Raw genomic sequence first — 144179 nt, 5'->3', positions numbered from 1 at the left:
ACCGTCAGAGCAAGCGTATCAGAGAACTATACTATAGATCTTTGAAGCTTTCACCAGTAAAAATGTGGAAATTTCCATTTTTTGCCAAAAGAAAGATCACGGATGCGTGTTTATTTGTTTTGGTTTTTGTTTGTCCCCTCCCCCAGGGGTGATCGTATTGAGCCAATGGTCCTAGAAGATGGGGAAAGGGCGCATTCAAATGGGAATTAAAAGTTCTAGTGCCCTTTTAAGTGACCAAAAATGCTGGAGGGCAACTAGCCCCCCTCCCAAGCCCCAGTTTATCCAAAATCGTCCTATCAAAATTTTGAGATAGCCATTTTGTTCAACATAGTTAAAAACTTTAATAGCTATGTCTTTGGGGGTAACATGACCCCCCCCCACAGCCCCATTGGGAAAGGCCTGTAGGTTATGAAATTTGCCCATTATTTACGCACAATATTTGTTATTGGGAAGTATACAGACATTTTTCAGAGGGGTCGGGGAATTTTCAGCAGCGGGTGGGTATCCATGGGGAGAATTTTCTGTGAGAAAGAAAGTTTCTGGGGGTAAACTTTCCAGGAATGATTTTTCCAGGGGAAATTTTACACTGGGGGGATTTGACAGAATTCCTATACGAAATTCTTTTTATTTGTCTTACTTTCATTTTGTCGGCTCAATTTTGCATGTGGAGCTGTTCCGGGGGAATTGTACGAAGAAAATTTTCAATGGGTTTGGAATTATCTGAGAAATTTTTGAGTGGGGGATTTTCCGCGGGATTAATTTCCTATGGAAAAATTCTCAACGGAAGCAACTTCAAACGGGGGGGGGGGGGGATTTCCAGGACAGGTTTTCCACAGAAGGGGGATTTCCGGGGCGATTGGAAAAACAATTAAAAATTAAAGTCTTGTTCAAATGAAAGCATGCTAAGGAGAATTTTTCAGGCGGAATCGTCCGCAAGAAATTTTACGGGGGAAATGTCAGTGGGGATGGAATTGTCCAGGGGAAATTTCAAAGGAGGAGGGTGATTTATGTCGGAGGAACTTTCCAAGGGCGCGTTTTCCGTGAGAAGAATGAATTCTTCATAGGGGGGCATATTAACAAGGACTATTTGAAAAGCAATCATAAATTAAATAAAAAAAAACAAGTATTGTCAACTGAAAGCAAGGAGCAACATTAAAACTCAAAACGAACAGAAAGTATTCCGTATATGAGAGGTTGCCCCCCTCCTCGATACCTTTCTTTTTACGATGAATTTTGCCTGTTTGTTCAATTTTTTAAGAACGACTCCTGAGACACAAGGGCCGTTTAATTATAATAAGAAGTTTTTTTTTAAAGTGCTAAAAAACTTTAGCGTGAAGAGCAAGGTATTGACGGTGGGACAGCCCTCTCACATACGGAATAATTTCTGCTAGTTTTGAGCTTTAATGTTGCTCCTTACTTTCAGTTAAAATACTTTTTTTTATTTGATCTTTTTTTTAATCCAAAAATATATCTTCCAAAAGCAGCTACGCAGGTAGGAGTTTATTTCAGAAGGGCAATATTTCCGGGAGAATGGGGGTTAATATTCACAGAACAGACAAACTATATTAAAGACAAATGCTTATGAAAAAATTTATAATGTTTGGGGAGGATATGGACCCAAACTGACTTACCCTAAGTATACGTTTACCCAAGAGACAATGTGCTAAAGACAATACATATCAATTATAAAACTTTGAGATAAATACAAAAGCTTATTTCCGTCTTTTGTCGACTATTATAATATTTCCAACCCCCCCCCCCCATTGTTCTTTCTTTTTTTTCAGGTTGAACTGCGAGTATTTTATTATTTTTGTTTATCGTTAAACTTGTTAGTTATAACTTTTTTTTTATTTGTCTAGCTGACCATGTCTGTTTTGAATGTTTTGACTGGTAGCGTTAACTTTATCATCAGGTCTTATTCTCTGAACATTAAATGCACGTTTGGGAGATATGTTACTGAAGCGAGTTTCAGAAGTGAGTAAGTTTAACATGTACGAGATTTTACATTCTGATGACTGAAAAGTGACGGAATAGGTCGGTTGACATGGTCATGCAGTATACCGCATTAATAGCCTGTTTTGCTGTTAAAAGTTTTGACATAGCCTAAATTGCGAACAGATCAACTGTCAGTACGACAGTGCAACAAGACAACCACGCCGCTCATATCAATGATGAAGACTTAACAATCAGATGCGGATCATTGATTGTGTTCCCAACCCCCTATCGGGTCAATCAGGATTATTCTCACCCTCGCACTATAATTTGGGGGATTATACTAATAGAAATTAAATCTCTATGAATAGACCGCTTTACATTTTGATATGGAGTCACTAAAAAGGGATAAAGAATTGCAATGGGGTGGGTTGCTTTTAAAACAGCCACCTGCTTTATCTTTTTTTTTTCTTTTAAACCCGATAATTACAAGGTTGGTTTTTATTGAATTATATCTATGCAGATCAAATCAAACTAAGTGGTGTTATAATAACTAAAAACAAGTGCAATATTTACGGGATTAATATTGATAAGTCAAATATGATTTAAAAAGGTCGAATATTCATTCCCCAAAATTGGGAAATAATTCCTGTAATTTGAAAACGATGCATCAAAAATGGAATAAATACAAGTAACTAATCACTAAATTTATTATTTGTCTTCTCCCTTTGTGGCTCTTGGAAAGAAAAAACTATTTAAATATGGTACATACTCTACAAGCCAAGATTAGTCATTTGCAGCTAATTTACGAGCTTTATTTGCACAAAAATGGAAATTTTTACCTCTTCAGAAATCAGCTTTTAGCCAAATCCTTCTCAAAAATAAGTTCAAATAATGTGTGTTTGAGCATGATCAGCCTTAATAAACAATTAAATTGCAAAACAAAATCAACTGATGATGACCTAGGGTCCTTGATTTTCTTAGTATAAATAGTATGGTTAAAACCGAGAAGATAGTAAACCCACAGAAAAATTCTGCTAGAATTACACAGAGAGAATCCAGAGTTCTATTTGGTAGATATACGACAATAAAAATAATAGTGATAATAATAGGCTAATGATAATTATAATGATAATATTATTAATAACATTAAGGATAATAGTAACAATTTAAGTGCACGAAAGCAAATCAGGGCTGTGACAAAAATAAAACAAATAACAAACACTGCCTTAATTCACTCTATTCTATAAAATGCCTTTTTTTCGTCTTTTGAACCCAGAGGAGGTTTTAGAGGTGGCAACAATGGTAAGCGCCCAAGACGTTCGGCTGTGATAATTAAAAGGGCGACCAACGCCATTTTTGTAACTTTTCAGGAGAGCCAAAAAACGGAAAAATGTTTATCCGTGGTGCATGTCTCTTTTTAGTCTTCGAAGTTTGTCCTCGTCCAAAAGTGGCGTATGTCTCTTATTTATCTTCGTAACGGTAAGAGATAGGGCAATTGTGACTGCACTATACGATTTCTTGTGCTAAGTTTACCCATAACAAATACATAAGTCATGTTCGATCAAAATGGCACATGTTGCCATTTTGATTATCACAGTTGTCGGATGTGAGGTAGGTCAAAAGTGGTGTATGTCTCATATTTATCTACAAAATGGTACGAGATAGGACAATTCTGACTGCACGATTCGATTCCCCGTGCTACGGTTACCACCTACATATACATACCTTATTTTTGACCAAAATGGCATATGTCGCCCTTTTAATTATTACAGCCGCGTTGTGTCTAAGGTTGACTCCACGATGGATTGTTTTGTCACAGGCTCGTCATAGAACTACGAAGGGCTTATGCAAGATATTATAATGCACCTTAGCTTTGAAATCAGAAAATAAATAGTTTAGCATCTTTCAAAGGGTTGTAGCTTTTAAATGGAACGTTTTTCAAAATATTTATTGTACAAACTATGCTTCATTTTGCCTTTAGAATACAAATATTTACTGTTTTCGTAATGATGAACACATCCTTTCAAAGATGGGGGGGGGGCAGCTGCCCAAGGCTCAATGGCTGGGGGGAGGGGTGGTTGGGAGGTTACCCACATTGATCAAATTTGTCACTTTGATTCGGCTTTTGTTGCTTATATTTGAGTCGGGAGGGGCGCTGTAATTAATTTTTCCACGGGCACCACTAACTCTAGAAACGACTCTGAGGGTGAGCACTTGAAAATTTGAACGAAATACCCCATGAAAGAGACACTGTGGCTCCTCTTTCATCATGTTTTAACCACCTTTCACAGAGGTGGCTTGAGCAGTACACCGGGGGCTTTGGTGAGTATTACCTGCCGGCCAAAGAGTCGTAAATGTAAGCTTTATGTACTGTGTTGTAATTTCAGAGAATTCCTCAACGCCTCAAAATGCTCTAACTGTTATTTATTATAAGCTATTTATGTAAGCTATGGTGCATAATAGTATCATGCAAAGGCCCCATATATCTGTGTGACAAGCCTGTGACAAAACAATCAATGGTGGAGCCCACCCCTGGCACAATGTCTGTGGAGGCTTCCCTTGTTGCCACCTCTAGAACCTCCTCTGGGTTCAAAAGGCCCTCTGGACTCGAAGAAGCCAAGTGTTTACTTTAGGGCAATATAAACACCAACAGACTCAGAAGGGACTTTCCGACTTTCATAAGGTCTGCCAGTTTTTTATCAATGAAAAAGATACAATTACATCAAAAGCATGTGAATGGCATCCCTGGAATCTGCTAAAATGTCTGAACTTAACAGTTATGCCTTAGAGTTGCCTAAATATTTAAATATCTTTATTTGAATAGTTCATCTTTCAATTTATTGTGATTTATTTGAATAGCAAACTCTTTCCTCTGTATACATCTTTAGGAGTGATAGCCTTGTGTAAATTTACACAGTAAATATTTTCCAATGGTTTGTTTTTATTTGTAATAGTACTCACTTCTTTACAAAGAAAAAACAGGGAAGTGACGACGAAAACACACAAAATGTTTACTGATCAATCTAAAATAGATAATAATAATAAACACACAAGAAAAAAAGCTTTTGATGAAAAATTGGTAGTTTTCAAAGAAGACGAGTATTTTTTTTGAATTCTCGTTAGAAAATAAGGCCTTACAGAAAGCCCAGTGGTTCAATTAAATTAATTGCTGCATTAGGTATAAAATTTCATCATAATGCTTGGAAAATTATTGTTTATCCATAGCATAGACTTTCGTTTATTACTAATAAAACTACTATTAAGGAGCTTTGGTAATGCAAATTCTAAGAAATAACTTGCCAAAAGGTTAAACGCTTTAGTGTATGTTCTATATAATTTTTGATTTTATCTTTATTGCAGGTAAAAGAATTGAACGTTTTTGTAGAGGCAAAAAGTATATTCTTGTAAATTCTTAAATTTTTTGTATTTAGTTACACCCTGGCAATGCGACCAAACAATCAATTCAACACTTTGAGCCAATAATTTTTACAGTTAGAAAAAATTACATAATAATTTTGCTAGTTACTGCTATTTTTGGACATGTTTTGAAACAGGCACATCACAGAGGCAGTAGGCCTTCGGTTTGCAACCCCCCAAAGCTTGACGCTCCCATGACTCTGTCTAAATATTTTATATGCATCAGCAATTTCTACGTTTATTTATAATCCTCCCCGCTCTTCTCCTTCGGGAATATTTATCCCCGAAATGAATTGGCGCATACTGTTCATCCCTCATTTTGCTGCTATTAGTATTATTCAATTGAAGTGAAGAGATGGCGGCATCAATTACAAAAATGTAGGGGGGAAGAATATTTTTTATTTTTTTTTTAATGGTGGTACACAAAACACAAAAACAAATATTTCAAAAATCTAAGAGGAGAGGGGGCAATTTTAGTTTTTTTTTATTTTTGTAATGAAAAGACGAAAATAATATTGTTTGAACCATGGGGTTTGGGCAATTAAATCTAGCAATATTTAGGGAGTAATTCTTGCAAAGTCTAAACTGAGGATCAAAAGTTTAAAACAATACAAATCAGTGTAATTATGTCAAAAATAAAATAATTCTACCCATTCTCTGGTGTAGGTCGAAGGTTTGTTATTGCTCCTAATTAAGGGGAAGTGGAGTTTCAACACTTCAGAAGAAAACTTTGCCTTTTTTTTCTTTTTTCTAGACAGAAGTGGATGGACTGAATTTCCTTCTTAATATGATCCTTGTTGACGGCAATTTTAATTGCCGTTTTCTAATATTCGCTATTGAAAGATCGCCATCCAAAAAAATTGCACCCAGAAGATTGCACCACTGGAACCTAGCCCCACGGAAATTATACTCGGGAGAACTGCACCAGAAGGTTCCAACCAAAATGAGTCAGAAAGGTAGAAACGGCACGCGTTATTGTGTAGGTTTAACTGTAAATGGCAAGGGAGCCGGCAGAAAATTTTCCAGGGGGGAGGGGGGCAGACGCTAAAATAGCAGTGGTGATTTGGGTGACAGGGAATGTATTTCAGGATTTTTTATTTATTTTTTTGGCAGGAATAAGTTTGAATACTTTTAGGAAAAAACGCTCAACTAAAAAGAGCAATTAATTTGCATGCAAAATGAAACAAAATACAGTAAATTTTAAACAACAAAGATTCCTTGCAAAGGGATCAATTTATGTAATCAATAATATATTTAATTATTCTGCATTTAATATTAAAAGGAAATCAGACTCAAACAAAAATTACAGAAAGATTTATTGCTTCCGTAGATTATAACAGATGTAGACTTGTCCTTATGCAATTTCTTTCACCTTAGAATAGTTTACAAAAAGAGTAGATATACTCAAAAATCATCCTGCCTGTATAGATACCACGTTTGGATTTTATAAAGGATATGTAAAATGTAGCTCTTTCATAACAAGACAATTCTCTTCCTCGACCTTAAATCCCTTGTAGATTCAGACATTTAAAAAATTACAGAATAGCGAATGAAAAACACAATTTAAACTTACTATCCAACTGTCAAATTGACGCTCTTTCTTTCCATTAGCCTATTCAACTAAATAAAATGAACAGGCTCAAAAGAAATTTCGTAAAAGGAGAATCTTATCAAATAGTTTGTAATAAAAAACTGGAAGTAAAAAGTGGCCTGGGCCAATATTCACCAGAACTAAAAATGAAATTCTCACGGCAATTGCTAAACCGACAGTATTGGCTTTCTATGCTGATTCTAAATATATAAAATTCTTTCAGTTTATTGTTACCCACCCAAAACTAAAACTTTGAGAAAATTTACCTGATTTAAGAGAAAAGGAGAAACACCCCCAAATGTATCAAACCGTAGGTCAAAGATAATTGGGAGGGAGCTCATTCAAACGCAAATTTAAAGCTCTTTGTTATGTGACCATACAGGTTGGGTCAGATGAAAGTCTAGTTTTCTGCCATTTTAGGGCACCAAACTACGACTTTACCCCAAAGAGGGCAAATTTTTGCAATCAATTTAAAATTCTGAGAAGCTAATTGATTTAAATTATCAATAACTATATTTTACGCTTCCCAGCTGCAAAAAAAGTAATGCCACACGGTGGCAGTAATGGATTCAACCAAGTTGATTCGCTTTATTTGTAATGAAATTAGGCTACGTTTGGTCATCTGTAATGCTGTAATGAGGGTGGAGTGAGTCATTGTTTAGGTGGGGATAGGGTAGATTCATAAAAAAGTACACTTTAATGGACAAACTATTTACTCTGTGTAGGAATTAATCAAATTATTTCTCTATACAGCTAAAATGTTACATTCCCATATCTACCAGCACAGAGGTGGAAAACGCAAGGCAGGCCATCATCAGCCCGCCAGGAAATTTCTTTGGGGTGGCAAATACTGCTAGGAACCTGGTTTTCAGCAATTTTGAATGGTGATATTTTTCTTTTTATATATTTTCTCATTTTTCTATTTATATGAAGTACTTGAATTTGTTTACACAAATGCATGTAATGTATTTATCGATAAGAACATTCTATTGTAAAGGTTGTGATGACTTCAGTTATGTAGAAGATCAAAAGCCTCACGGAATTTCCATCCATACAAGCAATCATACTCCTTTTCATCCAACCAAAAATTCTTTTGTAGTAATATTAACAAGGACTTTTTACCAAAATTACTATCCATCGCCAATTTTTTAAGTATATTCAAATTTTATCCAAAATTGAAATTCAAATGTAGGACGGTACTAATCAACGTACAATATTGATTTACACATTTAAAAGCAATTAACCAGGGATTATCTTGGTTAGGTCTGGGTATGATTTGGAAAATAATCAGAAATTGAATTAAAAAAAGAACTTTTCAATAGAAAGCAAGGAACAGATTTGAAACCTATTTGAACAGATTATTCTTTATATGAAGGGGAATGCGTCCTCCTTAACTCCTTACTATTTACTTTGAAGTTTGGATTTTGTCCAAATTTTTAAAGAAAATTTGCAACTGGAATAAAAAGATTTTTCAAGGCACTATTAAACTTTAGTTTAATGAGAAAGGTGTTGAGAAGGGGGCAGTCCCCCGATATACAGAGTCACTTCAATTTGTTTTAAGTTTTAAACTTGCTCCTTACTTTAGATGAAAAACCTTTTCTTTTTGTTTAATTACATTTCATGAAACTGTAAAGTTTTACAGTTTTGGTAACGCAGAAAGAATGATCATCAGAGAGATGATAACTCATCAAGAGATGATAACTCATCTCTATTTGGATTTTGATGGGTTATCAAACAGTTCGCTGTAACGAACTGTTAGTAAGGAGAAATCATTACGTATATGAGGTAGGTTGCCCCACCTCAACAAATCGCTCTTTGCGCTAAAAGTTTGAGTTTTGTCCCAATTCTTTAAAAGCGACTCCTGAAACACAGGGGGCGTTTAATTTGAACAATACATAACTTTTTTTAAAGTGCCGAGAAACTGTAGCGTAAAGATTAAGGTGTTGAGGAGGGGGCAACCCCGCTAATATAAATAAAAATTTCTGTTCGTTTAAAATTTTAATGCTGCTCCTTACTTTCAGCTGAAAATTTTGTTTTTTTTTCTTATTAAATCTTGTTAATTTTTATTTGATTTTTTTTATTTAATTAGCAAACATTTTTCTAAAGGCAATGGAAAAAGTATGTCAATTAAAGTAAAAGTATATAAAAAGCAAAAAAGTAAGTAATTACAGAAAATACACAAAACAATAACATGCTTACAAAAACTAAGGTATGAACTTCCAGCATTCAGTTCTGTTGAACAAAGCCGAAGCGTTGGACGGATATTTTTTTAATAATATCGACAGTTTTGAACTTGGTTATCAAACACCAGAATGTTTAATGCCTTTAGACTACTCAGTATTTATGAAAAGTAATGCATTATCAAAGTAGTTCCTTGAAAGTAAATCATTAAAACTGAGAATAAAAAAAATCAATTGAATTTTTTTTTCAATATTTTTTATTTAATTTTGGATACCAAACACCGATATATTTGACACCTTTATAACTGTAAAATATTAAATCTTTTTCAAAGTCACAACTAGATAAATGCAATCACTCCTGAAGAAAATGATAATAAAACACAAAAAAAAGTATCCGTTCAGAGGGAAAATACAGAAATTCCCAGCATTCCGTTCAGGGGAAACATTTCGGATGATGTTGGCTTCACATATAAGCTCATGGGTACTCTTGAAACGCAAGCAAAAGTTGAAGGCATATTTTTACCGAATTTGCCCCTTATTATGTTGTTTTCTATAATTATGCGAACTTTCTTGTGTACTTATAACTGCACTAATTACGAATAAACAAATACATATTTAGGATCCCCATAAAGAGCTGATTCTTTGATTTAATATTACCAATAGTTAGGCTCTTAAACTTTCGTTATTGACAAGGATCGTTATTTATTTACCGTTCATTACTATGAAGAATTATAGTTTTTTGTTGTTGTTGTTCCAACCAAATCATATAGAAAAATGTTCCTGGAAAACTAGAAAGGGGTCACTGAGTCACAAACTAGAATTCATTTTCCTTATTAAGGGTCAAAATCTATTGGCAGGCAGCCAACAATGGGGCAACACGCATTTTTTCCAAGGTTATTCCTATTCTGATCTGTTTCCTTTGGTGTCCTTATAATTACTTTATAGTTCCAAATTTCCAAGGGAGGCATAGACCTCCCTGCTGGCGCCCATGGTAAATGGGAGTGGGTCCAACAGAGTTTGTTTGAGTAGGAGTAGCAGGGACTCTTTTTAGATGACGCTGATTTAAAAAAGGTATATTGTGGCTATATAGGTGGAGTGGGAGAGCTCACACCCTACCTCCTTTGGGGTCATTACACTCTACAGATTACCTACCCAAAAAATATGTGTAACACAGCAAAAACAAAATCACAAGGGACGGCAAAAATGTTGCTGATAGTAACAAAATTTGCAAATCCAACAAGTTCAATATATCTGGCGATAATACGTCAAAACATTGATGAGTTATATTTATGGTTGAGCATTTACTGTAATATTAAAGGGACACATGAAGTTCGTTATATTTTTTATTTAATTTGTTTGTGTATGCATAATTTTGATAGCAAAAATCAAGCATTGCCGAAAACCATGTAAGTCGCTAATACGGTCATCAAGATCAGCCTAACCTAACTGACCATTTGACGATGGATTTTGAAACTTGCCAAAATTTCAATATATCTGAGGAGTCCCTTATGAATTCTGCCTGAGGCCACCAAGAAGGTAAATACTGCCCTGGTTCAGACTCTGGAAATATGCATAGTATAGCTTCCTATCATCTATACACTCATTTCCTCGTTTCTAAATAGAAAGGGTAAATATGCGTTGCTATCAAACTAATTTGACTTACATATATATAACTAAAATAGACTAACTAAAATACATAATATACAATTACTTACATATAAAATTGCCAGCTACCTTCATCAAAGTAGGTTTCATGAAGGTAGCTGGCAATTGCATATGTGAGTAATTGTATATTGTATATTTTAGTTAGTCTATTTTATATATATATATATATATATATATATATATATATATATATATATATATATATATATATATATATATATATTTTAGTTATATTCTTTTTTTAAGTTTTAGTTTCTATTTTTTCTACGCTGAAGACACCTTGTTGTATACGGCTGAAAATATTCGTTTGATTTTTTGTTCTCTCCGTTTTCATTTACTTTATAGCGTTTGTAGTTCTTTATAGCTCTCAAGAATATATCCATGTTGTGGTAAATTTCATTCTTTAGCACATTATCAAGCAATTTATAACTGACTTATTACGACAAAGGTTGAAACAGACAGAGAGTACGGCAAAAAATACGAAATAAAAGTAAACAAATATAACAAAAAGACAAATCCTTCATATCAAAGTAAACAACGAAGTCAACAGACAAACCGACCAGAAATCCCCCTAAATATGAGGGAGTTACCGCCCCGTCATGTTTCGACAAAATTGTCTGCCGAAAATAGTTTCATATTTGTTTTTGTGTTTCATAACCTGGGTGCTTATTGTTCACATTTTGTCTTCTATCAGGGTAAAAATTAACCCTCCCCCACTCTTGTGTAACATTTGCATATGATAGAAATTACGGAAAACTTGACAGATAAGCTGTAAACTTTTCTTTTCTGTTTGTAACTATCTCAACCAGCATTTGCCTTTAAAATCTTTTGTGTTTGGCTTAAATTTTAGAAACAAAGTGAGGCAAAATAAAAGTAAAAATCTTTTCCTTTCAGTCTCCATTTAGTTCAAGTTGGCACATTACATTTTGTTTTTGAACGTAGTTCCTGAAGAATTAAGCGCTGGATTAACCAATAAGCACAGCTTATATGTAGTTTTGAAATGTTATACCATAAGAATTTTCTATAAGAAATGTATATATGTGCAACAGGACATACAGGATGCATTATGTCTTCCAAGAATGGAAGCAAATCTGCGTTGCACGAGATCCGTTTTGAGGCTAAGATCCAAGAATTTGCCACACTTCAAGAATCGTCGATTCTCATCGATTGAACTGCTTGGTGTTCTTACTTAAATTTGAGCTCGGACAGCCTTGATCCAAGGCCGTATCCAGGGGAGGGGATGTTACCGGTTTTGAACAACCCCTTCCCCTGAAATTTTTGTTTGACTCGTAAAAACGTAACGAAATTGCACATAAACAAATTTTGGATGTGTTTTTTAAAGTGTTTTCTCTCCCCCCACCCCCGAAAAAATAGCCATCCCCCAGAACAATAATCCTGGAAAATAATCCTGGAATAATCCTTGACCTAAATAAAAAAAAAAATACAATTTATAAACCTTAATCAATAAAATCCTTGTAATGTAGTTCCAAACCAATAACAAACATAATTATTGTTTTGTGCAATGCATTTAGTCAAATTCGTAAGTTTAGGATTGTGTTTCAATTTTTTTTTTTATTGTTAATATTTTCAATTATGTTTCATGCAGGGCAGGGGGACGGGGTAAGAAAGAGTTTAAGTTGTTATGGCCTTTAAAGATCCTGCTCCAATGCTCCAATGAATAACTGATGATTGGATAAATTTGCCTGGAAGTTGACAAGAGGAAATTTAACCTTGACATTAAGCCTTGGAAACAATAGTCAGTCGCATTGTATTATAACTGTCACAATAAAGACCAAATATTAAACAAATATGATTAACGGAAATTTGTAGTTTTAACTTGCGAAGCTCCTGGATTGATTACCAATCTTAGGCACTGCTATAGTTGCCCTGGTTGGCTAATAGGGTTTGATAGCCTTGTCTGCAAATCTTGAATTTATTAGGTTTCACAAGGTCCTGATTCCAGACTTTGTTTAGAGTTACCAACACACTTGCTGATGGTGATCATAACGTCGTTTTCCCCTCGTTCTAGCAGTAAAAAGGATTATTGTTTCCGGAAAGTTTTCATCTTTTTTGAAAACCCTCCACACAGTTGGTAATTGTTTAATAACCTGATTAGCTACATATTAATATGAATTTACTGGCATGGAATATCTTGTGTCAAAGAAAGAAACTCCGATAACATTTCTTAAATATATTTTGGCAGATACAATTGAGCCTGCAAAGGCTATGAGGTTTTTTTTTCAACCATATATTTTGCTTTACCTTACTTCAAAAATAGCGTTGTGTAATGTAGCTTCTAAATACATTCCATTATTTCCTGATTTTGTGGTTAAACTAAAAAAACAAAAGAAACTGACAAAGAATTTGTAAGTTAAAATGTTTTGTATTATTTAGTTAACATACGTATTTAATTCAGCACTTTATCAACTCTGCAACAAAACGAAAAACCCGCTAAAAACACACTAACACTAAATGGAATGCTTCATTAACAACTTCAAACCCAGTAACCAATGCCCTCCCTAAGGTAACTTCAACATAAGAATGCTCATATGTACTGCATTCTTTGTGCGCTCTGCTACAATAGAGCTCTGCATTAGTTATTTTGTTCATATTGCACTGTCAGATCTAGCTACCTTTGATTTGCTCGCTCCGAACCAGAGATCACTGTTTCACAATCCACCAGTACTTGGTGCAACACTTGACCCATATCCGCCATATCCACTACCATGAAAGCTATAAAATCCCGCTGAACTTGGGTCATAGTTATAGTCCATTTTAAAGTCACTTTTGCCGTCAATTGAACCGGGTAGCAAACGTTGAATTGAAAAGGGATGGGGATTCGGCATGTATCCGTCGGCTCGGAGTGGAGGGATGGAACTGAGGCCTGAGGCGAAAAATTGGCCTTGTTGACTAAATACGGCATCAGACATAAGATATCGTTGTTGTTGCTCATCGTACCGCTCATAACCCCCATAACGATCAAACCGTGGAACTTCATATCTGTCGTATTTGTCATAACGATCATCACATTGGGGTAGGGCTTCATGCTGTGTAACAGTAGTGGGAATTGGGGGTTGCATTACGTGATCAATCGGGTCTATATTTTCACTCGGGCCAACAACTTTTGATGGTGATGTACTGCTTACTTGACTACGATCTGGAAGCATCGGCTTTTGATCATTTGAGTCATCTGAGTCATTTTGAGACTCTGAATTTGTTGACTTGCGACAAGATTTACTGGGCCTATTGGGGTCTTTCTGTTTATCACACTTAAATCGTTTTTGCCGTCGCAAGTAGCACCCGTTTTCAAACATGTTTCCAGATTCTGGATGGAGGGCCCAAAATGATCCTTTTCCAGGTTTATCAGGTGTCCGTGGCACCTGTAAAGAAATAAATATTGTATTATATTTCATATACTATTTGGTCATTTCTTCTGTAAAAATTATAGATTAATCTGGAGACGAGAATGAGAAAAATGCTACATGTAAAATTTTTATTTATTTTCAATAGTTTCGAGTAATCGGACCGTGCTCCCTGTGTGAACGGAATTAAACAAAAAAAAATTCCATATTTTTCAATTTCAACAGTAAAAAAGAAATAGATATATCCCATATTTTTCTTATACTTTCAACAAACAATTTTTTTCTTTTTTTTAGTGATTTACTTAACTTTCTTTTAATTTTTCTCTTAGATTCAAATTGAAGGGACACAGAAACTAGAAACTATGGAAGAATCAGGGTTGTGATATTGGATCATAACTTCTGGTCACTAATCTGAAATGTAAAAATTTTAAGATTTAAGATAAGTAAACGAAATAAAAAATGAGGTCTGAACTTCTGCCTCGACTTTAATATCTCTAAAGTTGATTTTAGTTCTATTTCTTTGTAGAGCGCATTGAAAACCAGCAAAAGAACTAAAAAATTTTCAACTTCATCGGCAAACTTCGAACTTCGACGGTAAACCAAAAGAAATTTAAGTATTAATTTGGCAAGTAATTGAAAAGATAAAAATAAAGCTTGTCGGTTAAAGTAATTTCAGGGCATTAACAAAATAGCAGAAGCTGACTAGCTGAGCCGTTCCTTGGGCAGGGGCGGATCCAAGATTTTTTTAGGGGGGGGGGATGGGGCAAAAAATAGGTTGATCCGATACAATTTTTTTTCGGGGGGAATAGGTTGATCCGATAAACTTGCGTTAAAACCAAGTTTAATTAACGCAAACTTGAGTTATTTAAGTAAATTACACTACTTTAGACTACGCTAGTGGGAGCGGGTGCCACCCTCGCCCCCCTAGATCCGCCACTGTCCTCGGGCTGATGGCACCCAGGTAAAATTATTTACAGCACCACCTCCCAACTGAAATATTAGCAAAGAGCCGAATCAAAGTGAAAAATTTAATCAAAGCGGGTAACCCCTAAGCAACGGTACCCCCTACCCCTTTAAACGGTTCTGAAAATTTGTTTTAATTACATAGAAATATTGCATAGAATTGCATAGAATTATTTGTTTTTCCTGTAGTCTTAGCTTAGGGTCTAATGGATCCTTTCCCAATGTCCCTCATCTGTAATTTTCTGTTAAAGCCAATGAAAATTGATGCTTTAAACCAATTTAAGTTGCTTGAAAAGGATCCACTATATTGCCTTCCCTGGGCACAGCAAGTGCCAGAGAAACGGTCCGACTTGTTATCCTCGAAGGATTTTTATTCTGGTACAAAAACTAAAAGTCAAGGACAATAAACAACTGCGTCTGAACCCTGTACTAAGACTGGGCTGCTCCAGGGAAGCCTGTCTAGAGGAGAATGAAGATTGCACCCCCTTCAACCCCAGGAATGCTAAAATACAAACAAAAAACGCCCAATTTGTTTATATTTAGACAACAGGAAAATCTTCAAACACATTTTGTTTTTAACATTTGATTCTTTCTGAAAATTGCTTTACAAGCTTCTTCCCACCTCATTCCTCTCTAAAAAAAAATATGCTGGCACGCATAAGTGTGGCATTCATTAAAAGTTAACCAAGGGGAGCTTGGAGACTTAACATCAAATGGGTTAGAAAAATGACATCTCTTTTCACCAAACTTTGAAAGAATTGCATTAGAAAGTTCCGCAAGACCAATGCGATTAAGCTGCTTGCGTCAACCTTTTCTAAAAAGTAACTCACACAATATTGTATGCCAGGCTTTAAAAATTTGTATTTTCTTGCGAAGACCAACATTTTGGCGGCTGATGTCAGATTCCATCCCCGTTTCCTGTTTATGCGGCAACAAATTTTACCGGCTATGTTGAAACATATTAGATGAATTTGTTAAACTCATCGGTTTGAAGTTCACAAAACGAACAATTCCCATCAGAGGATGGAAATATTGAAAAGCTTATTTCATTCCTAAAAAGTAGTTCTAATATATTTGTGACATAAACAAAGCCACTAACCGCTCCAAGAAATAGTTGCTAATGCGAGCATCTCTAAAACCACACAGTTTACAACTTCATATTTCGAACTGAAGAGCTGGGCACACGCAGCTGAGGTTTTGAACTGATTTCCAAATAAGGGCCTATTTTAAATGACATCTTCGTCAATTTGAGCTTGAAAAATTTTCTAGGTTCCGGCACCGCTTTATAAAATCAGCGCAGATTTTCATCATGATTATCCAAAAAAATAGAGATACAAATAAATAGTCAGCCAGAGGCATCGGTGGTGAAAGACCCCACTACTGAGCTGAGAATTAAACTGAGAACTAAGCTGAGATCAATCAAGTAACTTTTAATAAACTCCAGTTGACTATTTGTGTCCATGATTTTTTGTTTTGAAAATTTTGCGCAATAAATTTTTCTTTAAACCAAATTTTTCTTACCGCTATCGTTTGTCTATTGATGCTGAAATCAGTTCCCGAAATCAGCTACGTGTGTCTAGCCCTTTAGAACTGTTTTTCCTCTTTTGCCTGCGTTTTAACGGATGCAAAGGATCGACAAGATGCGAACATGTCTATATGTATTCTAAACGTTTTTTGCGCTGCCGTCCATCTGTATGAAAAAGACACAACACTTTCAGTTGTCGAAATCAAAACAAATTAAGAGTAAAAAAAAGTGTCAAGGAAATGCAGCAGTTTGAGTTGATTGATTAGATTGGAAAATGGTGATATACACGTTATGACAAATCAGGACATATTGAAAAAGGGATAAAAGAGAAAGGTCACCAATTGTAGTTAGCGCGTAATCACTTAAGGACGTTGGGATTTTCGTTTAGGAATATTGACAAAGGTGGTCTTATGGTAAATGGGAAGGACGCAGTATTTATTATAATTATGGTGACTAAATGAACCAAATATTTTTATGTTTTGCCTTTCAATCTAACAATTGCCTTGCGGCAAAGAAGCAAACCTTCGACATATCGACCTTTTAAGAACAGCATTCAGAACCACAGTTGACTTTCATCTATCACCGTAGATGAGAGTACAAAAACACTCAGTGTTATCTTTAGTTCGCGCCCAACTAAAAAGCGTAAATAGTTTATTATTATTATTATTATTATTCTAGCCATTGTGTTACATTGTGTGTAATTTACGCCATAACTGGTATCAAATAGTATCAATTCTGTCATTTTAACAAATTTTGAATTGAAAACAAGACATTCAAAAACTGGCATCTTTTGATAATTTTGTTGGTACTACCAGAAAAGACGCGAGAAGTGAAGTTTCCTTAATGCTAATGAAATAAAACAAAATAGGATGAAATATAATAGCTTATGAACAGAATTAGGTTATAAATTTGCACATTAGGGGTGGGGGTAAGGCATAGTATATATGAAACAGGTAACCTAACCTAACCTAGGCACTTTTTTTGCCCCTTCAACCCCAAAAAACTAAATTTTAAATATTGTAAGCCCCTGTGCAATGCTCGGCATAGGTTTTCTCCGTTGAAAAAACCTGCTTGACTTGTTTCTTTTATCATGTTTGCTATACAATATTTTGCGTCTTTTCTGGATTCTTAATAAGTACCATTTTGTTTATCCCGTTAAGTAAGATAAGATAAGATCCCGTTAAGTAAAATGACTTTCTTCAGTTACTAACAGATATATTTTACGGGATATAAAATATAGTAATTCTGAAATGGATATGACAACACTGCAACAAGGTACCAGCGTCTCATCTTTTTCTTTTCTTGTATGGATGCATAATTTCTTATTACTTTTTTAGAAAACTGTCGGCGCTTTTGTTGTAAAAAATACGATGTTGTAGCAATTAAAGAAATATTTAAATGTAAATAAAGAAAATTGAAAAAAAGAAATGTTTTAACGGCCAACAAAACTGCAAGCATAATTTATCGACGGATAAAAAAATCAACAACCAGGGACCAGCAAAGGTTTTAAGGTGGTCCCTCTCCATCCAATTTCCTCAATAACTCGACACACAAATAAAACTGGGAACAAAATTTAAATTTAGTTCCATATTAATAAAATGTGCAACGGATTAAGGTTAATAGGATTCTAATAAAAATTTGTACCCTAAGAAAATAGTACCCACTCCGTTAAACTTCTTCGACAACTAGTTAAATAAATGAAACTGGTAACTAAATTTCAATCTTTCTTTAAATAGTTTACAAACATTCTTTTTAGTAAAATTTAAAACGGATTAAAGTCAGTTGAATTTCAAATAGAATTTGAACTTACTAAGGACCAAATGGCTTAAGAATGAGTTTTTTTTAAACTTTATTCCCTGAAAAACAGCTTTCAAGGGACAATACGTTATTTTTTAACTTTTGGATTCAGCGTCGGGAACAGTTATACTGTTTATCCGCTTTTAATTTTAATACCCAGTAAAGCTTGAATTAATGAGCGCAAAAGATCCAGAATATAACCTTAAAGTGTACTCAATTCATAAGATTACTCAGTACTCTGCAAAGAAAAACAGTATATTAGGCTTAAAGCCCTAAAGTATTGGCATCAATCGGGGGGGGGGGGGAGGTTTTCTACTTAAATTTTAAAAAATACCTTTTTCAGCGATATTTTCATCGAGAATTTTTTGTTATAATATCTTTCGCTTTGTATATGTTTTTTTAGCTTTAGATATACTTATGTTTATAATCTGAAGGATAACTACTGGTTATTTTTCTTATGTCGTGTAAAAAGCCTCACACTTACCTTAACAAAGCAATCATTAAAAGACAGCGAGTGTCTGATTGAATTTTGCCATCTTTGCTGATTCTGCCGATAAAAGGGGAATATATCCATGATAAACTGATATATCTCAGAAAGGGTAAGCATTTTAGTAGTTGAATTTTGAATTGCCATTGTAATCAAAGATATATAAGAGTAAGGAGGCTTAGCATGGGTATAACTTCTTCTATAAGCTTTGGTTGCTTCAGCGACGCTATTTCGAGGGTCACTCCTATTCATAGAAACCGGAGCTAAAGCAGAGTTCCCCATGCAATTCATGGGGGGCATAGAGGAGGCTATACCTCCGTTCATACTCCCATATGATGTTCCAGTTGGTGTTGATGGAGTCATACAGGATGTCATGGAGTGAAGGGAGGTTGGAGTACCCAGACTAGGCAAGATTTGCTGAGAGGCTGGGGGCATCATTCCCATACTGGCCATAGCAGAAGAATACGCTAAACTTGATGTGTTTGCACTATGTCCATCTGAGTAAAGCTTCTGGGTCAACATAGTCCCAGGCGGAACTTCTGACAACATCTTCCTTAGAAAAGTTTACACTAGGAATTGTCAAATTGCGTGTCAACGATTTTGTTTTCTTAGCTAATATTTTACTAGCAACAGGCACTGCACTGAATTAGTTTGCTCAGTTCTTAACCATGTAGGCTTACAGACTGTTTAATAGAGAACTCAAACAGAAGAGGACGTCACTCGGTAAACTTGCGCGAAACTCCAACTTAATATTCTTTGAGCTTTCTTAAGGGGGCGGAGACAATGATCGATCTAGAATTTGATTGGCTATTGATATGGAATTTAGGTAGTCACTTGCTGTGAACTTAATTGCAAAACTGTGAATATTGTTGATTTTAAACTTTGAAGTTGAAAAATGTTTACTAAATGTTTTCTAAAATGTTTACGGATGCAAAATGGAGACAAATGATAAAAGCCTTATATTGCGAATAAGAATGAAGGAAAAATATATATTGTGTAATATTTTTGGGATCCTATGGATTAGTCTGCTCTTGCCAAAGGATTTAACTGGAAGCATTAATGTGAAAAAATTCAAGCTCTTACAAATAACGGCAACAGTTTCTCGTTTATCTACAAACATCGAGTGTTTGTTATTAAACACTTCGTATTTGTGAGAGAGTTTGCATAAATCACTTTAACAGAATCCGCTGAAAAAACAAAAGGAAAGAAAAAAGATAACAAACAAGCTCATAATTGTAGAATAAATGGCAACAGAAAAATATATTAACCTAGAGAAGTACCTGTAGAGAAGGAAACATGTTAATAAAACAGTTCATGGGACTTCTGTGTTGTATAATACGCAATCGAGAACTTGTATCGCGAACATGAGACAATACCCGGTTTTCACGGTGTTTATTCCAGACAATTAGCTTCGGCTCGGTGGGAAACTACATTGTGGCTATATTTTAATTAAACATTTAGTTGGTATTTTGGTTAAGTTAGTTTAGGCTACGTGTTTATCATAATGCGTTCTGTGCGGCTCCCCTTCCATGATCCTTTGCGGTAGTTTCCATAATTTTGTTACTAAACAACTGCAATTTCATTATATTTTGTTCCCATTAACATTCACAAAACTTAATTTTTCGAGTGTGTAGTATATGACACATAAGTACCCAATTCATACTTAGTTATGTGCAAAATAATTGTAGCTAACACATTTTGCATGCAGCCCCGCTATACTTTACCCCCAACCCCCATAATGTGCAAATATATAGCCCAAATGATGTATTTCCGCATTAGGGGGAGGGGGTAAAGTACAGCGGGGCTGCATACAAAATATGTTAGCCACAATTATTCTGCATTGTTTCTTAACAAGTGTCTTTCTTTAAAAGTCGTTCTCTAAGCATATACCTATTTTTTGCTATCATGGAAAGGGGTTACGTTAGGAAAATGAAACTTTCAGGGATGGGTCTAGAGAGTAAAGTATGTCCTGAAAAGATATTTTGAAGTACCTACCTCCACTTCTTCTTCCTTTAGAGGGCCCTGACCTTTGATGGTCTTTATAAATATTTGTGTTATAAGCGAAACCTTACAAAATAGATCTTCTCCTTAAATGAGGTACAACAAAACTGTTTACAGCTTCACAACTTTGCTCAATCCCAACTCATGAGGTTTCAAAGGTCTGCAAATATATTTCCTAAATTTAGAAAAAAACCCCACTGATGTGGCTTAAAATTCTACTCTAATAACATTAATTGTATTTCCAGAACTAAAACCAGAGAAAAAGAAACTGATAGCTGAAAATTAAGCTAAATATTGTTTTGTCAAAATTTCAATTGGTCAAACCTGTCAACCTGTCAAGTAGGCAAATTTCTAAGACTTAGAAATCAGTAGAAGGTTAACGTGAAAGCTTGCAAATACCTTTCCAGAGTATTTTTTGGCCCTGTATTCATTACTGAAAGCTTTATTTTCATAACCTAACTGTTTTCCAAGATAGCCTAGTGAAAACTAGGCTAGCTAAACCAGAATTTTACCCACTTATAGCCAAGGGGCTTTTCGCTCTCTTGAAAAATCGTTATATTAAAAGAAAGAAAGTTCCAAGAAAGAGCCTAAATTGTGCCCAGAGGAACTGTTCCTTAGCCCCTGCATCTACACTCCTTCGTCTCCTTCCCTTTTTCTAAGGGTTAGAAACACGAATAGAAGACAAGTCTGTACCTGAATTAACTTTATGAGAATTGTTTTCCTTAATGCTTTCCTTTGAACCTAGCAATAGATAAAACATAGTTCTCGGGATTTGAGAAGAATGTCATTATCGTTTTTTTTTTAATTAAGACACATTTTTCAAAATCTATTAAAACCTTATGTATCGGGGGTTTAAGAAAATTAGTTAATGGGCTTAAACCTCTTTTCCTTGGGCCCAAGGGTGTAATTTCATCATTTCTGGCGGGGGAGGGGGGGGGGGCAAAGTCTTAGCTGATTTCCCCAGATCAGATCAAAATGACCAAATGGAAAAATGAAAAATGAGCCAAAATGTGCAATAAAGGTAAAGATATACTAAAGACAACTGATCTGTTTCTGTGAATGCTTGAATTAAAAATTCTATAACCTAAGAAAGGGTTCTTCAATCATCTATTCCTCTCCGTGACTATCAGGCGAGCCATCCATGGAAAAAAGGGTCAGAAATTAATGCTGTTGTACGAATTTGCCGAAATTATACGTTTCAGATTTGTAGTTTTGAACAACGCAAGAGCATTTTAGGGAGACGGCTAATACTAAAAGAAAAACAAATCTTAGTCAATAATTTGAATAAAAGTGTCCAAAAATTCTACAAAATTTAAGATTTTTTTTTTTTGGGGGGGGAGGGGTCTAAAGCGTATCTCCCTGTATACGTTCTGCTTTTAGATACCATGGTTTGCAAGAATCAAACTGCAGAACCATAAGATTTGAGTAGTAATGCAAGGGTTGATCTGGCTAGATGAAAGAAGATGGAAAAAATTACAGAAAAGTATGATTGCTAAAGAGGGTATTAAGTTTTAATGTTGCTCCTTACTTTCAGTGATAAAAACTTGCTTTTTTATTTGGTTTCTGATCGTTTTTGTTATAAATGCCAGGACATCTGGCTCCACCTCCACGAAAAAAATCACCATTGCAATGGGATTCCACATTTTCGCAGATAGGCAGGGCCGGACGTTTCTACATTTTCGCAGATTTAAAGCTTGGACGCTTCTAGGCCCAAGTATTTTTGCCGCTTTGTTTGAGGGAGAATTTTGGGGAAATGCCCGAAAATTCTGGGATAACGGAAACTCTGATCAGAACACAACTGAGTAATGTAAGAGAGGCGATATTGAACTCTCAGCTGCCATTCTTGGGAGACACCTGACAGTTTATAAATGGCCACGGAATTCCTGTGTTGTTTAAATCACTTTTGTGTGAATAGGCAGGGAGTGTACGTGGCACTTGACGATAAATCATATCAGTCCAGTTTTTATTAAGAAAAAAATCACTCAGTGATAATTTATTGCCCCCCTTGGCACTGCGCGCCTCTAGGCCCGGGCCTAGCGGGCGTTTTGGTAAGTCCTAGCCTGAATATAGGGGCTTGGAACCTCTGCAGTAGAGTTCTCAGATACACTGAATCTTATGGTGTGATTTTTATTAAGATCCTTTGACTTTTAGGGGGTGTTCCCCCCGCTTTTTTGAAAATCGAGCAAATTTTATCAGGCTCGTAGTCCTTAAAAGGTAATACTAAATTTAATGAAACTTACATATTTGGAATCAGAATAATAGGCCGATTCTTTTGATATATCTATTAGTATCAAAATTCTGTTTGTAGAGTTTCGGTTACTATTGAGCTTCGTCACTCCTTACTTACAGTTCGTTGCCGCAAACTGTTTGATAAACTGCGATGACGGATGGCCCTAAGCTTATTACCCTAAAGAATCAATAAGCAAATAAAAAAGGATTTCTTTAATTGTTTAATCACTTCAGTAAGAAAAGTAGTGCGGTGCAGGGCTGTATAGCCCACCAAAGATGAAAATTTATGCACTTTTTGTCGCCAACCAGACCTTTTAGCAGATATATATCAATCAAAATATACCTTCTTCTCAATATTGTACTGTCAAACAGTCCAAAAGTGACCATAGGTAATAGAATGGCCTCGCTTTTCTCTACTTCACTTCTATTCTTCATCTTGTCTTCCTTCCTTGCTTGCTTTTATATGTGCACATTCTGTAATACTTTTTCAGAGAGTATATCTCTGTTATATTAGAAAATATATACCCTTATAGGTTATATCAAGAAAGTGTCTCTCACATCGCATACCATTTAGGAGTAAATTGCTTACTTATCTATATTGTTTTTTTTTTACCAGCTATAGGCAGGGAGTAACCGGTGGATGGGAGTGGTAGGAAGGAATGGGTGGATGGGATGGATAGGGTGAATCGAGATGGTAGGGAGGAACGGGTGGATGAGAGGTCCAGGGGTAGGGAGGTCGGGGGTAGAAGTTGATTTGGATTGCATAATATGAAGGAGTTTGGTTTGCTTTTTTCCCCCATTTTTATTTTACTTAGGTACTGTTTGTTCGTGTGTTTTGTAAAGGACGAGCCATTTTATTGCACACCAGCAAAAACTTAGTTTTTTTCATTAGTGCAGTAGCTCTAAATTATGGAGTGTTATTATCGTGTTTATTAATAAAGTAATAAAGTAAAAAAAAATCAAGTACCGTTTCAAGGACTAATCTTGGAGGTGCCTCGGAGACTCTTTCTCGTCCTATTCCTTGGTTCTGGGTTTCTACTGACAAAATAATAGTTGTTTTGCATCCTGTTCTACTTACGCAAGCAGATATACTTCCTTAGGTATTAGCTAATTATCACCTGTGAGTCTAAGTTTTCTGAGCTCCATAAAAGTGTTAAAATAATTTAAGGTGGAGGTGTTAACGATCTCAGGAAATGGACACCTTTTGTTTATATAGCAATATCCTGTGAAAAACCTCTTGGTCCTTAGTGATCACATACTAAAAACTGCTTCATCACTTTCTTGCAAAGACAGTATGAGTTTCGACTTTAGAAAAGAGAGAAAACACAGAAAGAGAAAGATATGCATAAGAATCAATTATTTTTTCCTACGAAGTCCACCTTAGGTACTGTTTCCGTGGACTCACTTTTTTATCAATTCTAAGTTGAATCCAAGTTTGGACTTTAAAAAGGAGAGAAAACACAGAAAGAGAAAGATATGCATAAAAATCCATATCATTTTTTAAGAAGTCCATTTTAGGCACTGTTCTCGTAGGCTCACTTTCTCATTAATTCTTAGTTGAATCTAGGTGTATACTTCCAAAGTTTACTCAGAAATGCAAATGCACAACTTCATACACGCAATTAAGATACCAAGAAATTCAAAACAAAATTCTACCAGCAGGCAAGGCCGTATCCAGAGGGGGGGGGGGTACCGTGTTTGATCCTCGCCCACTAAATTTTTGTTCGACTCTTAAAAACGTAGCAAAATGCATACGCATACATTTTGGATGTGTTCCTTATTTTTTTAATCCCCCCTGAAAAAATACCCCCCTCCCACCCTCCCAAAAAAACAATCTTGGGTATACCCTTGCCATCTGGACCTATCTTAGACATTCATGCCTAAATCTCGTCTTGACCTCTTCCTTACAGATTACCCTGACCTTGGTCACACTAAGGTTCGACATATCTCGGCAAAAAGTTGGTGGAGAATTATCAAGGAGGCTTTATCGTCGTCCAAGGGGAGTTCAGTTCCTCCTCTACAGATTAACGGGACTGTGGTACAAGATCCACAGGAAAAGGCTGAAGCTCTTGTTTAGGCTTTTGCCGAATTCTCGAATCTGGATGAAGACGGCAGAGAAGTACCAAGTTTCTCGAACCGAACCTGTGCTGTCCTTGTTCATGTGAATTTTTCTGCTCCTAAGATTCTTCAGCATCTTGATGGGACCAAAGCCTCAGGTCCTGACAATATACCAAATGTTGTCCTCAGTGTTGCCCATGTTATACCTACCCTAAAGCCAGACGGCGATCCAGCGAGCGTAAGCCTCTATAAGCCTATTAGCGTCCTCTCCTGCGTTGGCAAAGTGCACGAGAGCGTCTCCAATAAACCATTTCAACAGTTCCTAGAATCAAATGACCTTCTAAGCGATCGTCACTATGGATTCCGGAGGAAACGTTCAACGTTAGACTGCCCAGCAGCCCAGCATCAGGAGTGGATTGAACTTCTGGTAAGGGGGTTCGACATTAGGCTATTGTCATTCGACATTGCAAAGCTTTCGACAGAGTCTGGCCCCGTGGCCTGCTAAAAAACTCCATACGTACTGTGTTCGTGAGTCTCTGTTAAGAGTGATTGAGAGCTTTCTTTCGGGTCGTTCACTGCGGATTGCTCTCGACGGTTTTTTTTTCCCGTGAATATTTAGTGAAAGCAGGGATTTCCCACGGCAGTGTCTTTGGACCTACACTCTTCCTTATCTACATAAATGACATGGGAGACAACCTTGCATGCCCTCTGCATTACTTTTCCGACGATACTACGACACACTCAGCCATCTCAAAACACGAAGACCCAACACAAGCCTCCCTTTCCCTACAGGCGAATCTTTATAAAATCGAAAAGTTGTCTGATACATGGATGATCAATTTTAATGCATTAAAAACAAAGCAGCTTCTTATTATCCAATCAAAAGTGCCGCGTGAACACCCCAGTTTCATTTTCAAAAATAAAGCTGTACAGAGAGTCGACGAGCTTCGTCTACTGGGGATTCAGTTCCCCACCGATCTCTGCGGAATAACCACCTTGATCAGGTGCGAACCGCCTGCGCAAGAAAACTCGGAGTTGCTCTTCGCTGCAAAAACCTTCTTTCATCCAGCTTGATTATGCCACTTTAAAAGTCCTGTATCAGACCCACAGCTGAATATGGATGCTCGTTATGTGTCCGGTGCCCGAAAATCCTGTTAGTATCATTCCAGAAGATCCATAATAGTGCAAACAGGACGGGGTGCACCTCTACACATTTACTCCAGCCTCTAAATGAAAGGTTTGATGTAGCTCTGATGACTGTTTTCTATAAATACATGAGCTCACCTCCCTCAAACGAACTCTCTCGCATTGTTCCCCCCTTTTTTCAGCCGACAAGGCAGACGCGAAGGCACACAGCTCTACCCCAAGGGCTAGAAATTCTGCCTTAGTTGAGCTTGGTGATAGCCGGAACTCAGATGACTCATAATTGTACCCATACTTAAAATAAAACTATTTTTGTTAAGACAAAAAAGTTGAAACAGTATTTCCAAAACTTTTTTTCCAAAAAATCCTTTTGTAAGCTGAAAAATTAATAGTTCAACAGTACTACCCTCTATATCCAATTATTTTTCACTCAAATAATCAATTTTATTTTCAACGTTCAATTTGAATTTCTGTTTTATTTAAGACTTGTTTTTTGCCATCCTCCCTTGTTTAAGTATTTGTTTAAACGGCTCATAAAAAGTGTTAGCAGACTTGAATAAATCAATATTTAAACTATACTACTATTCTCATTCATAGTGTAATGTAAACGAAAACCAAAATATTGACAAAGACTTTTTTTCTATAATCATAGAGTTGAAACAACTGTTCAACAGAGAGGACTCTGATCTATTTTGTCAGAAAATCTCACTTATCTCTGATATTGATGTGTTTAAAGGCTGACTTTATCTGTACACGATTGACATTTACACATGCATCAAAAATCTTTGTAGTTGATAAGGAAATTTCAAATGTCCAGTCTGAATTTGTTCTGTCCTATTTGCGTAGTTATAATTATTATCAGCTTAGATAATTGAATGCTAGAACTAATTCCAAAACCGGTTCTGAGGCAATTAAAATAAATAATTTTATCAGAGCGTTTAGGGTACGAATAGCAAAATGAACACCTGGGATCTGCTTGACTCGTGCGTTTCAATTCAATGGTTTGATAAAACTTAACGGGCACAGCTTGAAAAGGTTCCGAAAAAAAGCAAATTATATTGAAAAAATAAATAGGGAAGGACTATTTAACTCTCTAGATTTCGAGAGGGGCACATGCCCTCCTCTTAAATCCATCTCTGGGAGAAAGATTTAGTAGAAGCAATATATTTCAATATACTTTTGTTTGGCTATTCTTTTCGTAGCGTAATAATTTTTGAAGTTACTGTTGAATTTTTGCTGTTTCAGACAAAAAGTAAAAATAAAAAATCTACTAAAATTCTTCAAGTAAAAACGCTGAGCAATGAAAAATATGCTTTTATATCTTTAAAATAAATGTAGAAAGTTCTCTTAGGATTACAAGTTCTACTTTCAATGCCCAAAAATTCAAATTGTGGAAGACATGAGAAATAATATGAAGAATTACATAATATTTCAAGTGGGGCAAATCTCTCCCTCTTACATCCAACCTGAGTGACAATTTCACAGAAGTAATGTGTTTTAAAACCAATTTTTCTCTGTTTTTAATAGTATTTATACACTACTTTTTGGAAATTTTGAAGATATTTTGCTGTTTCAGGTAAAAAACATCCCTGGTCTGAAAATTCTGGGCAATGAAGAAAAAGAAAATCCCTGGTATGGTTTTCTTCCATACCAGGGTACTTCGTATCGAAGGATTTGTCGTAGAAACTTCAAAAAGGGCTCATTCGATTGGAAATTGAATCGGCTAGTGGCTTTTTTAGTAGTCAAAAGTGATTGAACGGCATCTAACCCACCTACCATGCCTACCATTTACCTAAATATATTCAATCAAAATTTTGAGATAGCCATTTTGTTCAGCGTAGTTGATTTCCAGATAGAAATTATGTTTTTGAGGAGGACACTCCTCCTCAGCTCTCAGGGCAAGGGTTTTAAGTTATGCTCAGGGGGGCATATAAGAACGATGTTGGCAAAATGTCTTATTTATCATTTTTTTTCCTTTAGAACAGGGCCCTTCGTATCGAAGTACTTCTCGCTGAAACTTCGAAATAGGCTCATTCAATTGGAAATTGGAGTAGCTTGTGCATTTTTACTAGTTGGAAGTGAGTGGAAGGTAACTAAACCTCTTCCACGCTCACCATTTCCCGAAACACATCCAACAAATTTTTAAGATAGCCCTTTTGTTTAGCGTAGTTGATTTCCAGATAGAAATTATGTTTTTGAGGAGGACACTCCCCCAAAGCCCTCAGGGCAAGGGTTGTAAGTTATGCCCTGGGGCATTTAAGGTTCTTACAGAAAGTGTTTTCGTAGAAACTTCAAAAAAGGCTCATTCGATTGGAAATTCAAATGGCTAGTGCCTTTTTTAATAGTCGAAAATGACTGGAAGGCAACTAACACCCCTTCTGGCCTTTCCTTCCCAAGGCCAGGACATAATTTGGACTTTACTGAAAAAATACAAATGAATGTGTATTGTCAGTTTAATATACATATAAGTAGTGTTGATATAATGGTAGGTACGGGGGTGGTACCCATATAGCTATAACGATAGGGAGCGGGGTGTCTCCCTATATAGCTATAACGATAGAGAGTGGGGTGTCTCCCCATATAGCTATAACGATAGAGAGCGGGGTGTCTTCTATATAGCTATAACAGTTTCAAGCGGACAGTACTCCCGCCAAACAAGCAGACAGTGTAATGACCGGAATTCAACCACCGTGAAAATTCGTGCTGATCTCTGTTCAAAGTGCGTGATGTTTCCTTTGTTTGACAGTGTGTAATTTTTCTGTAATTTAATTTGTTAGGCGTGGTTGACTTATGTTTAACCTTGAACACGGATATAAAAACTCCGACAATGAATTATATTATCAGTTCAGAATTGGCATTTGAAATATAATGATGCATTCAACTAAAAGGAATATTGACGAAAGCTACACGCAAGAAGTAAGTTATTTTTTTATAATCATAGTGGGTAAAGAAATGAATTCTACTAGAATTTATACAGATCCTATTATAGTCAACAGATTGTTAAATATTTTTTGAACCTGGATATCCAGAGGTCAGTAAAGAGCAATATCAAAACAAGAAAAAAAGTATGTAAACACTGCACTTAAATGGCTTGCAAGCTTATTACATGAGGTAAATCTTACCTATTTTTTATTCCGGCCCAAAGTTCCAGACATTCGTTCCCCACCGGCCCAATGTGCCACAATCGTCCACCCCCTCCCTCCAACCCCTCCCTCCCTCCAACCCCCCTCCTCCTCCCTCCAAACCCCTCCCTCTACCCCTACTTTTTTTTCTGACAATTTTTTTTTGTTTTTTTTTCTGACAGTTTTTTTTTTAACTTTTTTTTACATCTCTAAGTCATATCAGAAAAATAGAATGACACTTTCAATTTAAATTTAAATTTTAAAAACTTAATCTTATGCATACTATTGATGAGGACTGATGGTTCTCTTTCAAAATTTTTTTCTTGAAAAACAAACTTTTTTTTTAGGATTTTCCAGAGCTCCCCCTACCAATTAAGAAGATAAGAAGGGGTGAAGTGACGCCAGTGGTCAGCAGACCGACGGTTATACAACATGGTCGTAGGTCGAATCCACTAATACAATCAACATTAACCGTAAACCGCTCAATAGCCAACTATCCAGCTATCACAGCCAGCATCCACAGCAAAGTCCGGATCACATTTTCCACAATATATTGTAACTTCATTTTTATTAAATCTTCTTGTGAAGTCAATGATACTATTACGATTCATATTGAAAAATTCACCTGTTTCTATCTGATTATTTGAAGTAATGTCGCAAACAATATTCTCATATGAAGAATCACTTTCTGTCACAGCCAAATAAAAGTAGCTAGGTTTATAATCATTATTGCATTGTCCTCACAACGATGACGCAGGAACCAAACTCTCTTCACGTTTTTACATTTGAAACGTGCTCCAAATTCTTCTTCCCAATACAATCTAAATCCACGACGATACCAATCCCTTAGAAATAAACTGAAGTCACGTTTAGGGTTTTTCCAATCATACCAGGGTAAGTATTTTCCCACTGGTCACACTTATCAAAATGACAATTGGAGCATAGATATCCATTAGGATGAGAGTCACAAGTCTCTTCAAGACAGGTATTACAGTCCTTAATTTGTACAGCATATCCTTTATGCAATTTACACAGATTGCATAGTCTACACTTTTCATTATAGTTATCAACTGTAGTGCAGTTCTAGCATGAAGATCAGATGCCCAATGTATATAAACATAGTGAACATGTGTGAAACATTTTTTCGATGTTGTCCCTCTCACTGCCAAAACAAAACTGACTCAAAATCAATAAAAAAAATAGGAATGTCTTCTAGGGGGAGGAGGAGTAATCGAGCAACGTCACAATAACTTATTTCCTATTGTTTTAAAGAATTAATTTCTAGGTGGTAGTTAAAAGCAGAATCACAATGTCATGTTGATTCGTTTCAATTAATATATCAATAAATTGGGTAAATGCATTTGATTCACAATGCATGAGCTTCATACAATAATCCAGGGATGGAGAATCAGATCCCATTATACAGTTACTTATTTCTAGAGAAAATATTTTCTGTTGAAGAGATAATTCCAAAAATTCATCATCTAACACTAAAAATTTTTTCAATTTGACTAGATTCCGTAAGATCTTCTGTTTCTCAAATCCAATCATTCTTGATACTCTCACTATCAACTATAGACTAAAATAACAACTGCAAGTTTCTACTTTGCGCATAATCTCAATACCTCTTGGACAACACCACCACTCCCACCATAGAGAGAGAGAGAGAGTGGAGTAAACGATCATCTAGAGTACCTAATCAAAAAAAAACATAAAAAACAACATTTTTATTGACAGAAATGTAATAAAAGAATATATTTTAAGTCTCTCCGTGATAGGTGAGTCAATTCATTATCCTCAATCTGCTTCCTAATAACATTCAATCCATGCTGCAGTCGTGATAAATGTATTATATTCACTTTTGCAGCAAAGCATAATTGATCATCTGGATTAAATTTACTCAATAATATAACGTATCTGCCAAACATCTCATCCCACTCAAATGTTAGTCGGGAATCCTTTCCAATTTCAACTGCTACATTGGGGGCTCTTGTCTTCACAACATCACTGTCGGCTCCTTCGAGGTGTAATAGTGTGAAACTACTCATTCTCACAATATTTGAACGTTTATTTCTCCAATTTGAAATAATGCAAACTAATCAAATTCAACTGATTGACTGAGATTCTAACTCGGTATCGGGCTTTTTATATCCACATATGGTGAGATACCCCGCTTGTAAATATTAAAGCTATATGGTGAGACACCCCGCTTGTAAATATTATAGCTATATGGTGGGACACTCTGCTCGAATATATTATAGCTAGATTGCCTACCTCTCTGCTCGGAAGCATTATAGCTATATGAAGGGACTGCCCACTACTTATCATTATAGCTATATGGTGGACACCCCGCTCTCTATCGTTATAGCTATATAGGGAGACACCCCGCTCTCTATCGTTATAGCTATATGGAGGACACCCCGCTCTCTATCGTTATAGCTATATAGGGAGACAACCCGCTCTCTATCGTTATAGCTATATAGGGAGACACCCCGCTCTCTATCGTTATAGCTATACAGAGTGACACCCCGCTCTCTATCGTTATAGCTATATGGTGGACACCCCGCTCTCTATCGTTATAGCTATATGGGGAGACACCCCGCTCTCTATCGTTATAGCTATATAGGGAGACACCCCGCTCTCTATCGTTATAGCTATATGGGTACCACCCCCGTACCTATCATTATATCAACACTACTCATATACTGATATTAGGTAATCAAAATGTTAATATTATTTGACTTATTAAAGGTATAAAAGTCAAAACATGTATATTTTTTCAGTAAAGTGCAAATTATGTTCTGGCCTTGCGAAGGCATAGGGGTTTTGAGCCCAACTCATGTTAATTTCTGCTTGTTTTCAGTTTGACTCGGTTATTTGTTGTAATTTCTGTTCGGTTTGGATTGCATTTATTTATCGATGCTGATTTGTGGTAGTTTCACGCTTGATAGATTATTTGATTTAAATTTTGCTCTTTTTGGTTTAATGGATTTCTTTACTTTTCTTTGAAAAACTTATTGTGTGGAAAACGCTTTTTGTAATTAATTAAAAAAAAAACATAACATCCACATATTTCCAAAAACAAAATTCAAAAGTATTTTACAAAAACTAAGGGCAATGGAGAAATCTGAATGAAATTTCAAACTCAATGCACCATTTCCGAAGGATTCATTTGATTCTATTTTTGTTCCTTAGGGGGAGAGCCAATCTCGTTCCCGACTGAAAATCGGAAGAAGATCACTGATTTAGATAAATTGCAAAGAAAAGTTTTTGAGAAGAGTAGTAGGCTACGAATTGGTACTGACGGCGCCCTACCCCCTACACTATTCTTCCTTAGGGGTTTAAGATCATGAAGGCTTAGCGACGATTCCACCGATGCTGCCATATACCTAACTGAAGTCCTAGGTGGTGATATTTTAACTATAGTTATAGATGGTGACATATTTTCTTTTCCAAAGACAAATTTTTTAGCTTCTACGCAGTTTTTCCATTGAATTTATTAGATTTATGTTTGGCGTTAGAATCGAACGTGAGACCCAAAATTTCTTGTGGTAAAAGAAGGAGACGTTAGTTGACTGAGCCAACAAGTCCCTGATATTGTTAGGTTCTTAGAAATACCTTCTAGACAATCAATGCATTTTTTCCAGGCGATAGCAAATTGGTGTTAAGCATCATTGTAAAGTGCAAACTTAATTACGTAATCGATTTCTTAATTGGAGTTGGGTTTTTGGTAAATGCTATCACTGATTTGTTTCTAGGGGCCTTTTTTAGCATCACTCCAGGTATATTTATACCACGTTGATTTGAGATGCTTGCTAGACGGACATATTCTTTTGATGGTCACTGACACTTGTTTTGGTCCCCTAAATTGTAATGACTACAACGAGCCAGGTATCCCTTTCTGTAACTCACCTCAAACTGTGGTGGGATGTTAAATAGAGAAAAATTGAAGAATTAAATCATGGACCTGTCGTTCAACTGGCTTTTTGTAAAGGAAATGTTTGATATTGCATACAAGAATGAAGCTTGAATCATGGAACTTACCATGAGAAACCTTCAACTTTTCAGTTTGAGGGTATTATTAAGAAATTCATATTGTAATTGTACATAGTATACTAGTAATGAGGCTGACGTAGGCAATTGAAATTATATTTAGGTTAATTTGTACAGGTTATAAGCAAATGGTTCTGTCAATTGAATGTTTTTTTTGTAGGGAAAACCATAGGACAATAGGTTGTTAAATCGGTAAAAAATTTCAGACTTAATTCAAGGATTCATCTTGCAATTAGATTGTTTCAAGGAAATGTTTGATGTTACATGCTAGAAACAAGCTAGAACCAAGGAATGTATCCTGAAAAACCTTCCTTGATTTTGAAAATTTAAGGGATTATTAACAGGCTCATATTAGATTTGGACAAGGTATACTGGTAATGAGGTTGTCATAGGCAATTGAAGTGAATTATTGAAAAATGGTTTTGTCAGTTGTATATGATTTGAAGGGGACAATAGGCTGTTAAATTGAGAAAAATTGCTGACTTAAATAAAGGATCCTTCTTGCAATTGGACTGTTTTAAGGAAATGTTTGATGTTAAAAGCTAGAAAGGAGCTTGAATTAAGGAATGTACGGTGAAATTCTTCTTTGATTTTGAAATTGGAAGATATTATTAGCAGGTTTATATTAGAATGGGACATGGTATACTGGAAATGAGGTTGATATAGGTAATTGAAGTGATTTATTAACAAATAGTTTTGCCAGTTTTAAATCGTTTGAATGGGACTATTGCAAAGTAGGATGTTAAATTGAGAAAAATTTCAGACTTAAAACAAGATTTGTCATGCAACTGATTTGTTCCAAGGAAAAGGTTAATGTTACATGTTAGAAAGAAGCTTGAATCAAGAAATGTCCCCTGAAAATATTTTTTTTTATTTGAAATTTTAAGATATTATTAACAGGTTTATATTAGAATTGGACATAGTATACTGGTAATGAGGTTGACATAGGCAATTGAAAAGATTTATTAACCGATGGTTTTGTCAGTTGTGTATACTTGAAGGGGACCATAGGACATTAAGACATTAAATTGAGAAAAATTTCAGACTTAATTCAAGGGCTTATCGTGCAACTGGCTTGTATTAAGGAAATGTTTAATGTTACATGCTAGAAAGCAGCTTGAGTCAAAGAATGTACCCCGAAAATCCTTTTTTATTTGAAAAATGAAGGCATCTGAGAATGGTATACGGAGAATGAGGTTGATACAGGCAATTGAAATTATTTATTAACAGATTGTTTTGTCAGTTGTATATCATTTTAAGGGGACCATAGGACAGTAGAATGTTAAATTGAAAATATTGCAGATTTAAATCAAGGATTTATCATGCAACTCACTTTTTTTAAGGAAATGTTTAACTTTACATGCTAGGAAGAAGCTTGAATCAAATAATATACCCTTGATTATCCTTCTTTAGTTTTGAAATTTGAAGGTATTAAAACGGGTTCATATTAAAATTGGACATGGTATACTCGTAATGAAGTTGGCATAGGCAATTGAAATGATTTTTTTAAGATGGTTGTAAGTTGCATGTGAAGGTAAACCATAGGACAGTAGGATGTTAAATCGAGAAAAATTGCAGACTTAAATCAAAGATTTGTCATGCAACTTGCTTCTTTTAAGAAAATGTTTAATGTTACATGCTATAAAGAAGCTTGAATCAGGGAATGTACCCTGAAAATCCCTTTTTGATTTGAAATCTGAAGGTATTATTAACAGGTTCATATTAGAACTGGACATTGTATACTAGTAATGAGGTTGACATAGGCAATTGAAATGATTTATTAAGAAATGGTTTTGTCAGTTATATATCATTTGAAGGGCACCATAGGACAGTAGGACGTAAAATTGAGAAAAAAATGCATAATTACATCACAAATTTGTCAAGCAACTGGCTTGGTTTTAGGAACTGTTTAATTTTCCACGCAATAAACAAGCTTGAATCAAGGAATGTACCCTAAAAATCGTTCTTTGATTTCGAAGCTAGAAGGTATTATTAGCAGGTTTATATTAGAATTGGACATGGTGTACTGGTAACGAGGTTGACACAGGCAATTGAAATGATTTATTTAAAATGGTTTTGTCAGTTATATATCATTTGAAGGGTACCATAGGACAGTAGGACGTAAAATTGAAAAAAAATGCATAATTACATCACGAATTTGTCAAGCAACTGGCTTGTTTTTAGGAAATGTTTAATTTTCCACGCAATAAACAAGCTTGAATCAAGGAATGTACCCTAAAAATCGTTCTTTGATTTCGAAGCTGGAAGGTATTATTAGCTGGTTTATATTAGCATTGGACATGGTGTACTGGTAGTGAGGTTGACACAGGCAATTGAAATGATTTATTAAGGAATGGTTTTGCCAGTTGTATATACTTTGAAGGGGACCATAGGACGTTAATTGAGAAAAACTACAGACTTAAATCAAGGATTTGTCATGCAGTTAGCTTGTTTTATGGAAAAAGTTAATATTACATGCTAGAAAGAAGCTTGAATCAAGTAATGTACCCTGAAAATCCTTCTTTGATTTGAAATTTGAAGGCATTATTAACAGGTTCATATTAGAACTTGACATGATATACTGGTAATGAGGTTGACATAGACAATTGAAATGGTTTATTAAGAAATCGTTTTGCCAGTTGTATATTATTTGAAGGTGATCATAGGACAGTAGGACGTTAAATTGAGGAAAATTGCAGACTTCAATTAAAGATTTGCCATGCAACCAGTGGTGTAAATTCAGAAAAATTCTGGGGGGGGGGGGCAAACTTAAAAAATTTTTGCCACCTCACGGAAGAAAATTTGAAAATTTTAACTTTTAATTTGTGAGGAAAGTACAAAACTATGATGATTATATTCCGTTAAAAAAAAGTAAAAAAAAGAAAAAAAGTTTGAATTGGTGGAAGTTTCGAATTCAGAGCGAGTGAATTGCTTGGAAAGAGCATTTCCTGCCGCGAAGTAGCGGATATTTTTGAAATATTATTAAAAACTGTATTATGCCTTATATTGGACCTCTTAGACTCCTTTTTAGGGAAGGAAATTACTTAAAAACTAATATTGTGCTGTGAAGGGTCTAAGCCAAAAAAGAAAATTTCGAATTAGGAAATGTCATTTTGTTTTGTTAAGAATTGAATTGAGTGAAGGCCTAGAACAGGGTTTTCTGGCGCGAAGCGCAGTGGCGGAAATGAAAAAAACCTGGTGAGGGACAAATTCCATGTCTCAATAGGCAGCCTCAAGTGGGTCGAATTAGCAAAAATCCAAGGGAGGGGGAAATCAAGCCAAATTAAGCGGCAGCCAACTTAAAATTCTTTGGATAACAAAGTTTAGAACACAATCAGATATACAAAAATTCAAGTACATAAACACAATTAAGCAAATAAATCATAAATTTGTTTGCATCACAACTGAAGTATCCAGAGAGAGCCACTATTCTGATGGGAAACGTCGTTGCTTCAGGGAAGCAAACTTGTCGACGGCAATGTTATAATCTATCTTTTTCGCTTTTTCCGGCTGGGTTGCTATAACTAACAAATCGCTAAGTCACTCATCAGTCATGGTTGTTTTGAGATATGTCTTAACCCTCTTAAGCGTTGAAAAAATTTCTCGTTAGAGGCAGTTGAAACGGGGAGCGTCAAAGCAATTTCGAAAGCTTCCGAGATGACAGCAAAGGCGTCTTTGTTCATGTAGAGGTAGGCAAAAGCTTTTGATGGGCATTCTGGTTTCATCTTTTGTAAATAAGATTTTGCCAACGCTATCTCCGAATTCAAACTTCAACTCGTTTACTAATAATGCAGGAAAGTCACGTACAAAGTCTTGTATTAGACATGCATCCAGGAACTTCGGTGAACTTGGCTCAAACGCTTCTAAGCCTTGGATTACTGAGGAGTTCTCACCAAACCTTTGTCTCAGCTCCGAAGTTACTCGGTCGACTATGAAGTATAAAATGTCCGACCTATAAGTTTGAAAAATGTCACGATCCCCTTTCTGTTCGATTTCTCGCTCTGGGACCGACAGTGGTTTTGACGTAAAAATCGAGAAGGCGTCTGCTTATAGCAACCGAGCGTCTAGGCTTTTCTATTTGGATTGAGTGCTGCTTGCATAAGCTTTTCGTTGCTTCGACCATCTTAAACCAACACTCTTCAGATCGGAGCTCTAGAACCTGTTGTTGAACTGCTTGAAGCAGAGAATTTACGCCTGAAAGAACGAGGCTCTTGGACTGGAGTTGTCTGGATGCAATATCTATTGGACCAAGGATACTGCTCATTATTTCAAGAATGAGTAAGAATTTGGCATCAATTGTTGCCAGCAACCCAGAAGCTTCAGAACGGTCCTCTGTTGAATTGGCTTGATGCGAAATAACCCTTAGTGTTTCGAGAATAGCACCTAAACGTATCCGGATCTTCTGAATTGAAGAAAACCAATAGCACCATCGAGTGTCGGATAGCCACTCGGGCTCAATCTTCTTTTCTCCGCGTTCTTGTTGGGTTCGAAGGAAAAGTTCGTGACGGGGCGCATTTCGGCTGAGAAAGACATATAATGCCTGAATGCAAGAAAAGAAGTTTCTAACCTCCGGACAAGAAGCTATTGACTGCGCAAGCTCAAGATTTAGGCGATAGGCGTGACAATGAATATACCTAGCTTGTGGTGAAAATCCTTTAAGAATAGCCTGAACACCATTACATTCGCCGCTCATGACGCTCGCACCATCACAGCATTGAGCCACACAGGTGCTCCAATCCAGTCCGTGCTTTTCAACAAGATCCTTGATCATTAGCAAGGGATGCTGCATCTAATTTTTCAAGATGTGTACTTCCGAATGTCTCCTCGCAGATGATAGTATTACTACCAATAAACCGAATAATTAAACCAAGTGGCTCTTTTTTCGACAGATCTTTCGTTTCATCTGCGCAGATTGCCCAATATTTCTTAATAGAGTATCTTGTTTGTTCTCACAAGAGGTCAGCCAGTATGCTTATAAGACTATTTTGGTAGTCGGGACTCAAAAAGCTTCCATACCGACGTTTTAGTTTTGGCTGAAGATCCGGGTTTCCCTCATCATTTTCTAGTATCATTTCTAGTATTTCTCATTCATTTCTAGTATTTCTATAAAATTACCTCGATTGTGTGAGTCATCATGTTCATCATGACCTCGAAATGGAAACTCTTGGTGTGCTAGGGCACATACCGCTTTCACAAGTGTGACTATATGCAGGCTATTTTTCGCTATGGCTTCCTTCCAATTTGAATAGAGAGTTGTAGCTATTGACTCAGATGTGCCACACTCAATTGCTTTATATTTGGTCAAGCTGTGATTTGCTTCGTTATGAGCTTCTGAAGCCTCGTGTTTTTCAATCCTTTCGAATAGCTTTTTCCAGTTATTCAATCCTGTGGCGACAAACACTACATTATCAGAAGTATTTCCATGATTTCTTGTTAAGGAAAAGTGCCGACAGCAAAAGCAGTAAATGGCGTCTTCTCTAATAGAATATTCTACCCATGGTTTTTTCTCATAGGCTTTAGCAGAAAAACAGCGGCCGTTTGTTTTGGGGTGTTCGGCTAGCTTTGGCTGGTTGGGTGCCTCCCTTTTATGGTGGGAGATATCAAGATTGCCCCTCAATATCATATCCGATGCATCGGCTACACTTCCACCCTAGAAAAAAAATCCAGTGCTTTCGCTTTTAAACGTTTTAACTTTATTCAGAGGCCAATAGCTCTGAAAGAGTTGTTCCCTTAAATAGGTGTCTAGGAGACATAAGGAATAATAGACTTTCTTAGTGAAATATTTCTAGAATTTCCAATGCTCCGCAGCAAAAAATACTGTTTTCAAGCCATTTACTTCCATTTATACAGAAACTTTCGCCACTCTAAACCTTTTTTCCGTCGTTACAATTTTAGTTTTGTTGGAAAACTTTTCGTCGTGCTCGCCCCCCCCCCCCGGCCCCAAAAAAAGTGATAGTGACGCCCCTGCTCCTAGCTTCTAATTAGCTTTTCTGCTACTGTTTAGTGTTACTTATTGATATTTTGCCCTTAATAGTTTTCGTTTTTGTTATTTCATGATTAATAACGGGATGGTCTATTAAATAGGGTGCTTTTTCTCTCATTTATAATAATAGCTTTATTTCCGCCAAAATCGACGATAGCATACAAATATCTTTCGACTGATAATTTAATACGCTCTAGCATCTTCTGCGTGTTTAAGCGCCTCCAAATGCTCAAATTCTCAGTTTTCAGAATTCGGTAAAATAGTTTATGCTAGTCAACTGAAATTTAAAAGGGTTAAAACAGATATATCGTTTTTTGTCAATTTAACTTCGAGTAGAATTTCGTAAATTAAACGATAACATAATCCGAATAAGAAACTTAGCTTTTCAATACAACAAAATTCTCGTACTTATCAGCAAAATCTAGGAGGGCAAGTCATAAATTTTGTTTTGGATGAAGCACGCTGACGTGAAGTGAATGCCTCGCAATAACAGCCGATTTAACTTTAAAATGTAGAATTCTGTCACGAAGCAGCAATTTTTATTTATACTAAAACTGTCAATTCAAATGTATTTTAGCTATTTTTAATTCCCTTTTTGCGCCATACCCAGTTTCAAGGGTGAGAATATAACAAGAGGTAAAAATAATGGTGAACGGCCGCCTAGCAAAAATGACTGGGCCTTAGGAAAGCATTTAATGCTCTTTCATTCTCTTAAGCTCTTTCAAAACTCTTTGCCATAAATCATGTCTGATAAATCAGGCTGTAGTCCCTGTAGTCATCTCTGAAGTCCTAGCCTTCCCCCCTCCTTGAATGACGCCTCTATATCTATAATTGTTTTTTATATGCTCGGTTATATGATTTTCCCCACAAAATTTGCGATTTACACATTAATCCAAAGTTGTAGCGCGAAATTAAGATCTTACTTCTGTAGGCTGAACTTTAGTTCGCATGGAATTTATTGCATGAACCAAAGGCTATAAGTTTATATTAGTCAAACCATAAATGGCAAAATTACACACCTCACTTGGGCCAGCTTCTGTTGCTGCCTCGGTTGCTGCTACACTATCCACCAACTTAGCTTTTTTAGCCAGTTGACTAGGTTTAAAAATATCGATTATTTTTCTCTGAATCATCGCACACTCTTATTCAACAAATGAATTCATTCAATACTATCTTTACTTGACAATGCTAGAGAAAACACGATGCTCCAGGTTACTATCTATACTTGACAATGCTAGAGAAAACACGAGGCTCCGGGTTACGCGTCATTTCGTATAAGATTTTGTATTCGATAAAATTTGTATTTTTTATTCGGATGAAGGATAAATAAGGGTATAATCTAAAAGATATGGGGGGAGAAATCAGGTCTTGGGGGGGGGAACGAGGTGTGGGGTGGCAACTGCCCCCCTGCCCCATAGCAATTTACGCCTCTGCATGCAACTGGCTTGCTTTAAGGAAATTTTTAATGTTACATGCTAGAAAGAAGCTTTCATCAAGGAATATACCCTGAACATTCTTCGTTTTTTGAAATTTGAAGGTATTGTTAACTGGTTAGCATTAGAACTGTACATTATATACTGGTAATGAGGTTGACGTAGGCAATATAAATTTATTTATTAAGAAATGGTTTTGACAGTTGTATATCTCTTGAAGGGGACCATTGGGCAGTAGGACGTTAAATTGGTAGAAATTACAGATTCATGGACAGACAATAGACGGTCAGACACATATTTATGTGCTACTTCGTTTGTAATCAGCAGTGTGAGAGCCAATTTAAAAATAATAAAGTAAGATAAATCTTGTAAAGTCAAGCTACTTTGATTTTTTTTTCAAAGCCCGAGACACATGAGCGTGAATTACAGGATTTTCAGATATTTCATTCGGTCACATTCCTACTGCTGCCATCCATTCATTTTCAGCAATAGATGGCGACACTCTTTGACCACCTTAAATGCTGCCATCTTTTCCACTAAGAAGATAGCATTAACTGAATTTTAAGCGGGTAACATTAAACTACCTGCATTCAAATTAGGTTCGTTTAGCTACACTTAGCTGGGAGAGTCACGCTAAGTGAACCTAAACAAACTTAACTAGACTTTAACTATACTAAAATAACTAGACTAGCAAGACCTTACAAGATTTTTTTCTCTTTATTAATTTTAAAGTGGCTCTCACACTGCTGATTGCAAACGAAGTAACTCACAAACATGTGTCTTACCGTCTGTCTCTGAATCTGTAATTTTTACCAATTTAACGTCCTACTGTCCCCTGGGCCCTTTCAAATGATATAAAACTGAAAAAAACATTTTTTAATAAAGAATTTAAAATGCGTTTGTCAGCCTCATTATCAGTATACCATGTCCAATTCTAATATGAACCTGTTAATAATTCCTTCGAATTTCACAACCAAAGAAGGATTTTCAGGGTACATTCCTTGATTCAAACTTCTTTCTAGCATGTTACATTAAACATGTCCATAAAAGAAGCCCGTTAAATAAAAAAATCCTTGACTTAAGTCTGCCATTTTTCTCAATTTAACGTCCTACTGGCCCCTTTAAATGATATACAACATAAAAACTATTTGTTAATAAATAATTTCAATTGTCTAGGTGAATCTCATTACCAGTATACCATGTCAGATTCTAATATGAACCTGTTAATAATACCTTCAAATTTCAAAATCACAGAAGGATTTTCGGCGTAAATTCCTTGATTCAAGCTTTTTGCAGCCTGTATTATTAAACATTTCCTTAAAACAAATGCGTTGTATCACAAATCCTTGATCTAAGTCTGCAATATTTCTCAATTTAATGTCTTACTGTCCTATAGTCCCCTTCAAATGATATACAACTAACAAAATCATTTGTCAATGAATCATTTCAATTGCCTATTCCATCCTAATTACCAATATACCATGTCCAATTCTAATATGAACCTGTTTATACCACCTTAAAATTTCAAATCAAAGAAGGATTTTCAAGGTACCTTCCGTTATTCAAGCTTCTTACTAGCATGTAACATTAAAAAATTCCTTAACACAAGGCATTTGCTTGACAAATCCATGATTTAAATCTGTAATTTTTCTCAATTTAACGTCCTACTATCATATGGTCCCTACAAATGATATACAACTGACAAAACCATTTTTTAATAAACCATTTCACTTTCCAGCATGATTCTCATTACCAGTATGCCATGTCCAATTTTAATATGAACCTGGTAATCACACCTTAAAATTTCAAATCAAAGAAGGATTTTCAGGGTACATTCCTTGAATCAAGGTTTTTTCTAGTATGCAACACTAACCAAAGCCTAAAAACAAGCCAGTTACAGGACAACTCCTTGATTTAATTCTGCAATTTTGCATAATTTAACGTCCATCTGTTCTATGGTCCCCTTGAAATCATATACAAGACAAAATCATTTGTTAATAAATCACTTCAATTGCCTGTCAACCTCATTATCAGTATACCATGTTCAAATCTAATATGAACCTGTTAATAATCCCTGTTAGAAGTTAATAATCCCTGTTGTTAATATGAACCTGTTAGACAAATCCATGAGTTAGGCCTGCAATTTTTCTCAATTTAACATCAAACTGTCCTATGGCCCTTTTCAAATGATATACAGCTAATAAAATCATTTTTATATAAATCATTCCAATTGCCTGTCTCAGCCTCCTTACAATAACCCATGTCCAAATGTAATACGAACTCGTTAATAATCCCTTCAATTTCCAAAATTAATGAAGGTTTTTTAAGCGTACATTCCTTCATTGAAGCTTGTTTCTAGCATTTAACACCAAACATTTCCTTAAAACAAGCCAGTTTTTATCTGTGTCTGTTTGTCTTTTTGTCTCCCTTTGTGTGTGTCTTTTTGCCTGCATCACTGTGTGTCTTTTTGTGTGTGACTGCGTTCCTTTGTGTCAAAAAAATATTCTAAGTTAAAAAAATATCTATATTCCTAAAAGAAAAATTCAAAACAATTCAAAGTAAAAACAAAATCGAAGTCCTACAAAAAATCTAAGTCCCCTCCCCAAAGAAATTCTAAGTAAAAAAATTTTAAGTCCCCAAAAAAAGTAAAAAAAATTGGGGATACTGCATTAGGGTACTGTGTTGGACATGGAGGGCCTTGGGGGATGGGGCCCAAAGTCATGTGCAAGCCTGGTAATAGAAAACCTCTGCGCTCATGACCATTATATTACAAAAAGGATACCTGGCCGATTGCAGTCATTACAATTTTCGGGGACTGAAACAAATGTCATTGACCATAAAAAGAATATATCCGCCTACCAAGTATCTCAAATCACTATGGTATGGATATTCTTGGAATGATGCCGAAAAATGCACCCGGAAACAAATAGTATTTACCAAAAATCTAAATCCAATTGAGAAATAGATTACGCAATTAACTTTGCTCGATACAATGATGCTTAACACCAGCCGTTTAGCACCTAGATAAATCCTTTTATTGCCTAGAATGTATTTCTAAGAATCTAATTATATCAATGACTTGTTGGCTCAGCCGACTAACGTGTCGTTCTTTTACCATAGGAGATCGTGTTTCTCACGTTCCATTCCTACACTAGACATAAATTTAATAAATTCAATTGAAAAACTGCTTAGAAGCTAAAAAATTTGCCGTTGAAAAAAAATATGTTGCCATCTATAACTATCGTAAAAAATATCGACACATATGACTTCAATTAAGTAGATAGCAGCATTGATGGAAGCACCGTTAAACCTTCTTCATGATTTTAAACCAGTAAGGAAAAAAAGAGTAGGGGGTAGAGCCCAAAATCAGCACTAATCGATAGCATACTACTAAGGTGCACTGTGAATAGAACGATTCTTTCTAGTTTTGCTACTGTCAAATCTCAAATTGGGGAGAGGAGGGGGTTGCGATGGTTATATACGACGCTAACCTGAACATTTATCTGATTCTAACTTATTCCGAGGGTTTACCAGCCAAACGTTGCACAGGTGCTAGTTAGCAGACCATATTCTGAGTCGCCAAATTGCCACATTGGACAAGGATTTTAAAGCGAATCAAAGCTTGGAGTATCATTTTAGCATGCCAAACCGTGCACCGTAACGAACGGTTAGTAGAGAGTGTTCCGTATTAATAAAACATAAAATTTAAAAAGGGGAAACTCAAAAACATTGAATTAACTTTATTGGGATTCTAAATATGTAACCAATTTCAATTTTTAAGTTACCTAGAAGCTGCTATTAGCATAAGAAAATATACATACTTTTATTAAAAAAAATCGGGAACATGCCCGAACAAGGTTGTGATACTCTCTACAACTACACCATCAAATACAGCAGGTCTGAAGACTAAAATGCAGATATTTTGTGTTTGTATCTACGACAGTAGGTTATTTCGTATTTTTCTCGATGAGGACAGTTAGGGATATTTCTTTCTTTTCACCATTTCAGTCCCAATTTTCTAGATGACCCCAAGTTCTAGATGACAAAAAATTTTGGGCACTTATTATTCAAACGAATCACACACAAGAAGTGAAGTTAGTTTAATCCTAATGAAATATAACCTCCATATGCCTTTAGTTTTTTTTTAATAATTATAATTTGAACTGTATATTTGCACATTAAGAGGGGGCAAAGTATTTGGACAGCAACCCTAGCCTAACCCCATCCCCCTAATATACGAATATATAGCCCAAATTATGTAAGTCCGATGCATTCTGTTACCAGTCATTTGTCTTTGTGTCTATGAAACCGGTTCCTCAAATCTTACATTCAGCAAACTTTTCGACAGTGTTTCCTTTAACATTTCTTTTAATTAACAAGTACCAAACATACACTATAAGATAGCCTAGCAAATTACAAGCAGTGAGGGTCAATCTATTCTGACACACATACCGAAATTAATACAGGGAAATCAATAGGGAATTTCTGGAAGTCAGATAAGTGGAGTTCCTAGTCCCTTACACCTGTTCCCGGATGGCAAGATTCCCAGATGCTATGACACAATATAATTACTTGAAGTGTGGTCAGGATAGTAGAAAAATTAACATGGCGTTTTCGTGACTTCTATAGAGGATGTATATGTGAAGCTCCTAGCCCTTTACACCTGTACAATGCAGTCGGTTGTTTCTAGTGGAGCCCAGTTTCTAGGCAATATTTCTACCCTTGGCAAGATTCTCACCCTGGCAAGATTCCAAGCACATGCCCCATTTCTAGATGACATTCCTAAGTGTTTCAATTACCTAGAATGTGGTCGAGATAATACACAAGTTTGGGGAGCTCTTAACCCCTCGTGCCTGCAAAATGCAGTCACCTGTGCTATTAAAGGAGACCCACTTGGCAAGACTCCATGACACACCCCTCTGGACTCCAATGACGCCTAACGACTTACCCGTTTCAAACCGTCAGGTCTAATATGCTTGACGCAATTTCATGTAACCCTGCGTCAGGAACCCATGGGGAATCCCCGCTTGTAACATAGCGAGAGCACACACCTATAGTAATTATTGTAAATCACTGTCAAGTAATACTTTTTTTTCGCCCGAAATCCCCACAGCGTTTTTTTTCATTATTTTAATGGCGGCACACACTTTATGTAAGGTCAGCGAATCTTACACATGGACGGCGCATCCATCACTACCATATAATACCATTTTGACGTTTTTTCACCCAAAAGCCTCAAGGCATTTTCTCTTTTTCGGCGTTTCATTTTTTCACCCGAAACACCGTTCATATTTTTTGTTTCTTTTTCTATTGTTCTTGACCCCGCCAGGACTCGAAAGGTATTCCCTTCCAATGGTACAGCGCCCCAAGCAAGTCGTCCATGAAACCATTCACAGTTGTTTTTATCTGGAACCATATTCTAAAATTAACCTATTGCACGACAGCTAAGATTCCCTATTTCTGGCAAACACTAGAATGATGCGTTACTCTCCCAATTTGATACACTCCAGAAGGATTTTGCTCTCAAGATATTAATAACGATAAAACGAAAATGTATCGTTTCTTGACGTGGGATATTAGATTTCACACTTTTGCGACAATACACCCCCTTCCCCTCTAGCATGCAATTTCGGAGGAATAAGGTTGATATTAAATGCAAATTTAAGACATATTGAGAGCTTTTAAGGAAATATCCATTTCTTTGAGTACCTGTTAGATTTTCACCTCTTCCATGGGAAAAAATCTTTAATATCTCCACCAAACTTTTAAGCTGTAGTTCACCCCACAATGAAATTACATTACCCCCCCCCCCCCCGCCCCAACCCTGGCAGCACATCATCTCCACCAAGACATTTTTCAAGCATTTCCTGTTAAAAATTAAGTCTTTAAATCCCGTGTTTCAAGTTCTTTTTGCAACCCAAGCCATTCATGATGCCCTACAAAAATACTCCACACCACCATGGCATTTCCCCCATGTGATACTAGCCCCCCCACCCCCTTGAAGACCTGATATTAGTGATACATTTAAACCATATTAAGAGATTTCTTTGAAGGATTTTTAACGAAATGCACCGTTTCATTGAGTATTGTTAGATTTCACTCTCCCTCTAACGAAAAATTCATTTAACACCTCCCACCTTATCTTTAAGCTCTAGAGTATACTAGTCAATGACAATGCACAGTACCTTGGTAAATTATGGATGATATTGATGAACACCCCTATGACATCGCTACATCTCCCCCCGAGACATCTTTCAGGCATTTCCAAATAAAAATTATGCCTTTAAATCCTGCGATTCAAGTTTTTTTGCAACCCAAGCCTATCATGATGCCCTTACAAAACACTCTGCACCGCCATGGTATTACCCCCTTCCATCGACATGTGGTACCAGACTCCCCCCCCCCGGGGTGAGCTGATATTAGTGGTATATTTAAATCGTATTAAAAGGTATTATTGGAATACTTTTAACAAAAATATCCATTTCTTTGAGTTAAACTTATGGATATTTCACAATATCCTAACAATAGATTCCACTCACCACCTAGCATTCATTTTCAGAGGGCACCATGATAAAAGATGCAATTTTTAGGCAATATTGTAACTTATAAAAGGATAAAATATAAACAATTACATGCGTAATTTAAGGAAGCCCAGCTCAATACTGACCTTTTTATTCATATTTTTTCTCGTTGCGAAAAGTGGTAATTTCCAAGTGTTTATTTATTGTTATCCCGCCTCCGTCCGCCACAGGTACAGTCCCCCTGGTCACTTGCCGCTTCCAAGGGACTTTTCAGTCCACCGAGAGGTTTGTCTCAGTCCTTACGCAACCCGTGGGGCATTTTTCAGCAAAAATATCAAAACATGCAACGGGGCGAAATTCTTGTTCCCACCTATTCCACGCACTGTGGGGAGTTTGGTCTGTGTCTACTCATTCCACGGACGGAATCTGGCCATCCCGCGTACTTTGGGGGAGTTTGATCTGTGTCTGCTCATTCCGAGGACGGAATCCAAAATTCGGCAAGGCAAAAAAGGAGATTAAAAAATGGTCTTGCTCGAGATAATTTAAAAGTTAGTAATAATAGGGAAATTATCATTGAGTTTCTACGACATCCCTCTAACGTCACATCATCCCTGTTCCTAGAGTTCAGCTGGCAATACTCCCACCCCTGGCAAGATTCGTGCCTTGGCAAGATTCCCACCATGGAAAGATTCCCACCCTGGTAATATTCCCCGCCCTGGAAAGATTCCCACTCCTGGCATACCCCCCGGGATTCCAGATGTTCTATTATTTATTCTGTATTACCAAGAATCCCATCCATTTTTGACAAATTGTTTTTCTGGAAGATTCCCAGGATTTTCTTCACCAGTTCTAATGTGAATGATGCCAATTTATCTCCCAAGCTAGACTAAAAAGACCCCGTGGAGGTCCAGCACATCACACACACACACGGATGCTGCGTGTTAACGGCGGTGCATATCTTAAGCAAAGATACCTAATGAAAGAGGATGGAAAATCATCTTGCGAGAAGAGTAGATGCCCAAACCGTTAAAAAGTATACTTATAGTGCAGAGCGGATTGGGGCTGCCACACTCTTTTCACACTAACACCACCCCTCATACCCCCCCACGTCATTCATGTGGTACCAATCCTCACCTTCTTGGGCATTTTCAACCCTTTTTGTTCCAAAAATAAACTTCTGGAATCACATTAAACAATATATTTTTGAAAACAGGGAAGTCCCCCCTTTCTTTACTACTGTTTGATACTCTAAGAATTTCAACTCACAATGCCAAATATTACTGCCCCCTGTGACATACCATTATTATTGTTTCCCCCCCCCCCCAAAAAAAAATTAAACAAAAAACAAAACACTTTTCAAAAATTTCTTGTTAAAAGTTTTACTTCACGCCAAATCACGCCAAAGTACCAAACTATAACTACTCTCTTGCAGCCCTCTGTCATCGCCCCATCCCCCCCACCAAAAAAACAGTTTTCAGACATTTCTTACTAAAATTTTTACATCGACTCATTCATTTGGGTTTTCACAAGGAATTCACGCCACAGAGTATTTAAAACACTTCTCGAGCTTTCCTTGTCTTGGTAATGATTTTACAGGTTGACACCAATTTCTAGATTTTGCCCTTAATGTTTACGGTGGTTTTGTTTTCTAGTGTTTCCCGTAATTTCTATAGTTTGCTCTTGTTTCTTATGACATTTTCAGGGTCTCATTGTTCCGCTAATGTTTGCATAGAACTTTACCATGTATTCTACACTTTGATCACGATTTCGATGGTATGGTCTTGATTTCTATTACTTGGTCTGGAGTTCAAGGGTTGATTCTGCTATGTAGATAAATAACTTACAATTTTTCTTGGAATACACTGCCTTTCTGGGCCTCAATATTTCGAAGCGATAAGACACAATCGTTTCACACTTGATGCTTTGTAAGAACGTCAGGGAATGTGATTTGTTTCCCTGGGACACCAAGCATTGTTGCGTCTAATGTTTCTTGACAATAAGCAATAATAACGTTTTGCTACCCCTACGACACCAGTCATCATCAGTGTAAGCGTATTCTAACATTTAAAACACACACACACAAACATACAATAATACACACACACACACACACGCACACACACACACACAAAAACACACACACACACACAAACGCATACACAGACACACACACACACACACACACACGAACACAAAACACACACACACACAAAAACACACACACAAAACACATACACAAAAAACAAACACAAAACACACACACACACACACACTTAAACACACACACACAAACACACGAACACTAAACACACACAAAAACACAACAACAAAAACACTAAAAAAAACACACACACACATACACACACACGAAACACACACATACACTCACAAAAATACACGCAAGTTTTCTGCCTGAAGTAACAAGTTTTCCTTAACACTAACAAATTTTCTCTCCAAAGCAAGGCCCTATCCAGGGGGAAGGGGGTTACCCGGTTTAACCCCCCCCCTGAAATTTTTGACCGACTCGAAAATAAGTCGAAAATTAGTAAAACCTAGGTAAAAATCAGTAAAATTAGTCGAAAACTGAGTCAAAAATTAGTAAACCCCCCCAAAAAAAGTAAAAAATTAGTAAAACCCGCCCTGAACAAAAATCCTGGATACGGCCCTGCTCCGAAGTATCAACTTTTTCATTAATACTATCAAACTTTTACCTAAAACTATCAAATTTCTATTAGAAGTAATATTTTTCGCCGGTTAATCAACACAAGATTGCGTTAATTAAACTTGCTCCTAACGCAAGTTTATCGGATCAACCTATTTTGTGCTCCCACCTCCCCTAAAGAAATCCTGGATCCGCCCCTGATATAAAGAGGGATAGAACACAGACCCTGCTTAACTCCTGATTTAATTCAAAACCAGCTATCTCATTCGCTTCGTAAAATTGTCAATAAAATTCGAAAATAATTGTTTGAAATACCCGTCACCCGATCTTTGTAAATATTTTTGCAGTGCACTCGCTCCTGAAAAAAAGTAAACACCTAAAATAAATTCCTGGGATAGGGAGAGGGGCTGAAAAACTAAAAAAATTATTTTCTGGTAAAAATTTTCTACTTTTTCAAGGGAGTGGGACTCTTTGGATAAACTACGTTCTTGCGATGTAGTCACTCTTCCTCCCTCTCTACTATTAGACATAGTAATGTAATAGTAGTGGGGTTGGGGTTAATCTATCCTATGGCACACATACGGACTTTAGCACAGGGAAATCAATAGGGAATTCCTGGAAGTCAGATAAGTGGAGTTCCTAGCCCCTTGCACCTGTTCCCGGCTGGCAAGATTCCCAGATACTATTACACAATATAATTACTTGAAGTGTGGTCAGGATAGTAGGGAAATTAACATAGCATTTTCGTGAGTCCTATAGGGGATGTATATGTGAAGCTCCTAGTACCTTTCACCTGTCAATGCGGTCGGTAATTTCTAGCGGAACCCTGTTTCTAGGCAAGATTTCCACCCTTGGCAAGATTCTCACCCTGACAAGATTCCAAGCACATGCCCTATTTCTAGATGAAATTCCCTGGTGTTCCAATTACCTGGAATGTGATCGGGATAATACACAAGTTTGAGGAGCTCTTAACCCCTCACATCTGCACAACGCAGTCACTTGTTCTTTTAAAGGGAACAAACTTGGCAAGACTTCATGACACACCCCTTTGGACTCCAATGACGTCATACGACGTACCCCGTTTCAAACCGTCGGGTCTAATATGCTCGACGCAATTTCATGTAGCCTGCGTCAGGAGCCCATGGGCGAATCCTGGCTTGTAACGTAACGAGAGCATACACCTTACGTAATTATTGTGCATCACTTTCCCGTAATACTTTTTTTTCGCCAGGAACCCCCAAAGGTTTTTTTTTTCATTAACTTAATGCGGCACACACTTTATGCAAGGTCAGCGTATCTTACGCATGGACCATCATTGCCCGCATCCATCATTGCCAGATGACACCATTTTGACATTTTTTAGCCCAAAAGCCTCAAGACATTTTCTGTTTTTTGACGTTTCATTTTCTCGCCCGAAACCCCTTTTGCATTTTTTTTCTTTCTCTATAGTCCTTGACCCCACCAGGACTCGAAAGTTCATTCCCTTTCCATGGTAAGATTCCCCATTTCTGGCAAACACTAGAATGATGCGTTACTCTCCCAATTTGATACACTTCAGGAGACATTTGCTCTCAAGATATTAATAACGATAAAACGAAAATATATGGTTTCTTTACGGGGGATATTAGATTTCACACTATCGCGACAATACGCCCCCCCCCCTCTAGCAGGCAATACCGGAGGAATAAAGTAGATATTAGATGCAAATTTAACACCTATTAAGAGCTTTTAAGGAAAATATTCATTTCTTTGAGTACCTGTTATATTTTCACCTCTTCCATGGAAATACTCCTTAATGTCTCCACCCTAACTTTTAAGCTGTAGCTCATCCCCACAATGACATTACAAGACTCCTCCCCCCCCCCCCCAACCCTGACGACACATCGTCTCCACCAAGACATTTTTCATGTATTTCCAATTAAAAATTATGTCTTTAAATCCCATGATTCAACTTTTTTTGCAACCCAAGCCAATCATGATGCCCCACAAAATACTCCACACCACCATGGCATTTCACCCGTGTGACACCAGCCCCCCCCCCATCTCCAGGATGACCTGATATTAGTGATGCATTTAAACAATATTAATAGATTTCTTTGAATGACTCTTAACGAAATACACCGTGTCATTGAGTATCGTTTGATTTCACTCCTCCTCTAGCAAAAAGTTCATTTAACACCTCCAACCTTATCTTTAAGCTCTAGAGTATAATAGTAAATGACAATGCATACACCTTGGTAAAGTATGGATGATATTAAACACCCCCATGACATCACTACATCTCCCCCCAAGACATCTTTCAGGCATTTCCTAATAAAAATTATCCCTTTAAATCCCGCGATTCAATTTTTTTTTACAACCAAAGCCTATCATGATGCCCCCACAAAACACTCCACACCGCCATGGCATCACCCCCATCCATCACCATATGGCACCAACCCCCCCCCCCCCCGGATGAGCTGATATTAGTGGTATATTTAAACCATATTAAGGGATATTATTGAAAGACTTTTAACAAAAATATCCATTTCTTTGAGTTAAACTTATAGATATTTCACAATATCCTAACAATAGATTCCACCCGCCACCTAGCATTCGTTTTCAGAGGGCGCCATGATAATAGATGCAATTTTTAGGCATTGTTGTGACTTATAAGAGGACAAACTATAAACAATAACATTTGTAATTTAAGGAAAGATGAAGGGAGAGGCCTCCGGGGGAAGGGGACCGTGTTTGGAGGAAGGACTGTTTTTCTATTTCTGTTTATTTTATTTCTCGTTGCGCAAAGTACTAATTTCAAGTGTTTATATATTGTTATCCCGCCTCCGTCCACTACAGGTACAGCCCCCCGGTCGCTGGCCGCCACCATGGGACTGTTCAGTCCACCGAGCGGTTTGTCCCAGTCATTACGCAACCCAGGGGCATTTTTCAGCAAAAACATCAAAAGGCACAATAGGGGAAAATTCTTGTTCCCACCCATCCCACGCGCTGTGGGGAGTTTGATCTGTGTCTACTCATTCCGAGAACGGAATCAGAACTTAGGCTAGGCGATAAAGGAAATTAAAAAATGGTCTTGCTCGAGATAATTTAAAAGGAGTATCTTGACATCCCACTCACAGTGGGGGAGTTTGGTCTGTGTCTGTTCATTCCGAGAACGGAATCAGAACTTAGGCTAGGCGATAAAGGAAATTAAGAAATGGTCTTGCTCGAGATAATTTAAAAGAAGTAATAATAAGGAAATTATCTTTGGGTTTCTACGACAACTCTCTAACGTCAGATCATCCCTGTTTCTAGAGTTCAGCTGGCAAGATTCCCACCCCTGGCCAGATTCGTGCCATGGCAAGATTCCCGCCATGGCAAGATTCCCGTCCTGGTAAGATTCCTCGCCCTGGCAATATTCCCATCCCTGGTAGACCACCCAGGATTCCACAAATTCTAGTATTTCTTCTGTATTGCCAAGATTCCCATCCATATTTGGCATATTGTTTTTCTGAAAGATTCCCAGGATTTCCGTGACCAGGTCTAATATGAATGATGCCAGTGTATCACACAAGCTAGACTAAAAGGACCCCATGGGGGTCCAGCACAGCACACACGCACGGAGGCTGCGTATTAACGGCAGTGCACATATTAAGCGAAGATACCTAATGAGAGAGGATGGAAAATCAACTTGTGAGAAGAGTAGATGCCCAAACCGTTAAAAAGTATACTTATAGCCCAGAGCGGAATAGGGCTGCCAAACTCTTTTCACTCTGACACCATCTCTCATACCCCCTCCCTTCTCGTCATCCATGTGGTACCAGCCCTCACATCCTAGGACATTTTTAACCCTTTTCGTTCCGAAAATAAACTTCTGGAATCACGTTAAACAATATATTTTTTTGAAATCAGAGAACTCCCCCCTGTCTTAACTACTGTTTGATACTCTAAGCATTTCACCACACAACACCAGACTATTACTGCCCCCTGTGACACACCATTATCATTTTCTCCCCCCCCCAAAAAAAAAACACTTTTCAAAATTTATTGTTAAAAGTTTTACTTCACGCCAATTCACGCCAAAGTACCACACTATAACTTTTCTCTAGCAGCCCTCTGTCATCGCCCAATCCCACTTTTCAGACATTTCTTGCTAAAAATTTTACATCAGCTTATTCATTCAGGTTTTCACAAGGAATTCACGCCACAGAGTATTTAAAACACTTCTCGGGCTTTCCTTGTCTTGGTAATGATTTTACACTTTGCCTTTGATTTCTACGGTGGTTTTGATTTCTAGGGTTACCCATGATTTCTATAGTTTGCTCTTGTTTGTTATGACACTTCAGGGTTTCAATGTTTTGCTAATGTTTTCATAGAAGTCGACCATGATTTCTACACTTTGATCTCAATTTCAATAGTATGGTCTTGATTTCTATGACTTGGTCTGGAGTTCAAGGGTTGACTCTGCCATGTAGATAAATACCTTACGATTTTTCTTGGAATACACTGCCTTTCTGGGCCTCAATATTTCGAAGCGATAAGACACAATCGTTTACCACTTGATGCTTTGTAAGAACGTCAGGGAATATGATTTTGTTTCCCTTGGACACCAAGCATTCTTGGGTTTATTGTTTATTGACAATAAGCAATAGTCACATTTTGCTAACCACAAGACGCCCTTCATCACCATTGTTAGCGTCTTTTACCATTGGAAACACGCAAACAAAAACAAAAACACACACAAGAACACAAACACACAAAAACAAACACACACACAAACACACACACACATACACACATACAAACACTCACACACACACACACACACACACACACACACACACACACACACACACACACACACACACACACACACACACACACACACACACACACACACACACACACACACACACACACACACACACACACACACACACACACACACACACACACACACACACACACACACACACACACACACACACACACACACACACACACACACACACACACACACACACACACACACACACACACACACACACACACACACACACACACACACACACACACACACACACACACACACACACACACACACACACACACACACACACACACACACACACACACACACACACACACACACACACACACACACACACACACACACACACACACACACACACACACACACACACACACACACACACACACACACACACACACACACACACACACACACACACACACACACACACACACACACACACACACACACACACACACACACACACACACACACACACACACACACACACACACACACACACACACACACACACACACACACACACACACACACACACACACACACACACACACACACACACACACACACACACACACACACACACACACACACACACACACACACACACACACACACACACACACACACACACACACACACACACACACACACACACACACACACACACACACACACACACACACACACACACACACACACACACACACACACACACACACACACACACATACACAAACACAGACACACACATATATACACACACACACACACACACACACATACACACACACAAAGACAAACATATATATTTACACACACATATATATACATATACACACGAACATATATATACACACACATATACACTGCATATATACATATACACATACACATTAGTGTGTGTGTGTGAGTGTGTGTGTGTGTGTGTGTGTGTGTGTTTGTGTGTGTGTGTTTGTTTGTGTGTGTGTGTGTGTTTTTGTGTGTGTGTGTGTGTGTGTGTGTGTTTCAAATGTTAGAAGACGCTTACAATGATAATGAATGGTGTCGTATGGTTAGCAAGACGTGAATATTGCTTATTGTCAAGTAACATTAAACCCAAGAATATTTGGTGTTCAAGGGGAAAAAAAATCATATTCCCTGAAGCTCTTATTAGGCATCAACTGAGAAAGGATTGTACCATATCACTATGAAACATTAAAGCCCAGAAAAGCAGTGTATTCCAAGTAAAATCGTTAGGTATTTATCTACATGACAGCGTCAATCTTTGAACTCTAGATCAAGTCATAGAAAGCAAGACCATACCATCGAAATTCTGATCAAAGTGTAGAAATCATGGTCAACTCCTATGCAAACATTAGCAAAACATTGAAATACTGACAATCTTATAAAAAACAAGAGTAAACTATAGAAATCACGGTTATCTCTAGAAATCAAAACCACCGTAGCAATCAAGGGCAAAGTGTAGAAATCGTGGTCAACCTGTAAAATCATTACCAAGACAAGGAAAGCTCGAAAAGTGCTTTAAATACTCTATGGCGTGAATTGCTTGTGAAAACCCGAATGAATTAGTTGGAGTAAAATTTTTAGCAAGAAATGTCTGAAAAGTGTTTTTTGGGGAGATGGGGCGATGACAAAGGACAGCTAGAGAGTAGTTATAGTGTGTTTACTGTGGCGTGAATTGCTTTCGAAATCCTGAATGAATCAGTTGGAGTAAAACTTTTAACAAGAAATATTTGAAATGTGTTTTTTTCGGGGGGGGGGGGGGAGGGGGAGGCAATGGTAGTGGTGTGTCACAGGGGGTAGTAATAGTCTGGCATTGTGTGGTGAAATGCTTAGAGTATCAAACAGTAGTAAAAAAGGGGGGAGTTCTCTGATTTCAAAAATATGCTGTTTAGTTTGATTCCAGAAGTTTATTTTTGGAACGAAAAGGGGTAAAAAAATCCTAGGAGGTGAGGGTTGGTACCACAAGGATGACGGGGGGGCATGAGGGGCAGCGTCAGTGTGAAAAGAGTGTGGCAGCCCCATTCCGCTCTGGGATATAAGTATACTTTTTAACGGTTTGGGTATCTACTCTTCTCGCAAGTTCATTTTTCATCCTCTCTCATTAGTTATCTTTTCTAAATATGTGCACCGCCGTTAATACGCAGCATCGGTGTGTGTGTGCTGTACTGGACCCCCATGAGGTCCTTTTAGTCTGGCTTGTGTGATAGACTGGCATCATTAATATTAGACCTGGTCACGGAAATCCTGGGAATCGTCCAGAAAATCAATATGCTAAAAATGGATGGAAATCTTGGCAATACATAAGAAGAACTAGAATGTGTGGAATCTTGGGTGGTCTGCCAGGGATGGGAATTTTGCCAGGGCGGGGAATCTTACCAGGACGGGAATCTTGCCATGGCGGGAATCTTGCCAGGGCGCGAATCAGGGGTGGCAATCTTGCCAGCTGAACTCTAGAAACAGGGATGATGTGACGTAGGGGGTCGTCGTAGAAACCCAAAGATAATTTCCCCATTATTACTTCTTTTTAATTATCTCGAGCAAGACCATTTTTAATCTCCTTTATTGCCTTGCCGAAGTTCGGATTCCGTCCTCGGAATGAGCAGACACAGATCAAACTCCCCCACTGCGCGCGGGATGGCCAGATTCCGTCCGTGGAATGAGTAGACACAGACCAAACTCCCCACAGCGCGCGGGATGGGAGGAAACAGAATTTCCCCCTATTGCGCATTTTGATATTTTTGCTGAAAAATGCCCCCTGGGTTGCGTAAGGAACGCTCGGTGGACTGAACAGTCTCTTGGAAGCGGCCAACGACTGGCCGCCAGGGCTGGAAATCTTGCCTAGAAACAGGGCTCCGCTAGAAACAACCGACCGCATTTTACAAGTCCAAGGGACTAGGAGCTTCACATATACATCCCCTATAGGACTCACGAAAATACCATGTTAGTTTCCTTACTATCCTGACCACACTTCAAGTAATTATATTGTGTAATAGCATCAGGGAATCTTGCCAACCGGGAACAGGTGTTAGGGGCTAGGAACTCCACTTGCCTGACTTCCAGGAATTCCCTATTGATTTCCCTGTGTTAAAGTCCGTATGTGTGTCATAGAAAAGATCGACCCCCCCCCCACTACTATTACATTGCTATACTGAATAGTACAGAGGGAGGCAGAGTGGGGGCATCGCAAGAACGTAATTTATCCAAAGAGTCCCACTCCCTTGAAAAAGTAGGAAATTCTTACCAGAAAATTATTTTTTAGTGTTTCAGCCCCTCTCCCTCTCCCGGGAATTTATTTTAGGTGTTTACTTTTTTCAGGGGCGAGTGCACTGAAAAAATGTTTTTAAAAAAATTGGGTAACGGGTATTTCAAACAATCATTTTCGAATTTTATTGATATTTTACGAAGCGAATGAGATAGCTGGTTTTGAATTAAATCAGGAGTTAAGCAGGGTTTGTGTTCTATCCCTCTTTATATCAGGGGCAGATCCAGGATTTCTTTAGGGGGAAGAGCGCAAACAGGTTGATCCGATAAACTTGCGTTAGGAGCAAGTTTAATTGACACAATCTTGCGTTAATTAAGTAAATTACACTACCTTAGACTACGTTACAGTACGCCCCCTGGATCCGCCACTGCTTTATATGGATTATTTTGATGGACTTTTTTAAGGAGCACAGGAAAGGCAATGGGAGACCACGGAATCAAATGGGGAGGGAAAAGTCTCCTGGACTTAGACTATGCTGATGAATTTAGCATCCTAGATGAAAGTGTGAGCAAAATGAAAGAAATTTTACAGGTTTTACTAGTTCAGGGTGCTAGAATAGGTTTGAAAGTTAATGTTAAGAAGACTAGGTTACTAAGGCTAGGGATAAATGAAGATGAAAAGGTGATGTTGGGCAACAAAAAGATTGATCAAGTAGGCAGCTTCACTTACCTTGGCAGTATTATTAATAAAGATGGTGAGAACAGTAAAGATGTTAAAATTAGAATAGCAATGGCCATGGCTCAGGGTGTTTTTTCACAGTTAAAAAAAGTTTGAAAGAATAGGAGAATAAGTTTGCAAACCAAGATTAGAATATTAGAAGCTATAGTGATGACAGTGGTTAAATATGGCTCTGAAGCATGGGCCTTCCGAATAGCGAATGAAGATTTGCTAGATGTTTTCCAGAGAAATTACTTACGGATTGTTCTGGGTGCCCGGCTGACTGACCGTATTTTAAACAGTAGGTTGTGCGAAAAATGTGGTTCAATACCAATTTCTAGGGCTATAATGAAAGAAAGGTAGAGGTGGCTAGGGCACGCTGTGTAAATGAAGGATGACATATTGCCGAAGATTGTCCTTTTCGGCCAACCGTCTAAGGCTAAACGGAAAGCAGGTCATCCTCGTCTGGGGTGGGAGGATGTCATAAAGAATGATTTAAAGGAAGTGGGAACTTCCTGGGAGGGTGTAAAAAGGGAGTCTTTGAGTAGACTAGGATGGAGGAGGAGCGTGCGCAGCTGTGTTGGCCTCGGGCGGCTTGGTGCTGCCGTGAGTTTTTAGTAGTAGTAATAGTAGAATGAGAAAGTAGCACATGGAACTAACATTATTTACGATTTATCCCAACGAAAAATAATTTTTACCCAAATTGGGCGAAAACGTCATTAGATCAAAAAACGGTGAGATGACAAGGCTGTTTGAAGTATCAAAAGGCAACATGAAGATTTCGCCTTTATCTATCCTTATAGTTGCATCTGGTTATGCTTTCCGTTCAGCACATTATTGACGTCAATGATTTACCTATTATGAACTTAAAAAAGTCCATGGCAAAAGTCAAATTCTGCTTAAATCGAACCATTTTGAAAATATAAAGCCTAGAATATATAGCATAAGCCCTAAAAAATATTTTAGAAAAAAATTATTTTCTTGTGAACAGTATTTTGAGAACAAAACGTAAACAAGATACAGAAAATGGATTGAGCCAATCAATTAAACGGGGTAGATATGGTAGAATTTAGAGTACGAATCGTTTTTTGCTAAACACAATCACATACCACCTTCCGAACTGTCGCATCCAATTTGCCACAAGGACTCCTCTAAAATACAAAGGCGTTCGAGGGTTTTGTTTGTGCTAGGTATCAACATTTTCAATTTAACAAACCTTCAACAATTCATGAATGTTTTATTACGTTTCTAATTAATTCTCAAGTTTTAGAACAATTTTCATAAGCCCCCCCCCCCAAAAAAAAAGAGAAACAAAGCAAAATTTCAGATGATTCAAGTTACAATTAGATACCCCTGATCGTCAGACCCGTTCCTAGGGTTGGTGGCACTCGGGAAAATTAATTACAGTGCCCCCTCCCAAATATTAGCATAAAAGCCGAATCAAAGTAAAAGATTGGATCAAAGTGGGCAATTTCCCAGCCACTGCGACCCCCAAGTCACGGCGTCCGGGGCAATTGCCCAGGTTGCCCTCCCTTCCCCCACCAGGAACGGCTCTGCTGATCATAAATATATTGTTGTGTCCTGGGGGGGGGGTAGGGGCACAAGAACAGCCTCCCCCTCTAATTGTGTACCAATACCCAATTTATACATAGACTATAATGTTGATTTTTTCCATTCTTTCACGTATAATAAAAAAAAAATAAAAAATAAATAGTAAAGATGAAACAACATTTAAAAAAATTATTCACCAAAAAAATCTCTATAATACGATAGTGGCCAAGTATAACAATACATTTATTTATTGGTTTTAGATGCGTACATTTCTACAGAGGCACGTGTGGAAGAATTTTCTTGAGGAGAGAAGGAAAACAGTAAAGGAAATTCGATGGGGGCAATAGTGTAAAGAATTTCTGTGGTAATTTGAGCAAAAAACTGTCCAGAAATTCAAGAAAATTCAGGAATTTTTAGAGGGCTTAGCCTTCCCGCCCTTTGCTCTGGGTACATCCCTGATTCGACATGTCAAAACATTTGCGGCCTATTATTTCAAATTAATATATGCTGTGAAAGCATTTATTTGTGTTCTGTTTGAGACCCAAGCTGTTCATTTTCTCTTCTGACAATTTATAACAAAGCTCAAAATATTCCCTTTCTGGTAGCAGACGCATCAAGTTTAAATTCATTTTCCATTTTTAAGATATCTTCAAGTTTTTCACTTGAAGGTTTCCAAAAGGGATCGAAGTTTTAACAGTTTCAATCTGTTACTATAGCAACTTGTCATTCTGACGATGGAAAACAAACACTGGAAGAACTCAGTCCGTCGTCTGGATGTTTGAATAGTGATTCTATTAAAGTCCCCCTTCTCTCTAGTTACGAACATGGACGATTCCTTTAGTAATTCAGAGTCTGAGGTAAGTTTAAATAAACTTGTTTCAAATTTAAGTTGAACAGTTTCTTGAATTTTAAGACATAAACCACGTCCTATTTGACACAGATATAATTTAATAAACGTTTTTACATTTTAAAGCCGCAAAGACACGGATTGATCTTCTCGTTTTATTAAAAGTATTTGTTTTATTGGGGTTTTTTTATTTTTTATTTTTTTTTAATTTGTTTGTTTGATTTATGACTTCTCAACACCTGCAAAGTATTCCTTTTAGTTGATTTCAAGTGTTGTGCGAAACACCCAGGCTCCATTTTTTATTTTTCACTTACTCTGTAATAATGGAGGGTACAAGGAGAGGTGCTAACCAATATTTATATAAATGTGTCACTTTGCGTCCCTGTAATTCTAAAATATATGCATCCCTCTAATCCCTATATTCAATGTATTCCTGTAAATTAAAAATAAAACATAATTTCTTGAGCGCCTCTTGTTGTTAATGGAAATTATAAACATAGAAAACAAAAACAAAAACAAAATTATTCAAGATAAGGTGGATTATGACGCAAATCAGTTCGGTTTTAAGTCACGTATAGGATGCCAGCATGCTCACCGTATACTTGCAAAGGTGTTACAAAAAGCACATCGTTTAAAAACGGAAGTTCACTTTTGTGCGTTAGACCTATCTAAATTATTTGTGTACTTCGGTTTTGGTACCAGAATTCATTTATTTCGATTCATTTATTTGGTACCGAGCTTTCGATACTGTTTGTCACTCTCAGGCATGGTTTTCTCTGGCACGTTTGAGCATAAATAGTTCAATTATTTGTGTACTTCGGTTTTGGTACCAGAATTCATTTATTCAGTTGAGGCAGGGTTCCCGGGCCTTTGGTAAAATCCCAGTTAGATCTGGGGTCCGTCAGGGTGGTGTGCTTTCACCTCATATTTTTAAAGCTTGTTTATTGAAAGTTCTTAATATGATACCGCTTTCTTACTCTTCAGGGTTGTCAAACATCTGCTATATTGCATATGCGGATGATCTTCTGCTTGTTAGCAGGTCAAAGTTTACATTAATGAAGTCTGTGCTACTAGTATCGCGGCTGTATGGGGAAATCGGATTAAGCATCAACACTGATAATTGCGAGTATTTAGTGTTTAATTCAAAATCTTCAGCAACGCCGCTTGATTGCGGCGTATTTTCTGTAAAAAGTGTTGAATCTTTCCGATGGCTTGGGATCAATATTTGCAAATCGCTTACCTTATTTCGTTTCCGGGCATTGAGTGATATTAAAGAGAAGCTAAAACTGGGGTATGCCAAAATTGTCCCCAACAGGGGAAGATATAACAGAAAAGCATTGGCTAAATTGTACTCGAGCTTTTGTGACCATGCGGTTTTGTTCCCAGCTGGCCTTTACATCCTGTTTCGGCCAGGGGATATTAGCGATATTAGAATTATGTATTTCAGATATTGCAAGTTTTCATTGTATCTGCCTCGCAGATACAGTAATAGAAAGATGATGCGGATTTTTGGCACTCCGGATATTGTAAATTGTTTTGTCGGAAAAAGTAGCCGTCTTCAAGAAAACATTTATGCTACTTTGGGTGTTAACCACCCACTTATCCGGGTAGCCACAGCGCATTGAGTGTAATATTTATTTATTGTGTTGTTGTTAAATGTATCTTTGTGGTGTTTTTTTTTCTCTTTTCTTGTGTTACTCTACTTCATTTTCTGTATAGTGGGTCAAAAATAAATTATTATTATTATAAGTGGTGTCTTACAAATTAGTTTGTGCTGAATATTTGTATACCATCTTAATATTACCACACCGCAAACCATAGCGTAATACTATCACCGAAATTTTCATGGAAATATAGTCTGAGCATTCTTATAGAAAATATTAGTTTAATTATAGGAAGTGAAATTATTGGGCTGTTGTGTTATTTACCCCTTTCACTACCGTATTCTACTTATGAAAATGACAAGCACAATTAAATTTAACTACCTTAGGGACGAGACGTCATGAACTGACTATTAACTCTGAACTAAAACGTCTTTACTCCATTGACACCTAGTTCTTCCTAGCCATTGCATTGGCCGTTATTTTATGTGGGCATTTTTTCAATAATTATTGTGATTTTTATGTGTGCTTTTTACGTTTTTGACAATTACCTAGTGGTTGTACTTCATTTTTATTTTTTTGACACACTTGACGTTAGCTACCATACCTTCTAGCTGATAAGATACATATATTCTATTCTATTGCGTTTATTTGCATTGAATGTGGCGTTTTCTTGTTTTTATGGTATAAGCGTCAATTTCGTACATGAGTTAAAAAGTGACTTGATTTATATCCTATCCGATCTCTTTTGCTGCATTGAGGCTTCTTCTCTTCTCAGTAGTCGTCGAATATGGCGACGGTATTCGGTTCTGTCAGGCACTATACGCAAGAGTTGGGGTAGGCTCTGGCCATTGAACCTGTCGTACCATTTTTTGCGAGGTCGGCCTCGAGGTCTTTTGCCATGTACGGCATGTACCCGTGTTTCATATGGGATTTTTGGGAGTTTTACTTGATGCCATTCGTTGGATATGGCCAACTAGTGGAGTTGCTGACTTCTAATTCGGTCCATGATAGTGCATGAGCAGTAGAGAAGTTTACGGATGTCTTCATTGGATACTCAGCCACCGTATGTGATCCCTGAAATGCTACGGAGGCATTTTGTTTCAAATGTTGAGATTCAACGTTCCTCATCAGCTTTGATTGACCAAGTCTCACTTGCATAAATAGCGGTGGGGATTCTAAGAGAGTTAAAGAGTCGGACCTTTAGTGATTTGCTTTTCCAGATTGACAATAGGCTCTTTTTTTTTTAATAAAATAATTTTTTTTTCGTTTAATAACGATAGGCTTTTAAAGCTGCTGGTTGCCAGGCAAAGTCTATGCCTAATCGATCTCGGACAATCGTTATTAAAGCTTAAAAGACTGCCGAGATAGACGAAAGATTTCGCATTTTCTATTTGCTTTCCAGTTATTGTTGGCTGTATGACACTGGATACAGAGTCTCTAGATACCAGCATGATCTTCATTTTGGTTGTGTTGACGACCACTCCAAAGGCTTCGGTTGCTGACATCAGATCGTTTGAGTCTGTTTGAAGGAGATGTTCATAACTGTTTATTTTCTCGATGTCGTCTGCGTAAGCTAATTAGTCGATACGTTTCCTTTCAATGTATGGGCCGTCTATGTTTTTAGCGAGTCTTTAAGCATAAGTATTATTCTTTAAGTGTAATTACTGTTTTGTTAAAACTATTATTTTCATGTTTTATAATGAAACGCTTTCATCTAATGTTTTCAGTGGCTTACTTCCGTTTTCAGTGTACTTGATTTTCGTCTGTGACCCTTTACTAGGTTACAGCTATCGCTGCAATCATGAAAGACCTCCCAAACAAGGGGGATTTTCTCGGATTTTCGCTTTCTTTCCCCTTTTTCCCAATAAACAATTCTGAAACACGAACATTCCAAGGAACTCTGGATAAATGGTTCTAAAAGATTAAATACATTTTAGACAGTCACCCAAACTTCATAATTTAACTTGAGACAAAAGTAAGCTTAATTTTAGAGGAAATCAAACTTGCTATAAAACCGATAAATAATGCAATTGAACAGATAAGTAGTATTGGTATTAATGGTAAGTAGCAGAGTGTCCCCCCAATATAGCTATAATGATAAGTAGCGGACAGGTACCCAATGTACCTATAATGATAAGTAGCAGAGTGTCTCCCGCCAATACAAGCAGACAGTGTAATGACCGGAATTCAACCACCATGAAAATTCGTGATGTTTCTGTTCAAAGAGCGTGATGATTCCTTTATACTATAGTAACTTCCTATCTGTCTGCTACCTTTTAATTGTTAGATGTGATTGACTTATGTTTGACCTTGAATACGGATATAAAAACTCTGACAATTTGTTATCTTCTCAATTCAGAGTTGGTATTTGAAATATAATGATGCATTCAAATATAAGGAATATTGTCGAAAGCTACACGCAAGAAGTAAGTTATTCTTTTATATTCATAGTGGGTAAAGAAATTAATTCTATTAAAGTTTATACAGACCTTATTATAGTTAACAGATTGTTAAATATTTTTGAACCTGGATCTCCAGAGGTCGGTAGAGAGCAATATCAAAACAAGAAAAAAAAGTATGTAAACACTGTACTTAAATGGCTTGCGAGCTTAGCACAAGAGTTAAATCATACCTATTTTTTATTCCGGACCAAAGTTCCCCACATTCATTCCCCACCGGCCCCACATTCGTTCCCCACCAGCCCAAAGTGCCACAATCGTCCACCCCCATCCCTCCAACCCCCTCCCTCCATCCAAACCCCCTCCCTATACCCCCCCCAACATTTTTTTTTAAACTTTAACTTTTTTTTTAACTTTTTTATTACATCTTTTAGAATGTCATGAAACATAATGTTTGTAGTGACCAATTTTTTTTTATAACTTTTTTCTTAACTTTTTTTTGTTTTTTTTTTCTGAAAGTTTTTTTTAACTTTTTTTCAGACAGTTTTTTTTAACTTGTCTTTTTCTGACATTTTTTTTCAACTTTTTTTTTACACCTCTAAGTCATATCAGAAAAATAGAATGACAATTTTAATTTAAATTTTAAAAAATTATTCTTGTGCATACTATTGATGAGGACTTATGGTTCTCATTCAAGATTTTTTTTCATGAAAAACAAACTTTTTTTTTTAGTATTTTCCAGAGCTCCCCCTACCCATTAAGAAGATACGAAGGGGTGAAGTGACTCCAGTGGCCGGTTCAAACAGACCGACGGTTATACGACATGGTCGTAGGTTGAATCTATTAATACAAACAACATTATGTGCACACGATAAAAACATCGTTGTGTTGAATGCTGACAAGGAGAAGTACCTGAACTATGAAACGAGTGCAAGTGGTAACAATATTGGAAATGTATGCATGCGTTGTCATGACAGCGAGAAGTTAGATTTCTTTGGAGTACCCAAGAATTTCAATCGTGCAATCGGTGGATATGCGAGAGTAACATCACCAGAGAAATTAGTGCTCAAAGAGAATGCAAACATAAAAATAATTGTCGATGATCGGGGACAACTCCTTGCTACTGTTGCTGGTAACACATTACCTGTTGATACATCCTATCGTCATCTTTCCGGCATAACCATTTTAAATAGGACAAGAAGAAGACAAGCATACTCATGCACTAATGTCATTAATCATATCTTGTCTACGTGCCAAAATTGTTATCGGTGTACAAACAATATTAAAATAGACAGTGAAATCGCAGGCAGAATAAAAAGGACATTAGCAGACAATATCATCAATGAATATAAAGATGAATTGACGGAAAGTGAAGCGCAAATGTACTAATAATGTATAATAATGTGTTTAACATATTTTTATATTAATATTCTACATGTCGTTATTTCATTAAAAATATCTTATGCATTATTTTGTTAAGCGTTAATTATTTTTAGGGATATGCTAGAACGTTAGTAAATAATTCCATTGTTTTTTTGTTAAACACGATTGGATGAAACAAAAGCGGAACTTTTAAAATCACAACAACTAAAGGTCAGAAAATAATTCCTATTGTTTTTTTTTGTTAAACACGATTGGCTGAAACAAAAACGGAACTTTTAAAATCACAACAACTGAAGGTCAGTAAATAATTCCTTGGTTTTTTTTAAAACACGATCGGATTGAAACAACAGCGGAACTCTTTAAATCACAACAACTGATGGTAATTAAATAATTCCTTTGTTTTTTTTTGTTAAACATGATTCGCTGAAATAAAAGCGGAATTTTTATAATCAAAACAAATGAAGGTCAGTAAATAATTCGTTTTTTCTTTTTTTTAAACACGATTCGCTGAAACAAAAGCGGAACTCTTAAAATCACAACAACTGAAGATCAGTAAATAATTCCTTTTCTTCTTTTTTTAAACACGATTGGCTGAAACAAAAGCGGAACTCTTAAAATCACAACAACTGAAGGCTAGTAAATAATTCCTTTGTTTTTTTTCTGTTAAACACGATTGGCTGAAACAAAAGCGGAACTCTTACAATCACAACAACTGAAGGTCAGTAAAAAATTCATTTTGTTTTTTGTTAAACACGATTGGCTGAAACAAAAGTGGAACTCTTAAAATCACAACAACTGAAGGACAGTAAATAATTCTTTTTTTCTTTTTTTAAACACGATTGCCTGAAATAAAAGCGGAACTCTTAAAATCGCAACAACTGAAGGTCAGTAAATAATTCCTTTGTTTTTTTTGTTAAACATGAGTGGCTGAAATAAAAGCGGAACTTTTAAAATCACAAACACTGAAGGTCAGTAAATAATTCCATTTTTTTTTTTTTGTTAAACACGATTGGCTGAAATAAAAGCGGAACTCGTAAAATCACAACAACTGAAATAATTCCTTTTTTTTTGTTAAACATTATTGGCTGAAATAAAAGCGGAAGTTTTAAAATCACAACAACTGAAGGTCAGTAAATAATTACTTTGTTTTTTTTTTGTTAAACACGATTGGCTGAAACAAAAGCGAAACTCTTAAAATCACAACAACTTAAGGTAAGTAAATAATTCCATTTTTTTTTTTTGTTTAACACGATTGGCTGAAATAAAAGCGGAACTCTTAAAATCACAACAACTGAAATAATTCCTTTTTTTTTGTTAAACACAATTTGATTAAATAAAATCGGAACCTTTAAAATCACAACAACTCGATGTCATTATTATAATTCCTTTGTTTTTTTTTTTGTCAAAAACGATTGGCTTAAATACAAGCGGAATCTTTAAAATCACAACAACTGGAGGTCATTATATAATTCCTTTTGTTTTTTTTTTGTTAAACACGATTGGATCAAATAAAAGTGGAACTCTTAAAATCACAACAACTGAAGGTCAGTAAATAATTCCTTTTGTTGTTTTTTGTTAAACACGATTGGCTGAAATAAAAGTGGAACTCTTAAAATCACAACAACTGAAGGTCAGTAAATAATTCCTTTGTTCTTTTTGTTAAACACGATTGGCTGAAACAAAAGCGAAACTCTTAAAATCACAACAACTGAAGGTCAGTAAATAATTCCTTTTTTTTTGTTAAACAGGATTGGCTGAAACAAAAGCGGAACTTTTTAAAATCACAACAACTGAAGGTCAGTCAATAATTCCTTTTTTTTTTTTTTTTAAAAACGTTTGGCTGAAAAAAAAGCGGAACTTTTAAAATCACAACAACTTAAGGTCATTAAATAATTCCTTTTGTTTTTTTTTTGTATAACACGATTGATTTAGACAAAAGTGTAAATGTTAAAATCACAACAGGTGAAGGTCATTAAATAATTCATTTGTTCTTTTTGTTAAACAAGAGTGGCTGAAACAAAAGCGGAACTATTAAAATCACAACCAATGACTGTCATTAAATGATTCCTTTGTTTTTTTTTGTTAAACAAGATTGGTTTAAATAAAAGCGTAATTCTAAAAATCAAAACAAATGAAAGTCAGTAAATATTTACTTTTGTTTTTATTTAAACACGATTTTATGAAAAAAAAGTGTAACTTTTAAAATCACAAAAACTGAAGGTCAGTAAATAATTCCTTTGTTGTTTTTTTTTGTTAAACTAGATTGGATGAAATTAAATAACAACAAATGAAGGTAAGTAAAAAATTCCTTTGTTTTTTTTTTGTTAAAAACGATTTGCTGAAACAAAAGCGGAACTCCTAAAATAACAACAACTGAAGGTCAGTAAATAATTCCTTTGTTCTTTTTGTTAAACACTATTGACTTAAACAAAAGCAAAACTCTTAAAAACACAACAACTGAAAGTCATTAAATAATTCCTTTGTTTTTTTTTCGTTAAAAACGATCGGTTGAAAAAAATGCGGAACTCTTAAAATCACAACAACGAAAGATCAGTAAAAAATTCCTTTTGTTTTTTTTTATGTTAAACACGATTGGCTGAAATAAAAGTGGAACTCTTAAAATCACAACAACTGAAGGTCATTAAATAATTAATTTTGTTTTTCATTAAACACGATTGTCTTAAACAAAAGTATAACTCTAAAAATCAAAAAAAATTAAGGTAATTTAATAATTCCTTTGTTGTTTTTTTTGTTAAAAAATATTTGATTAAATTAAATAACAAAAAATTAAGGTCATTAAATAATTCCTTTGTTTTTTTTTGTTCAACACGTTTTGCTGAAACAAAAGTAGAACTTTTAAAATAAAAAAATAAGACGGTCAGTAAATAATTACTTTTTTTTTTTTTTGTTAAACACGATTGGCTGAAATAAAAGTGGAACTCTTAAAATCACAATAACTGAAGGTCAGTAAATAATTCCTTTGTTCTTTTTGTTAAACACGATGGGTTGAAACAAAAGCAGAACTCTTAAAATCACAACAACTGAAGGTCACTAAATAATTCCTTTTTTTTTTTGTTAAACACTATTGGTTGAAACAAAAGCGGAAATTTTATAATCTCAACAACTTATGTTCAGTCAATAATTCCCTTGTGTTTTTTTTTAAAAACTATTAGCTTAAACAAAAGCGTAAATATAATAAACACAACAACTGAATGTAAGTAAATAATTCCTTTGTTTTTTTTGTTAAGCATGATTGGCTGAAACAAAAGTGGCAATTTTAAAATCAGAACAACTTAACGACAGTAAATAATTCATTTGTTCTTTTTGTTAAACACGATTGGCTAAAACAAAAGCGGAACTATTAAAATCACAACAACTGAAGGTCAGTAAATAATTCCTTTGTTTTTTTTGTTAAACACGATTGGCTTAAATAAAAGCGGAACTCTTAAAATCACAACAACTGAAGGTCAGTAAATAATTCCTTTTGATTTTCGTTAAACACGATTGGCTGAAACAAAAGTAGAACTCTTAAAATCACAACAACTGAAGGTCAGTAAATAATTCCTATGTTTTTTTTTTTTTTTAAAAACGATTGGCTGAAATGAAATCACAACAACTGAAGGTCAGTAAATAATTCCTTTGTTTTTTTTTTTGTTAAACACGATTTGTTTAAATAAAATCATAACTCTTAAAATAACAACAACTTAAGGTCATTAAATAATTCCTTTGTTCTTTTTGTTAAACACTATTTACTTAAAAAAAAGCGAAACTTTTAAAAACACAACAACTGAAAGTCATTAAATAATTCCTTTGTTTTTTTTTCGTTAAAAACCATTGGCTTAAATAAAAGAGTAAATATTAAAATAACAACAACGAAAGATAATTAAAAAATTCCTTTTGTTTTTTTTTATGTTAAACACGATTATCTGAAATAAAAGCGAAACTCTTAAAATCACAACAACTGAAGGTCATTAAATAATTCCTTTTGTTTTTAATTAAACACTATTTGCTGAAAAAAAAGTGGAACTCTTAAAATCACAACAAATGAAGGTCAGTAAATAATTCCTTTGTTGTTTTTTTTGTTAAACACGATTGGCTTAAATGAAATCACAACAACTGAAGGTCATTAAATAATTCCTTTGTTTTTTTTTTGTTAAAAACGATTTGATTAAAAAAAAGAGGAACTATTAAAATAAAAAAAACATAAGGTCATTAAATAATTCCTTTTTTTTTGTTAAAAAATATTGGATGAAATAAATGCGGAAGTTTTAAAATCACAACAACTGAAGGTCATTATTATAATTCATTTTTTTTTGTTTTTTTTAAACACTATTGGCTTAAATACAATCTTAATCTTTAAAATCACAAAAACTGCAGGTCAGTATTATAATTCCTTTGTTTTTTTTTGTTAAACACAATTGGCTGAAATAAAAGCGGAAGTTTTAAAATCACAACAACTGAAGGTCAGTAAATAATTCCTTTTGTTTTTTTTTTGTTAAACACGATTGGCTCAAATAAAAGTGGAACTCTTAAAATCACAACAACTGAAAGTCATTAAATAATTACTTTTGTTTTTATTTTTTAAACACTATTGGCTGAAATAAAAGTGTAACTCTTAAAATTACAAAAACTGAAGGTCAGTAAATAATTCCTTTGTTCTTTTTTTTAAACACTATTGGCTGAAAAAAAAGCGGAACTCTTAAAATCACAACAGCTGAAGGTCATTAAATAATTCCTTTTGTTTTTTTTTGTTAAAATGGTGTTGATTAAAAAAAAGCTTAAATTTTTAAAATCAAAAAAACTCACTGTCATTAAATAATTCCTTTGTTTTTTTTGTTAAAAACTATTGGATTAAAAAAAAGAGTAACTTTTAAAACCAGAACAACTTAAGGTCATTAAATAATTAATTTTTTGTTTTTTTTTAAACACTTTTTGATTAGATAAAAACGGAACTATTAAAATCACAACAACTTAAGGTCATTAAATAATTTATTTTTTATTTTTTTTAAAAACTATTTACTGAAAAAAAAGTTTAACTCTTAAAATCACAACAACTGAAGGTCATTAAATAATTCCTTTGTTTTTTTTTTGTTAAAAACTTTTTTTTTAAAAAAAAGTGTAACTATTAAAATAAAAAAAACTTAAGATCATTAAATATTTAATTTTTTTTTTTTTTAAAAACGTTTGTAGTAAACAAAAGCGGACCTATTAAAATCAAAACAAATTAAGGTAATTAAATGATTCCTTTGTTTTTTTTTTGTTAAAAAATTTTGTAATAAACAAAATAGTAACTCTTAACATAAAAAAAAATTAATGTAATTAAATGATTCCTTTTTTTTTTTTTTTTTTAAAAAATATTGTATTAAAAAAAAGAGTAAATATTAAAATCACAACAACTGAAGGTCAGTAAATAATTCCTTTTTATTTTAATTAAACACGATTGGCTGAAAAAAAAGAGGAACTCTTAAAATAACAACAAATGTAGGTCAGTAAATAATTCCTATTTTTTTTTTTTTTTAAACAAGATTTGCTGAAATTAAATCACAAAAACTGAATGTCATTAAATAATTCCTTTGTTTTTTTTCGTTAAACACGTTTTGCTTAAAAAAAAGAGTAACTTTTAAAATAACAACAAATTACGGTAATTAAATAATTCCTTTTTTTTTTTGTTAAAAACGATTGGCTTAAAAAAAAGTGGAACTTTTAAAATCACAACAACTTATGGTAAGTAAATAATTCCTTTTGTTTTTTTTTTTTTAAACACGATTGGCTGAAATAAAAGCGGAATTATTAAAATAACAACAACTGAAGGTCAGTAAATAATTCCTTTGTTTTTTTTTTAAACACAATGGGCTGAAACAAAAGCAAAACTTTTAAAATAACAACAATTGAAATTAAGTAAATGATTCCTTTGTTTTTTTTGTTAAGCACGATTGGTCGAAACAAAAGTGGAACTTTTAAAATCACAACAACTGAAGTTCATTAAATAATTCCTTTTGTTTTTTTTGTTAAACACGATTGGCTTAAAAAAAAGCGTAACTCTTAAAATCACAATAACTGAAGGTTATTAAATAATTCATTTGTTATTTTTTTTAAACACTATTTACTAAAACAAAAGCGGAAATAATAAAAACACAAACACTGAAGGTCCTTAAATAATTCCTTTGTTTTTTTTTGTTAAACACTATTTTTTTAAATAAAAGCGTAACTCTTAAAATCACAACAACTTAAGGTCATTAAATCATTAAATATTTTTTTTTTTAAAAAAGATTTCAGGTAACAAAAGAGGAACTCTTAAAATAAAAACAGCTGAAGTTCAGTAAATAATTCCTTTTTTTTTTTTTTTAAACACTATTGTCTGAAACAAAAGCGGAACTCTTAAAATCACAACAACTGAAGGTCAGTAAATGATTCCTTTTGTATTTTTTTTGTTAAACACGATTGGCTGAAATAAAAGCGGAACTATTAAAATCACAACAACTGAAGGTCAGTAAATAATTCCTTTTGATTTTCGTTAAACACGATTGGCTGAAACAAAAGTGGAACTCTTAAAATCACAACAACTGAAGGTCAGTAAATAATTCCTATGTTGTTTTTTTGTTAAACACGATTGGCTTAAATGAAATCAGAGCAACTGAATTTAATTAAACAATTCCTTTTTTTTTTTTTGTTAAACAAGAATGGCTTAAATAATAGAGTAACTTTTAAAATAACAGTAACTTAATGTAAGTCAATAATCCATTTGTTTTTTTTGGTAAACCCAATTGTCTGAAATAGAAGCGGAAACTTTAAGATGACAACAACTGAAGGTTAGTAAATAATTCCTTTTGTTTTTTTGTTAAACACGATGGGTTGAAATAAAAGCGGAACCTTTAAAATCACAACAACTGAAGGTTAGTAAATAATTCCTCTTGTTTTTTTTCGTTAAACACGATTGGATGAAACAAAAGTGGAACTTTTAAAATCACAACAACTGAAGGTCAGTAAATAATTCCTTTGTTTTTTTTTATACACAATTGGTTGAAATAAAAGCGGAAATTTTAAAATCACAACAACTGAAAGTCAGTAACTGATCTCTTTGTTTTTTTTGTCAAACACGATTGGCTGAAATAAAACCGGAAGTTTTAAAATCACAACAACTGAAGGTCAGTAAATAATTCCTTTGTTTTTGTGTTAAACACAATTGGCTTAAATAAAAGCGGAAGTTTTAAAATCACAACAACTGGAGGTCAGTATTATAATTCCTTTGTTTTTTTTGTCAAACACAATTGGCTTAAATAAAAGCGGAACTCTTAAAATCACAACAACTGAGGGTCAGTAAATAATTCATTTGTTTTTTTTGTTAAACACGATTGGCTGAAACAAAAATAGAACTCTTAAAATCACAACAAGTTGGGTTGAGTATCCAAAAAGTTGGATTGATCTAGGTTCTCTTAGAGTGGTGCGCCACTCTAAGTGAACCTAGACCAACCCAACTTTTTGGATACTTTTTGGATACTCAACCCAACTTGTTGTGATTTTAAGAGTTCCACTTTTATTTCAGCCAATCGTGTTTAACAAAAAAAACAAAAGGAATTATTTACTGACCTTCAGTTGTCGTGATTTTAAAACTTCCGCTTTTATTTCAGCCAATCGTGTTTAACAAAAAAAAAACAAAGGAATCATTTACTGACCTACAGTTGTTTTGATTTTAAGAGTTCCACTTTTATTTAAGCCAATCGTTTTTAACAAAAAAAAAAAAAAGGAATCATTTAATTACCTTCATTTTTCGTTATTTTAAAAATTAAGCTTTTATTTAAGCCAATCGTGTTTAACAAAAAAAAACAAAGTAATTATTTACTAACCTTCAGGTGTTTTTATTTTAAAAGTTCAGCTTTTGTTTAAGCCAATATTGTTTAACAAAAAAAAAAATTATTTACTGACCTTCAGTTGTTGTGATTTCATTTCAGCCAATCGTGTTTTAAAAAAAAAATAGAGGAATTATTTACTGACCTTCAGTTGTTGTGATTTTAAGAGTTCCACTTTTGTTTCAGCCAATCGTGTTTAACAAAAATCAAAAGGAATTATTTACTGACCTTCAGTTTTTGTGATTTTAAGAGTTCCACTTTTATTTCAGCCTATTATGTTTAACAAAAAAAATACAAAAGTAATTATTTAATGACAATCAGTTGTTATGATTTTGAGAGTTACAGTTTTATTTAATCCAATCGGGTTTAACAAAAAAAAACAAAAGAATTATTTACTGACCTTCAGTTTTTGTGATTTTAAAACTTCCGCTTTTATTTCAGCCAATTGTGTTTAACAAAAAAAAACAAAGGAATTATTTACTGACCTTCAGTTGTTGTGATTTTAAAACTTCCGCTTTTATTTCAGCCAATCGTGTTTAACAAAAAAAAAAAAAATTATTTACTGACCTTCAGTTGTTGTGATTTCATTTCAGCCAATCGTGTTTTAAAAAAAAAACAGAGGAATTATTTACTGACCTTCAGTTGTTGTGATTTTAAGAGTTCTACTTTTGTTTCAGCCAATCGTGTTTAACGAAAATCAAAAGGAATTATTTACTGAACTTCAGTTGTTGTTATTTTAAGAATTTCATTTTTATTTCCGCCAATCGTGTTTGACAAAAAAAAAGGAATTATTTACTGACCTTCAGTTGTTGTGATTTTAAGAGTTCCGCTTTTATTTCAGCCAATCGTGTTTAACAATAAAAAAACAAAGGAATTATTTACTGACCTTCAGTTGTTGTGATTTTAAGAGTTCCGATTTTGTTTCAGCCAATCGTGCTTAACAAAAAACAAAATGAATTATTTACTGATCTTAAGTTGTTGTTATTTTAAGAGTTCCGCTTTTGTTTCAGTCAATCGTGTTTAACAAAAAGAACAAAGGAATTATTTACTGACCTTCAGTTGTTGTGATTTTAAGAGTTCCGCTTTTATTTCAGCCAATCGTGTTTAACAAAAAAAAACAAAAGGAATTATTAACTGATCTTCAGTTGTTGTGATTTTAAAAGTTCCGCTTTTGTTTCAGCCAATCGTGCTTAACAAAAAAAAACAAAGGAATTATTTAATGAACTTATGTTGTTGTGATTTTAAAAAGTTCCACTTTTGTTTCAGCCAATCGTGTTTAACAAAAAAAAAATTATTTACTGACCTTCAGTTGTTGTGATTTTAAAGGTTTTGCTTTTGTTTCAGCCAATCGTGTTTAACAAAAAGAACAAATGAACTATTTACTGACCTTCAGTAATTGTGATTTTAAGAGTTCCACTTTTATTTAAGCCAATCGTGTTTAACAAAAAAAACAAAAGGAATTATTTACTGACTTTCAGTTGTTGTGATTTTAAGAGTTCCACTTTTATTTCAGGCAATCGTGTTTAACAAAAAAAAACAAAAGGAATTATTTACGGACCTTCAGTTGTTGTGATTTTAAAACTTACGCTTTTATTTAAGCCAAGTTTTTTTAACAAAAAAAAATGAATTATAATACTGACCTTCAGTTGTTGTGATTTTAAAACTTCCGCTTTTATTTCAGCCAATCGTGTTTAACAAAAATAGGAATTATTTCAGTTGTTGTGATTTTAAGAGCTCCGCTTTTGTTTCAGCCAATAGTGTTTAAAAAAAAAAACAAAGGGATCATTTACTGACCTTCAGTTGTGATTTTAAAAGTTCCGCTTTTGTTTGAGCCAATCATGTTTAACAAAAAAAAAACAAAAGAATTATTTACTGACCTTCAGTTGTTGTGACTTTAAGACGTCCGCTTTTATTTCAGCCAATCGTGTTTAACAAAAAAAAGGAATTATTTCAGTTGTTGTGATTTTAAAAGTTATTCTTTTATTTAAACCAATATTTTTTAACAAAAAAAAAACGAAGGGAATATTCAATTACCATCATTTGTTTTTATTTTTAAATGTCCGCTTTTAATTAAGCCAAACTTGTTTAACAAAAAAAAAAAAAGGACATAAAATATTAAAAGAAGTTGTTGTGTAAATAAAATGTATTATTTTATTTAAGGCCAAATTGTTTAACAAAAAAAAACAACGGAATTTTTACTGTCCTTCAGTTGTTGTGATTTTAAGAGTTCCACTTTTGTTTCAGCCAATCGTGTTTAACAAAAAACAAAAGGAATTATTTACTGACCTTCATAGTTTGTGATTTTAAGAGTTCCGCTTTTATTTCAGCCAATCGTGTTTAACAACAAAAAACAAAGAAATTATTTACTGACCTTCAGGTGTTGTAATTTTAAGAGTACCGCTTTTGATTCAACCAATTGTGTTTAACAAAAAAAACAAAGGAATTATTTGCTGACCGTTTGGTGGTGTGTTTTTTAGAGTTCCGCTTTTATTTCAGCCAATCTTGTTTAACAAAAAAAACAAAGGAATTATTTACTGAACTTCAGTTGTTGTGATTTTAAGAGTTCCGCTTTTGTTTCAGCGAATCGTGTTTAACAAAAAAAACAAAGGAATTATTTACTCACCGTCAGCTGTTGTTATTTTAAAAGTTCCGCTTTTTTTTCAGCCAATCGTGTTTAACAAAAAAAAAACAAAGTAATTATTTAATTTCCTTAAGTTTTTGTGATTTTAAGAGTTACACTTTTTTTTCAGCCAATATTGTTTAACAAAAAAAAAAAGGAATTATTTACTGACCTTCAGGGTTTGTGATTTTAAAAGTTCCGCTTTTGTTTCAGCAAAACGTGTTTAACAAAAAAAAAACAAAGGAAATATTTACTTAACATAATTTTTTTTTATTTAAAGATGTATGCTGTTGTTAAAGATAAACTTGTTTAAAAAAAAAAAACAAAGTAATAAATTTAATAAAGTCATTTTTTTGTTTTTTAAGATTTCCGCTTTTGTTTCATCCGAAAGTTTTTAACAAAAAAAAAACAAATGAATCATTTACTTATCATAAGTTGTTGTGATTTTAAGAGTTCCACTTTTTTTTCAGCCAATAGTGTTTAAAAAAAAAAACAAAGGAATTATTTACTGACATTCAGTTGGTGTGATTATAAGATTTCCGCTTTTGTTTCATAAAATATTTTTTAAAAAAAAGAAAAATATAATAATTTAATTACCTTAAGGTTTTTTTATCTTAAGAGTTCAGCTTTTGTTTCATACAAAAGTTTTTTCAAAAAAAAAAAAAATGGAATTATTTACTGATCTTCAATTGTTGTGATTTTAAGAGTTCCACTTTTGTTTCAGCCAATCGTGTTTAACAAAAAAAACAAAAGAATCATTTACTAACATTCATTTGTTGTGATTTTAAAAGTTCTGCTTTTGTTTCAGCCAATCCTGTCTAAAAAAAAAAAACAAAAGAATTATTTACTGACCTTCAGTTGTTGTTATTTTAAAAGTTCTACTTTTGTTTCAGCCACTAGTGTTTAACGAAAATCAAAAGGAATTATTTACTGACTTTCGGTTGTTGTGATTTTAAAAATTTCACTTTTATCTAAGACAAACGTGATTAACAAAAAAAAAGAAGGTATCATTTAATGATCTTAATTTGTTGTGATGTTAAGAGTTCTGCTTTCGTTTCAGCCAGTCGTGTTTAACAAAAAAAAACAAAGTAATTATTTAATGACCTTCAGTTGTTGTTGTGATTTTAAGAGGTCCGCTTTTATTTAAGCCAATACCGTTTAACAATAAAAAAAAAAATGAATCATTTAATGACCTTCAGTTGGTGGGATTTTAAAAGTTCCGATTTTATTTCAGCAAATCGTGCTTAACAAAAAACAAAATGAATTATTTACTGATCTTAAGTTGTTGTTATTTTAAGAGTTCATCTTTTTTTTCAGCCAATAGTGTTTAACAAAAAGAACAAAGAAACTATTTACTGAACTTCAGTTATTGTAATTTTAAGAGTTCCGCTTTTATCTCAACCAATCGTGTTTAACAAAAAAAAACAAAAGGAATTTTTAACTGACCTTCAGTTGTTGTGATTTTAAAAGTTCCTCTTTTATTTCAGCCAATCGTGTTTAACAAAAAAAAACAAAGTAATTATTTAATGACCTTGAGTTCTTGTGATTTTAAAAATTCCGCTTTTATTTCATCCAGTTCTGTTTAACAAAAAAAAAACAAAAGAATTATTTAATGGCCTTCAGCTGTTGTGACTTTAAAGTTTTTGCATTTGTTTAAACCACTCGTGTTTAAAGAAAAGAACAAATTAACTATATACTTACCTACAGTATTTGTAATTTTAATAGTTACACTTTTTTTTAAGACAATCTTGTTTAACAAAAAAAACAAAAGTAATTATTTAATGACTTTCAGTTGTTGTGATTTTAATAGTTCCACTTTTATTTCAGCCAATCGTGTTTAAAAAAAAAAAACAAAAGGAATTATTTACAGACCTTCAGTTGTTGTGATTTTAAAAATTACGCTTTTATTTCAGCCAAGCGTGTTTAACAAAAAAAAAAGGAATTATAATACAGAACTCCAGTTGTTGTGATTTTAAAAATTCCGCTTTTATTTAAGCCAATCGTGTTTAACAAAATAAAGGAATTATTTCAGTTGTTGTGATTTTAAGAGTTCCGCTTTTATTTCAGCCAATCGTGTTTAACAAAAAAAACAATGGAATTATTTACTGACCTTCAGTTGTTGTGATTTTCAAAGTTCCAATTTTATTTCAGCCAATCGTGTTTAACAAAAAAAAACAAAAGAATTATTTACTGACCTTCAGTTGTTGTGATTTTAAAAGTTCCGCTTTTATTTCAGCCAATCGTGTTTAACAAAAAAAAGGAATTATTTCAGTTGTTGTGATTTTAAGAGTTCCGCTTTTTTTTCAGCCAATCGTGTTTAACAAAAAAAAAAGATGGATTTATTTACTGACCTTGAGTTGTTGTGATTTTAAAAGTTCCGATTTTATTTCAGCCAATCGTGTTAACGAAAAAACAAAGGAATTATTTACTGACCTTCAGTTGTTGTGATTTTAAAAGTTCCGCTTTTATTTCAGCCAATCGTGTTTAACAAAAACAAAGGAATTTTTACTGTCCTTCAGTTGTTGTGATTTTAAGAGTTCCGCTTTTTTTTCAGCCAATCGTGTTTAAAAAAAAAAAAAAGGAATTATTTACTGACCTTCAGGGTTTGTGATTTTAAGAGTTCCGCTTTTGTTTAAGCCAATCGTGTTTAACAAAAAAAAACAAAGGAATAATTTAATTACCATAAGTTTTTGTTATTTTAAAATTTATGCTGTTGTTTAATCCAAACGTGTTTAAAAAAAAAAAAAAAATGAAATATTTAATGACCTTCAGTTGTTGTGAGTTTAAAAGTTACTCTTTTGTTTAAGCCAATAGTGTTTAACAAAAAAAACAACAAAGGAATTATTTACTGATCTTCAGTTGTTGTGATTTTAAGAGTTCCGCTTTTATTTCAGCCAATAGTGTTTAACAAAAAAAAAAAATGGAATTATTTACTTACCTTCAGTTGTTGTGATTTTAAGAGTTCCGCTTTTTTTTCATCCAATCGTGTTTAACAAAAAGAAAAAAGGAATTATTTACTTACTTCCAGTTTTTGTGATTTTAAGATTTCCGCTGTTTTTTAATCCAATCGTGTTTAACAAAAAAAAAAAACTAATTAATTATTTAATGACCATCAGTAGTTGTTATTTAAAAAGTTACGCTTTTTTTTAAGAAAATCGTGTTTAAAAAAAAAACAAAGGAATTATTTACTGACCTTCATTTGTTGTGATTTTAAAAGTTCCGCTTTTGTTTCAGCCAATCGTGTTTAACAAAAAAAATAATAGGAATTATTTTCTGACCTTTAGTTGTTGTGATTTTAAAAGTTCCGCTTTTGTTTCAGCCAATCGTGTTTAACAAAAAAACAATGGAATTATTTACTAACGTTCTAGCATATCCCTAAAAATAATGAACGCTTAACAAAATAATGCATAAGATATTTTTAATGAAATAACGACATGTAGAATATTAATATAAAAATATGTTAAAATACATTATTAAACATTATTAGTACATTTGCCCTTCAATTTCCGTCAATTCATCTTTATATTCATTGATGATATTGTCTGCTAATGTCCTTTTTATTCTGCCTGCGATTTCACTGTCTATTTTAACATTGTTTGTACACAGATAACAATTTTGGCACGTAGACAAGATATGATTAATGACATTAGTGCATGAGTATGCTTGTCTTATTCTTGTCCTCTTTAAAATGGTTATGCCGGAAAGATGACGATAGGATGTATCAACAGGTAATGTGTTACCAGCAACAGTAGCAAGGAGTTGTCCCCGATCATCGACAATTATTTTTATGTTTGCATTCTCTTTGAGCACTATTTTCTCTGGTGATTTTACTCTCGCATATCCACCGTTTGCACGATTGAAATTCTTGGGTACTCCAAAGAAATCTAACTTCTCGCTTTCATGACAACGTATGCATACATTTCCAATAGTGTTACCACTTGTACTCGTTTCATAGTTCAGGTATTTCTCCTTGTCAGCATTCAACACAACGATGATTTTATCATGTGCACATAATGTTGTTTGTATTAATGGATTCGACCTACGACCATGTCGTATAACCGTCGGTCTGTTTGAACTGGCCACTGGAGTCGCTTCACCCCATCTTATATTCTTAATGGGTAGGGGGATCTCTGAAAAATCCTAAAAAGAAAAGTTTGTTTTTCATGAAAAAAAATCTTGAAAGAGAACCATCAGTCCTCATCAATAGTATGCACAAGAATAAGTTTTTAAAATTTAAATTAAAAGTGTCATTCTATTTTTCTGATATGATTTAGAGATGTAAAAAAAAAGTTTAAAAAAATGTCAGAAAAAGAAAATTTAAAAAAAACTGTCTGAAAAAAAGTTAAAAAAAACTGTCAGAAAAAAAAAACAAAAAAAAAGTTAAGAAAAAAGTTAAAAAAAAAAATTGGTCACTACAAACATTATGTTTCATGACATTCTAAAAGATGTAATAAAAAAGTTAAAAAAAAAAGTTAAAAAGAAGCTAAAAAAAGTTCAAAAAAAAGTTTAAAGGGGTTGGAGGGGGGGTTGGATGGAGGGAGGGGATTGGACGATTGTGGCACTTTGGGCCGGTGGGGAACGAATGTGGGGCCGGTGGGGAATGAATGTGGGGAACTTTGGTCCGGAATAAAAAATAGGTATGATTTAACTCATGTGCTAAGCTCGCAAGCCATTTAAGTACAGTGTTTACATACTTTTTTTGTCTTGTTTTGATATTGCTCTTTACCGACCTCTGGAGATCCAGGTTCAAAAATATTTAACAATCTGTTAACTATAATAAGGTCTGTATAAATTTTAATAGAATTAATTTCTTTACCCACAATGAATATAAAAGAATAACTTACTTCTTGCGTGTAGCTTTCGACAATATTCCTTTTGTTTGAATGCATCATTATATTTCAAATGCCAACTCTGAATTGAGAAGATAACAAATTGTCAGAGTTTTTATATCCGTATTCAAGGTCAAACATAAGTGAATCACATCTAACAATTAAAAGGTAGCAGACAGATAGGAAGTTACTATAGTATAAAGGAATCATCACGCTCTTTGAACAGAAACATCACGAATTTTCATGGTGGTTGAATTCCGGTCATTACACTGTCTGCTTGTATTGGCGGGAGACACTGCTACTTATCATTATAGGTACATTGGGTACCTGTCCGCTACTTATCATTATAGCTATATTGGGGGGACACTCTGCTACTTACCATTAATACCAATACTACTCAGATACAAAAACTGAAAAGTAACTAATTTAACTATATTTGCCTGAAATTAGTTCAGGGGCTCCCTATTCAAATTTTCAACGGCACACCGAAGAGGACGTGAAAAGATAATGGTACATTTGACTTTTATTAATTATTTGATTATCTAATTAATATGTAAAGGACATAAATCAAAAGTTAGATAGTTCTAAATTGGAAATTATATGAGGATGGATAAATTAGAAGGGAACTGGATGGAGCGGAATTTAGGAAGACCTTTGGACTAGAAAAATGTAAAAAGACAAATTTTGGAAAAAATGTGGTATGTAGCAAATCGATGTGTCATTGTACACGGGTTCAAAACCACTTTAAATGTCCATTGAAAAGTTTTTTGCTTTCTTCCTCCTCAAGAAAACTTTCGTAATATCGATTTTAAAACGCATATCCTACGAAAAAGTAACTTTATTGTTCTCTGTGAATTCGAAAAGCAAACCCATATTTACCATACGCCTTGATATATGCTGAGTTATAATGCCAATCTCATTCATATATTCTGTCAGAGGCATCACTAGCCAAAATGTTTGAAGTGGGGACAAAGAATTCTACCGACTAGCCGTTAATTTTACCGACTGATTTGGGTAATACTGTTTTTAAAATTGCTTTATTTTTTTCAGACAGAGATAGATCTTTTTTAATTGATTATACATCATAGATTTAGAAATTTTTTCAAGTTTCAAATTTGTTTGCCGACTGGCTGAAAACACGGGGGCTTCCCACATCCTCCCCCATGCGTGAGACCCCCGGATCTTGCAATGAAGGGGAAGGGTACATGGAATAGGGCCCCTTCACCCTTTGAGCAGAAGTAAAAACTAACCAATAAAAACAATTGTTTTCCTACGTTAGTAACTTGAATGGATACGCATTTTAACAAGGCCTTGGTCTTACCACCCACACCCCCAGCCAAACACCTAGGGCAAACAGTACAGCCAAATATAATCAACCAAAAAGAATGTCTCATGGACATGCTTCATTGTAGTTAGTAAATATAAGCAATCATCAAAGCCGTTTCTAGGGGGGTAATCGGGGCTATGGCTTTGCGGGCGTTGCGGCTGGGTAATTACCCTCTTTGATCAAATTTTTCACTTTGATTCGGCTTTTTTCGCTTATATTTGAGTCGGGAGGGGTCGTCGCAAGTTACATTTCCCGAGGGCACCACCAACCCTTGGAACGGCTCTGCCGATCGTAAACTGAAAAGGTAAAAACATCTCAAAGCTAATAAGTTATTCCAAAGTGATCAGATCAGAAAATCAATCAGCTCAAAGAAAATACACATTTGTCTTTATGGGTTTCGACACTTTTAATTCCGGACGAAAATGTAGTGGCGTACCTCCCATAAGCTAGTGAATATGGTGTCCCTATGATAGGTAAAATTTGGGAAATACATGCATAATAATAAAATCATCAAGAATAAAAAAACAAATACAGACGAAAATAGTTTACAGCAAAAGCCAAGCAGAGCTGCTTTATTGCCGTCTGTTCCACAACATTATGTTTATTTAAAAGGTACCTCTGTCCAAATTTTGTTCAGGGTAACATTTCGTCAAAAAAGTAAGTATAAATTAAACAAAAAAATTTCTCCAAGGACGCCCGGGTATAAACGATTAACTAAATACAAGGCTAATAAGAAGCCATGGTCATTCAGCTCTCCAGAAGAATCCTCACATAAGATAAAACAGACAAAAAAGAGGTACATATGTTTCAAACTTGATGCACTTCCCCGAATTTGTTTATAACGCCTGAGACAGCTCATTACATTCACTTAGATTCTAATACCGCACTAAGATTAGAATTAACATTTTTTAATTAAATAAATTAATAACCAGAGTCACTTCTATATTCTTTTTCGGAAATGCCATGCCAATTGATTCATTTAAGTCCCTCCCCCTTTTTTTACCACCATCACTAGTATCATAGCTATCATCATTAATCCATTTGGTCAGAAATAGATTTTACGCATAAATTTTAACATATTGCCTTTCTATCCCAAAAAATGTAATTCCTCGTCATTACTTGCTGTTCATTATTCGCCATGAATAGATAAAATTCTATTCGAAATTTTCTAATTATTGGTGACGTTGCGAAAATAGTAATATTCATCCAATCTAACCCACAAGTCGCATTTGTTTCGCCTAGACTAAACGTTTACGAACAATAAAGTTAATCAAAGACATTCGATTACGTCAAATAAAAATTGTTCGAGTTCTTACCTCCCTGACCGAGAAAATAAAAAAAAGGTAACAGATATTACAACAATCATATTTTGTAGACTGTTGTAGACTTGTAACTTTTGGACTCCTTGTCAAAATCATTAAATTCGCCATAAACTTTTGACTCATAACATCACCTAATTCTTGATTTTTTTTTTCGTAACCATGTTAAAATGATACAACTAGAGAAATAAAAATGAGTAAAACTGATGAGTGCATCTTAGGAATTATGAGACTTGGAACTTAGTTTAACTAGATACGCTAATGAATCCTTGTAGAAGCTCATTTCCAGAAAGAAAAATAAATTATATGTTAAATAAGAACTTTTCAGCGATTATTTTTTCTCCTAAAATTTTAGTACTAGGTTTAACTTACAGTACACCAAGCCTAGTTTACAAAGCTTATTTTCACCACGCCAATTCAAAGTTATTTAATAGTGTTTCTGTGGAAGTTGTGCTGTGTCTGAACAAAAAATGATTTCATAATATTGTTTTCTATATAAATGCATTGTAGAGAATGATAAAGACGCACTTGTCAGTACTTGCAAGTCTTAACTCTTCAAACGATGGTATTACTACAATTTGAACCTGGATATAAAAAAAAATCTAAAGAGGAAAAACTGGTTATTTTAAAAGTATATATGTAACATATAATCACACTGTTTTAGACTTGCAACGCACGTTTATTGAGTTTCAACTAGGTCGTAAACATCGGTATACGGTATACCTAACGATTAAATAAAAAACAACGAGTGTTTCAACTGAAAGGAAGGAGCAATATTAAAACTTAAAACGGACAGACATTATTCTGTTTGAATGACCCCTCTCCCGATCTTCTAGGACCATTCGTTCCCTTCGATCACCCCTGGGACAAAAACAACAAATAAGCACATATTCGTGACCTTTCTTATAAAAAAAAACTTCCAAATTTTAGTAGATAGGAGCTAAAACCTTTACGGTAGAGTTTTCTGATATTGTAGTTTTCATTCGGATTACTTTATTTATTTTGGGGGGGGGGGGGTAGTTGGGGGATTACCCCCTTTTTCAGAAATCAGGCAAAATTTCTCATACTCGTAGCTTTTGGTGGGTATTACGAAATTTTATATATTTAGAATCAGCATAAAAAGCTGATTCGTTTATGTATCTATTTCTTTTTACAAAAATTTGCTTTTTTAGGGTTTCGTTTATTATTGGGCTGAGTCGCTCCTTAGTTACAGTTCGTTATACCACGAACTGTAAACTTCACCACTGTTTGAAAAACTGACAGCCCTTCTTTATCTTAGAAGAAACCTTTAATATGAAGATGCAGTTCCGATTGATTTTAACTTAAATTTAGCTTATCTTCCTAATTTCCAAGTTTCAACAGGGCTAGGCTGAGACTCAGACTAATCCAGATTGCGAAAGAAAGATAACGATCTTGTGTATGTTCTTTTTCTTCCTTAGTGTAGATAGCAATTGAAAAGCAACACCATGCTAGAGTACCTAAATTAGTAGGCCTATATCTAGAAAAAGGCTAAAACTGCTCAGACCGACTTAAACCCTAAATAAGTGGGATCTCTGAATCGAAAGTAAAGAAAAAACGAGTCGACTATTTGTTGTATGTTTTTTAGATACTGATATTCAAATTGAAGACAACCACACAAAATTCTTATTTATATTGATTTTCAAGCAATTTATAACTGTTCTCTTACTGGAATAAACTAATTGGAAGTTTTTTGACATGGACTTGCCTCTGTGTGAACAGTTTTTTTAAACTGTCTGAATGATGCTGCCTTATTTTTATATTTTTGTTCTGAGATTTCTATTATATAGCATTAAAAGTGCCAATTAGACGAGGTTTGCCCCCCCCTGGAATTCACCTTATGGGCGCCCATGAAAATGATTAATTTAGTTGTCCCTTATTCCAATAAATGAATTATGTAGTTAAGGATCTAAGCTACTAAAACAAGGAAAACAAATTATTGTTACTTCTTTCGTTCTACATTTCTTAGTTTTTTTCTAAAATTAAAAACTTTTCAATTGTTTTATATTTTCATTCTGTTTAAATCGAATAAAACTTGATCAAATCTCATTGTTTCAAGCTAAGGTTTATACCCAATCCTCTTTAAACCCAATATATTGGGGCGATCGGTTCAGCCTGTTTTGCAATGTCTTATTCCAAAGACCTTAAGTACACCTATTTTAAGCGACTTCCTTTCGGCATTTCTTTGTGGGCAGAATGCACCTTACATAGCAAATACAGCTTATAACCAATACCTATAACAGGAAAACCAAACTAATAATTATGTACATTCTGACAGGAAACCTGAATCATCAAGAACCTTCTCAACGCAAGTTTACTGACTTTTGAGGTCTATTGCTTAAGATTTTTACTCGTAACAAAACATCTTTTCAGTAGCGCAGTTTTATTTTGTTTCAATTCATTGCTGAATTTTCTGAAACAATGATTTCCTTCTGCTCTTAATTTTTTTTTCTTCATCAGGCCATGGAAATGCAAGATAAAGTATCAGTTTCGCGCCCAAAATCAGGAAAATCTAGGAAGTCTATGATCAGTCTAGCAGCTAGTAGCAACCAAATTGTAAACGTTACATCTGTTCCCCTTATTCGACAGGTTCGACCTCTATCAAGAGCTGGGAGAGGAAATAGTGCTTACGATAGGCAAGCTGCTTTGTTTGCTCATTATTTTATTTGTTGTTTGTGTCTAAACAAAATGTGATAGAATTGAAAATAAGGGCTCTATCCAAATAGTAGCATCATATGCCAGAGGCATGATTTCGTGTTATTAAATTTTCTATTAGGAAAAATATATGTTAATTTGGTACTTGTATGATATACCCCCTACCTGATATTCTTCTAATATAGTTCTCTGACGCCCAATCCTAATGAAATTTGCCAAAGCAAGATAAAAATATAATACTTTAGAAACAAATTTGGGCTATATATTTGCAAATTTAACGAAACTAACGAAAAAACCCGGTTCTACAATGTGTCAATGAATGAACAACTTGAGCAGTAGGGGGTTTATCATACAATTACCGTTCATTTCATTCCCTTTTTGTTCTTACGATTTATTTTTTTACAAAGATTTATAAATAGAAAAATGGGAAGTTAGCTCTACTCTTACTTAGTGATTATTAACTTACAGATGAGGCCAGGGATTCCGTGTTGGTTGGCACCAACGGCAATGGAATATTGACTTACATGAAAAAGAGTTACCAAAACCTTATACTAGCCCTTAATTTGCAGTAGCTCATAATGGTTAATTTTTTCAGGGAGCTATTCAACAATGTTGTCACTGGAGATATTGAAGAATATTTTGAATACCTAGATATGTAAGTTCATTTTCTGACAAACCGTTTTTTGTGAATAGTGTTCGTAACGATCAGACACGTAAGAATGGATTTATTTGGGAAGGGTGAATTAAAGACAGCTTAAAAAATGCGTTAATATAGAAAATATTAGAACATACACAAACAATAATAAGGAATGCAAACAATGTGTTTAAAGCTGAAACTAAAAAAGCATACAGAAACAATCTTGACAAAATTTCGAAATTTAGGGGATGGAGGGAGACAGAAACGACACGCAGGCAGTTTGAAGTCATCTATATCTATGAAAATAATAATGTACAGTTTCAGTTGTTTTGTAATTTCTTCTATGGATTTTATGATAATCATCTTCAGAAAAATTAAGTAAAGGTTTGCATCTAATCCCTTTGTATTGTTTTACTGAGCTTAGACTTTTCCTTTGCTGAACAAGGGCCAAATTTGATTCCCTTGTTCACTTTGATAGCAAACTAAAACAAAATTTTCAAAAGCTGACAAATTGTAGGAGCAATTTACAACTCAAGTTCAGCTCATTAATTTATTTTTCTTGCTTCACCCGAACTACTGGTAGAAATGTTTTTAAATCATTTACGCTCATCGCAGTAGTTTATTTACAAATTAATTGTTGTTCATAAGATTCAAAGCTTTTTATCCTCAAAAATAAATTACTTGCTGCAGTGTTGGCCTAAGTCTGATTTTATAATCTATGTCCAAGAAAATCCCCTCTTAAATATGAAGTCACATTGAAATGTCTTGCACTTAATAAATATCACCTGCTTACCCTTTATAAGACTACGACTAAAACTAATGACAGGTTTCTCATTAGTGGGAAAACAAAATTACCTAAATTTTCTTAATATTTTTCCCAAGAAATTCTATCATTAATTTATCGTAGAGTTTCAGTTAAGAAATTATTCCAAATTCAAAAACAGAGTCAGAATTTAACTTAGAAAATTTTTTAGCACTTATTTCCTTCATTTATCTTTTGACATTATTAATTCAAGGATATTCACTTAAGATTCATTGTTTTGACACAACATCCAATTCAGCATACAAGGTGCCGCAAAAGTATGACCCCTCACTTGAAATGTTTCAGGAGCAAGTTCAATAGATAAATCTAAAATTGGTGTCAAATGCAGATTTAAAAGCAAGGCCACCTTTTTCTTCTATTGGATTCTGACATTTCTAGATTTTATTACTTAAGCTGAGAAATTTATTTCAGATCAAGGGGTTTATTTGACACAACACAATTGTTATTTATTTGAAAAATGTATTTGAAGAACTATATATAGATTCCTCAGCTTAAAGGCCAGTAAACCAAAGCCTGTACTCACCTATTGGCTTATACAACCCTGAGTGTCAGCTTGAGCAGGGGCGTAATTTGCTATGAGTCAGGGAGGAGGGGGCAACTTCCCCCTCCAGACCTCAGTTTGCCACCCCCACTCAATTTTAGTTTTTGCAAAAAATCTTGTCAAAACTAAGATAAGCCTGCATTATTCAAGTATACAAAGAAACAGGTCAGTTTTCTTTAGTATATCTTTGTCTTTATGGTAATATATGGACTATTTTTCAGTTTTCACTGTCATTTGCACTTGATTTAAGAAAATTGGCTCCAACTTTGCCACCCCCCTTCTCCCAGGATTATGACGAAATTAAGCCACTGAACTTAAGTAGCTTCACCAAAAAGTAATGGGTAACTTACAAGACTGAAAACTTGCGCTAATTTCGACAAAAACCATCAATGCAATCTAAACTTTGACGTTTCTTGGCCTTTTCCCGGTGCAATAATGAGTCAAAATTGGTGTAATTGGCAAAATTACTGTAGTAATAAGTGTCTGATCTCGGTTTCTAAAACAACAGAATTACAAAGCTTGAAAAAATGCCAAGAAACGCCAGAATACTAGACGACATTGGCAATTTTTTAGGCACTAGCGCCAATTTCGACTGTTAAATTTTGCCCATACTCTCTGAGCTTCAATCTAAAGTGTCTTTAAAATTGCAGCTTTGAGCCTGAGCCAATAGACTTTGAGCCTCGCCTGCGCCTTTTTGTTCCTGATTATATCCCATCCATTGGAAGTGTTGATCCTATAATCAAGGTGACGAAGCCATATGGAGGCAAGGAGGAGCTTGGTATTCTGATACTGGATGAACCCTGCCTACCCCAAAGTGACCCTGCAATATTGGCACTGCAGCTTAGATCTCTCTCCCAACACTTAAATGACACTAATATGGTAAGACGATATACTGTAAACCGCAATATTTAAAAACAACTGAAACTTTGACACTTTTAAGATATTTCTGGCCAGAAGAGCTTTTTGTCAAGACGTGTGTTCATGTCTGTTTTTTATGATGTAAGCTGATGTAAAAATTCTCTTGTTCCTTTTCTTCTATTTATGTTTCGTAAAAGCCATTCCTTCATTTCCATTTTTTTTTCAGACACGGTAATCTCTTGAGCTTACTGCATTAAACACTAAGTAAACAAACATGTGCTCATCTTTCTTAAGGCTGTCCTAGCTGAGTGGTTAGCAAGCTAGACTTTAAGTCTTTTGTCCGTGAGGACAGAGTCCGAGTCCTTGTGTCGCCAGTTGTTTAGTTTGAAACGGGGGCAGTGGCGTGGCTATGTGAGCTCAGCCAAAGTCATCCCTAAATAGGTACATGAAGAAGGTAAACAGGAGGGATATGCGAAAGCACAGCCAACTCCCCTTTTACTTTCTGGCTGAAGGGCCATGAAACAGTGTTCAGCAATGTCGGTAGGGACTGTACATTCCAATACAATATTCTTTACCTTTACCATATTTATATTTCTTGCTTTAACTTATCTTTGCCAAAATTCAGTGTTGTTTAGTCGAAAGAGAATAGATCAAATTTTTGGCCAAAATCAGGTAAATACACTAGCCAATTACTCTCTGTAAGACCAACCATTTAGTCTAACTTTCAGGATCCTATTCGATTTTTCGTTGAGATGGCGTAGTCGGTCAGACATTCCAGTAAAGAAATATATCAAAGTACGACTGATCGTATATTTTCCAAATCCTCACGCAGATTCCAGGAAGTTCATTTGATTCTTTATTTAAGCCCGAATCAAGTAGTTAAATCCCAGTCTCATCCTTGTATTGTAATTTACTGATTTAACAGTCATTTACTGATTTTAAGCAATACTTGATTTGCATGAAAAATTACAATAAGTAGACTTACTATACATTGGCAAACGGCAAGAGAACAGGTGTCTAACAAAATACCTTTCCCAAAATAACTTGAATATAGATTTAAAAATCAGAGTTGTCAAGAAGCTGTTTTCTGATGAAAAAACTTTCTTTTCAGGTAGTAAAACATGTAAACGATATTGACAAGGAATCAAACATAATCAATACTTGGATCAAAGAAGTAACTGACCTACACAGGGCTAATCCTGTACCAACTTTCCGTCTACCCGAGTAAGGAGCATTTTATACCTATATAGTCTTTTACTGGTGGTGTCCAATGAAGTCTCAAAAAGGGCATTTGTGGGCCCAAGTTATCCACTTTTCAGACACAGCCTCCCGCCAATGAATTTTATAAGGATGCACCTTTTTAGAGGATCTTAAGAATCTTGCAGCATTTTTCTAAGAATTATTAAACTTCAAATGAACAATAGGGATTGTGGAGTGGGTGTGGCTATAATTCCCTAGATCCTTTCATCCCTGACTCTGGGTTAATCCATATCGCACAGTAAGTACGAGTCAAGCTATTTTAAGGCGGATAGAAGTCCATCGTTCCATCGTTTATATTATTTATATCAGGAGTTTTATTTTTGATCAGTTTTTAGATAGAAAAAGTAAAACGTCATGTGACCATATACACTAATTCTTACGAAGGTTTCAATGCGGATAAATTTATTCGAGTGTGATCCATTGTTAGGACCTTTAACATCAGTAAGAAGAATTATCAGTAAAGTTTGTAAGTATTCCTGTCAGGGCCACTATTTTCTAGAAGCTGAGAGATGGTGGGTACAGATTCCAGTCCCTTTTGTCTACCTAACTGAGAAGAGATACGGTCTTTTTCGTGTGAAGGAGTTGTTAATGTTCATTGTAAGTCCTAACGTTACTCTTTGATGGTTGAGCACAATCTTGCTTTGACTGCAATCCTTTGCATTGTGCGAGCTAAAGACTCCACGACTGTTTTTAAACATGGAATATACTTCAAAGAAACATAATCAAACAGTTTGTTGTAACAAACTGTAAGTAAGGAGCGACAAGGGTCAATAGTAACCGAAACTCTAAAATATGGAATTTTGATACCAGTAAATACATCAAAAGAATCGGATGTTTTTGCTGATTTTAAATGTATAAGTTTCATCAAATTCAATCTTACCTGTCAAAAGTTACGAGCCTGAAAAAATTTGCCTTATTTTCGAAAAGAAAGGGAAAATAACCCATAAAAGTTTTAGAATCTTAACGAAAATCACACCGTCAGTTTAAGCGTATCAGGAAACCGTACTGTAGAGGTATTAAGCTCCTTATCTGCAAAAATGTAGAATTTCGCATTTTTACCAGAAGAAAGAACGCGGATGTATTTTTTCCTTTTTACTATCTTCTGTAAGGTTTAGGACACGTTTGAATAATTACTAAGCTGAATTCTGTAATAACTCTAATTCAGATAAAATACCTTCTGTTTTAAAATACAAGCTTCCAAAATAAATAATAAATAAATTATAAGTGTATTAAGGGAGCAAAAAACTGAAATAGAGAGAGAGAGAGAGAGAGAGAGAGAGAGAGAGAGAGAGAGAGAGAGAGAGAGAGAGAGAGAGAGAGAGAGAGAGAGAGAGAGAGAGAGAGAGAGAGAGAGAGAGAGAGAGAGAGAGAGAGAGAGAGAGAGAGAGAGAGAGAGAGAGAGAGAGAGAGAGAGAGAGAGAGAGAGAGAGAGCAGAGAGAGAGAGAGAGAGAGAGAGAGAGAGCAGAGAGATGAGAGAGAGAGAGAGAGAGAGAGAGAGAGAGAGAGAGAGAGAGAGAGAGAGAGAGAGAGAGAGAGAGAGAGAAGAGAGAGAGAGAGAGAGAGAGAGAGAGAGAGAGAGAGAGAGAGAGAGAGAGAAAGGGGTTCGATCTTTAAATTTTTATGAACCTGCATATATTCATCAAAATGTGTTTTATTTTCTTTTTTTTTCACTGAGCCTGTTCCTAGTAAACAATATGGTATATTTGACAGGAGTATGCCGTCTATCGAATCACTACTAGAACCTTTTAGTCCAGAGGATACTGTGCTCCTAAAGGAGGAAGGGATTCCCTTTTCACTAGATGATTGTACGACAGAACAACTCTTCCAAAATATTTGTGGTAGGTACTTCTCAGATGAGGGTGATAAAACTTAGCTTATCATATTAAAAAAAAAAAAAAAAAAAAAAAAAAAAAAAAAATAGCGATTTAATTTACCCCGGAAGCTGGAGATAATTATGTCGATTGAGAAAGCAAAAAAAAAAAAAAAACAAATTTTTTTTATTGTAAAATAATACTTTTTTAGCAGTTGGTTCTTAAGCCGATTTTTACAACCAATGTGGAGCTAAGATCTTTTTGACACACCAAGTTATTATCGTTCACGCTAGAACTTGTTACAGTATCAAATCAATTCCAAAAATATAGCATACCAAGACAGGGTACAACAAGCAAGCCAAGAATACCATGTCCATTTTAAACATTTCAAGTGCGTAAGCTTTTATTAAGATTGACAATATATAATTATCTAACATATTAGATGCAATAAAACAAATTAACGAACGTATAATTATCCCAAATTGTTACAGCATCTTACCCATTTCGACAGGAGCACGTCATCTTTCGACTCACGGCTCAAGATTGTTAGTATAGAGGGCACTTTGCTCTCAAAGGAGAAAGATATATACTTTTCGCAGACAACGGTGTGATGGAGTCCTTGTGGTGGCGCAGTAGGGCTGATCTCTGAGGATGGACCCGGAGTTCAATCTCAGCTAAAGCAACCCGCCACAGAGACCGGGATTTAACACTGGTGATAATACTATAAGAAAGCGTCTCCATAATAATTCAAACAACAAGAAGAAGAAAACTGTACGATAGAGCAAACATCAAAATATTTGCGGTGCCTCTCATGTAAGTAAGCTTTTCTAATCAAATTCAGAGAAACAATTACCCATTTCAACTCTCTGTGCATGAGGGTAATTTACCTACAAAGAATTCAACTGGATAACATTTGTAATAGCTACGGTCTTTTAATCTAAAAACGGACCTAAATGATGATCTTAATTGTATTAGCAAATAAAAAGCTTTTACTAACTCCCTTTAGGCTATACGTTTTTCTTTTATTCTTTTGTTTCTACAGTCGACGAGGAACTTAGATTTACTTGGCATATTAAGCTTTTATTTATTACGTCAATCAAGTGTTATGGTTTCAAGTCAATTTCAAAAATTCCTTATAACAAAAAAGTTGACGACAGTCGAGACAAAAACAAAATATTCCTTTAAAATACTTAAGTGATCAAGCATTTATGAGGACCGGACAGTTAAAATTACAAGTCCATGGGCGCCCATATGGGGGGCAGGGGGGGGGGGCACTGGCCCCCCTGGCTGAATGATGCTGCCTTATTTTTATATTTTTGTTCTGAGATTTCTATTATATAGCATTAAAAGTAGCAATTAGACGAAGTTTGCCCCCCCTGGAATTCAGCTTATGGGCGCCCATGTACAAGTCATAATTGATCTAATAGTCAAAAGATATACAATTGTCAAAATTACCATGTCTGTCAATTACCATTGCCGAGTCTGTTCTGAAGACAATAAAGATTTTATTTTAACTATTCCGAGTAAATTTACAATTTTTCTTTCAAGCGAGATTGTGTTTTAAGACTGACAGTGACTGACAATCACCAAGTAAAAACCATGTGAAAATTGTCATTCAACTGCCATTCTAGATTAACAAGTCTGTTCCAGCAACAGTAAAGACTGTATTTTAGTAATCCTGATTGAGCTTTCGACAATCCTTCTCTGAAGCAAAATTGTAGTTTGAAGACGTAGTTTTAATAAGAACAACAATCACCAAGCTCATAAATTATTCTCTTGCAGTGAAAATCTCCTAATGTTTTTAACAATCTGGATAGTCAATAGAAAAACATTTATTAATGAATTAACCGCGAAGCCCCCAAAAAAGCGGTTTATTGTTGCTCTTATTCCTAAAATCACAAAGCCAGGTAATTTTGGTACTAGTTTTTTTACATCACTTCATTGCAATGTTTTGAATGAGTATTGAACCTTCTTTTGAAGGAGAAAAACAGAAACAATTTCAGGGGAAACGTTCCGAGGAAGATCTTTCCAAATCGAATTGCAACGTCGAACAAAGCTGTTCTTCAAGTACTCAGTTCTCGACGTCTCAAACTCAAGACAGCCGTGCCTTCGTGTCTATCTTATCACAAATTTACCTTTTTGTCCAATTTTTGTATGTTGAAATTCTATAAATTGTCAATATCATCTAGAATATAATTCTAAATCTTCATCAATACATTGAAAAATGCACCATAGGTGCAGTAGCTCTATAAAAAGGCCTCCAAATTGGCTTCATATCATCACACTTGTTCCATCTATATTTAACAATTTTTGTAGTTAGGTTATTGCCCTTGATAGATTTTACACTTTTCCAAAGTAAACAAAAATTTAACATGGGTATAACGCAACCAACCCAAAAAATTATTTTTCGCTCGTTCCCAAAGCCCACAAACCCACAGCCCCCAGTCCTCTTAGAAGTTTACAAAATAATGCCCTACGTTTTTTAACTGGAGATGATCATAATACGTCTGTTAGACATAAATATAATCAAGTAAATATAATACCGATTGCTGGATTATTCCGTTTTTATAATGCTCTTTTTAGGTTTAAATATACACACGCGTTATTACCCGAGTGTTTTAGGGAAGTTTGTACAAGTGGTGTTTTCCACTATTACTCGACTAGAGCATCGACATTATTTCGGCGACCTCAGGTTATTACAAAGCGATCTGTTTTTTCCATAAGATATGTTGGCCCTCGGGTGTGGGAACCATTACCTCAGGCTATTTCGACAACTGATGAGCTACATGAATTTCACAGTAAACTAAAAGGACAGTGTTTGTCTACATACGAGTTTTAATCCTTGCATACGAATTTTCTCTCGAGTGATTGTGACACTTTTTTTTGGGAGGGCGAAGAGGAGGTAGAATAGAAGAATGATTTTTAATTTTTAGTCTTCGGTATCCAATTAGATCGTGAAATTTTTAGAAATTAATTTATTTCGTTTATTTTATTATTATTTATTTTTCTGCCCCCCTTTTTTTTTGGGGGGGGGGGCGAAGGATGACTGGTAGTAATTGTGTATAGAGGGTTTTGTAAAGGGTGATGTCTGCCCACACAAGTTTCATAAACTCAGGGTTTTGTTGTTAATGTGTTTTTTTTTAAATAAAATTCTTTTTTCTTCTCTCTTAAACCTATTTTTAATTATATTTAGGGGCCTGATTCATAATTTGCCATCAGATTTCCTGTCCCAGCATACCTTTTTGAGAAACAGGGAAAATTAATTGAAAAGCTTTTTATTTTAAATAATATTAAGATAGTTTATACGGAAATTAATAACAAGAAAAAACCTTAACAAATAAGTAAAACGTTCGATGGTAAATCCTTATTTCCAATTCATCAATTCGACCTATAAGAAGTTTACTTTCAGACTTGTTTGGAATACCCACTCTTGGCTCATCCAAGGCTGCCTTGTTTCAGCTATTGTTACTATACATTCACGTTCAAAAACGAAGGCAACTCGACAATTCAATGTGAAGAAATAGATACTGCTGCAAGTTTTGCAGTAACATTGAGACGAACAAGATTAATTTGAATGCTCCTATTGTATCCAGCATGAATACATGTTTAAGGTTGAAATTGCACTGTTCATTGAACTAGTAAGTTCGGGAAGATGGCATATCTTCGTCAAGTAATAGTATTCTTTTTCATAGTGCTAGACAGGTGGTTCAGTCTCAACTTGTAAAAAAAAAAAAGTAAAATGAATTTAACATGAAACTACTATAAACTTTAGATGGCATTTCATGACATACTGAAGCTGGCTAATTTAAAATTGTGATATTTGCCACAACCCAACCCATTCACAATAAAGATCTAGCCAGATAAATAACTATATTTAGTTAAAGCCCAAGTTCAATTGAATTCAATAGACAAGCCTTAAATAAACCCATTGTTACTTACTTCGAGACTACAATTGAAAACTACGTCATTGGCTATTTTCAGTTACCGCCAAATCCTAATCACTACCACCAGCTAAAAACTGGTTATGAATGGGCTGAATCTAAGTTATAAAATTTGTCGTGAATTATGTACAAGACGCATAAAGAACAAAAAATACAAGGAACATGGTATAGCGAAGATCTTTGCCAAACTATCTGAGTGGTTGCTTGTTTATTCACTGACTGAAGATTATTCTCGTTTTTCCGTAAACCATGAGTTGCCTCGGAACCTATATATCAATTAAATTCTGTTTTTAACCAGTAATTATAACAGTTAAACAACCAATGTATTTGATACGAGGCGTGTTTTTTAAGTAAGTACCGTTTTACGATTACACCGCCACAATGCTACTGTCGCCGTTCTGCGCATGTAAGCTGAATACCTACATCTCTTGTCTACGCACTGACGCCATTACAGTCTGACTTTTAGATTGCATACGTTGTTTACTAGAGTGTTTAAGATGCCTCCGACAATCGTGAGTCCCGCTGATTGTGAAGTTCGGGCGGTTATACGATTTCTTAGTGCTAAAGGTGTAAAACCGATCGATATTCATCGTGAAATCTGTGAAGCTTACGGACAAAACATTATGAGTGATGGAATGGTAAGGAAATGGGTGAGAATCAAAATAACAATCTCATGATTACATTCATCATCACCCAAAAAAGTGAAATTTAAGCAGACAATTTCTGCCTGGAAATGTTCACTTTTTGGGTGATGATGAATGTCGCCATTCCATGGATTGTTGTTTTCCAAAAATGTTTTGATTGTCACGTTTCCAAAAAACGTGAAGACAAGGCATTTTTCTAAGAGTAATGCAAATAATATTTAATAGAGAGCAGCTCTCCTTAAAAACACAGCACACTTAAAATAAAAGGTAAAACAGAAAGACAAGAGATCAAACCCAATCACTAAAACACACGCTGGCAGGAAAAGTGCGGTTTCATGAAAGCTGAAAACAAATTATGGATGCTCTCATTGAATCGCAGCTGGAATAAGGATGCAAAACATATCCTTCCCAGTTTCATCTTTAAGCTCCCACTTCACTACGACACGAATCTAAAAAAGGATAATAACTTAAAAGAAAAATCATCACATCAAGCCTTCCTTTATTGAAAAAGAGTCCAACAAAAACTATATACTTGAATGAAAACAAAATCAAGGCAATTTCTAGCCAAAAACATTCTCCTCTTTTATAGCATTATAAGCGCTTTATCTAATAGAATATAGCTGTATGCCGGATAAACCTTCATTTCACTATGAAGTCGCTTTCTAAACAGCTTAATCGGTTTTCAAATATAATATGTATTTGCTAAAATAATATTCTTATCACTCAGTACCCTTAGAGAGGGTTTCAAAAGAGAACCCTATTGAATGTTGTAAAACCCACACTCATTTTCAGATAAATGTCCTTTCCCCTTTCCCTCGTTCTTTCAATGCATAAGTTATACACTAATTGCATTGAAGGTAAGTCTTTAAACACTCTGTCGTTCTTTACACCAGAGGTATCATTCATTATATTCTCTGGATGTTTTCAAATTTAAAGGCCCAACATGCCAGCTATTAAACCTTTATCTATTAGTTATAACTAACGGTCAGCGTATCAAATGAGAAGTTTCAAATTCCATAATGATGAAGAGATTGTGCATATGTCAAAAGCAAAAAGAAAAAAAAATCAGAGGCAATATTCGGCGGTAACACTCATACATAGATAAAGTACTGTGAATTCAAAAATTTTTGCAAAAGGTAACAGACAAATTTCACTGTTGTGATACTTTACTGACACATTCTCGCAATCGCCGCTCAGAATTCTAGGCATATTCTGTACACCCCGAAGAGGAATAAGGTGCATTTCGAAAGTGTTTTACAAGGCAAACAGCAATATAACTGATAGGGATGTACCATAGAGAGATAAAACCTAACATTCTTAGCTAATTTACTGCTAAAACATGCGATGTGATCTTTGCAATTTAGTGGCTCATCAACAATCCCTCCCAGATAACGAGCATAGGCTTAAATCAACTCTTGGACTACCAGTATTTATACCCTTATCCTTGGACAATAGTTTCTTTTTGTGTTCTTTCACACACCACAAATCAAGAATTAATATGGTTCAATTTTAATTTGTTTAACTGACCAGTTTTCAATACATTGATCATTTTGACACACACCATTCAGCAATTCTACTTTTGCCTTAATAGCAACAGTCAAATGAGAGTCATTTGCAAAACAGATGTATAAAACATCACAGATGTACAAAAGATCATCATCAGCAAAACCAACCTGCATGTGCAAGCAAAACATCTGAAAGGATTCCATTCAATATCATACGCTGGGAACGATTAAATAAAAAAAATTTAATCAATTTTAGTAAAAACGCTCTGAACTTCACAGTTAAAAATTTTCTGAATCAGGATATCACAATCAGCCGATTCAAAAGCTTTACTCATATCTAGAAATACAGAAGCAACCTTTAATTCGAGAGCATCATAAGCGAATGAATGACGTATTTTGGACAAATGAATGAGCAGTGAAACAGCTGCTCCTATGAACGATCATTTCTAAAACCAAACTGATGTGAAATAAAAAATCTGTTTGCTACAAACTTGTCGATTCTATTATTAATAAGTTCTTTAGTTATCCTTGAAATAACTGGTATAAGTGAAATAAACCTGCAATCAAAAAACAATTCGTATCACCCTTATGTACAGCTGAATCACATTTGTATATTTTAAAGAATCTGGGAACACAACCAACTTTAAAGATCCATTAATCAAACCAATAGATACAACAGATAGATACAACAAAATAGTTGTATCTATCTGTTGTATCTAGATACAACAGATAGTACAAATTTCAGAACCACTAAAGAAAAAAATCCCACTCCCCTCAAGTTCTATTTTTCATACTCCTTATACACTCACGTAATTCCAACCGAAAATGCTGGTTTAAGGTACGGTGAAACATCACTCTCGCCTGGAAAATATTTGTGGGATGATCCATCACCAGTAAACGGAGGCACCAACGAATTAATGCTATCGCCTATGTTGGCAATAGAGTCCTATATCTGGTTAGAGACATCACTCCACAGAATTCATCATATTTGAACACACTAAACGAGAACTTGGGCTGATAACTAGCTAAATTCCCTTCCAAGTTTCACCGGGGTACCCTTTACTATCCTTTGACTTTTTCTTATAATACCCATACTTTTGCTGTATGAGTGCCACCAAACATACTATTATAATTTTGTAAGACTCTTTAATATTACAGTCATTAATGGTAAGGAAGAATTTATTAATAAACAAATAAAAAACATAAGAAAGATACATTTTACTAAATCCTCTGAAAAACGACGCTCGTGGGGGACGTAGAGGAAATAAAACACTGAGAGAAAAAGAAATACGAACTGAAACCTTTTACAAATATCGTCCTCAAATACCACAACTAATAAGAGTCTTCGACCTACACGGCTTCTCCAATAATAATTTCTCACCATTCCAGCAGTAGCTTCGTCAAAGTAAAACGAAAAACCTCTAATTTTTTATTAAAGCCACTCTCTTGATCTGTATTGAAACTAAAGCCAGCACTGAATATCCTTTTTGAATTAACTCTGCACTTTGTTTTAAGGACTAGGCCCTACCGACCTGTCAATTGGTCAAATAGGGTTTATGAAAAAGGCTAAACGCAACTCATGTCAATCCGAGGATAAAAAAAAAAAAAAAAAACAAAAAGAAACAAAACAATAGTGAACCTATAAAAAAAAAGTTGGAAAAAAGATTGCCTGTCAAATAAGCAACAACTAAAACCTACAAGTATATTTTTTCTTGCAAACTTTTACTCCTCAAATTTCGACTCTAAATACATTTCTATTTCCTGGGTAACGTGAAACGTTGCTGCGACTTTTGATCGGCTTCGCCAACGAAAATGTTGCAGGAGCAACACTGAGTTTTAGCTTTCACAATCGATTAAGAGCTTTGCTAAAGGCAAAATCTTCTGAAAAAAAGAAATATTCTTCGGATATGATGCCAAAATACATCATGACACCCAACCAATATTCATGGTTAAAGTTGTACAATGTGGACAAGCCAACGCTGGGTAGTAAATTTACCATAAAAAGAACCCATCATTTGTTTCCAATGTACTTGAAGGTAAGAACAATTTCATTCTGGAAACAGATTACCGGTTTCGAAAACGAATTTTTCGGTTACAGAAATAAACTCTTAGCCTCAACCGCGCATCAATGCATCATACATCAGAATGTGAGCTTGCGACAAATATCTAACCCTCTCTATCTTTGAACGTGCTGTGAAATTATTGCCTGCGTTCACTCTCCGTGATACAGTTGAAAAAATAAAACAACAAACGATTTTAGATCAAATAAAAGGTAAATTAGTTTGTACACAAGTTTCCAATCCTTAACCCATCAGATGACTGTGCTCAGGCAAACGATTTTAGATTAAATAAAATGTAAATTAGTTTGTACACAATTTTCAAATCCTTAACCCCTCAGATGACTGTGCTCAGGCAAACTAGATTATAATTAATAACATGTAATATAGTGTTTACAAAATTTACAACTCCATAAACCCTCAGATGACTGTGAGAAGGCAATCGATTTTCTATTAAATACAAGGTAAATTTGTTAGTACACAAGATACCAATCCTTAACCCATCAGATGACTGTTCTCAGACAAAATATTTTAGATCAAATAAACTGTAATTTAGTGCTTCCAAAATTTTAAACTACATCCACCCTCAGATTACTGTTATAAGACACACTATGGTCGATTAAATAAAATGTCAAATTTTGATTCCAAAATATAAAAAACATAAACCAATCAGATGACTGTGCTAAGACAAACGATTCAACCCAACAACCCTTTGTTTACTCAGTTTAACTTTTTTTTTTGCGCTGTTGTCATTCATTTGTTTTGTGGAGGAATTTATTACGTATTTTAGCCGCATAGGCTCCATAGAGTTTAATATTCATAGTTATTCCTTTATACTCTTGAATATCCATAGAGCTAGTATATTAGATCACAAGGAAAGATTTGAAAGAAAGCGGAACTTCATGGAAGGAGGTAAAGAGTGAAGCTTTAAATAAAATGAGGCGGAAGAGGAGCGTGCGCTGATGTGCTGGCCTCAGGCGGCTTTGCGCCGCAGTGAGTTTTTTGTAACAGCAGTAGTAGCAATATTTTATATATTTACTTGTTTTCTTTTTTTCTAAGAAATTAATTTTCTTACAATTGCAATTCTTTGAGGTTTATGTCTTTTTATTTTTTTTTAATTTATTCAAAATTTTTTATTTATTCTAAAAATTATACCATTTGGCTGATTAAAATCTTCTTTACCTTTGGATATATTTGCAAAATTTCAAGATCCGACTCATAATGATAAGTTTCTTCATTAACGACAGGGCACTTTATTCCAGATGAAATACATCCATTGTCATTAGGTAGCAGAAAAGGTAGAGGAATGCCACCTATGATTCCATGAACAACACTTGTCAGCTTGTTCGTATCCGTCACTAAAAGAAAAAAACAACAACTAAGTATATAGAAAACTAATATTTGAAATGCTCTACATGAGTGATCAGAAGCATATACATATCAGAAGCATATCAGAAGTACATATCAGAAGCAGTCACATAAAATTCAACAAGCCGCCAAAACGGCATTGGAGTTAAAAATACACATGTTGTTTCCTTTTATATCAACCGTTTAACTAACAAGAGTCTATGCGTACGTGTATTAGATATTTTTAAAGGTTTTACTTCTGTCCTTCATTCTCATCCTGTTCTTGCACTCCTTCGTAATAGCGTCAATCATTTCATTTATTTTTGCTCATGGCATTGGTATCATAATTCTCATGTTAAGGTGCGTTCTGGTTCAATTCAAGGCAATCGTATTCCAGTAAAGATAAGGATTAAACAAGGATCGATTGTTAATCCACTTTTATTCAATAAAACTCCTTCCTTCGCGATTGATCGCTTAATTTATCGCAACCGTCTTTCTAGTAGTGATAACACACTTTTGCTAGAAAGAGACATTGAATTGCTTCAAACTGCCGTGAATGTTATACAATCTAGTCTTTCCTTAGAGGGTTATAAAACCAAGTTTATGGTAGCTAATCCAAATTCTAGAGCAAGCAAGTCTTTTCTAGGTGGGTGATCTTCAATCAGACGCAGGCACGCGTTGATTACCTTTTAGTGCATATATGAAGTACACGCAAACATAGCAACATAACTACCTAAGAAGCAGCTACCCTTCCACACGTTTATGTTTAATCAACTCTTTAAATGGCTTCAGATTAAGATACTACTAGACGGTATTCATATGGAACACATTTATAACTAGGATCCTGTCTCTTGTTCTTGTAATTGTATACAAAATCTATCTGAATCACTATTGCCTCTGTCAGTCAGTCCTAAAGAGGCATATGCCAGTTTTGGTCATAAAGTGAGTAACTAGAATGCTATTATAAATATCTACCCAACCTAAGCAAGACTTAGAAGCCTCTTTATTCATTATATCCCCTACTCCCTGTCTATTTACCCCATCCTTCCTACCTGAAAAAATAAATTCTATATCACCTAATTTCAGGCTTCCTAACCCTAAGGTGAGTTTCTGAAACTCTAGCAAGTTCAGTTCAAAAGGTCTGAATTCGTCACGTAAAATGTCAAAACGACAATTGTCCTTCAACGTTGTAACATTCCGTGCTGCAATTTTCAGACTATTGAAATTATTATCACCTCAAGAAAAGCATTGAACCCCACCACTGTAGATCAAGACTAATACTACCGCTCAAATTTAATCAAAGCATTGATACCAGATTAGAACCAGACAGCAAGAAGTCACTGGAAAACCCAGCTAAATGGAAATTGTTTAATCCTTGGCCTCTCTTGGTCACTACATGGTCTTTAACACTTAGCAATGGTCTTCTATCAACAAAAATTGATGTCTTTATATACTCACTATATATGGTACACATGCCTGTAAACACTGCACTACAATGGGGAGGGGGCCGCACAAAAAATAACATATAGCTAGAAAGAGTATGCTCAGCCCAAAATAGCCCATCAAAACAAACAAAATCCAGAAGAAATATAAATTAATCCAGGGGAACATCAATTCTAGTCATCAGTGTATCTACCAAAGAGGGTTACCGTATCTTACCTAAGATTATCAAACTTTGTCAGAGGTACCAGCTAATGTCTTAGTTGTGCCTCTTAGCGTTCCAGGAAGGATTCAACCACAGTTGGGGAGAGGAGGAAGGGAGTCTTTGAATTCTAGTCTCCATCACATTTGTCAGAAGGGAACATCACATTCTTGCCAAAATAGGAGAGAAATAGGGCCCAGGCTCACAGTCAGGATTTTAATGTATGTTCCTGATTCATCCTTTTTGTGTGAGTGTTTGTGTTAGGGAGGGGGGGGGGCGTTTCAAAATGTTTGTTTGTAAGCCTCATTTCTAGTAAAGGACCAATTAATTAGAATCTGGAAACAGAAAACTTGAATTTTTAGCAATCAGAAAAGGAATGAGGACAGATCAGGTTAGAAATCACGAAAATAAGGCTAATAATTACTTTGACCTTATATATAAACAAAATATATAACGATTTTTTTAAAGTTAACAATTATAATCATGACTGAAATTGAATAGAAAAACTTTTGTGATCAATTTGATAAATATATTCGTTTCATCAGGACATAAATTAATGCATGCAATCAAAGCCATACTAAGAAAGTGAAGGGCCCAAAGGGTAGCAGAATCCCCCCTCCCAAAAAAACCAACATCAAACAAACATAATAATACAAGGCATACCTGCGCACAGAGAAGGGGCAACCCCTCCTCCTAAAATCGTTCTGCAAGACTCTCCATGAAAAACAATGAAATAGTCATCTACTAAGCATTTTTTTTATCTTCCCTCCAAGAAACTTCACTTGTCCATCACACTTCCCCCCCGTCCAAAGGATTTATTATGCCTGGATTTGTGCTTTAAGTAATCTTAAATTTAACTCCCACATTTGAAATGTAAGACTTCCAATTGAGGCCACTTATCTCTAATAAGATTTCAAATATATGCCAAAGCTGAATTATTTTTATTCAATTTTCAGATACCAGAGCTTTCTTATTTATGAGGTTCATTTGATGGTAGAGCATAGATTTTTGAACTGAAATACTAATTTAAAAAATAAACTTACTTGTATTTAAAAAATATGAGTAGGCCCCTAGACTGCAGCTTACACTAGCCTATAGGTAATAAAGACTTGCATACAATACATACCCCAAGTAATGTAAACATAAAAAATCCAATTGGTTAAGATAAGCATTCTCTTACTTTTGAATTATATAAATATGTATATTATAAATCTAGAGCATACTTACTGGCTTCAAATTCCACATTCAATGTGACATTTGTTCCTGATTTTAATATGCAGATTGGACCGCTAGAACAACCTTCTACATTGACAGATCTGACTTTTCCGTTTATAGAACCTAGAACACAAACAGTTTTACAAAATATGTAGACAGAAGAAAATCAGAATGAAGGGATTCTGATGCAGTGGATAAAAATATCAACAACTAAATTGTTTGGTCATTTAATAACCATACACAGCAAACACAAAAAATTGGACATGAATATCCATTCACTTTGCCATATAAATTAAACCTTATTCTGGAGCAGTAAAAAACTAATCAGATTTAACTTTGGGGTATTTTACAACAAAAAGGAACTCAAGAATCAATTAAATTTACAACAGACAGATATTAAAATTAATTATCAAGTTAATTTTAAAGAGAAATAGACTTTATCAATAATAGGACCATTAGTACAACTCTCTTAAACTCTCTAAAAGCTAGAAATTCATATGCGCTTTTCTGAAAACACACTGTGTTTTGAAGTATTTCTTACTTGTCATAGTATCAGTTACAGCAAGAAAAAACAAAGAAATGAATCTGAAAATGACAAATGGGTCTACAATTATTAGAGGAAACAAAGAGAGCAAAAAACAAACGAATATTTCGCCCATATAAAACAAGGCGTCTCTAGCATAAAAAAAACAAACTAGAATCTAAAACTAAAATAATATAAACAAAAATGTATATAGAACTAAAACAGAATAACTAAAATATATATAGGTTTTTTTTTATTTGTTATTCCTTTGGATATTTTGTAAGACTTTGTTTTTGAATATAGGTTCGTTTTTTTTAAATAATATTGTAAATAGGCCCAAAAATTATATTACCAGTAGGCCTACCTCTATTAATTGATAAATCTGCAAAAATAGTTTTTTTTATTTTTAATACTTCCATAGACCATGAAATTTATTTGTTTTGCCATGGCTGGCCAGATTGGTTTTAGATCTTTTAAATAACAAAAGAAAATTACAGTGGAAGAATCCCAGTTTAGAAATGAGAGCTATGACAAATAAAAGTGATACACCCCCCCCCAAGTCCTCTAAAGGGCTAGTCATTTGTGCTTTATTGAAAAAGATATAAATTTGTGTGTTGTCTTTGTCAAAACATAAACAAAAAAGAACCCACAACAGATTTGAATATGCAGGACTGAAGGTACAAAGTGGACCCATGGGCTTTCCAACTCCCTCCTCATCATCACAGACACATTAAATGAAAGACAGCTCTTTTGCACTAAAATCGTTTAAATGTTTTCAATATGGACCACTGAAGGCAGAAAGTGGACCCATGATGTTTCCAACCCTCTTCCCCTAACAATAGCCCCAACTACCCAAACAATTGCATCATAATTATACTTGAATAGTTATAAAAATATATCATGATACTCCAATGATAGAATTTCTAAGTCTAAAAATATGAATTGTTCTGGGTAGCAGAAAGAATAAATAACTTTTTTTTTAGGTGTATTTGGGAAGGAAAACATGTTTTCCTACCATTTCTATTTTATTGACTGAAGAGTGGTGCCAAATGGAGTTGGACTGTGTTTGGTCAAATTGTCAGAGGTTGTTTAAAGTGTGGGCTGAGCTGTTTGTGGCTCCAGTTCTGGAAGCCTAACTTATTTGAAGTTTAGTTATTTGAGGAATAAACTCCTTGAAGTTGAATTAGAGTGAAGTTGTGTAAGAGATTCACTACTTAGAAATTCATTGTTTCTCATCTACCTCTCTCTCTCTCAATCACCTTCAGGAATCTTTGAGCACCTTTATGAGCTTCTTCCAGCTGCTATCAATTTAAAAGCACAATGGACTGCAAAATGTATTTTCACATAAACTAGGTAGCGGAACTTAGCTCTTATGACTGTCCCAGCATGCAACAGTAAAAATTTCTACATGACTAAAATGTAGCCAGGGTTGAACATTACATGCTTACAAAACTTTAGAATCCTAAAATAAAAAAAAATACAAGTCTATGTGTTATTTTCTTAGAGATTCTAGTTTGTCCAGACATTGTATTTTTCTTGAAATAAACTGTGTTGAACTATTTTAAACCATCTTAAGTTCTGGCTTGTTGATACAACCTTTTGATTGACTCATTATTTGTTTCCTGTTCATTTGATCTTAAAAATAGCTTGATGTCTATCTAGTATAGTGATTGTCAAACAAATACTTTACTAATAATTACAAAACTATGTCAATGTGTTAAATTATTATTAATAGGTGTTGCATAGTCAAATGAAGTCAAATTTCTGATATTAAAATGTTTCAGGAATAAAAACAAGGGAAAACCCATAGCATAAATATGTGACTCACTCTTTGTCATAGAGGAGATATCTCTGGCCAATGAAACTCAGAGAACTACCAGCACCTAAGCTTTAAATTTCAACAGTCTACAATTTCTTAATTGATTTTTTCCTTCACTTTAGATAACTTTTGGCTTAATTTAAAGCAAATTTGGACACATTAGTACATGAGGTAGGCGAGGCTTAGAAGTAGTGGAAATCCCTTAAAAATGTATAACTCTGTTTGCTTAGCCCAAAGTTCCTTGCCCTACAAGTTTCAGATGTATTTGAGGTTGAATAAGGGGATTACACAGTCCCATTTGCCCTTACTCCATATATTTCAAGCCAATCAGTTAAAAACACAGGATTCCTATTTTTCTGCAAAATAATTTGATAGTGGAAGGCATTCTTGAAGAACCAAGAGCCCACTTTATGTTTCTGATCCATACAGATAGAAAATGGTTATCAGATTCCACCTCAAACAGGGAAGAATATTCATAATTTTCAGCTAAAAGCTGGTAGTGAGGAGGAGGGATCTGTGAGGGGCAATGGGCCCACTCTGTGCCCAAATTCATAGAGCTCTAAAATATTGTCATATTTTAGATTTAAAACAGTGATACATACATTTCTTTCCACTTAAACTTTGGGGGGGGGGGGGCGAGGGCAAAAGGGACAACTGTCTCAACCCCAATTATGGAGATTAGAAATCCTTGGGTGATTTCAGTTAAACATAGTACAACATCCCAACCATCTACAAAAGAATTGCCATAGCAAGGGGCAGAGAGGGGTGTCAAAGAGACTAAGGGTCAGATTTGTGTCTCCATTGATACAGAATCAAAATTCTAGCATTATTCTGCTTCAAACAAGATGCAACATATCTGCCTTTTTGTTCAAAACCCAGTGAGTAGAGGCAGAGCAAGGTTGAAGGAGCCATGGTCCTAATATGGTTCTCTAGTCATATCTGGCAAATTTTTGCTTGCATAATTCTAAATGAAACAGGGTTTAAATTTAGTAGGAATTAAAAGTAGTTGGAGTCTATTGGCCACTTTGGCAATCAAATCTTACTAGTTAAAAGTCCTTCTGTGAAAACAGTTCAAATCAGGTGGAAAAAGCCACCCCATCTGCCAGCAATAGGCCATTGTAGCATGAACCACAATTCAGTTTGATCAGTCAACCCACAACAATAATGATAATACCCTCTTACAAGGAAATTGCTGGTGGAAAGGACAAGGAATACTAGATGGGCCATGAGCCATAGACCAACTTTATACCTCTACTAAAATAGCTTAAAAATCCTTGCATAATATCTATCCTAAGAAAGTGCAGAATGTATACTTTTCAGAACATGAAAAACAAGAAAGAGAGGCAGTTTTGGATTTTTATGGCCCCTATTTTGTCCCCAATCATTCTAGTTTAGAAAAGGTACAACAAGCTGGAAACTCTGCTGTAAAACTATTGGAATGGCTAGGGAAGCATTGTTGGAGAGGAATGGTCCCACTTGAATCCTGATGATCGGAAACTCCTATATGATTCTAGTTTAAACAAGATAGTAACAGGTCTAACTTTGAGCTGGAAACTCGCACTGGAAGGGACAGATGGCATTGACGTGGTTCTCACCCATGTCAGTTCTCCAATAATATCAATTGAACATCCCCCATAATTCCAGTTAAAACAAGGTGTCTACCTTTTGCAAGATGCCTACATTTCTGCTGAGTAGCAGGAAATGGGATAGGTGAGAAATTAAAACAATCAAAGCCCACTTTATGCTTTTGAATATCCTTGATTTAAAAATGATTGCATTATTTGAGGTCAAACAAGATGCAGCATGCAAACATATTAATGGCTCAATGGCACATTTTGGTTTTACAGCCAAACTCTGATTTGAAAAGGTGAAATATGCATACCTTTCTGCTCAAAAAGCTAGGATGGAAGAAGTAGGGAGGAGCCACAATTCTACTTCTTGCTTTCAGCTTATTTTACAGCTTTTCTGAATAAAGTTATAATAATATAAAATTAAAAGTACAAGGCTTTATCTTACCACTTGCAAAGATATTTTACTACTTAAATGAAACTTCTAGAGGTGGATTTACAGCCCAGATTCAGACATGGTATGCTGTTTTACAGTTCCAATTGCAATACCTTCCCTTATGGCTTGGAATACTCTGTTGAAACTAAGCCAAATTGTTGTAATAGTTCAGAAAGGAGTGGAGGTTAGGAGCCTGAAATACCTTCCCAGATCATAATCAAGGGTGCATGTCCCTTCCTTAAAAGTTTCATTTATCTGATTCATAAAGGTTTTTCAAGAATATATTGTTCTAGACAGTGAAAGGGTACTTCTGGAATTTGAAAAGGCCTTACTGGGACCAGGCTTAGGCAGCATGTTCATTCCTGGAAGTTTAATCTGTATTTTGTGAAAAAAAAACTAAAGGTATTTTCCCCTTTTTATATTGATTTTTGCAGGAACAAGAACATTCAAGTCTAATTTGACATTATGCCTTGAAGTAAATTATAACACACTAAAATCATAAAACCACTGTCAGGTCATTGTTCATCTTGCTTTATATATTTTTTTTAACTTCTCAAATATTTTGTTTTCTAAAAGAGGGGATTCTCTTCTCAGTCATTTTTTAATCTATGCAATATAATAGAGTAGTTTGTGAAATGTAAAACTGAAGAAACAGGAACCCTGGCATAGGTCATTTGCTTGCTAATTGAAATAGATTATGCGAAGTGGCTTATTTGATTAGACCAAGATAGCAATGGAATGAAACATGACAATCTGAGCAATAGGCCTATAAGCATGCTGCATATTACCAGGAAAGAATTTCAATATCTTATTGTTTTCTTAGTTTTTGTTTACCCTATGACCATATCTGGGACCATTAGGGGATTTATTATTGCAAACACTTTAGGCCTATGATATTCTGAAAGAGCTTAAAGTGACAAACCTAGTCAAACTACATGTTTTACTAATATACTTTGTTCTGGAGAGCACTTGAAGTCCCCTGGTAACTTATTGTGCATAGCCTAGGGGTATATCCAAGGTTGCCACCAGACTAAAAATTTTGTAATGTCCAAAATCTTAAAAACATAACTTTAGATAGGAAAGTCTCTTTTCAAGGCAGGGCGCCGTAATTTCGCTATCAAGAGCGGTACGTAAGGGGGGGAGGAGGGGAAATTTGTTGCCTGTATATTTTCATGTAAACTCATTGAAAATTCTCTCTCCAACTTTTAAAAGGTGCCTAAAAAGTACACAACAATAACAATTCATGCTTCTTAACCTTCAGGAAATTTCTATTCATTCAACTGTAAGTGCTGCTTCCAGTTTACCTGCACAACAGAAAGACCCCCCCCCCCCCTGATGTGTGTATATAATCCCAGGCTACTATTTTGCTGTTGTTGTTTTTAATTGCCATTATTGGTGTTTTAAACCAAAAATTCATTAGCAATACATACAAAATAAAAGGCAAATCAATAAACACAGGACAATTTAGAGTCTTTTAGAAAAGAAGATAAAAAACCAGATTTTTTTTATTATTAAATTTCAATAAAAACGATCTTAATAAATCCAGCTTCTTAAAAAGACCCAAAAAATCATTTAAATCGCTCCCTTCCCATCTAACATTTTATATTGGCTTGGTTTCAGTCTCACCTCCTCCAGCTTCAAATTTGTATCACTCCAACATGAAGATTTGAGCAATCCCAAGTGACAGAGTTTTTGTTTTGCTTTTATTTTATCAAACAAAAACATTTCAATTGTTGTCTTCAGTTCCTATACAAACCAGCAGTTATTTTATATAAAATGCCTTTTTCTGTTTGTAATTTGAATCATAACTCCCAACCAAAAGGCTACTACCAGTAACAACTCACCACATCACACAGCTATGCATGCTCCTCCTCCACTCCAATCTATTCAAGGCCTCCCTTTTACACCTGCCCACGAAGTTCCCATTTCCTTTAAATCTTTCTTTATGACGTCCTCCCACCCCAGACGGGGACGACCTGCTTTCTGTTTAGCCCTAGATGGTTAGCCAAAAAGAACAATCTTCAGCAACCTGTCATCCTTCATCCACACAACATGCCCTAACCACCTCAACCTTTCTTTCATTATAGCCCTAGAGAGCAGCATTGAACTACATTTTTTGTATAGCCTAATGTTTGAAATACGGCAAGTCAGCCGGGTACCCAGAATAATCCGAAGGTAATTCCTCTGGAAAAGCCCTAGCAAATCTTCATCTGCTTTTCCGAACATCAAGGCTATAGAATCATGTTTGACTACTATCATAACTGTAGCTTCTAATATTTTAATCTTGGTTTGCATACTTATCTTCCTGTTCTTCCAGACTTTTTTTTAATTGTGAAAAAACACCTTGAGCTTTGGCTATTCTATTTTTAACATCTTCACTGCTCCCACCATCTTTACTAATAATACTACCAAGGTAAGTGAAGCTGCCCACCTGATCAATCTTTTCATTACCCAACGTCACATTTTCGTCTTCATTTATTCCTACCCTTACTGACTTAATCTTCCTAACATTAATTTTCAAACCAATTCTAGCACCCTGAACTCGCAAAACCTCTAAAACTTCATTCATTTTGCTCACACTTTCATCTAGGATGCTTAAGTCATCAGCATAATCTAAGTCTAGGAGACTCTTTCCTCCCCATTTGATTCTGTGGTCTCCCATTGCCTTTCCTGTGCTCCTTAAAACAAAGTCCATCAAAATAATCCATATAAAGGGGGATAGAACACAACCCTGCTTAATTCCTGTTTTAATACGAAACCAGCTACTAACCTCATTTCCTACGGTAACTGCAGTCGTGTTATTCTCATACACAGCACTAATAATTTTAATGTATTTGTCTGGCATATCATACAAAGATGAGACCCTTGCTAAAAGCTCTTCTATCAAAAGAATCAAACGCTTGCTCATAATCTACAAAACTGAGGACCAAAAGTGTTTGAAAACTCAGGCACTTCTCAATTATTAGCCTAAGAGTGAAAATTTGGTCAACACATCCTCTACCTTTTCTAAAACTGCACTGCTCTTCTCTTAAAACTTTGTCTACTGCATCTCTTAGTCTAAAAAGTATCATATTACTAAGTAATTTGCTACCTACAGAGACCAGACTAATGCCTCAATATTACCACACTCACTTTTATCACCTTTCTTATATATTGGCTTAATTAAGGTTTTCCTAAAATCGTTAGGTACTTCCCCTTTTTCAAAAATTATATTCATAATCTTCAATAACTTATTTCTAACCTCAGAGCCACCATACTTAAGAAACTCATTTACCACCCTATCAGCAAGAAATAAAAGAAGAGTTCACACAATTCAACCCCAAGAATCTTATCCTAAAGCTGTTTTGATGGGTCTCACAAGTGCAGGCACATACAAAGAATTTTTAGGGGAGGACGTCAAACAATAATAAAATTAAACTCATTTTCAAAATGAACAAAAAAGTAGAGAATAATTTTTTTCTCAAGAATATATGAATATAAGCAAACATGAGGGGAATAAAAAGCATTGGGGTTTACCTAAAATAAAGATCATATTTATCTAGGTTTTAAATGCATAAACATAAAAAGTCAATGAGTTGAGAAAAACAAATAAAAACATCAAATTATGCAAAAACTAATCAATTTTTTACCCTGAATTTTCACTTATATTTAATATTTTTAATTTGCCAATTAAAAAAAATATAATACCTCATCCAAGATTACAACCTAAGTTAACACAGCCTTGGGAAGTGCTTTTACCATTGTGCTATACTGATAAAAATGGGAAGTAACTGAACATTCAGAAGTGGTTTAAAAATAGTTCACAAATTAAAAAAAAAATGGGTGACAAAGAAATAAATGGAAGATGGAACAAAAAGATCAGTGAGTTAATTAAAAATGAAATTGAATTGATTTAATTAAAAGAAAATAGGGGGGATCATAAAAAATCTATAATTTAATAAAGAAATGCCAAGAAATTTATGTTTTCAGGGGGTTGGGGCTGCAGTCCAGCCTGTATGGTCCCTGTGAATCAGTTTTAAGTAAACTGTAAGCCTACCCTATACAGATACAAGACTGTTTATCTTCTTCATAAAAATGGGCATTAGTCTAGTTGTCTTTTTCTAAAGCCAAATATTTAGTGATTGTCCTTTTCTGAAGACAACATGCTAAACACACAAGCAGTACCATTAAATTCCTTATTTTATACTATTTCCAAATATCATGGCCCCTTTTCTGAAAATACACCCACCTCCCTGATGGTCCCTGATGTAGCCCTAGGAATATATTAAAAAAAATCAACAAATAAAATTCTTACTTTACAATATGAATGAACACAAAAGAATATAACAAGAAAGAATGTCATCACAAGATGACACAACAATGAGATGAGATATTTATACAGTTATATATGGGCCCTTAGATGGGGGGGGGGAGGGGGGTTATAATCTCAAAAAGTGACTATGATACTAGGAAAAAGTTTAGCATAAAATAAAAAACTCCAGCTCAAATAATGCACCCCCCCCCCCTCAATGCCTAAATATAACAAAAAAATGGCTAATTTTTAGTTTCATATATTTTGTCAATATCAGCTGTTCATAATCCCATGTAAAAAGAGCAAGTTTTGTATATGACCTGATATTATGTCCAACTAATCAGAAGAGGGAGGGGTGAGCTTGTTGTGTAAAGAATAATATGTACATCATTGGTACTCGTCAATTAGCTGATACACATGCAAGACAGATGCTAAAGAAAACTAGTCAAACAGGTATCAGTCAATAGAGAATTGGATTGCAAAGTGTGGTTTGTCATTGTGTTTACAATATTTAAACAAAGTACCATATCATTTTAAAATCACTTATGTAGAAAGAAACTATAAAGAAAATAGCTTTTATTGTTTACCTATTTTTACTAGCTCCTTCTCCATATAATTTTAGTATGCCTGTTGATAGAACAAGATTCAAAGTCAACTGATGATGGTGAAGAAATTGAAAGTTGGAGAGGTGACTAACTGACTATTGTCACTAAACAAATGAAAATCTTATACTTGTGAGAGAGAATGTTACCTAAACCTACTATGCAAGTAAGCAAAGTGGGTATTTTCTCATCCTAATAACTGAGTGATTGTTTGATAAGATTAAATGACCACAATGTGAAAGAATGTTGATGGGCCTACTCATACCAGTGTAATTAAAATGGGAACAGTGGATTTTTTTACAAGGGCAACAAAATACATTACTCAGAAAATGTGAAAATTACTCATTATTTGAAAGTGTAGGGTAAGACACCCAGTAGTCGGACACTTTAATCACTTTGAAAACTTTTTGACATTTAAACTACTCTAATTACTGTATTATACCACCTAGAAACTTAATTTTTTTACAGTTAAAATTCTGTATCTTTTGTGAACAAGTAGGTTACTAATTCAAATAGTTAAGCCTAGTACAGCGCTGCCTATTTTTGAAATACTAACAAGTGACAATTCCGCCTAAAGTCGGACATAACAAACGGCTCATTGTAAATACTTATGACGCAATATTGCCTATTCCCGACCAGCAATCTCCCTATTCACGGCCACCAGCAAAAAAACTGGTTTTCCCGGTCTTGTTTTCTATACGCTGTAATCTCGGCCCAGCTAATTTCAAAATAGCTGCAGTTTGTAAATCACCATTTCGCAAATGAAAAATTAATTTTTAAAGGTTTATTACAAATTTGTATAACAAATTTGATTTTTAGAGAAGATAATAATTCAGATTGGAATTATTGAGAGAAGTGATTATCCTTGTTATTCAATGTGAGCATGTGCCGATCAGGGATTTTTTTTTTGGGGGGGGGGGGGGGGGGGGGCGAAACAGGTCGATATAATAAAAAAAAATTAAGGGGTGCAAAATAGGTTGATCTGATAAATTTGCATTAGGAGTAAGTTTAATTCACGCAAACTTGAGTTAATTAAGTAAATTACGCTCTTTAATGCTCTTTAAGAATATAGCAATTATTTTTGTTGGAAATGAATTTTAGCCCCCACCCCTATATATACCAATTCAGGGTATATATTTGCACATTAGGGGGTGGGGGTAATTTTATTTATGTGTAAATTAGAGGTAAGTTTCAACTTCCCCCCCCCACCTCCCAAAAGGGCAAATATATACCCTTAATTGGTATATATATGGGTGGGGGGTAAAATTAATTTACAAAAAAAAATTGTAAATACAAAAAAAAAAAAATTATTAATTTTTTAATAAAGTGAATACACCATTCGATGCCTTTTTTTTATGCTGATTACAAATATAATAATCATTTATATCGGAAATGAATTTCAGCCCCCCCCTATATATACCAATTCAGGGTATACATTTCTACATAAGGGGGGGGGGTGGGCAAATTTTGTTTCTGATGTAAATCGGAGGCAAGTTTAAACGTAAGTTTAAGATAAATATTCAGATTGAAATTATTGAGAAAAGTGATTTTCTTTGTTATTCAATGGAGACAGGTGCGGATCAAGGATTTTGTTTTTTTTTTGGGGGGGGAGAATAGGTGGATCCAATAAAAAATTTAGGGGGCGCAAAAGAGGTTGATCCAATAAAGTTGAATTAGGAGTAAGTTTAATTAACACTAACTTGAGTTAATTAAGTAAATTACACAACTTCAGGCTACAGTAGGGGGGCATACGCCCCTTTGCCCCCTCCCCTCTGGATCTGCCACTGAAGGAGGGGAACTGGTATTCCCCTGTACAATATTTTCAACTATGCAAGATTCCAATCGTGCACTTTTCATATTGATCTGACACTATTTTTGATGTGTTTTAGGCTTTTTTAGAAATCACCATAAACTTTTTTTGGAATAAACTTTTACTTTTAAAACGAACCAAAATAATAGTTACCATTCCTGAATCAATGTCCCATGGCAACTTTTTCTTAATAGTAATTTTTTTTCAAAATGTTTTTAACTTTTGGTTACTATGGGCTGTTGTTTGTTCTTTACTAGGTTACACCTACCTCTGCAACCATGACAGTAGTGGACCCAGAGGGGGGGAGGGGGTTCATCCCCTAGTCAGTACCTCACTCGTTAAGCCAAAGATTTTTTAGTACTTTCATAAGAGCTATTTATTCTAAATAACGGCCTTTGTGATTAAGGGGTCATTTTTAAAGAACTGGAATAAAATTCGAACTTTAGCTTAGAGAGCGAGGTATTGACTGTAGGCAAGCCCCCTAATATACATATTAAAAATATATGAATGTAGAAGTTCGTTAAGTAAGTTAATTCGTAAGCTACGTATCTTTATTACTAATAAAAACGTTCGTAAATAAAATTAAATAAGTTTCAAGATAGCCATTTAACCAAATAAAAGTAAAATTAATATGCAATTTTTTTTTAATTATTCATGTACGGTGACCCAAGATCAAAACCTGCATCAATTCAAAAACGTTCAAAAATTAAATAATCCGGCGCTCCCTTAATAGAAATGTCCCTTCCCCAAGGAAAAATCCTCCATGGAAGAATCCTCCCCCGTAACCCTTTCCTCCCCCCCCCAACAGAAAAGAATCCCTCCTGAAAGCACAAAAAATCAGCTTAAAACTTCCATAATGCATACTCTACTGTGACATCTTCGCCGGAAATAAATTTTTCAAACCTCTCTATTAAATAAAGCTTTTATATGTGCCTAATTTGACAAAATTCTATTCTGTCTTCAAACTTCAAATAGAGTATCATCACCCTTTCTTTATCAGACGTTTAAAATTATCAAAACATCAATGATACCACTATCTAAAACGAACACCTGGGATAGCTACGAGAAAATTTATCATTCTATTGTCGTTAATTCGAAACTGCATCGTTACACAAGTAAATTATTGAGAAAAGTTATGTACCTTGTTATTCAATAAGGACAGGTGTGGATCAAGGATTTTGTTTTTTTTTTTGGGGGGGGGGGAAATATGTGGATACAATAAAAAATTTATGGGGTGCAAAATATGTTTATCCGATAAACTTGCGTCAGGACTAAGTTTAATTAACGCAAACTTGAGTAAATTAAGTAAATTACACTACTTTAGGCTAAACTAGGGGGGCGTGCGCCCCTTCGCCCCCTCCCCGCTGGATCTGCCGCTGAATGAGGGGACCTGGTATTCCCCTGTACAATGTTTTCAACTATGCAAGATTCCAATGGTACACTTTTCATATTGATCTGACACTATTTTTGATGTGTTTTAGGTTTTTTTTAGAAATCACCATAAACTTTTTTTTGGAATAAACTTTTAATTTTAAAACGAACCAAAATAATAGTTACCATTCCTGAATCAATGTCCCATGGCAACTTTTTCTTAATAGTAATTTTTTTCAAAATGTTATCCTTTGAAACGAGGCGGGATTTCTTAATTGCTTTTGACAGCTGTTTTTGTTTGAGAAGTCGCATATTGATTACTTTTTTTCTTTATTTTTGCAGTGTATCAAAAATGGAAGGTTGTATAAAAAAGAAATCAAGTTTGGTTCATGCTAATGAAATAAAATAAAATAGGATGAATATGCAATAATTTGTAAACAAATTTGGGCTATATATTTCGGCTCAACGGAATTGTTGTTGTCATTTTAATGACAAAAAATATCATTTTAATAGCGGGGAACTTGATTTTAATGACTGAGTAATGTAAAATTTTCTGCGGGAGCAACGTTGTACTAGGGGGCTGGTTATGTCTGGGGAACCAGCCAGCAGGGAGGGAAGGTCTGATAGGACTGGGGGGCGGGGGGTTAAACAAAAAAAAACATAATTGTGTACTTACGCATTATGCGGGCACCGCATAATTTACAAGTCTGACCATTATTTATTTTTTGTGGGGGGGGGTCAAACCCCTAACCCCCCCTGGGTACTACATTAGCCAAGGGAACAAATTTGCTATTGTACAAGGAAACCAGTCACGAAACCTGTCAAATACGCTATTTGCAAGAGATCGCTATAGATACATGACTGCACAGCCGTGGTTTCTCAATGAGTGTCAACATTTACAAGATTGATTTTTGTTGTTTAAAGGGGGAAAAGGTACCTAGGTTAGGTTTGGTTTCGTATTTAATATATGGTCTGATTCCCCCCCCCCCCTAGTGGGCAAATATATAGCCCACAATTTTTTATTAATTATTATGATTTCATCCTATTTTATTTTACCTTCGTCCTATATAATTTGGGCGGGGGGCTTTCCCCCTAGATTTGTCACTCCGTTTTGCAAAACCCATAAGCTAACGGATAACAGCTAAGGGTGGCGGATCCGGGCTGTGGTGAGGGGGGCACGTGCCCCCTAGCGAAGTCTAAGCATATCATATTCTTTATGCGATACTTGAACGTCAAGTAGTGTATTCTTAAGAAAATTTATTTTAAAAAACTAAGTTTTTACAAAGGAAGCAAAGAGCAAAGTTGAAACTTAAAATGAACAAAAAGTTTTAATTTTACAGACTATCTAACATATATCAATAAAACTAGTACAAATAAACCAACTAATTATGTTTCTCTAGGCTTTTAGGATTAAAAAAAACTAGCGCTTTACTGAAAACACAAAAGGCAAGGGTTGTAAGGTATCCCCCGAGGGCATATATGACACCGTCATTCAGCCAGGGGTGGGCAACCACCCCCTTGACCCCCCCTCCCTTTATGGGTGCCCATGTAACAAGATAATATTTAACAAGTACCAAAAATAATTTATCGTTATTGTTATGTTGTATTACAAAACAGAGATCAGGACCGCTGGATGGGCCCTAATGGTCTAGTACCGTCATACTTACATATACTTACTTGATTTCATTTTGGACTTGTTCTCATTATCGCTTCCACTTTTCCTCTAAAGATGCAAGCTTGGCTCTTCACTTTCATTTTTTAAATGTTCTGATACTTGATTTTGCATGCCTGTTAACCAGACAATCATTTACTCTTCCCTTCCCTTTCAAACCGTTGACTTAATTATAAATTCATATTACGGGAGTTCTGGGCAAGTGAAACAATTCTATCATTCTCGAATGAAAAATGACAGTTGACCAAATTTTAAAACCATCGGTGAAACAAGCCATTTTAGTCAGATAGCAACAGTAAACATTTCTTAAGGCCTAATTTCATCATGAATAAAATAGTAATAAAGAAAGGGGAAAAGTTGAGGTTCGCCAATAATAGGCGATAAGGGGGGGGGGGACGGAATTAGGAATTTTCCATATTTATAAGTAATGTGTATTTTATTTTAATTTCCAAATTTATAAAATTTAAGGTTTTTTAAAAAATTTAGTGGCAACGAACTGTAAGTAAGGAGCGACCCTGCTCAATAGTAACCGAAATTCTAAAAACCAGAATTTTGATACCCATAGATACATCAATAGAATCAGATTTTTATGCTGAATTCAAATATATAACTTTCATCAAGTTTAGTCCCACCTATCAAAAATTACGTGCCTGAGAAAATTTGCCTTATATTCGAAAAAAGGGGGAAACCCCCCCAAAAAGTCATAGAACTGTAATGAAAATCACACCATCGGATTCAGCGTATCAGAAATACCTGTTGCGGAAGTTTCAAGCTCCTATTTGCAAAAATGTGGAATTTTGTATTTTTGGTCAAACAGTTCGTGGTAACGAACTGTAAGTAAGGAGCGACCCGGCTCAATGGTAACCGAAACTCTAGTTGATACCAATAGATATATCAAAAGAATCAGATTTCAATGCTGATTTCAAATATATAACTTTCATCAAGTTTAGTGCTACCCATCAAAAGTTAAGCGCCTGAGAAAATTTGGCTGATTTTCAAAAAAAGGGTTAGAGACACCCTAAAAGTTATAGAACCTTAATGAAAATCACACCATCATATTCAGCGTATCAGAGAACCCTACTGTAGAGTTTTCAAGCTCCTATCCACAAAAATGTGGAATTTTACATTTTTTGCCAGAAAAAAGATCACGGATGCGTGTTTATTTGGTTTTTTTTTCCTCAGGGGTGATCGTATCGACCCAGTGGTCCTAGAATATCGTGGGAGGGCTCATTGGAACTGAAATTAAAAGTTCTAGTGCCCTTTTTAAGTGACCAAAAAAATGGAGGGCAACTAGGCCCCCTCCCACGCTTATCTTTTTTCCTAAAGTCACCCGATCAAAATTTTGAGATAGCCATTTTGTTCAGCATGGTCGAAAATATGATAAATATGTCTTTTAGGGTGACTTAATCCTCCGAAGTTCCCAGAGGGAGGGCTAAAAGTTATGAACTTTACCCAATATTAACATATAGTACTGGTTATTGGGAAGTATACAGAAGTTTCAGGAGGTTTTTTTCTGGTAGTGGGAGGGAAGGGTGGGTCGGTGGTTATGTTGGAGGATCTGTTCATGATGGAAGTTTTCATGGGGGAAGGGAAATTGCCATGAAGGGGGCGCCGGACTTGCCAGCATTATTTATTGGTTATTGGGAAGTATACAACCATTTTTAGGAAGGATTTTTTCTGGAGGGGGGGGCTAGAAGAGGGGGTTACTCTGGAGAATATTTCCGTGGAGGATGTTTCTTTGGGGTAAGAGACACTTCTATGAAGGGGGTGCCGGATTTCCAAGCATTATTTAAAAAACGATCAGAAATTAAATAAAAAAACAAGTTTTTTCAACTGAAATGTAAGAAGGAATATTATAACTTAAAACGAACAGAAATTATAACGTATGTGAGGGGGTTCTCCCCCAAGTCAATACCTCGCTCTTTACGCTACAGTTTTTTTTAGTACTTTCAAAAGAGCTATCTCTTCTAATTAAACGGCCTTTGTGATTCTGAGGTTCGTGAATCAATTTTTTTTTTAACTTTTAACTTAAAGAGTGTGGTATTGACTACGGGGAGAACCCCCTCATATACGTATTAACATATACGTAATAAAAAAAACAATAAAAAAACAAGCGATACGGCTCAATGGTAATCGAAACTTTTAAAAACGGAATTTTGATGTCAATAAATGTATCAAAAGAATGTGTTTATAATGCTGATCCTAAATATATAAAATTTATTAAGTTTAGTATTACTCATCAAAGGCTACGAGCCTGAGAAAATTTACTCGATTTTTGAAAGAGGGGGGAAACATCCCCTACAAGTGAAAGAATTTTAATGAAAATCACACCGTCAGATTCAGCGTATCAGAAAACCCTATTACATAGGTTTCAAGCACATATCTGCAAAAATCTGCAACTTTGTATTTTTTGCCAGAAGAAAAATATACGAATATAGAAGTTAGTTACGTAAGTTAATTTGTAAAGACATCCATTTAGCAAAAGAAAAGTAAAATTTTTATGCAAATAAAAGCTGCATTAACTAAAAAACGATCAGAAATTAAATAAAAAAAACAAGTTTTTTAAACTGAAAGTAAGGAGCGACATCTGTCGCTCCTTATCAAATCACTTAAAACAAATAAGAACTAAACTAAACAAATAAATTTAAACTTAAATTAAAAAGGGAATTTTGACAACTTTGAAAAATTGAAAATTGGAATTTGGAATTTTGAAAAATTATTGACTTTTCATGCTGCTTCTAAGGACTTAGTTGTTTACCCCCCCCCCATAAAAAAATCCTCCCACAGAAAAAAACGGGAAATCTCCCCCCCACCCACACAAAAATTTACCCCGCAGAAAGTGCTCCTCTGCCGAAAATACTCCCCACGGAATACCCCTCCCCCTCATATATGCAATAGTTTCTTTTTGTTTAAATTTTTAATGTCGCTCTTTACTTTCATCTTGAAAAATAACTTGTTTTTATTTAATTGTTATCAAGCTCAAGGCATGCAATGGACAAAAATAGATAAGCTGGAAATAACAACTAATCAGTCTGTACTGAAATGACGTATCTTGTTCATCTTTTGGCATAGCTTGTTCAGTGTGTTTCTTAATGAACTAATTCAAATTGAAATTTTGAACTAGTGAAATACACAAATGAAATATTCACAAATAAAAAAAAATCTGTAAAAAATCAAATAAAACAACCTTATCTCTTTTCTTCCTTGTACACGACAATGTAAAATAAGAATTTTTTAAATAATTTCTGAGACCACACTGGCTAATCATGATAAAACAAAAAACCGCGAAGACAAACAAAACATTCTTTTTTTCTTCGCAATTTTTTGTTTTATAAGAATTTTGAAGATATAAAAGGACCAGAAAAATTTATACGTGTATATTCTATGTGTAGTGCCGTCAATTGGGGAGCAGGGGTATTTGCTTCTTTAGGGTTTTTTTGCCACCCTCCTATGTTTGGAAAAACATCCTTTTTGGTACTTTCATTTAGGAATGGCTTTTTCTTGAGATTTTCATCAAGAAAACTAAAAAAAAAACGTTTTGTGCCCGTAGATTTCAAAATTATTTTCCCCCCCAGCAGTCATTCCCCTTTCTAATATTTTTTGCCACCACTCTCCCCGCGCAGACTTTGAAAAATTCTTAATTTGGCATTTTCAATGAGAATAGTATTTTCTTGGTATTTTTATTAAAAGTTTTCGTGACTTTGACCTACATTTTCGTGAGTTGATACCACTATTTTCTTTTGGAAAGGCGCGAAATAATTATACACCTTTCAACATCTTCATCGAAACTCGGCCACCAAACACGGCTACGAACTAGAGCTACGTACACAATTACTGTTTGTTCGATAATTAGTAAACTTCTTGAAAGGGTTGTGTTCCCGCAGCGACAATCAGTTTGGGTTCAGAAGTGGCATTGGAGTTCAAAATGGACATGCTGTTTTCCCTGATTAATTTAAAAAAAACTAAGTTTTTCCGAGGGAAGTAAAGAGCGAAGTTGAAACTTAAAACTAACACAAATTAGTACTTCAAAAATTATCTAACATATATCAATAAAACTAGTACAAATAAGCCAACTAATTATGTTTCCCTATACTTTTAGGATTATACAAAACTAGCGCTTTATTGAAAACGCAAAATAATATAGGAGTTTTGGTACAGTAAAAGCAAACCAATTAAGGACGCGTTTTACAGAATACAAATATTATCAATCCTTTTTCGGATCAATCCCTTTTAAGATAAAGTAACAATACAGATTAGGATTTTGCTTTATTTTTTTACATTTAATTTAGTATTACTTCTGCACAATGGCTGAGTTCAATGACTGGCTCTCGTTTTGGTTCTGAAAAGGACATACAATTAGTCTGTAAACAAGTTGAAGTAAAGCCATCTTGATAGTATTAGGACTGGTGTAAGACTATGAAATGCCTTTTCGATTCGTTTAGTGTTGTTAGGCTACATGCTCAATTTTGATTCTTAAATCATCCTGTTTTTTATACTTGACTTTTGTGTTTTCAGTAAAGCGCTAGTTTTTTCCTAAAAGCATAGAGAAACACAATTAGTTGGTTTATTTGTACTAGTTTTATTGATATATGTTAGATAGGCTGTAAAAGTAATAATTTTTGTTCGTTTTAAGTTTCAACTTTGCTCTTTGCTTCCTTCGGAAAAACTTTGTTTTTTTAAATAAATTTTCTTAAGAATACACTTTACTTGACCTTCAAGTAGCGCATCAAGAATATGATATGATTAGACTTCGCTTGGGGGCACGCGCCCCCCTCACCACTCCCCGGATCCGCCACCATTAGCTGTTATCCGTTAGCTTATGGGTTTTGCAAAAGGGAGTGACAAATCTAGGGGGAAAGCCCCCCGCTCAAATTATATAGGAAAAATGTAAAATAAAATAGGATGAATTTATAATAATTTAGAAAAAAATTTGGGCTATATATTTGCATATTAGGGGGGGAGGGAATCATACCATATATTAAATACGTAACCAAACCTAACCTAGGTATTTTTCCCCCCCTTAAACCACAAAAATCAATCGTGTAAATATTGACACTCATTGAGAAACCACGGCTTTGCAGTCATTTATCTATAGCGATCTCTTGCAAACAGCCTATTTGACAGGTTTCGTGACTGGTTTCCTTGTACAATAGCAAATTTGTTCCCTTGGCCAAGGTAGTACCCAGGGGGGGGGTTAGGGGGTTGACCCCCCCCCCCCCAAAAAAAAATATGGGTCAGACTTGTAAATTATGCGGTGCCCGCATAATGCGTAAGTACCCAATTATGTTTTTTTTGTTTAACCCAGCTCCCCCCAGAAAAAACAGAAATTCCATCCCTTATGGCAGTTTCCCCACAAATAACCGGTCCCCTAGTACAAAGTTGCTCCCACAGAAAATTTTCCATTACTCGGTCATTAAAATCAAGTTCCCCGCTATTAAAATGATATTTTTTTTCATTAAAATGACAACAACAATTCCGTTGAGCCGAAATATATAGCCCAAATTTGTTTACAAATTATTGCATATTCATCCTATTTTACTTTACTTCATTAGCATGAACCAAACTTGATTTCTTTTTGATACAACCTTCCATTTTTGATACACGACAAAAATAAAGAAAAAAGGAATCAATATGCAACTTCTCAAACAAAAACAGCTGTCAACAGCAATTAAGAAATCCCGCCTCGTTTCAAATGATAAAATTTTGAAAAAATTACTATTAAGAAAAAGTTGCCATGGGACATTGATTCAGGAATGGTAACTATTATTTTGGTTCGTTTTAAAAGTAAAAGTTTATTCCAAAAAACAGTTTATGGTGATTTCTATAAAAAGCCTAAAACATCAAAAATAGTGTCAGATCAATATGAAAAGTGTACCATTGGAATCTTGCATAGTTGAAAACATTGTACAGGGGGATACCAGTTCCCCTCATTCAGTGGCAGATCCAGCGGGGAGGGGGCGAAGGGGCGCACGCCCCCTAGCGTAGCCTAAAGTAGTGTAATTTACTTAATTAACTCAAGTTTACGTTAATTAAACTTACTCCTGACGCATGTTTATCGGATCAACCTATTTTGCGCCCCCATAAATTTTTTTTGTTGTCCACCTAGTATGCCCCCCCCCAAAAAAAACAAACTCCTTGATCTGCACCTGTCCACATTGAATAACAAGGAAAATCAATTTTCTCAATAATTTCAATCTGAATATTTATCTTAAACTTACGTTCAAACTTACCTCCGATTTACATCAGAAACAAAATTTGCCCCCCCCCCTTATGTAGTAATGTATACCCTGAATTGGCATATATAGGGGGGGGGGCTGAAATTCATTTACGATAGCAATGTTTATTATATTTTTAATAAGCATACAAAAAAGGCATAAAAAGCATAAAAAAGAGCATTAAATAGCATAATTTACTTAATTAACTCAAGTTTAAGTTAATTAAACTTACTCCTTATGAAAATTTATCAGATAAACCTACGTTGCACCCCTTAATTTTTTTTATAGAATCCAACTATTTTGCCCCCCCCCCCCAAAAAAAAATCCTTGATCCGCACCTGCCCACATTGAATAACAAGGATAATCACTTTTCTCAATAATTCCAATCTGAATTATTATCTTCTCTGAAAATCAAATTTAAATAAAAAATTTCTTATATTAATAAACCTATTACAATTTAATGTTTTTTTTGCCATCATGAATCATGAATTTGCCAAAACATGAATTAGCAGGTTCTGCCTATAGGCCTAGCAACAAGCAGACGAAAACCCGACAAAAGCGATAACAGGAAATCAATGAATAGAACAAAGCAATATTGCGTAATAACTATATATACATGAGCGATTCCTATATGTCCGTCAATAGGAAGATTTGACAATTCTTAGTAAATTTAAAAATAGGAAGCAATGTACAATTGAAACTATTTGAATTAGTAACCTACTTGTTCAGAAAAGAAGCAGAATTTTAACTGTAAAAAAATTAAGTTTCTAGGTGGTATAATACAGTAATTAGAGTAGTTTAAATGTCAAAAAGTTTTTAAAATGATTAATGCATCGCAGGTGACCGGGAATTGGAGACTTTTGTCCGTGAATAGGCTGATGATTCATTCCTATCAAAGATTCTGTCCGAGAATAGGCAGGTGGCCGACTACTGGGTGTCTTACCCTAGCCTAACATAATTGCAACATAAATTCAAAAACATAACAAAAAGGTAACATTTTTAGGACCATAACACAAAACATACTGTTTTATTTAAAAGGTACCAAAAATGGTACAAACACAAACTCAGTGGCAACCCTGGGTATATCTGGCCTCTTTCACTGGTAAGGGGCATGTCAGGGTAGCAACCATAGCAGAGTAGGCCTATTTGGCAAGACAATTGAATAGGAAATATAATACTAGTACTCTATTAGTATTATAGGGATAATATCGCATGCTTACTGAAGTTTTGGGTCTTAGCTTTGGCTATTACAAGTCCAAACCTTTAATCGCTTGAAGTTTCAGCCCAGACTGTTAAAATTTCTCAGGTGCAATATAGAATACCTTGATATCAAGTACAGAACATTTTCTAAAATAAGATTAGGTACATACCACAATCCTTATAAAGCGTTTCACCAAGGGCAAACCCTACAGTAAGAAATGAAACAAAGTATGCAATCATCCTTGAATTTCAAATTATTTGCTCTTAAGGAACCGCCAGCGTTGCCAAAGAATAATTTCAGAAAAATATTATATATTTTAAACAGCGTGCTTTAGTTTTTCGAAACTTCGACGAAAAGAAAAAAAAAATTACCATGATAATCAAGATGACTAGAAAGAACTAATAAAGGTACTTGTTTGATATACGACTTAACTAATGTTCTTCTAATATGTTTCTCTGACGCTCAATCCTAATAAAATTTACAAAAGTAAGATAAAAAATATAATACTTTAGAAACAAGTTTGGGCTATATATTTGCGCACTAGGGGGAAATGGGGGTAAAGTATAGCGGGTCAAAATGCCTAATGTGTTAGGTACAATTATTCTGCATTTTATACAGAAAGAATTGTTTCCAACTTCACATTGTCCATATAAATGTTCAAACATTTTTTCTTTTCAGTAACGCGCAAATGAAGCAACAGGATATAAAATGTTCACGGTTGGGGGGGGGGGCAGTAGCTTAACTCCCTTTTATATCAATTTTTAGCTCTTTTTATGTTTGACATGAGCATTAATTTAAATTTTTACTTGTCTTAGGATTTAGTTTATTGTTTATATTAGCATCTGTTAACTTTATGTTTGGTGTGACTTTTTATTTTAATAGCTTTTCGTTTTGGGTTCCATGACAAAACAATAAAAAAACCGTAAAGAAGAGAGAAACGAGAATAAAAACAGCCATTGAAAAAGAAACACAAATTAAAATGCAAATACTTCGGTCAAAACCTCCGCTCGACCGTTCTCAGTGCAGAATAAAACAACAAAAGACCGATAAAAATCCAAAGATAATATAAAGAAACCAAACATTAAAAAAAAACACAAAAAGTAAAATAGGAAGATATTTATTGGGGTTGCATTTGTTCCTTAATAGTAATTTCTAGTCATTTTTTAAACTTAAATTGTTATATAACTTCATTTATGCTCGTTTTAAGATTTAAAATTGCTCTTTTCTTTTCTTGGAAAACTTTTGTTCGGAAAGATTTTTTAAAGTAATTTCTGCCCATTTTTGGTTGCCAAAGTGAAGTTTTACTGATTATTAATATAATGAACATTACTCCAGTTTTTTAGGTTTTCATATTACAAATTAAAATATTGGGCATGATATAAATGTTGAATATGATTTATTATGAATGTATTCATTTCTTATTTTCAAATTAAGTTTTGGAACGGTTCTTGAACTAAGCTTTAGATTCAACAGCAATTTAGAGATAATATACTCAAAAGAATCCACATGGGAAAATATTCAAACTATTACACATGAATGAAAATAAAATAAGAGAACGAGTAAATTTTGGAGGCAGTAGTAAGTTCTCCTTATTTCTGACTCTTTAAATTTTTATATATGATTTTGACATGGAAATTTGCAATGAGTAGCGTAGGAAAGATGTCATAATAAAAACCTGGATGGATCTATTTTTGTGGCATTAAAGACTGAGCCAAATGTAATGTCAAGGGACTTAGTCTGTATACCAATCGCGCCCATTGCGCCGTTGAGGTTTAAAGCTGTGAACTTGCACCTTATAAGTTTTCCGATCGCGCCACTTGTAACGATCGCGCCACATATATATATATATATATATATATATATATATATATATATATATATATATATATATATATATATATATATATATATATATATATATATATATATATATATATATATATATATATATATATATATATAAATATATGAACGACTTACAGCATATAATAATATGTTACATTCACTGGTGATCATTAAGACATTTTCACTGGGTTTGTTCGTTCTGATAATAAGTTATCGAATTTGTTTTTCAAAACTATTTTTTTTATCAAAACTATTAAAATGTGACATGTTTAAATTCACACCTATTTCACCACCTTACGTGTCTCTTAGCGTACTCACTCCTTCTGTTGTAAATTATGGTCCTTCACTCCTTTCGTCTTGGCAAAAAATTTTAAAACACTTACAATATAGTTTCTTCACAGAACAGTTCGAGCATGGTTATGTTCATCTTGGACGAAACACTTTCTCTAATTGTCAAACGGGAAATGAAACTCCAAGGTACAGGTGTGTGGAATTTTGATATTAGAGTTCATTCTCACCTGCTGTTTTTGGATAGTTCATAAGGTGCCTTATCGTTAAGGGGTTGAACACTGGGACTGCGTTGATAATAGACGGGTTGATTTTCTTCTCATCATGTGATTGCTGGGATATTTAAAGCAAATAGAGAATGTAATTCTCGTATAAAATTGTTCGTACGTGCACTTAGGGGTTAACTTCTCTTATAAAACTGTTCGTTCATGGCTTGCATCTATTAGCTTTTGCGGTAATTCCTTAGTTAATCACAGGGGAATTGATGTCTGGATTTGGAATGGGTCGACATCAAACTTTAGTGACTCCTTCAACATATTGTCTTTAACTTGTGGGAGGATTATATTATCACTGAGGGGTTAGTCACTGGGGCTAATTTCGGTTTCTGTAAATCAGTGGTTGGTTTCCAGGTCCACTTTTCAGAAATTATATCGTAACATTTATGGGAAAACAGAGATAGGAACTTTTTGCATTTGATAGAGGGGATAGGATGGATTCCGAGAAATGGTCGAAAGGGATTTAACGCGTGAATCTTCAACACGTACATAATTTGGGTTCATCAATTATCATAACTATACAGTTATATGGTGCTCGGGCCCATAAGGATTATCAAGGGGGCATTTATGTACTTATATCTTGTACTGGTCGATGGGGTTCTCAGGATTGATGTGTTTATATAGTTCGATAATGCACTGGATACTGAGATTTATTAGATAATGTTACCTGATACATAATATGGCTTGTGATCGAGGGACAACGATCAAAAAGGTATCCGTGATTTTCGTAGACGAAGCTAGGACGAAAATTGCCTGGAGTCTATGGTGAGTACTCTTCGTTGGTTGAGGTGTGATGAAAATAGATGCTACTAAGCTGTATCTTCACGGGACTACGTATTGTAATGATTGATTTTCAATATGTCATTCCAATTCCTGGAATAAAAATAACTAGGCAGAATCACACTTTCTTTAAAACGAGTCGTCATTATACATAATATACAATATAATTGGTTACATTTAATGGTTAACGTTACGCTACAAGGCAATATTAAGCAAATGCCAATATTATACACATGTATTGATTTTAACAAAATGACATTGTTACTTTAAGTAAGGTCTCTTATTATTTTCCTTAGTATACGTTATTACACACACTTTATCTCAATCTTCTTCAACCCTTATTTAATTCTACATTAGATTTAAAATAACCATTTAAACATAAGTTACGCTACATCATTTAGTTTGAGGTCTCAGTTTACAACATATTTCATGCCTTCAGTGTTCACGCACGTCCGTGCTATTTAAGAAACGCATGTTGCAGCGTCGTAACCGTACGGTTTTACGTAAAAGACACTTACAATGAGGGAACTAGACACAGCAAGGACGAGTGCAGACCTCTATACCCACTCGTTTCTAATGTCTTCCCTTTTTCTTGGCTTAGACGTTTTTATAGGGTTCTAAGTTTAACTTCTGCATTTCAGCCATTTCCTCGTGTTTTTCCTTTGGATTTTGTCTTTTTAGCCTCAAAATTCTTCCATGGTTAAAACTTAGTAAGGTTCTCATGGTCAGGGAAATCGCGAATACGAAACATACGGTCAGTAGTATGTTCCACAAAAAATTGTTTGAGAATAATCTGTATCTATTATTCACGTACGTTAGTCTCTGGTCTTCATTAGTAATTAAATAAAAAAAACAAGTTTTTTTAACTGAAAGTAAGGAGCGACATTAAAGTTTAAAACGAACAGAAATTATTCCGTATATGAAAGGGGCTGTCCCCTCCTCAACGCCTCGCTCTTTACGCTAAAGTTTTTCATTGTAAAAAAAGAGTTGTGAGAAAGTCAAACTTTTAGCGTAAAGAGCGAGGCGTTGAGGAGGGGACAGCCCCTTTCATATACGGAATAATTTCAGTTCGTTTTAAGTTTTAATGTCGCTCCTTACTTTCGGTTTAAAAAACTTGTTTTTTTTATTTAGTTTTTGAACTTTTTTGAATAAATACAGGTTTTGATCTTGGCTCACCGTACATGAATAATTAAAACAAAATTTTCATATTAATTTACTTTTATTTGGTTAAATGGCTTTCTCGTAACTTGTTTAATTTTATTTTAGAACGTTTTTATTAGTAATAAATATTTGTAACTTACGAATTAACTTACGTAACGAACTTCTATATTCATATGTTTTTAATACGTATATTAGGGGGTTCGCCCCCTAGTCAATACCTTGTTCTTTAAGTGAAAGTTCGAATTTTGTTCCAATTCTTTAAACATGACCGCTTAATCACAAAGGCCGTTAATTAGAATAAATAGCTCTTATTAAATTACTAAAAAATCTTTGGCTTAAAGAGCGAGGTATTGACTAGAGGGTGAACCCAATCATATATGTAATATTTTCTGTTCGTTTATAGTTTTGATGTTGCTGCTGTTGCAGTTGAAAAACTTGTTTTCTTATATTTAATTTCTGATCGTCTTTAAATAATGCTGTGAATTCCGGCGTCCCCTTCATAGCAGTGTCCCTTCCCCCATGAAAACTTCCTTCATGGAAATATCCTCCCGCATAACCCCGACCCCCCCCCCCCCACGCTCAGAAAAAATCACCCCTGAAAATGTATGTATACTTCCAAATAACCAATACTATGTGTTAACATTTGGTAAAGTTCATAACTTTCAGCCCTCCCTCCGGGAGCTTTGGGGGATTAAGTCATCCTAAAAACATACATATAATTTTTTTGAACATGCTGAACAAAATGGCTATCTCGAAATTTTGATCAGGGGATTTTGGGGAAAAATGAGCGTGGGATGGTGCCTAGTTGCCCTCCATTTTTTTGGTCACTTAAAAAGGGCACTAGAGCTTTTAATTTTCACTTCAATGAGCCCTCACACGATATTCTAGGACCACTGGGCTTATACGATCACCCCTTGAAAAAAAAAACCAATTAAACACGCACCCGTGATCTTTCTTCTGGCAAAAAATGCAAAATTCCACATTTTTGTAGATAGGAACTTGAAACCTCTACAGTGGGGTTCTCTGATAATTGGAATATGATGGTGTGATTTTCGTTAAGAAAAGTTCTATAAGTTTTAGGGGTCTTTCCCCCTTTTTCGAAAATCAGCCAAATTTTCTCAGGCGCTTAACTTTTGATGTGTAGGATTAAACTTGATGAGACTTATATATTTGAAATCAGCATTAAAATATAATTCTTTTGATGTATCTACTTGCATCAAAATACCGTTTTCTAGAGTTTCGGTTACCATTGAGCCGGGTCTCAAATTTTCTCAGGCGCTTAACTTTTGATGTGTAGGATTAAACTTGATGAGACTTATATATTTGAAATCAGCATTAAAATATAATTCTTTTGATGTATCTACTTGCATCAAAATACCGTTTTCTAGAGTTTCGGTTACCATTGAGCCGGGTCGCTCCTTACTTACAGTTCGTTACCACGAACTGTTTGAAAAGGGGGATATGGGAATCTAATGCTTCTCTTATTTTTGTAAGCCTTAATGTCCCTTTATTCTTTTCTATTTTGGACCATATTGAGGTTTTCATTTCCTCACTTTCTGTATTGGGAATGGTGTACGAGAGGTGAATTGCCTTAAAATTGATTATTTTAGAACTTCTTATATTTGTGCTTAGGAACTTTAATTCGTATACTATATCATTTTCCTTGCAATAATCTGTATCTATGTACATTAAATAGACCAATAGGTTGTTCAGAAGCTGTAGGTTTTTCAACGTATTCGATATATATTTCTTATGCATATTTTTACGAATTACTTTGCGACATCGTTCAGCTAAGGAAAGCGGATTATTTATGACTTTTATTACTCTAAAAATTAATTGTATATGTGACGCATTACAACATTTTTGTTCACGTACAATAATGTCAAAACCAGGGAATACTTTGTATCCAAAATTTTCATCTTCTTCAAAAAATTTTAGTACAATTTTTTTTATGTCATTATAATCTCGCGCGGTAGCTTCCAATGTGTTGGATTTTATTTCGGGGTTTATGCCATCAAATTTCCAGAAATTTGTATACAAACTTTTAAGAAAATTTCCTCCATGTAGTAAGTTATACCCTTGATCTATTAATAGTGTAAAGAATCTAAGTAGTAAAAAGCGATTATCACCATTACTACAATTTGGCCACTTTCGGTATCGATTACCGCCTTTCGATTAGGACTTGATTCTGTTATCACGATCTGAAATGATCAGTTTATAATTGCGTATATTTATACTAATAGTTTTTTGTTTTCAGCTGCATTATTTTTTGTAAGACTATTTGCCATGTGCCTTCAGCAGGAGAATTTATTTTTATATACTACACATGTACGAAAATATATTGGAAAAAAATTCCTTTAGTATTTTTTTAGCTATACCATTTTTATTCCTAGACAAAGATTTTAAAATTATTGTTCCTTTATGACACCTATCTATTAAAAATCTCTTAATCCTATACTGACTAAGGGTAATTCCATCTTTCAGGTTTTTTTTTAACCATTCTACCTGATTGTGTCGTTACTTTTACTTCTGTTTCTTGCGGTTTTTTCTTTTTTGGTTTTGCTAGGGATAGGAGATCGAATTTTTTCTATTGTTTTTTCAAAAATTCTTGCCCTTTTAATTTTGTTTCTTTCTCGTGTGAGGCCGCTGAAGTCGGTTTTAAATTTCCTGTTTCTTTAACTACCTTATGGTCTGATTCGCCGTCAGACTCTTCGGAACTGGTTTCCGATGATTCCGCATTAAAACTTTTAGAAGTGGCAATTTGTGTTTTTGAGGTATCACCTGCCCTTCCTTCGTAAATTTCTACTCCTCTGGAAGTAGAAGGTTTATTCTCTAAGTCCTCGCCTTAAGTTTTTAACTCAGGAGAGTTGAAAGGTTCTTGAGAGCTTTGAAAGGAATCAAAATTTTGCGGGGTTTCTCCACTGTTTAAATGTCATGTCATCAGGAGGATGGAGCATTTTTTGCACTAGTGTTTCCCTCCATGAAGTCCATTGTTTGGGCTTGACCTTGGATACAGTTATATCATGATATTGTCCTTGCTGGTCATCATTGGGAGTTTTATTCCAAGGCAATGTACTTTGCCTCGGTTTTATAGGGAAATTTATTAAATACATAGCTTCTCGCAGATTTGTTTTAATTGAATCTTTGGGAAGAGTTTTCTTTACAGTAATACGCAGAGTTTCTACAGCTCTGTTCAATTCCTCCTGTAGCGAAAGGGGTATCTCTATTGGGGTTGCTGGGGAAACCATATCATCTGGAAATCTCTTGGGGGGACAAGGGGTTGAAATTCTATCAGGAAAAATTTATTTTTCGGAGATATTATATAATCTAATTCTCCTGCACTCTCTGATGATGAACGTTTTTGGCTTTTTGGTGTTATTATTTTTATTAGTATTAGGGGTTTTCCCTAAAGAATGATTAGATTTTTCATCTCTAGAGATATTTCAAAGTTTTACTCGTCACTATCGTTCTCAAAACATTCTGGCATGGAATTAAAGTACTTTCGAACTGCAAATGTTGATTCAGGGGGCTCGTTTTCTGCCCCTGACGAATCAGTAGACGCAGGGACACGGTACCCATCTTTCCGGGAATTTGGCTCTTTTTATTCGGCTAACATGTGCCTTGTAAGTTCTTCTGTAGTCAGGGTTCTCCATTTTAAAAGTAAAATCTTTATTATACTTCTTGAATATTTTGTGCAGTCCAGCATATTTATTAGAGAGTTTCTTGCCTTCCGTCTTTGCCTCATTCTTTAGCTAGACGGAATGTTCTATCTTAAAATCTATGTTCCCTTTGACTTTGAGTATGTTTCATAGCTCTTGACTTATTTTACATATTTTAAACTCTTGCCTAACTATTTTATAATTTTCCCTCATCCTCTTCATGAACTCTTGTTTATAATCCTCTGAGTTATTATAACATTGTCGAGATTCAATATTATTATGATACGGTATTCTGAAGTCGCGACCAAATAGTGAATAAAAAGGGTTTTCTTTGGTTGTTTCTGAATAAGCAGTATTGATTACGTTGGTTAAATAAGATAAGAGTTGATCCCAATCGTTCCTGTTGTCTTTTGTATAAATGCTTAATACATTCAATAATATCTTATGCCTAGTTTCTATTTTACCATTAGCTTGTGGGTGATATGGGGAAGTCACCAATTTCTCATGTTAAGAAAACTCATTAAGTCTTTTGTTCCTTTTGAAACAAAATTGCTTCCGTTGTCAATTATAACCTTATTTGGAATGCCAAATTTTAAAAACAATTTCGCTAACGCCTTACTCGTGGCGTAAGCGCCTTGATTCTTTAATGCTTTTGCAAGAGTAAATCCAGAAAAGTGATCTATAACTGAAAGAATACAAGTATGGCCTCTGTTGGAAACAGGTAAGCCTCCACTGGTTCCATATAAATCAAATGAGACAATATCAAAGGGGAATCTCGCTACCGGGACTCTTACTATTGGGGGGTTAGGGTAGGCTTGGGGGCTTTTTCTTAAGTTACACGCTTCGCATGTACTTACAAATTTTTTAAGTTTTGTTAATGCCGACGGCACGTAAAAATATCTTTTTAATTTATGGAAGGTTTTCGTTACTCCTAAATGTCTACTTATATCTGAATGAAAATATTCAAAGGCAGGTATTTATGTTTTGGGGCAATACAGGTATTATTGAAGTTTGATTTTTATTTGCCTCAGCATTCGCATTTTTATATAATATTTCTTCATCAAGATCATAGTAAAAATTATATATTTTTTTTCTAACAGTTTTGAATTTATCTGATAACAATTCATCATTCACAAAAAAATTAGTAAGTGCTAAACACATTTTGTCCTTTTTTGATTAATTTTTATATTTTCTAAAGACAAGGGGCAATAGCTATCCTTATTTTCTTTTACTGTTTCCTTGACTTTGTTTTTCTTATATTTATGTTTACTCCTAGCATTGATACCGTTAATTTCGTTCTCCTCGGCTTCCGACGGCATATTTTCTGGGAATCTACTCAAGAAGTCACAAGCTGCATTTCGTTTGCATTTTAAATATTCAAATTAGTAATCTAGATCTTGGATTTTCATAATCCATCTGGCTACAATTCCCGTGGGGATTTTAAAAGGGCGCAGGTACTGCAAGCTTTTATGGTCTGATCGTAGTATAAATTTTCTACCAATTAAATAGTTTCTAAATTTATCCAAGTGGTGGATTATAGATAATAATTCTAAGTTTTTGGTGGAATAACTACTTTCTTTTTTTGATAAAGTTCTACTCGAATAGAATATAAATTTTTCTTTTATTTTTTGTTTAGGCGTTCCCTCTAGAGGATTAGAGTTTTCTACCGGGATTATTTGCGAAAGAATAGCGCCAATGCCCTTCGAACTTGCATCGGCTGTAACTACAAATCGTCCATTTTCGAAATCAGGCAGCGATAATATTGGTTCCGAAGTGAGTGCCTTTTTGAGACGGTCTAGGGAAGTTTGAGCTTCCTGAGACCAGGTATTATTTTGGGAGTTCCCTTTAGTTAACTCAGTGAGGGGTTTCTCAATTTGGGCGTAATTGTGCCCAAATTTTCGAAAGTAGCCAGTAAGACCTAGAACTCTTCTTAATTCTGTCATAGTTCGAAGGGGTTTGAGGTTTTTATCACATTTTATTTTGTCTGGGTCTGCGGATATCTCTCCTTGCGTCACCACTACTCCTAAAAATTTAATTTTAGTTTTAAATAAATTTACTTTTTCAGGCCGGCATTTTAAATTGCCCTCTCTGAATTTCTTGAATACATTAGTTAATGTTGCTAAGTGTTGTTCAGCGTTTTCTCCTACGCATATGACATCATCAGCAAAATGAATGATATTCTTTAATCCTCTTAATGGATGTAATAAGGGTCTACATAGTGTGCTTGAACTTGTCTTAAGTCCAAAAGGTACTCTTAAGTATTTGTAGAAACCACATTCAGTTGCAGAAAATACAGTTTTATGAACATCTTTATCGGCTATTTTCACTTGGTGGTAACCTTGGGTAAGATCCAAAGAAGTAAAAATTTTGTTTTTGCTTGAGATAGAGTCAAGAATTTCGTCTATTCTTGGTAAATAAAATTTATCACTAACTACTTGTTTGTTAAGGGCTCTATAATCTACTAAAAGTCTTAGATCACCATTGTTCTTTGGGACCAAGACCACTAGTGCAGAATACGGACTAATACTGGGGCGTACAATCTTATTTTTTTCTATGTCATGAATTTAATTTTTTAATCACTCTTTACGTTTCTACAGCAGCCAATATGGCTGTTTCGCGACGGGATTATTGCTCATTAGAACTGAGTTTTAATAAAACGGTATAAGCCCAATGTCACCTTCAGACACGGAAAAAACATCTTTACAATTCCATAATAATTCGCATAATTTTTTCTTAAGCTCAAGTCCGTAATATGATCCATATTAAATTTGTCTAAGAATTGCGGTATAGTTAGAGGGTAATTGTTAATTGAGGTTTTAATGCCATTAACTAGGTTTCTTTTGGAATTTTTCCATCTATATAAATCATTCTCCGAGATAACTTGGATTTGAACTAAACACGTCCCCTTTTTTGTTGTAATTGTATCATTTTCGTGGTTATTAGTTACCCAAATAATACCTTCTACTTTGTCGTAAGATATAATCTGTTCTTCGCATAACAGATTTTCAGGAATTTCATTTGACGGGATCGCGAGCCATATTTTGAATTTGCTATCCACTGGTTCAATCATCTGTGATATTTGAAATCTTTGCATCGTTTTGGGAGGGACTTTTGTTTTCCGTATTACGAATCCATAATATTTTTCAATATTTTCATTGTCTATTAAATTTAGACTGGCGCTATCCTCCAATAACATTGGCTGTGCCTGAACCGCATTGGGATTCCCTACTTTTTCCATAATTCCACTATTTCCTTGATTTCATTCGACCTATATAGTCGCATATCTCCTATTTTTATTTTTGTAGATTCAATCCACCTATTATTAAAATTTACTTCATCTCTGCAATGTCTCTCAGAATAATTAAACAATTTTCTGATTTTTCATTGTATGGTTCATAGCAAGATATAAATTTCAAAAGATTGTAACGCTATACTACCAGACAATGTGTAGATTGTTGCGTCCTCTTTGTAACTTCTGTTACGATTTCTTGAGGTAAAAATTCCTTCCCTCACCTTAGCCGGGTAGACAAGTCTTTCGTTCCCTACGTCTAATAGTACTCTATTAGACCTTAAACAAATTTACGCCGATGATGGCTTCATACGGGAAATTTTTGCATATTATAAAGTTTGTCGGAAAAATTTTATTATCCCTTTCTACGTCTAGGCGAATTGAACCTTTTGCATCTAATTTATGCGCTGTCATGCTAGTTAAATTGGGATTATTAAAATTCCTCTGTCGCCTAATATGCGGAGTCAACATATTAAGTACGCATGAGTTTATGATATTAACCGTGGCACCAGAGTCAATTAAAGCCTTAAAGTAAACATTTGCCACACAAAAATCATTAAATATAGGTAACTTATTATTGCTATCGCTAAAGGACGGTACTTATGTTGGGTTGGACCTATAAAGTATTCTGGGCCCCTTCTGGGTTCAATTTTTTCTTCTGAGGGGCCTGACATGTTTCCCTGAGGATTTATTTCATACGTCGGTGTCTGCAATAGAGATTCAGATATGTCCATGCAATCTCTAGCTAATTGATTGCCATTAGTTTGTCGATTTTACCATGTATTATTACGATAATTTGGATGTCTTGCGACAGTGCCGGGTGCTGGTGTCAACTACAAATGCCGTCGACTTGAAAAATTTGCGTTTCCCATCGGTAAATTTTTGGGATTTCTATATATCATTCTTGCACTATATTGGTTTTGACGAGTATTTGGGTTTTCGAATCGATAATTATTTTGTCTATTGGGGGGAGGATTGTACAAATTTGGTTGGTACGCGTTGTGAGGTACTGATTGGCGCAATCTTCCCTGGCTATAGCCTAGTGCACCACTGGCACTAAAATTTGTTCTCCTGACCAACTGGTTGCCATAATTTTGAGTATTACCAATGGCAATCCTTGGTGTGCGATTAGGGACATAACGGCACTCTCTCGCGATATGCCCAGGTCGATTACAGTTATAGCATCTTACAATTATGGAACTATTTCCATTATTGATTGGTTTAATTGGCTGAAAACGTACTGGTCTCTGCCTCAAGGTTTCTTGTGTTCTATTTCTTTGTGGCACTGGGGAATTATCCCTTTAAACGAAATTTGGAGAAACTTGATCGCCCTTGAAGGTCAGTCTTGCGTTTGATTCGCCTAGGTTGTTTATTTTTGTTTTACTGTGATTTGCCACGATAATATCAATTTTAATTATTCGTCCCACCTCCTGAACCGCAAGGTACAACGTTTGGATGTTTTTGGATATTACCATTCTGTATAATTACGGGGGGAGCCCTTGCAAAAAGGCTTCTAGTAAGATTTTTTCATACAATTCTCCTGAACCTTTTCCGAATTTTGCTTCTACTGAAATCCATACATTGTGAAGATATTCTCTTATATTCTTTGTATGGTCAAAACATACCATTCCATGTTTTAATTTATTAGTTGAACTAGTTTCGATGAATCTATCTTTGAATGCCGTTAACAATTTTTCTATTGTATTTATCGGCAAGCTGTCATCATCGCCTAGAGTATTTTCAATTTGCTTTGGGAAAGTTAAAGCCTGCCCTCTTAATCTTAGTAGGAGCATACCGACTAACTTTTCTAGCTCTGTTTTTGTTAATTCTACAAACTGGGTCAATTGGATATTAAATTTGTCGATATCTGTTTGTCCATCATATTGCGGAATAGATTTTGTTATCTCGACACTTTTCACGACCAATTTTTGTGCCATTAATAGTTCGCTTAGTTCTTCTGACATTTTTGCGTTTGAATAACTCAAAAATTTTTTTCACTTAGCCTATTTTGGGGGATTCTATTATATCCTATGAGATATTTAAAGGATTTTCCTATAATAACTTAGTGGTTATAGGCCTAATCACTTTTTCTTATAAGTCTGTGTCTCTCGTACGATATAAATTTAAATTAAGAAGTTTGTAGCAAAACTATTTCGCATGTTTTCCTCTAAGTTTACAACCGCGCCAAATGTGGTATTAAAGACTGAGCCAAATGTAATGTTAAGGGACTTAGTCTGTATACCGATCGTGCCCACTGCGCTGTTGAGGTTCAAAGCTGTGAACTTGCAGCTTATAAGTTTTCCGATTACGCCACTTGTAACGCTAAGGATTGTGCCAATTATGCCATCGAGAACTGCGCCACAGCAATGGGGAGTAAGATAAATGGGTGACCACGCCACTCTCAATCTTAGAAAGAGAAAAAAATATGTAACTACAAAAGAGTAACTTCTTTTGCTCGAATTATCTTCAAGTCAGATTCTTTAGGGAGCGCTGTTCATGGGGTACAATTGAAATAGTTATCTACTGTCCGATGAGATACGGGCATATAATAAGAACAAACACAAATAGAAAAGTAATGAATTTATTGAACTTACGTTTCAGGTGTACAACAATGTAGCCTATGTATATGGGCAAGGCCTCACTTCGGTAGGAACATAATGTCTATAATCATAACGCCTGGGTTTTGAATAATAATAGTCTTTGAAAAAAACTTTTTTAACATTATAAAACACTATTCTTCATTCTGCGTGCTAAGAACTATTTCACGATTGGCCCAACTCCTTGGAGGGCCCACTACCTTGTAATTATGTTTTCAAACTAAACTCATTATGCTAACTGCCCATCCAATAATTAGTGTTAAGTATTTTTAATGATTAAATATTCATACTGCTCTTATAACTTAAACTTTTTGTGAACTTTGTATTTCGTGATTTTTTTTATCACCAAATATCTTTGCAAAATTCAAAACAGTCTCCCGTGATTAGCACCGAGGTTTGACTGAAACTAAAATGCAGTTTTTCTTCTGATTAAGAATTTAGACTCTTTGAAACGGGATTTAAGCTTAATTAGGGGAAGTTTAATTTGTGTCGGAATTATACTTAGAAGGAATGAATTTTTTTTTGTATTTTAAATATATCACATATTACTCACGGTGCATTGTCTTTTGATTGAGTTTGAAATTCCTCTCGATCTTCTCTGTCAGTTTGAACTTCATGCCCTAACTATTGTGAAATATTTCAAAATTGTCCTTTTGACAAACTGGATTCAAGTTGTGTATTTTAATTCATCTCGTCATTCCCTGCATGGGCATCCGCGTGGGAGCGGCAGGGGGTTCTGTCCCTGGGAAATCGAGTACTATAAGGTAATTATGAAGAAACTAAAGGAAAGAAAGCAAATTAGGACAATTTATGGAAAAATGTGTATTGGCTCATAGGTGGCTGTCCGTCAATAGGAATTGACCTTTGATAGGGGTAATATGAGTTTTAATTAGTGACTCAATGACCCCTTTCCAGTTTACAAAAACCTTTCTTCTATGGGTGGAGTAAAAACAAAATTATTTATAGTAATAATGCTAAGTTAGCGATCCTTATCAATAACGATAGCATAAGAACCCATTCAAAACAGGCCGTAGGCAATTTCTCTGGAAAATCATCTAGCCAATCTTCTTCTGTTTGGAGAAAAGATGCTTCCAAACCATAATTGACCATTGCCATCACTATAGCCTCCAATATTGTAATCATGGTTCGCAAACTTATCTTCTTATTTCCCCCAAACTTTTTTCAACTGTAAGAAAAAAACCCCGACCCTTGACTATTAAATTAAAACAGAAAGCAAGTTTTTTAACTGAAAGTAAGAAGCAACATTAGAACTTAAAATGAACACAAATTGTCATTGGCAGCGCAATAGTGCTACCTAAGTAAAGAACAATATTGGCGCAATGGATTATTTATTGTTTTTTCTTAGACCAGGGCACTTCGTATCGAGGGAGTTGCCGTAAAAACTTCCAAAAAGGCTCATTCGATTGGAAATTGAGAGGGCTAGTGCCCTTTTTAATAGTGGAAAGTAATCGGAGGGCAACTAACCCCGCTCCCACGCCCATTATTTCTTCAAACGCTTCCGATGAAAATTTGAGATAACCATTCTGTTCAACGTAGCTGAAAGGTCCAGAAAGTATGTCTTTAAGGATGACACCCCCCGCCACTGCCCTCAGGGCAAGGGTTGTAAGTTATGTGCTGGGGGAATATAAGGTTTTTATAAAAATCTTTGTCGCAGAAACTCCAAAAAGGGCTCATTCGATTAGAAATTGAAAGGGCTAGTACCCTTTTTAAAAGTCGAAAGTGATCGGAGGTCAAATGCCGCCCCTTCCAAAGACCATCATTTCCCCAAACACTTCCGATCAAAATTTTTGACATAGCCATTTTGTTCAGCGAAGTTGAAAGGTCCGGAAATTATGTCTTTGAAGAGAACAACCCCCCCCCAGCCCTCAGTGTAATGACTGAGGGCCGTTGTGCCCTTGGGGCCTATAAGGTTTTTATAGAAAGCGTTGTCACTTCAAAAAAAAGCGTAGAAACTTCAAAAAAGGATCAACCAATAGGAAATTGAGAGGACTAATGCCATTTTTGTTAGTAAAAAGTGATTGGAGGGTAAATGCCCCCCCCCTCAAGCCCATCCTTTCACCAAAGACTTCCAATCAAAATTTTGATTGCCATTTTGTTCAACGTAGTTGAAAGGTCCGGAAATTATGTCTTTGAGAAAGACAACCCCCCAGTCCTCAGGGCAAGGGGGGAAAGTTATACCCTGGGAGCAAATAAGGCTTTTATAGAAATCGTTGTCATTTAAACTATGAAGGGGACTCATTGAATTGGTAATCAGAAGCTCTAGTGCCCTTTTTAAGAGTCAAATTGATTGAATGGCAGCTACCCCGTCTTTCTCCCCACCACACACGTCTTATTGTTCCGAAATGCATCTAATAGAAATTTTAAGATAGCCATTTTATTCAAAATAGTACAAATGTCATATAACAAGGCTTTCTTCTATGGGTGGAGTAAAAACAAAATTATTTATAGTAATAATGCTAAGTTAGCGATCCTTATCAATAACGATAGCATAAGAACCCATTCAAAACAGGCCGTAGGCAATTTCTCTGGAAAATCATCTAGCCAATCTTCTTCTGTTTGGAGAAAAGATGCTTCCAAACCATAATTGACCATTGCCATCACTATAGCCTCCAATATTGTAATCATGGTTCGCAAACTTATCTTCTTATTTCCCCCAAACTTTTTTCAACTGTAAGAAAAAACCCTGACCCTTGACTATTAAATTAAAACAGAAAGCAAGTTTTTTAACTGAAAGTAAGAAGCAACATTAGAACTTAAAATGAACACAAATTGTCATTGGCAGCGCAATAGTGCTACCTAATTAAAGAACGATGTTGGCGCAATGGATTATTTATTGTTTTTTCTTAGACCAGGGCACTTCGTATCGAGGGAGTTGCCGTAAAAACTTCCAAAAAGGCTCATTCGATTGGAAATTGAGAGGGCTAGTGCCCTTTTTAATAGTGGAAAGTAATCGGAGGGCAACTAACCCCGCTCCCACGCCCATTATTTCTTCAAACGCTTCCGATGAAAATTTGAGATAACCATTTTGTTCAACGTAGCTGAAAGGTCCAGAAAGTATGTCTTTAAGGATGACACCCCCGCCACTGCCCTCAGGGCAAGGGTTGTAAGTTATGTGCTGGGGGAATATAAGGTTTTTATAAAAATCTTTGTCGCAGAAACTCCAAAAAGGGCTCATTCGATTAGAAATTGAAAGGGCTAGTACCCTTTTTA

General features: G+C 34.9%; 4 protein-coding genes across 6 annotated transcripts; 1 reads left to right on the top strand and 3 right to left on the bottom strand.

Annotated features, from left to right (window-relative positions):
* Positions 1-13143: 13143 nt before the first annotated feature.
* fkh (fork head box protein) lies at positions 13144-19608 on the bottom strand. Its single transcript, XM_089091497.1, has 2 exons — positions 18920-19608; positions 13144-14168 (listed from the first exon to the last, which is right to left on the bottom strand). Exons 1-2 carry the CDS (start codon positions 19469-19471, stop codon positions 13458-13460), a joined length of 1263 nt encoding a protein of 420 aa, XP_088947623.1. The 5' UTR covers positions 19472-19608; the 3' UTR covers positions 13144-13457.
* Positions 19609-37498: 17890 nt separating this feature from the next.
* LOC148950188 (zinc finger MYM-type protein 1-like) lies at positions 37499-38299 on the bottom strand. Its single transcript, XM_089091801.1, has one exon. The coding sequence runs from the start codon at positions 38297-38299 to the stop codon at positions 37499-37501; it is 801 nt and encodes a 266-aa protein (XP_088947927.1).
* A 22855-nt stretch (positions 38300-61154) lies between these two features.
* Positions 61155-97595, top strand: IFT46 (intraflagellar transport 46). The gene is made up of 7 exons (XM_089091496.1): positions 61155-61273; positions 87070-87245; positions 87860-87919; positions 89916-90144; positions 91235-91347; positions 93095-93222; positions 96605-97595. The coding sequence occupies exons 1-7, from the start codon at positions 61241-61243 to the stop codon at positions 96709-96711; spliced, it is 846 nt and encodes a 281-aa protein (XP_088947622.1). The 5' UTR covers positions 61155-61240; the 3' UTR covers positions 96712-97595.
* A 388-nt stretch (positions 97596-97983) lies between these two features.
* Positions 97984-127325, bottom strand: Npc2a (Niemann-Pick type C-2a). Of its 3 annotated transcripts, none has more exons than XM_089091492.1 (4): positions 127224-127325; positions 105559-105669; positions 102525-102700; positions 97984-98229 (listed from the first exon to the last, which is right to left on the bottom strand). In XM_089091492.1, exons 1-4 carry the CDS (start codon positions 127291-127293, stop codon positions 98146-98148), a joined length of 441 nt encoding a protein of 146 aa, XP_088947618.1. In that variant the 5' UTR covers positions 127294-127325; the 3' UTR covers positions 97984-98145. The 3 variants fall into 3 exon arrangements, with proteins under 3 accessions (XP_088947618.1, XP_088947620.1, XP_088947621.1); XM_089091494.1 differs by lacking the exon at positions 127224-127325 and adding an exon at positions 115342-115419; XM_089091495.1 differs by lacking the exon at positions 127224-127325 and adding an exon at positions 114771-114810.
* Between the last annotated feature and the right edge of the window lie 16854 nt (positions 127326-144179).

Source organism: Artemia sp. Qi Xiang Cuo, chromosome 7 (assembly GCF_049724085.1).
Source record: "Artemia sp. Qi Xiang Cuo chromosome 7, ASM4972408v1, whole genome shotgun sequence".
Taxonomy (NCBI): Eukaryota; Metazoa; Arthropoda; class Branchiopoda; order Anostraca; family Artemiidae; genus Artemia; species Artemia sp. Qi Xiang Cuo.
The sequence above is the reverse complement of the archived record's forward strand: the minus strand, read 5'-3'. Positions and strand labels throughout refer to the sequence as shown.

Bases quoted from the DNA above. Each gene is read 5' to 3' on its own strand.
- fkh (XM_089091497.1), bottom strand. From the start codon at position 19,471: ATGTTGTCAGAAGTTCCGCCTGGGACTATGTTGACCCAGAAGCTTTAC. The intron at 14,169-18,919 runs GTAAGTGTGAGG...ATTTCTTTACAG, and splicing joins TTAATGATTGCTTTGTTAAG to GTGCCACGGACACCTGATAA.
- LOC148950188 (XM_089091801.1), bottom strand. From the start codon at position 38,299: ATGATCAAGGATCTTGTTGAAAAGCACGGACTGGATTGGAGCACCTGT.
- IFT46 (XM_089091496.1), top strand. From the start codon at position 61,241: ATGGACGATTCCTTTAGTAATTCAGAGTCTGAG. The intron at 90,145-91,234 runs GTAAGACGATAT...CTTTCTTTTCAG, and splicing joins ACTTAAATGACACTAATATG to GTAGTAAAACATGTAAACGA. The intron at 93,223-96,604 runs GTAGGTACTTCT...GTTTACTTTCAG, and splicing joins ACTCTTCCAAAATATTTGTG to ACTTGTTTGGAATACCCACT.
- Npc2a (XM_089091492.1), bottom strand. From the start codon at position 127,293: ATGATTGCATACTTTGTTTCATTTCTTACTGTAGGGTTTGCCCTTGGT. The intron at 105,670-127,223 runs GTATGTACCTAA...TTTGTGTTCTAG, and splicing joins AACGCTTTATAAGGATTGTG to GTTCTATAAACGGAAAAGTC. The intron at 102,701-105,558 runs GTAAGTATGCTC...TTTTTCTTTTAG, and splicing joins GAATGTGGAATTTGAAGCCA to TGACGGATACGAACAAGCTG.